Genomic DNA, 144,179 nt, shown 5'->3' on the forward strand with positions numbered 1-144,179 from the left:
CCTGTGAGGGTGGAAAAAACAACTGTTTTTCCTCTGCTCTCACACTACAGCAATCAACACTAAAGACTTTTTTTTTTTGAGACATAGTCTCACTCTGTCACCCAGGCTGGAGTGCAGTGGCACAATCTCAGCTCACTGCAACCTCCGCCTCCCGGGTTCAAGTGATTCTCCCACCTCAGCCACCAGAGTAGCTGCGATTACACGCACCCACCACCACGCCCGGCTAATTTTTGTATTTTCAGTCAATATGGGTTTTCACCATGTTGGCCAGGCTGGTCTCAAACTCCTGATCTCAGGTGATCTGCCCACCTCAGCCTCCCAAAGTGCTGGGATTATAGGTGTGAGCCAATGCACCTGGCCACAGAACATCTCCATGACCAAATGTGTGTCTGTTTTTCCCCAAGCACCAAGCAGTGGACACCAGCGGGGCATCCCCCAATTCCATTCCGATGCTGTCTACCTAAAGATAGCCTCAGGTCACACAGGTTGAGGGCTCAGTCCCCAAGACTGTCCCCTCCTTCCCACCAGTCACAAGTCCAGGCTTCCAGAACTTCTGACCAATCAGCTCCAAACCCGCTCTTTGGGTTTAATTTATTTGCTAAAGCAGCTCACAGAACTCAGGCAAACTTACTTTCACGTCTACCGGTTTATGACAAAGGTTCTTTTAAAGGATGCAGATAAACAGCCAGATAAGACACACACAGTGAGGCCTGGAAGGGTCCTGAGCCTGTCCCCATAGGGTTGGAGCATGCCACCTTCCCAGCATGTGGATGACGAGTTCTTGTTCACTTTCTTACAAACCTCCGTGTGTTCAGCTATCTGGAAGCTCTCTGAGCCTCGTCCTCTTGGCCTTTTTTTTTTGAGACACGGTCTTGCTCTGTCACCCAGGCTGGAGTGCAGTGGTGCGATCTCAGCTCACTGCAACCTCTGCCTCAAGGGTTCAAGCGATTCTCCTGCCTCAGCCTCCTGAGTGAGCTGAGATTACAGGCGTGCGCCACCACGTACAGCTAATGTTTGTATTTTTAGTAGAGAAGGGGTTTCCCCATGTTGGTCAGGCTGGTCTCGAACTCCTGACCTCAAATGATCCACCTGCTTCAGCCTCCCAAAGTGCTGTCTCTCCATCTGACTGCAAGGAAATGAAGTTGCAGGGAAGTGAAGTGACTTCCCCAGGCCATGGAGTTGTTGGCTGTAGAAGTGCAACCAGCAGAGCATCTCTCCTGGGCCCTGCTCTTCCTAGAATTCACAGTGGAAGATGTATACCCTACTCCCACCTATTCCTTACCTCCAAGCCTCCCTACATAGCAGAGACCTCTCTCGTACATGACTGCCACCCACCATTGTCCTAGAAAGAAGTCAAACAGTGGCATCTGTCAGTCCCACATCTAGTCGTAGCAGGGTGCTGAGTGGGGTGGGCGTGGTGGCAGAGAAAAGGTGTGTCTTGGAGCAGTGAGAAAAGGACTCAGGGCTGTGCTTCCTCAAGGAGTTTCATGGCATGTAGCCTGCCTGGAAGGTTTTCTGCCAGCATCTAGCAGGATGCATTTCACAAGCAGCATAAATCCTCCTTAACTGTTTTCCCTTACAGCTAGTTTGCATGTGATGGTAAATCTGAATTGTTACTCAGTTATTGTGTTTATTAAGAACAGCCCACCTGCAAGGTACTGTGACATTGAGGGTACCAGGTTAGGAAGAAACTAGCATTTTTTTTTTTTTAGATGGAGTCTCGCTCTTGTTGCCCAGGCTGGAGTGCAATGGCGCTATCTCAGCTCACTGCAACCTCCACCTCCCGGGTTCAAGTGATTCTCCTGCCTCAGCCTCCCAAGTAGCTGGGATTACAGGCACCTGCCACCATGCCTGGCAATTTTTTTGTGTATTTTTAGTAGAGACGTGGTTTGTCCATGTTGGCCAGGCTGGTCTCGAACTCCTGACCTCAGGTGATCCGCCCAAAGTGCTGGGATTACAGGCGTGAGCCACAGCGCCTGACCTCAGCAAAAGAATTTGGCAAGTCTAGAGGTAAAGCTTAATACTGTAAAGATGCTAAAGATGCTGTCTTCCCAGATCATTAATTTAGTGCAATGTCAGTCATGATCCTAAATAGATTTTAAAAAGCAATTTTTTAAAAATATAGAGACAGGGTCTCTTTGTTGCCCAGGCTGGTCTCAAACTCCTGGCTTCAAGTGATCCTCCTGCTTTGGCCTCCAAAGTACTGGGATTACAGGCATGAGCCACCATGCCTGGCCCTTAAATAGATTTTTAAATATAACTTGACAAAATAAATCTCACTGGATTGAGAAAATACATAAACATAGCCAAGAAAAACAATTTTTTTGAGTCAGAGTCTCATTCTGTGTCACCTAGGCTGGAGTGCAATGGTGCGATCATGGCTCACTCTAGCCTCACTCTCCTGGACTCAAGTGATCCTCCAGCCTCAGCCTCCCCAGTAGCTGGGACTACAGGCACACACCACTGCACCTGGCTAATTTTTTCTTAAATTTTTATAGAGACAGGGTTTCACTATGTTGCCCAGGCTGGTCTTGAACTCCTGGCCTCAAGTGACCCTCCTGCCTCAGCCTCCTAAAGTGCTGGGATTACAGCCATGAGCCACTATGCCTGGCTGAAAATTTTGATGAGAATTGGGTTGTGTAAGTATGTTCACCCTGACAAAAGAGCTGTTTGCTTCAGATTTATGGACTTTTCTGTATGTATATTACACTTCTATAAAAGTTTACAAAATTTGGGGGAGGATATAGAAAGTAGAGATAAACTTGTCTTATAAAAACATACTATAGGGCTATCATAATTAAAACTGTAAGGCATAATAAGACAAATAGCTCAATGAAATGGAAGAATCTTGCTACAGAATTTAATGTGTAAGACATGGGGAAATTATTGATTGTTCAATAAATACTGTTGAGACAATTAGCAATCCATTTGGAAAAAATCAATTATAGACCGCCCCTCCTGACCATATCATACACAAAATCCCCTTTAATTCCAGGGGATTAAAGACATAAATAGCATGATCATTCACTGATGGTAGAAGGCTTAATTCATACTGCCTTTTTGTAGGACAATTTGGTAGGCTCCTTCAACATTTAAAATGTGCAGGTGGGGTGTGATGGCTGACGCCTGTAATCCCAACACTTTGGGAGGACGAGGCGGGTGGATCACTTGATCCCAGGAATTTGAGACCAGTGTGGGTAACATAGTAAGACCCTGTCTCTACAAAAAGTTAATTAGCCAGGTGTGGTGTGTGTGCCTGTGGTCTCAGCTACTCAGGAAGCTGAGCTGGGAAGATAGCTTGAGCCCGGGAGGTCGAGGCTGCAGTGACCCATGATCGCACCACTGCACTCCAGCCTGGGGTGACAGAGTGAGACCTTATATCATAAACAAATAAATATATGTATGTATTTGTGTGTGCATATGTGCATATATATATATATGTGTGTGTGTGTGTGTGTGTGGATCCCTTGCTCCAACAATTGCATTTCTTGGACTCTCTCAAGTTGGCCTACACATATATGTGCACATGGATTGATGTGCATCTGTGTTCACTGTGGTGCATATAACGTGATAGTGGAAAACTGGAAACTACCTCCATGTCCATTAGGAGGGGAATGGCTAAATTACATACATCCACACAAGAGATTACCATGTGCCACAATTCAAATAATAAGATAGGTTCAGTCATTCATGCAACAAATATTTATTGAGCAACTACTATGTGTTAAGATCAGTTCTTAGCACTGGGGATAGAGCAGAAAACAAAACAGTCTCTGCCTTCATGGGGATTATATTTTAGTGGGGTTGACAGCCAATGAACAAAGAATAATAAAAATATAGTACGATTCAGAGTGAGAATATTGTGAATCAATAAAACAGGGTAAGGGCGGACAGGGACAGGGAGGTGGCATTTCAGACTGGGTGCTCATCAAATCTTCTCCAAGGAGGTAACATCTGGGCTTTATTTGAGGGAGCTCTTCATTCACGGAAAAGAGGTCTCCAGAAACATTAAGAAAAAAAAACAAAAGTAATTATGGGACAACTTATGGTTTTTAAACTATGCCTTTGTTTTCCTAAGTATGCATATAGGTATACAGGTATAGATCTGGACATCAGTCAATGGCTGGACATGGTGGCTCACACCTGGAATCCCAGCACTTTGGGAGGCCAAGGCAAAAGGACAGCTGGAGCCCAGGAGTTCGAGACCAATCTGGGCAACATGGTGAAACCCCATCTCTACAAGAATTACAAAAATTATAAAAATTAGCTGAGCATGGTGGTGTGGGCTTGTAGTCCCAGCTACTTAGGAGGCTGAGGCGGGAGGATCACTTGAGCCCAGGAGGTTGAGGCTGTGGTGAGCTACAGTCGTGCCACTGTACTCCAGCCTGGGTGACAGAGACTCCGTCTCAAAAAACTAAAAAATGTAGACATCAGTCAAACTAATATTAAAGGAGTGGTTTAACACTTATTTTCCAGCAAGCACATATTCACGTTACTTTTAGAACAGACTTTTCAACTCTGTGAACAAAAGCTATTTAGAGCACATATGCGAAGAGCTGGGTCAGCAGAAGCAGCTTAGGGGTTAAGAGCATCTTCCCTGGGGCAAAAATGTCCCCAGGGGCTCAGCTGCTAGCTTTGTGACCTCAGGCAAGCTGTGGCTTCAGTTTGTCTAGAGTAGCTGTTCCATTTGGGTTTGTACCTAGAGGGAGGAGGCCAGGGGTGCTGCTGAACACCCAACAATGAGCAGGACAGCTCCCCCATTTGTCAAGAGCAATGTGGAGAAGCCGTGCTCTAGAACAAGGGGCAGTGTCCGCCTCTCAAGAGTTGAGGACTCACGGTGTGCAATGCACTTAGCATGGGCCCTGACACATAGCAAGTACTTAATAAATAAGAACTATTTTTATTACTGGACTTCCCTGAAAACTAAAAAAAAAAAAAAAATGTTGAGTGTGGAGGACGTGGTAGTGCCAGGAATCAGTTCTGCTGAATCCCAATTCCAGCAGCTGGCTGGAAGGGATCTCTGACCTCCACAGCAATAACGGTCTTCACAGGGTGTGTGTCTGCCAATGGGATGGCCTATACAGAGCTCCTCATTCCTCCTGTTTGGTTTTTCTGGTTTGAATCTCATCTCCTGCCAGTAGTTCAGGGACATTCCCACCAGATCACCTGGTCTCTTGTACATATTCAGCTGTCCTCTCTCAGACATTCCCTGCGGTTCAGAAGAAACACACTCAAGCTTCTCTTGTGGGAAAACCAAAACCCAAACCCACCTCACCCCCCACCCCCAGCTTCTCACGCTTCCTGTGGCCTTGACCTCCTCTTTCCACCCCTTCCCAGGAAATCCAAGAGACGCCCACTCTGCTGCTATCTCCTCCTTCCACCCCATCAGGTCAGCAAAACGGCTCCTGCCACATTTCCAACACCTGGCCACTGCCAAGTCACTGCTTCTCCCTCTTCCTCTTGTATCGCTTCTCTGCTGCCTTCAGCACTGCTGACCACTCTCCCTCTTGGCCTGCTCGTCCTCCCATCCCTCCTCCTGCTCACTCATCCTCCTTTTCTCAACCAGGTTCTCAGAGGCTGGGCCAAGGCTGCTGCCTTCTCTCACTCTATGTTTCCTGTTCTCAATCCCCCAGCAATCTCACCCACTGCTGGGTCCTTACTAACCTCTTCCACCCAAAGACTCCCCAGTCCACCTGTAGCCCCCACCCTGCTGTCTCTGCCAGGTTGTCTCAAAACTCCCTGAACTCAGCAGTCACAACTGATCTCGTATCTATCCTGCCAATCTGGTCTGACTCTAGTGCCCCCATCTCAGGGAATGGCACTGTTACCTGTGCAAGTGGGAAGCCAGCAGCTTAGGTGGAGTCCTCCATCCCAATCACCCCTGGCAGGTCCTGGGAGCACGACCTCAGCATCTCCCAGTCTCCCCTCCTCCATCGTCCCTGCACCCATCTCACTCGCCCCTGCTTCTCTTCTGCTTCTGTACCATCGCCCATTCTCCCTGCAGCCAGAGCCGTCTCTCAAAGTTGCTATGGAATCCAAATCACACCACACAGCCCTGCTGCTGAAAACTCTTGAATCCATTCTCTAAGGATGAAATGCAAACTCCTCCCCCTGTGCGCCCCCCTGCCCCCTCTACTCTAGCCACGCTGGCTTCCTCCCTGCCCTGCAGCTGTGTGCCCCACGCTCCTCATCTCCCCCTAGCTCACTTGCTTCCACCATCCCTACATTCCAACCTGGAATGCCCACTCTACCATGCGCTCATCACCTGATCCTGTCTTATTTTCTCTATTATTATGTCCCCAGCATCTGACACTATTAATACTGTGAGTGGCAAACATTCAACACATAGAAGCCATCATGACAATCTCTGAGAAGAATCTGGCATATAAACCCTACAGTGATCCCAGAGAACCTTCTGGAATCAAACTCTATCAACCCTCACCACCCCCTTCACCCCTAAGTCCCGTCACCCAAGTGTCTTATGCAACTTTCTTGGTACCACCTGGGTGATTCTTGAAAGAAAACTCAAGTGTGGGCGTGCCTGGGCAGCACAGTGGCGGACTGCTTCTGTTACACTGTGTAGCTTTTTACTCAGCCCGTTCACTTGCAGCAGGGGTCGGGCAGTATTTACCCCAGCAAGACCCAGAGCTCAGCTGAGCTGCCTGAAGTTGAACTCTTGTAGGAAAGGAAAGGAAAAAGGAAAGACCCCCAAGAACCCAAACTGTCCTAGACAAAGAGAAACGACCACCAAGGTTTGGTTCTTGAATATGTATTTTTTACTGAAAAAATCATTCATAAATTAACATACAAAAATGTACAAACACATGAGTAAATAATGTAATGACAAAGGACTATTTTTGTGAAAAGTGTTTTTTAAAACATCTTTAGATTTCAGTGCAAAAATGTACCCCTGGCACCTCTTAAAACGTAAGAGCAAGCTCAAAAACACGTAGTGATGGAAATAAGCTAGCTACGCTCAATGCCATCGTCAATGGTGAGTGGATACAATCAATCCACGTGGCTCCTGCTCAGCTATTAATGTCTGTGGTAGAGCATCTCTGACAAGAGGACTTATTATGTCAAAATGAGTATTCTTGCAAATACCCCCCCACCCCCCAAAACAGCATGAACAAACGGGGACACCTTTCCCTGCACACAGCAATAAAAGACAAGATTAAGGGGCCACCCATCAGTAGCCTTGAAGATTTTCAGCTACCAATATATGCACAAGGTCACATTTGGTTCCTGCTGTTTTTTTTTTTTTTAACATGACAATTTCACGCTATTAACAGCACACGGGCCTGGCTGTACATTTTTAACTATGACATTTCCCATATGATATTCGAGGCCTGGTGGACGCATGACTGACAGTGCACATCCAGAGATTCCACACTCATCAGACACAGACATGACCGCAAGGGTATCAAAGTGACCCCACTTTAAGCAGTGAAAAGAGACCTTTCCTTTTGTTCTCAAATCAGCATTTTCTTGAGTCAGGTGTTAGCCTTTTGCCAACAGTGTGTACTTGATGGTAATTATGGTAACGTAGAGCTTCAAACAAGATTGCCTTACAACACTGCCGCATACACACACGGCATCCATGACTCAGAATCAGTCTGTCCTGGCAAATCCTTCCAAATGACATCAAAGTGTTGTCACATTGAAAGCAACTCACAGCCTTCAGTGAGGAAAGGGGAGAGGAGAATGAGAAGGGGAGGCAGGGACAAAGGCCCGGTAGGGGTAGGGGTTGCAGGGTGGAGGGGGGTCTTTATTGCTATATGCACCATAAAACAAAGGAAAATCAAATGAACTTCTGTGTGTAATGTTCCCTTGTGAAGGTATTTTAAAGCATGAAATGCTTAAGTCTTAAAAAACATACGCTATAGCTTACCAGCATTTTCAAGGGCAGGAGCCTGCTCTCTCATATGAGCCGATAAGAGCTTTGCAATGCAATTTATTTTCTAAATACCACTCTGTTCTTCAAAAGAACAAAAACACAAAAAAAAACAAGGCCTGGCCAATCACTCCCACAGTTTGTGGGGATCATATGTCCACAGAACCATCACATGCAACGAAAAAAGCCCTAACCCACACACACACACACACACACACACCCCTACACACACCCATGTAAACCATGAAAATCAAGGAAGTTGAAGGCAAACAAGGCAATTAAAAAAAAATACGAAGTACTCTTCAGAAAGTACTCCTCATCACAATATATAAATATGTTTTATGGAAAACAAGGGCGGGGGGAGGAAAACTGGCATTTTCCAGAATTCTGCAGAAGCCGACAGAGACTACAATTTGAGGGCTTTGGTTTGGGGAAAAACAAAGAGGCACAAATTCAAATACAATTTAGAATATGACTTCAAGGCTGGGCGCAATGGCTCACACCCGCCCATAATCCCAGCACTTTGGAAAGTCAAGGTGGGCGGATTGCTTGAGTCCAGGAGTTCGAGACCAGCCTGGGCAACATGGGAGAAACCCCGTCTCTACCAAAAATACAAAAAATTAGCCAGATGTGGTGGTGTGCACCTCTAGTCCCAGCTACTCGGGAGGCTGAGGTGGGAAAATGGCTTGAGCCTGGGAGATGGAGGCTGCAGTGAGCTGTGATCGTGCCACTGCACTCCAGCTTAGGCGACAGAGCCAGACCCTGTCTTAAAAAACAAAACAAAAGAGAATATGACTTCAAAATGCAGGTGGGGGTGTAAGCAGTGCACCTGGACTCTTGCTTGTCTGGAGCTTTGTTACTCTAATTTCAAAGCTTCAATTGGGTCTTACCTGGATCCCAGCTGCCCCACAGCATACAAGTGTCACCAGCTCCCTGGCTCCTGGCTCCCTATTCGAGTGCTCCTTGGTTCTATGTATCAGTTACTAATGTTGACAAAGAATCTTTCCAGAGACCAAAAAGGGACGCAGAGGAATCACTGAAGCCAGCTGGTAATGTAGGCACATTGTTCAGAAACTGTGGCCAAGTTCCACAAGAGAAAAAGTAAGAGGGGGAGGGATTCCCATACACACCCCCGCCCCCCACCCCCTGCCCCACCATGCTGATGAAAAGACAGAAAACGAAGCCTGGAGAGCCAGAGATGTGTGTGCAGCGAGCCCCGGAGGGCCTGCTTTGGGCAGGAAGCAGCCTGCTCTAACAGCAGCCTCCTGCTTAGCGGAGAGTGGGATGAGCACGTGCATGGCTGACAGGGAAGAGTGAATCCAGAGCAGAAGTCAAGGGCAAGACTCGTGGGGGAGGAAGAAAGGGGCAGAAGCCAGCTCCCAGCAATAAAGGTCGGGTTATTTTGTTCTTTTGTGACATGCCCTACATCCACTCCCTCCCCAAAGTGACAGCAATTCGGGAGATGACATTCTTCAACTGCATTTTAACTGAGTTTCTGCTCTTGCCAACCAAGTAAGTGGCCTAATATATAAATCCTCGATTTGAATTGGAGCCAGCTAGAAAATTAAATTTTAAAAAGGCATTTTACATGGCTTATTTACAATTATACTTCTTCAAGAAGTGATTGTTATATATTTATGTCTATTTATCTTTCCCAAACACCCTCCCCTCCACCCTCAATCCCCACCCAAAGAAGGTAATTTTTTAAAAAAATGAAACGAAAGAGAACACCAGAGATATAGAAGAATGGTGTGGAGTTTCATTTGCTCTTCCTAAAACGCAGCTGCCCTGTGGTGGGTTTGCCTCTGCTCTGAAGGCCAAGAGGCTCCAAGGTCATGTGTAGGGACAGGCTCCACGGCAGGACCACGGCAGATCACAGTTCATCACGGGTTCTGGAGACTGTGGCTAAGACAAGATGTGGGGTAGGAGACGGGGAGAGAGCAGCAGGACAGACGTCTGTCTTGTGAAAACAGAAAGCCAGTGCTGACGAAGGAAGTCCCCAAGCTCACTCCCTCAGTCCCAGCGGCTGATCCAGTGAAGGCGTTTGTGCGTGTGCTGTCACATTTTCCCCCTGAACCCTGTGATCCTTCATGAGACACGGTATTTCTGTTCTCTTGCTGTGTAGACCCTCCCCCCTCCAAAAAAAAATCTCATCGGACTGCTTTCTTGGTGGCGGTGGGTAAAGCAAACGTACATTCTCTCCTCTCAGTACTCGTTCACCTGAGCCAGCTCGGGTGTCAGGTTGACAGTTATGTTTTTATACAAGGCGTCGTATGTGATGTTTGCAAAGTAGTTCAGGTTGTTGAGGCCATCCAGCCCTTGCCGTTCTTTTGACTTCCTCAGCAGAGCATACCTGTTTAGGGAGGGAACAGAGAAGAGGTGGCTCTGAGTAAGGATCCACGCCTCTGCAGTCAGAGGATGGAGCAGGGTGTCCCATAGCAGAGGACGCAACCCATGGCAGCACTTCCGCAGCACAAGGTGGGCACATGGCCATTCTGCTATGCCAGGCTGAGTGCTGTGGTCAGAAACACCTCCTGTGTTTCATGCCAGGTGCTTCACTTAATTATTTCATTTAATGCTCACCCCAGCCCCTGCTAGCAAATGAGGAAACCAAAGCTTAGTAATGTGAGGTAACTTGCCCAAGGTCAGAGACTGGGGAAGTGGGAGGTGAAGTATTAAAAATACAACAGATGAGAAAGTTCATACTCTGTATTCAGTGCCATTTTACTCCCATGAAAACAGAATTTCAGCAATTAGAATCGGTTGTCTAGAGTACAGTCTTCTCCACAGTTTAGAAAAGACACACACACACACACACAAAGAAAGAAAAGATAACACAGCAACTGCAGCCACCCAGACAGAAGCTCAGGACACCATTCGGAACAGGAGCCTGCAGAAAGGGCGCCACTGCTCTGTCACCTCAGGGACCTTCATCCAAGCCGTTTCTTCCCAAATTCCCCAAAGGCTACTGGGGAGACCACAATGCTGAAGACATAGGACAAGTGAATTCCTTACTATTGAAATGTTCACCAACGGTCTGATCCCCACACCGGTCTGCCTCAGAGTTAGAATACATGCAACAGCTGTCAAACAGCTGTCAGAACAGGGCCTCGGGGTGGGGAGTAGAAGGGGTTGTAATATGCTCTAAGACATCCGGACATGAAAGTATAGGGGATACTTCCAAGAGACAGAGAGAAATTGCACCAACCTTCCAAGAAACTGGACTTCTCCTCGATGGTGATGAGGAATGGACTTGTACTTTCCTGTGTCACCCTCTGGCCGGCTCACAGAATAGCCTGCATTCTGTACTCTGTCCAAGACCAAGAGAACGGGCTTTTAGATACAACAGTAATAGCCCAGCAGTGACCAAAGCCTACAAGACATGTTACAAGCTTACCCTGGAAATCACACACAGCAAAAGCTCTCACCCACTCAACTGACTCGCTGTGTCATTTCTTAAAAACTGAGTTAGAACTCAATTTTAACTGAATTAAACTTTTCATGTGAATGGAAAAAACAGGCTGGGCTCGGTGGCTCACGCCTGTAATCCCAGCACTTTGGGAGGCCAAGGTGGGAAGATCATTTGAGGTCAGGAGTTCGAGACCAGCCTGGCCAACATGGTGAAACCCCATGTCTACTTAAAAAAAAAAAAATTAGCCAGGCGTGGTGGCGCAGGTCTGTAATCCCAGCTACTCAGGAGGCTGAGACAGGAGAATCACTTGAACCCGGAAGGCAAAGGTTGCAGTGAGCCGAGATCACACCAGCCTGGGTGACAAAAAGAAAATCCGTCTCAAAAAAGAAAAGAAAAGTACAGAAAGAAATAGCTACTTCCAGGGAATAAAATAGAATCAAAATGGGGATTAACACTTAGATACTTGCATCACCTAATTTTTTTTTTTTTTTTAAAGACACAGGGTCCATTGTGTTGCCCAGGCTGGAGTGCAGTGAGGTGATCATGGTTCAGTGCAGCCTCAACCTCCCAGGCTCAAGTAGTCCTCCCATCTCAGCCTCCTGAGTAGCTGGGACTACAGGCGTGTGCCACCACAACCGGCTAACTTTTTAAATTTTTTGTAGAGACAAGGTCTCACTGTGCCCAGGCTGGTCTTGAACTCCTGGGCTCAAGTGATCCTCAAGCCTAGGCCTTGCAAAGAGCTGGGATTACAGGTGTGAGCCACGGTGCTCAGCCTATCATTTGAATTTTTATCAGCAAAATAGTACTTGTAATTAACAACACATACTTTTCAAAAGCCAAGCTACAAAGTAAACAGATACCAGTAGTATTTTGCATTTGTTCCTTACGAGGTTACTATTTACTTACTCCATAAAAATATTACTTTATTCCACTCACACACAGGATTGTTCACCCAAGTTTGTACAGTACAAGCCTTATGTGATGGCGCAGCTAAATCTATGTAGACATATCACTAATATTCCACCCTTCAGTTTGGAGTGGTTCCAATGAAATGGACATTTAGTATGCAGAACGCTGGTGAAGTGAAAAGTTTTGTTAGAACCTTTAGCAGGAGGGGCACTTAGTTATAATATGCCTTAAAAACCCTATTTGCATCCATTAAAGGACAGAGCTTAAAAAAAAAAAGAGCCTTAAAATGACTACATTCGCTTATAGGAATTTTTCCTAAATAGGAATAATAGGCAAAAGAATTATCTACTATAACACACTCTAAATAGTGGAAAATGGAAAAGATTCTAAATATACAACAGGAAATAGTTACATAAATTACAGTACATCTATATAACCGAATTAAATGGAGCCACTTAAGATCCTGTTTAGAGTATTTAATGTTGATATAACAAAAACAGTAACACCTATTGAGAGTTTATCACATATCAGATATGCCAGAACTCCATACACATTACATCATTTAATCCTCACAATCCTGAGATTTGTGATTTTAAAAAATGATACACAGAGATTTTAAATTACTGTTCACTTGCACTTTTTAAACACAAAATAAACTCAATGAAATGGTAACATGTTACTTATTGTTGTGGGTAATTTATTTTTATACTCATTTGTATTTTATAATGAACATATTATTTATTAGAAGAAAAAATTGCTAAATTATAATTTGTTGATTTTTGCATGTCAAAGGAGAAAAATTAAAATAGCTGCTTTGTTGGCATATACAGTTTGTTTCTTAAGATATTAAGATATTTTTAAATTAAAATTTAAGATACTTTCTAAAAACTTGTACGTGTGTGTGGTGTGTGTGTGTGTGTGTGTGTATTTTTTAAGACAGGTCTCACTCTGTCACCCAAGCTAGAGTGCAGTGGCACAGCTCTCTGTGGCCTCGAACTCCCGGGCTCAAGTAATCCTCCCACCTCGGCCTCCCAAAGTGCTGGGATTACAGGTGTGAGCCATCACAGCTGGTCAATTTCATTTTTTTTCTTAACCTTTTAAACTGTAGCTACTAGAACATGTTAAATTACACACATGGCTTACATTATATTCCTATTGGATAGTATTGGTCTGCAGTCTAAGGTAGCATTTCTAGAAGACACCAAAAGAACGGCAGAGGTACCTGTTCCAGAGGTCGTCATCTTCTCCACCCCAACCCCAGAAAGCATTAGGAAAGCCATTGATTTTCCGAAATTGTTCCACTGTTAAGCCACTCACTCCGCCAAAGAACTCGGTATAAGGAAGCCTAGGAGGAGATGTGGGACATCAATCATCTGTGTGTTACAGGGTAATTGTTTTCCCTAGAAGGTTCTCATTTGAGGACTAAAAACAGTGCTCTCTGTGCTCCTGACCTGAACCATATGAACTTGCTTCCTCATGCTGACATGTATCAAATTAGCAAAATTAATTTTTGCAAACTGATTTTTAATAGCTTTAGTGAGATATAATTGACATACCCATACACAATTCGCCCATTTAGAGTATATCATTCAATGGTTTTAGTTTATTCACTGAATTATGCAACCATGACCACAATCTATATTAACATGTTTCATCACTGTCCCCCACAAAGCCCTGCACCCATTAGCAATCACCCCCTACTCCTCCTGTCCTCCTTAGCCCCTTATAACCATTTATCTACTTTCTGTCGCTATAGATTTGCTTATTCTGGACATTTCAGACACCTGGAATCATATGATACACGACCTTTGTGTCTGGCTTCTTTAACATAATGTTTTCGAAGTTCATCCATGTTTTGTCACGTATCAGTATTTCATTGCTTTCTCCTGCCAAACAGTACTCCAATTGTATGGATACACACATTTTGTTTATCCATCCATCAGCTGATGGGCATCTAGGTTGCAGCTAATTAGATTTCCTTTTCATATCACTCACCATCCTTTCAGATTTAACCTCTTTAATTAAGAGGAAATGATACTCACAGATACATATACTTATCCAATTTGGTTGCAAAATGCCTCGGCATCTGTCCACATCCATAATAGTTGCGATCACTTTCCGGTATGTGATCTACATCATGAAAAATCAAACAGTCCCAATCCAAGTCCTTCATTGCTTCTTGAAAGCCAACGTTGAAAAGCATGGCTCGATTAAAGGGTTGGGTACCAACCTAAAAGAAACAGAACTTTATTTTTAAAAGAATCTTGAAGCAAAATCTTTGCTGTCTTTCCTGTGCCTAAAGAAGAGTTTATTAGAACCAACTGGAAAAGATCACTGGGCTAGTGTAACCAGGTCCAGCACCACAAATCAACTCACAGTGTGGCCCAGAAGTCACTGGACCTCTGGCATGGGCACAGTGGCTCACGCCTGTAATCCCAGCATTTTGGGAGGCCAAGGTGGGCGGATCAGGAGTTCGAGACCAGCCTGGCCAACATGGTGAAACCCCATCTCTACTGAAAATACAAAAACATTAGCTAGGCATAGTGGTGCATGCCTGTAATCCCAGCTACTTGGGAGGCTGAGGCAGGAGAAATTGCTTGAACCCGGGAGGCGGAGGCCGCAGTGAGCCAAGATCGCACCATTGTACTCCAGTTTGGGCGACAGAGCAAGACTCCGTCTCCAAAAAAAAAGAAAAAGAAAAAGTCACTGGACTTCTGGCCCCAATTTCTTTAAAAATGTAAGTGGTAGCAAACCCAAGCTTCTCTTTCCCAAGGCTACTGAAGGCAGAAATTCAACCATATAACAGCATTTAGAAGAGTACCCCGCTCCACAAAGGTAAGAGACAACACTACCATTTCTACTCTATACCACTTGCTCTTCAGCATATCAACCAATCTCTAACTGTTCATAAACCAAATCTAGTACAAAGAGTGGTTTTTAGTTTTGTTTTGTTTTATTTTTAAGATCTAACTAAGAACAGTCACTGAGCATGCCAGGGACTCAAGCCTATGGGCAAGAATTCAGTGGCTCATGAAGAAACTAGTTCAAATCAGTTAACAGCGTAATTAGTGTTACAGCTACATTGACTCCCCCTTGCCACTATCAAACTTAGGACTGGCAGATAGACCGTTAGCATTTCCCAGATGCCCGGCCTTGCTGAACAGTGGTGCCCAATTTTCTTCTCACTCCAGTATAAGGCAAGCTCCAGGGTGACCACTTAACAGCAACTCAGACTATGAGACTCAAAAGTGTGCCCATAGGGAGAGGTGGGCATGCAACAGACCCTCAGGCTGACGATCAGTGTATTCAGGGAAATCTGTCAACCTTTTGTTTTATCTATGGATATAGCACCTCTAGTTCAAGGATCACATACTTCAAAATGCCTACAGAAGCCAAGTCAGTAATGTAAACATATAAAGTAGGCCCGGCAAGAGAAAACCACAGTAGGACAGTCATGTTCCATCTAAAGGCAAATAAAAAATATGCAGGACCAAAAAAAAAAGATTTACAGACCGAATTTGCCATGTGGTCTTCTTCAGTTTGTGACCTCTGGTTCACTACCAATATTTTTAAGATGAAAACAAAACCAAACCCTCAGGCTTAGAGAAGTTTGCGAATGTCCCAGGCCACTTGGTTGATTAACAGCAGACATGACAAGCACTGAGGTCTCTTGACTCCAAGGCCACATCCTCTGTGCTGTACCTTGCTGCAGCTCTTTATCTTAAGGGGAACTTCCTGGGTCTGGAGCCTGCAGGCACCAACAAAACCACCATATAAGAGGCCTTTGTTCATGAGCCAACAAAGCTCCCTCCTGGATTCAAGTGTGCCCAGTACTGGGCAACAAACACCTCAAACCAGGAGCACAGAATTGCTCTCTGCTCCCCCTTCAAACCTCAGGCAACTCAGTCCTAAGATTTCAGTTTTATTGGCTCTTCACACTAACAGTGGATTAGCTTGCAGCAACCTAAACTGCTGTCTCAGAAGAGAAAGAAGAAAGGAAAAGAAAGGACTACTCACTTGTTCAACCACATAAAATGCAAACTGTAGGCGCTGGCGCTGGAGCATGGGAATCAGGTGTCTGAACAGGACTGGGAGGTGCTCGTGGCGGTTCCGGAAGGGGATAAGGATCGCCACCTGGAGTGGATTACAGCAAAAGAAGCACAGTTAGGACTCTCAGCTTTCACTCCTTAGCAGGACACCGCTGCTGAATTGCTGACCAACCCATGGGAGTTCTGGGAGGCTGGCTATCTTGTCCTCAGCTTTCTCTAAATAAAGATCTATGTTGGCAAGTTGGCCCTTGGACCTAGATGAATGTTATTCTTACATATACCATATCTTATAGTACACAGTAGGCCTACAATTTATTCTAGGCCATAACTCATAGGAAAACACACATTCTACACTGTGACAAAAATATATCTATAAACTTACAATTAAAACAAGCTTCACAAAGCAGTATTTCCCCTTACAATGTGCAATGTACAAATGCTGGTTATTCAATTGTTTTTATTTCCCAGCGATGGGTTAGATACAGATCTGTTCCAGATCTGCCGATCACTGCTGCATCACCAGCACCTAACAAGGCTGGCACAGAATACGCATTTTAATAGACACTTGTTGAAAGAATGGACTTAAGCTGGGGTCACAGCTTAACGAAAACTACTGATGTCTTCTGACTATGGTCAGGCAGAAAAAAACTAAATCTCAGTGTCAAGCCAGGTAACTTTGCTTTTTAATCCACTAATCTTGTAGTAACCAATGGAGAACACGAATGAAGCACTGACTCTGCAGATGACTTCTGCAAATGGGTCAGTAGAGACCACCAACGCCCTCATCCCCTTGCTTTGTTAATATTCCTGGTGGGAAGACCAAAGGGTCTTGCTCGGTCATTAGAATAATGCAAATTTCTGTATCTACAAAAGAGTCCTTGTGGAAACCCATTCCTCTAAAATGTTTCTACATTTGCATGGGGTGGTAGGATGAAAATGACAAAATGTCATGGTTAGCTAATCCCGTGGTGATTCGGACCAAAGGCAAACCCCAGGTGGGCTTCTCAGCATTTTGGCTGTGACTTCACACCCTACCTTCCACCGAGGCATGCAATCAGAAGGCTTCCAGTGACCTCCGAGCTTGATGGTTGGGTCTTTGGAGAAGAGTTCATGAATGTAATCCATTCCAATTTCACTCATGTTTATGTCTATTGGGCCCTCTGAACAGAGAGGGGGAAAAGGGATTAAGAGGTCAGAAAATGATAGGTTTCCCTAGGCCTGGGGTTTTAGTCTCTGGAGGGTGCAATGCTTTTTCAGCTGAATTTGTTTTTAGCAAGGATGGAAGTCCCTTCCTCTGCTTTCCATCTCACCGCATTTCAGTTCCTCACTATTTTCAAGGTGAAGAGGCCAATCAAGGAATTAAGACTCTAGAGTTCTGCTTCTATCAGGGGCCAGGAAGAAATGTAGACTTTAAGTAAAACAGCAGCTAAGCTTTTCTTTTCTTTTTTTTTTTTTTGAGACAGTCTCGCTCTGTCATCCAGGCTGGAGTGCAGTGGTGTGATCTCAGCTCACTGCAACTTCTGCCTCTGGGTTCAAGCAATTCTCCTGCCTCAGCCTCCCGAGTAACTGGGGTTACAGGCATATGCCACCACACCCAGCTAATTTTGTATTTTCAGTAGAGATGGGGTTTCACCTTGTTGGCCAGGCTGGTCTCGAACTCCTGACCCCAAGGGATCCACCCACCTGGGCCACCCAAAATGTTAGGATTACAGTCATGGGCCACTGCGCCCAGCCTTCTTTTTTTTGTTTTGTTTATTAATATGTTTTAATAAATAGAGACAGGCTCTCACTATGTTGCCCAGGTTGGTCTTGAACTCCTGAGCTCCAGTGATTCTCCCACTTCGGCCTCCCAAAGTGCTGGGATTATAGCTATGAGCGCCTGCACCTGGCTGCAGCTGAGCTTTTCTGAGAAGAAGGAGAAAAGCAGCTGAGCTTTTAGAGTCATGTCAGGTTTGCTCCTGATGCAAGTGCGGACACACTACCTCTCTCAATCCATTCACCAGTGGGTCAGGACCCTGAGTGATTATGTCCTAACTCAGAATGCTGGTCATCTCTGACTTAAGTCAGGAAGTGGTACAGTAACAATCAATAAATGCTACCAAAACAATGAACTGATAACATTAGTTTTAGGCCTATCAATGCCTATTTCTGATACACAAATCACAGCCTTCCCAAACTAAGCTTACATCTAGATGCAGACAAATGCAGGTTTTAAAGGGAAAACCTATATATGTGTGGTGAGACATGCAAATGAAACAGTAAGGCTTCCAACACAACTTACATACTTATAATTAATTATTCATATATGGATGAGAATATGTTCAAATACCATGCACGACTATTTCTAACATTTTCCCTATTTTCACTATGTTTGTGCATAAAAGTCAACTTTGCAAATGTAAGATTTTCCTTTTCTTGATCTCACTTCTTAAAAAAAAACAATTTTAAAAAAAGAAGTGGGGAACTATATAAGAAGCCTAAAACTATAGGAAAGGTATAAGAGTTTACTGTCTTTGTTTTAGCTTACACAAGATTCAAAAAAAAGAACAAAAAGATCTAAGAATTGTTTTAACTAGCACTTTGTTAAGAAAATAACTTCCAAGCAAAACATGGTGGCTCATGCCTGTAGTCCCAGCTACTCAGGAGGCTGAGGCAGGAGGATTGCTTGAGCCCTGAAGTTGGAGACCAGCCTGGGCAACATAGTGAGACCCCCACCTCTAAGATCAAGCACTACAATCAGTGGGAGATTTATACTAAAAAGACAAAGCTGACTACCTATACAGTGATGTGCTTTGACATTTTCACCAGTGACGGATGGCATATACGGTGGTTGCATAAGATCACAATGGAGTTGAAAAATTCCTACTGCCTAGTGATGACATAGCTGCCATAGCACTGTTGTGTTACTCAAGTGTTTCTGGTGATGCTGGTATAAACAAATCTACCGCACTGCCAGTCGTATAAAAGTGTATCACAAGGCTGGGAGCAGTGGCTCACACCTGTAATCCTAGCACTTTGAGAGGCTGAGGTGGGCGGATCACCTGAGGTCAGGAGTTCGAGACCAGCCTGGCCAACATGGTGAATTCCCATCTCTACTAAAAATATAAAAATTAGCCAGGCGTGGTGGCAGGTGCCTATAATCCCAGCTACTCAGGAGGCTGAGGCAGGAGAATCACTTGAACCTGGGAGGCAGAGGTTGCAGCGAGCGGAGACGGCACCACTGCACTCCAGCCTGGGCAACAAGAGCGAAACTCCATCTCAAAAATAAAAAAGTATAGCACATACAATTATGTAGAGTACATTATACTAGATAATGATAATAAACTATGTTACTGGTTTATATATTTATTATACTATATTTTAAATCGTTATTTTACCCTTTTGAGACAGAGTCTTGCTTTGTTGCCCAGGCTGGAGTGTAGTGGCACATGAGATCATGGCACACTGGAGCCTGTTGCCCAGGCCTAGGTGGAGGGGTTGTTTGAGGCCAGGAGTTCAAGACCAGCCTGGACAACATAGTAACACCCCATTTCTTAAAATAAAAAAAATAATAATAATTTTAAAATTAGCCAGGCATTGGCAACAGGCACTTGTAGTCCTAGCTCCTCAGGAGGCTGAGGTGGGAGGGTTGCTTGAGCCTAGAAGTTCAAGGCTGCAGGTTTTTTTAATAAACTTTTTAAAAGTTCACAAGTTTAGAAAGTAAAAAGGTATAATAGTAAGGTTCATCTACCATTAAAGAAAGAAAAATATTTTCTGAATAAATGTGGTGCAGCCTAAGTGTTCAGTGTTCATAAAGTCTACAGTAGTGCAGAGTCATGTCCCAGGCCTTCACGTTCACATTCACTCCATGTTCACTCACTCACTGACTCACCAGAGCAACTTCCATTCCTGCAGGCTCCGTTCATGGTAAGTGCCCTACACAGCTGTACCATTTTTTATCTTTTATATCACATTTTTTACTGTACCTTTTCTATGTTTAGATACACAAATACTTACCACTGAGTTACAATTACTGTATAGTACCATGCTGCACAGGTTTGCAGCCCAGGAGCAATAGGCCATACCATACAGCCTAGAGGTGTAGCTACACCATCTAGATTTGTGGAATTTTACTCTAGGAGGTTCCCCCAACAATAAAATCACCTAATGATGTACTTCTCAGAAAGTACCCTCGTTGTTAAGCTATGAATGACTGTATTCATACTTTCTCTAGGAAGTTCAAACAGAACCCAAGTTACAAAGGACAGGCAAGTGCAAAGGAAAGAGTGAAAAAGTAGGAAAGGCAGAAAATGGCACCCAAGAACACAGGCAACCTTGCAGCAGGCTTTGAAGAGGAGCCAGGAGCACAACTTTCACAAACCCTGTTTCCAATGGCAGGGAGGTATTTATATTCTCTGGCAGACAGAAAGATCAAGAGTGCCCTCCCCTTTATCCATTTTAAAAGCAGAGGAAGACAGGCCAGAGCTGTACTCACTCATGGAAGGGAGCCTTTCAGGGCAGGTATGGTTTGCAAAGTAGGTGAAGTCTTCAGGAAGAAATGTTGTAGTTTGCAGGAAGGTTTCACTGTGGTTCAAGTCAAGAGGATAATCTAGGGAGATAAAGGAAAAAAGCCGATCAGACTGGTATGTGTAATCAACCATGCAATTATTAGATGCCTACCAAGTAAGTCTTTCTCTTAGCTATCATCTTGGGGGAAGGAGACAGGACTCTGGACTATCGCTTTGATGCAGCTAAAAATGTAAACCCATCAATAAAAATGTTAGCCAAATGACACATTTTAACCAGTGTTCCTATTCCTATTGATTTTATAGGTTTATATGCAGCACTCAGTTTACAGTCAACTGTAATTAAATGTAATTTAAAAAATAGCAGTTGCCCTCCTCTCATTTCTATTTTCTAAAGGAACCACTTGCCCTTCTTTTGGCCAAGTATTTCAGCATTTATATGCAGTATTCACCTCTCTGTCAGCCTCTACGGCTGGTCGTGATGTTTCTGTTTTCAGTCTTACCTACTGACCTCCGATTATGGGAGGTGAAGACATTATCCCCTTCCTTCTGCCACCCCTGCCACACGATCGCTTTCCCCAGTCTCCCATCCCATAGGTCACATATCATAGCTGTGGTTAGGACAATCTTCAGTCTTTGTATTATGATGCTGCTGTTAAGTACTAGTCCTTGCTGAGGAATGTGGGAAGTTATGCATCTTGTTGTTCTGTTTCCTCAGTTTTATATGCAATGATTCTAATTCAACACCACGCCTTTCACCAAGACATTTCCTCCTAAGACATGCATTAGGTATTCTCTCAACTTCATCCTCCCAGAGGAGGTGTGGCAGCTTCTGGCTTTCTTCCCTGCCAAATGTGCTTGGGGGGAGGTATTCTCTCGGTGATGATTCCTCCCTTCTGTACTCTGTGCTGCCTTTCTGGAGAATACAGAACAGGAGTTGGATGTGGGACCTCCTGGTCCTTTAACTGTCTTATCTTTTCTATCCAGTTTTCCATCTTGCCATTTATCTGCCCTAATTTCCAAGAGATTTCCTCAACTTTACTCAACCTTCCTTTAATCATCATCTCTGCTATCATATTTTTAACTTTGAAGAGCTCTTGTTTCCTGAATATTCATTTCTTACAATATTCTTGTTTCATGTTTGCAGTCATTTTTCTCTTATTGATATCTCCGGTGTCAACATCTTTGGGTCTTTTCTCCTGGTCTAACCAGATTCTCCAGAGAAATCCACTCGAATCTCCTCCCAGAATGGTAGAGACCTGACTATAAACATCCTGAAACTAAGAAAGAAGAGAAAGAGGCTGGGGCATATGTAATCCCCATCTTTTCAAATACTGTGGTCATGCCAGCTATCCCCAGGTTGAGGAGCCTCTGTTTTGCCATCTCTGGGGTTATTAAGTCTCCAGCTCTTGCCAGGATGGGGAAATGGGTCTGGGTATCTGACTGCTTTTTAACAGCTTTCAATCTCACTTTATTTTTGTTGCCACCTTTGCTCCTACTTCCCATATTGCTAGTTCCTGAGCTTCTGGGGGATCCTGGGGCGGTTGCTGGTTTTCCTGTTGCTGCTTTGAGCAGTCAGTTTTCTTGGGTTTGTTAAGTCTTTTATCAGTGGTTCTGCTTTCTACCTACCAAGATTTTTTGCTGTGGTCTCCTTTCCTGTTCTCATTCTCAAGGGTTTGTAATCTGAAAATCCTCACATATGTATGCCCCTTTAGAGTCACGTTAGTGGATATGAAGAGTGTGAAGGCAGATGTCTTTTTCCTAGGGGACTATAGTTGTAGAGTAGGAGGAGGGTCCTCCAACCTCATTTTCTACAGATGAATAACTGGAACAACATACACAGAACTCAGACCAGGAGCCCTGGCTAATGCATGACAGAGCTCCAACTAAACTCTGAATGAGAGATCTTTCCAGTATACGGTATTGTTTTTATTTTTTTCACAGAATATTAAATCCTTTTGGATCCATGCTGATTCTAGGAAAATTAAAACATCCTGTTCAAATTCACTTTGTACCCTAGAATTCTAGAATCTTCAACTAAGATATTTTTGAAAAAGCACTATGAGCAGGTTTCCAAGAATCAAATGGCTAACACATTGAATCCTTTTATATATGCACACGGCTGCCTACTCTGCGCTGCCTACTCTGCAAGTACTCTGGGGACAAAATTCAATGAGAGGCAACTTGAAAATTTTAACACTGTCTTAACAAGGGAAGGAACAGAATGCTTTCTGTCCTTTTTAGTAGTAGCTTTCCTGAAAAACACTAAGCCTGCATTTATAGAGAATAGTAGAGACTAATTTATATAAAGACATAAACCAGGCTGGGTGTGGTGGCTCATGCCTATAATCCCAGCACTTTGGGAGACTGAGGCAAGAGGATTGCCTGAGCCCAGGAGGCCAAGACCAGCCCGGGAAACATGCTGAGAACCTGTCTCTACAAATAATTTTAAAAATTAGCCAGGCCTGGTGGTGCGCGCCTGTGGTCCCAGCTACTCGGGAGGCTGAGGCAGGAGGATCACCTGAGCCTGGGAGGTCGAGGTTCCGGTGGGCAATGATCACACCACTATACTCCAGCCTGGGTGACAGAGTGAGATCCTATCTTAAAAAAAAAAAAAAACAAAAACATGAACCAAGACAGAACCTTAAAGATAATATTTACACAGAAATTCTCTGAGCTCAGCTCATATATGCAAACCTGGCCTGGGTTGAATCTTCTTCTGAAGGTAGTAACTACTTCAAAAATCTATGTGAAGAACCCCTCATCCTAATTATTACTCTGGATGAATCTAATAGATGAAATTATTCTCCTTTAGAAAAAAATTAAAAGACCTCACAAGTACTAGAAAATGTGCCTGTGTTTGTGATACGCCCATGTGTGGCAAGAGACGCTGGCTGGAAACATGTATTGGCACAGTCAATACATTCACTAGAAGGCAATGAAATTCCCAAAAGTATTACACTAAGTATATTTTCATAAACAAATCAACAAAAACGAAGATAATAATCATTCTGGTCAATGACTGACCCAAGCCCTAGAGCTAGAACATAATCAAGAAACTAGAATTTAAAAAACTTGAAGCAAGAGACAAACTATCTCTAACTCTAATGATTCTACTATTTGGAGTTTCTTTGAAGACAGATAAATTCCTTTCTACTTCCTTCAAACAATGATACAATAAGCCTGGTAGCAACTAGCATGAAACAAAAAAAGCAGCATTTATTTTTCTTCTGATCACTAAATTAATAATATGTCACTGTTTTAAGAATCCTCAAATATACAACAACTCCATTGTAAAAATCTTCCAGAACCTTACTCTACATGTTGGGAGGGGTGGCTTAATTTCCTGATTTCTTGTTTAAAAATTTTTAAATAAAACTTTAATTAAAATAAAGTCTACTTGGAAGGCCAAGGTGGGTGATCACCTGAGGTCAGGAGTTCAAGATCAGCCTGGCCAATCAGCCTGGCCAATATGGTGAAACCCCGACTCTGCTAAAAAAAAAAAAAAAAAAAAAAACACACACAGAAATTAGCCGGGCATGGTGGCAGGTGCTTGTAATCCCAGCTACTCAGGAGGCTGAGGAAGGAGAATCGCTTGAACCCAGGAGGCAGAGGTTACAGTGAGCTGAGATCACAAGGTTGCACTCCAGCCTGGGCAACGAGAGCAAAACTCCATCATAAATAAACAAACAAACAAACAAAGTCTGCTTTTCAGTAGCAATAGAGGCCTTTTAAAATGAAAGAGACAGAGGAAATTAATTGCTCACGACCTGGTAAAACTATGTGCTGTTATCATGAGGAGCCCTTGTTTTTCTCCCCTGCTAGCTGTCCAGCAACGGGTGGGGTTATACCTTATTCCCTTGGAGTTCCAAATATAACTTCTTACTCTTCTAAAGCATGTACCTACTGAATGAGGAAAATGCTGAGAGAAAAACGAGCCTGTTGAATTTCTACAGTCACGGTTTTACTTTTTAATTTAAATCTAATCTATTTCAAACCCGGACATGTTCTTGAAGGGCAAAGAAGGCAGCCGCTTTTACATTTAGAAAATGGGAAAACAAGCCAGGTGCGGTGATCTCTGCATTTTGGGAGGCCAAGGTGGATGGATCACCTGAGGTCAGGAGTTCAAGACCAGCCTGACGAACATGGTGAAACCCTCTCTCTTATTAAAAATACAAAAAATTAGCCAGGCATGGTGGCACGCGCCTGTAGTTCCAGCTACTCAGGAGGCTGAGGCAGGAGAATTGCTTGAACCCAAAAGGTGGAGGTTGCAGTGAGCCGAGATCCCGTCACCGCACTCCAGCCCAGGCAACAGAGCGAGACTTTGTCTCAAAAAAGAAAATGGGAAAACAGGCCAGGCACAGTGGCTCACACCCGTAATACCAGCACTTTGAGAGGCCAAGGCAGGTGGATCACCTGAGGTCAGGAGTTTGAGACCAGCCTGGCCAATATAGCGAAACCCTATCTCTACTAAAAATACAAAAATTAGCCAGGCGTGGTCGTGGGTGCCTGTAATCCCAGCTACTTAGGAGGCTGAGGTAGGAGAATCGCTTGAACCTGGGAGGCAGAGGTTGCAGCAAGCCAAGATCGCGCCACTGCACTCCAGCCTGGGCAACAGATCAAGACTCCGTCTCAAAAAAAAAAAAAAAAAGATAGATAGATAGAAAATGGGAAAACAAAAGACTCCTACCTACAGGTTCAAAGGGCTGCTGATATCATGGGCTTGCAGACCAACACTGCTGTCCAACAGCAGCTGCTTCTTCAGCATTTCTGTCCAACAGCAGCTGCTTCTTCAGCACTGCTTCACACCGGGGCTCAGAAGCCTTGGCTGCACATTAGAATTATCTAAGAAGCTTTCAAAAACCCTAACACCAGGCTGGCTGTGGTGGCTCATGCCTGTAATCCCAGCACTTTGGGAGGCCGAGGTGAGCAGATCACTTGAAGCCAGGAGTTTGAGACCAGCCTGGGCAACGTGGTGAAACCTCATCTCTACTAAAAATGCAAAAATTAGCCGGGCGTGGTGGCACCCGCCTGGTGTCCCAGCTACTCAGGAGGTTCAGACAGGAGAATCACTTGAATCTAGGAGGCGGAGGCTGCAGTGAGCTGAGATGGTGCCACTGCACTCCAGCCTGGGTGACAGAGCAAGACTGTCTCAAAACAAAAACAAACAAAATTCTAACATTCAGGCTACACCTCAGACCAATTAAATAAGAATCTCTAGCAGTCAGGCGCAGACATCAGTACTTTGGAAAGCTCCTTAGGAATTCCAATGTATAGCTAAGCTTGGTATTGCTACCCTAATACCTGGAGGAGGTAAAAACCTGCCTTCTCCCTTGTGTTACCAAATCCAGTTGAGAAGGAATGGGAAGTGCTGACCAATGGACCCCAGCAAGAATCACCACTTTCCCCGCCCATTTGAGAAAAGACGAAACACTTGCCTCTCTGCTTGAAAAAAATATGGAAATTTATATATACTAGAAAGATGCCATTGGGACAAATATCTGTGAAATATAAAGAATTAGCATTCTTCAAGAGTTAGTCCATTAAAGGATGACTACCTACTGGGAGGGTAGCCACACTGAAGACTACAGACTGGACATCTAAAACCACCGAGAAAGAGGTGAAGATGACCCACTCCACTAACAGATTACAAAGCACACCAGCACGACTTTACTCACTCTGCAGATTCACAATCTCACAAACCAATGGCTTTCAGTGACAACAGGAAGCTTCTCCTGGTCACTACTTCAGGCTTATTTCCAGGTTCACAGACCCCATCCCCAAAAGTCTGTTTTCATTCAATAATCACCACGTTGCTTTTAAACTTAAAGAAAACCAGCATTACTTAAATGTCACCCTGGGCTTTTGAGCTATGCTTGGCCTAATGCAGATGCCTGAATGTGGGTATGTGCCTCAGCATTATTTCAGCAGAGGATGGTGCACAGTCCAGGTTACCACCATTAAGCCAACAGTGCTCCAGGCAGAAGTGGTTGGGCCAGAGGTGTCAGTCATTTGGCTGTCTCAGCAGTGCTGGGCCCAGAATACCCTCTCTGACTGTGCTAGGTAGACAACTGCTTTGAAATGAAGAATGATGGGTTTTCATTAAATACACTTTCAGTGAAATGTTATTTTCTTTTCAGTACAGGTTGAGTATCCTTTATCTGAAATGCTTAGGACCAGAAGTGTTTCAGATTTCTGATTTTTTAGGATTTTGGAATATTTGCATTACACTTACCAGTTGATCAATCCCAATCTAAAAATCCGAAATCTGCAATGCTCCATTGAGTATTTTCTTCAAGTGTCGTGTTGGCACTCAAGGTTTAATCATGTGTGGATTCTGGAGCAGTCTGGAGTTGGTATTTTCTGATTGGGGATGCTCAACCTGTACTTACTCGCCAAAGATGTGCCAGTGACACAGCAGCTCATCAAGATGGTGACCTCCTTAGAAACATGCTACAACACTTAAAATGTGCTTTCTTGTTAAATTCATTCCTTCATGCATACAAAAATAATTTACCAAGTGCTTCCTATGTGCGAGGCAGTGTATAAGGTACTAAGGATACAAAGATGACAAAAGGAACGAAGCCATTACTGGGATTCAGGGCACAGGCCCTGGAGTCAGAGAATCAGCAAACCCTAACCCTGCTGCTGCATCAAGTTCCATGACTTCCATGTGCCTTGTTCCTTTTATCCCTACAATGGGGACATAGTAGCTACCTTCTGGGTTCTTGTGAGGGACTATATGAAATCATGTGAGTCAAGTATCTAATAAACAGTAAGAGAGTCCCTGATGGCACAGACTTCCAATCTATTAGAGAAATAAACAAGTTTAACAAAAAATAGATTGTTCTAACCAGAGAGATGCAAGGAAAAAGTATTTGGGTGTATGATAATTTGAGAATAAAAGCACACCAAGTTGAATAATAATGGGTCACTGGATACACCCTCCAAGGGTGAAACTCACCTCTGTACTCAGTTTTCAAAGACAGCAACTCAGGAAGCAGCGCAATCCTGTGTTGCCAGACCAGCAGTGGTGTGGAAATGGGGTCCTGCCGCATGCCTCTCTAACTTCTGAGAGAACTGCCAGTACTGCCAAATGCTCAGAGAGACAGATATTCTAGCCTCATCTAACACTGCAGAAGTATGACATCTGGACTGGATAAATGTCATGAGGACACAAATGTTCCCTTACTCAGTGCTATACAGGGGAGAGCGCTCTGGAAGGGCAGTCAGTACTGCTTCGTTTCTTCACCTAACTAGAAGCAGGATTTTGGCAGGGTTTAGGGAAAGAGTCACATGATCAAGCTGTGCCATCTTCCCCAAGATTATATGTACTATGTGTGAAAAATGCAAACAGCATAAAATTCTGCCTTAACTGACAGAGCCACAAATGAGTCGAGTGAGAATGTGTGTGCGGATTGTGCGCAAAACCTACCACCACACGCAAGACGGAAACTGCAGGGTTTCCTCTCCCGGGTATGGTTCAGAGCTCAGGTAACTTGACCCAGTGCGACCACAATTTGTCTAAAAAGCTCTGAAATGTCATTCACTTGTTCTTTGCAAACAAGAAAGGAAGTATCAAAAGTTTATCAGTTTGCTAACTACAGTCCTCTGTTGCTAAAGTGGACAGCAGAGGAAACTGATAAATTAGGATGTGGTCAATTCTTTTAAGGAGAGGCAATTCTTTTAAGAGAGGCAATGCTTTCTCTTGATTTCCTAAGCACCACAGAATAATTCGCGTTTGCAACATTTGCAAAGCAATTTCACATTCGACAGTGATCTTCCAAAAATCTTGTAACTTATTAGAGAAGAGAGGACTGATTTATAGGGAGAATTTTTTTTTAAATGTAAATATTTTAAAATATTGGGCTTTGATGAAATCATTAAGAAGCCACAGGAGGCTGGGTATGGTGGCTCATGCCTATAATCTTAGCACTTTGGGAGGCCAAGGCAGGTGGATCGCTTGAGCTCAGGAGTACAAGACCAGACTGGGCAACGTGGTGAAAGCCTTGTCTACAAAAAATACAAAAACTAGCCATGTCTACAAACAATACAAAAAACGAGCCACGGTGGGTCACACCTTTAATCCTAGCACTTTGGGAGGACGAGGCAGGAGAATCACTTGAGCTTGGGAGGTCAAGGCTGCAGTGAGCCAAGATCATGCCATTGCACTCCAGCCTGGGAGACAAAGTGAGATGCCATCTCAAGAGAATAAAAAAAAAAAACTTGGGCACAGTGGTTCACGTCTGTAATCCCAACACTTTCGGAGGCCGAGGCAGGCGGATCACCTGAGGTCAGGAGTTTGAGACCAGCCTGGCCAACATGGCGAAACCCCGTCTCTACTAAAAATACAAAAGTTAGCCAGGTATGGTGGCACACATCTGTAACCCCAGCTACTCGGGAGGCTGAGGCAGGAGAATCAGTTGAACCCGGGAGGTGGAGGTTACAGTGAGCCGAGATAACACCACTGCACTCCAGCCTGCATGACAAGAGCAAAACTCCATCTCAAAAAAACCCAAACAAACCCAGAAAGCACATTAGTCCTCAGTTACAGAAATAAGAGGCAAATCATGAATCCTTAGTAAAATGAAATCTCAGAATCTATTTTTTAAATAAAAACCATCCTTGGCTGGACTAGAGAGGCCTCAAGAGAGTCCCATTTAATCATGTGGAAGTATTACTTCCTTCCTGTATTCAGTTTTTGAAAGAGTTAAAAAGAAAGAGCCCTGGCACAGTGGCTTATGCCTGTAGTCCCAGCACTTTGGGAGGCCGAGGCAGGCAGATCACTTCAGGTCAGGAGTTCAAGACCAACCTGGCCAACATGGTGAAACCCCATCTCTACTAAAAATACGAAAATTAGCCAGGCATGGTGGCGTGCTCCTGTAATCCCAGCTACTCAGGAGGCTGAGGCACGCGTATCTCTTGAACTGGGGAAGTGGAGGTTGCAGTGAGCCGAAATCACCCGTTGCATTCCAGCCTGGATGACAGGAGCAAAACTCCGTCTCAAAAAAAAAAAAAAAAGAAGTAGTCATCCAGTCACTCTTAATGTATTATGCTATAGTTTAAATGTCTGTCCCCTGCAAACCTCATGCTGAAATGTAATCCCCAATGATGGAGGTGGGGCCTACAGGAGGTGTTTGGGTCACAGGGGCAGATCCCTCATAAATGGCTTGCTGCTGTTGTGGTAGGTTCTCCTCTATTGGCTCCCACAAGAGCTGGTTGTTAAGAAGAGCCTGGCCCTGCCCTCCTCTCACCTGCCACACTGCTTCCTCTCACCATACACATGGGCTTCCCCTTCCCCCTTCCATCAAGAGTGGAAGCAGCCTGAGGCCCTCGCCAGAAGCAGATGCTGGCGTCACACTTCTTGAATAATCTGCAGAACCATGAGCCAAATAAATCCTTTTCCTTTGTAAATTATCCAACCTCAAGTACTCTTTTATAGCAACACAAACAGACTGAGTCATATTGTTAACAAAAATGAACGAGGATTCATTTGGCAAGAGCTTTTTTAGCAGTAAAGTAAAACTCAGCCAAATCCCTCTTTTACAATGCACTTTTCCCATTGAAAATAATTATTGCAACTGAATTTACCTCTCTTGGGAGGAGACATTCTAATCAGACTACCTCTTTACTAAAAATATACCTGAGTCATTTACACTGCTGTTCCTCTTGGCATAAGCACTCCGAAGCACCTGCTCATAAACCTGAGCACCGATTGTTCTCACGTTGTCCCGGATCAGAATGCCTTGAGCTTGCATCATGAAGAGGTAGGTGTTCACTGCAGAAAGCAAAAAGGGGAAAAAGAGGTGGATTTAGAAGCAATCATTTAAAAAAACATACCACATAGCTATGTTTTTTTTTTCTTTTTGGACTTTTAAAGCCTCCTTTAGTTCTTTTAAAACCCTCCACGACCATAACTCTATTTTCCATACCTTTCAGGACACCAACATCCTTTGGGTAGCTAGTAGAGTTTAGAGGAATTTCTGTCAATATCCAGCAGTTCTAGAAAAACCATCAACTTAAAAAAAATATATTCCATCTCTTCTCCAAATACCCAATCTGTATTCTAGCACTCTGATCATCAGAAAGACCTTTATGAATTAGTTAAACCTTTTTTTTTTTTTTAAAGGTTTCTGCTCTCTTTAAGTTCACCTTCTCAGAATTAGTTCATGGTTCTTCAAAGAGAAAGAAACCACTGACTCTCTGCCTGCTAGAAGCACTGAAGCCATGGTCTGAAGCCACGGTCTGGTCTTGGCAACCTTTTCAAAGGAGTAGACTGAGGCTCCAATCACTTACCCTTGGAAAGATTTGGAAAGAAAAAGGAGTAACAAAAGACTATTTGCAGTCCTCACTATCCACCCATCCCAGCCCAAAGTCCAAAGCAATAGGGAAAGAGCATAGTCCAAGGTCAATTAAAACATGCTCTTAACAAATCAGTGTTCAGATTAACCTGCCAATCTTGTCTTCTTTGGAAAGTGATCTCCACTTGGCATTTTCCTGAAGTCTCTCTATGATTCAAAACTAGAAGCTCACAAACACATCAAAATGTAATCCCTATATTCTACTTGCAAACTCCACTGCTATGCCATCTATTTTCAAGAAACAGTGAGATTGTAAAACATAGTTTCTTAACCAGTTACTCTAATTCCCTCAAATTGCCTTTGTCATTGTGAAAGGGGGATGTGTTACAGGGGTGGAACATTTACAAACTTTGTGGGTGGGTCTGGGGGTGGATTCATCTAACTGCTTGGCTAACCTCGGGACCAGGCCCCAGTGCCTCCTCCACACTCAATACATCTGGCCTTGGGATGTGGATTCTAGCTCTTTGACAAGACACTTGGCTGACATTATGTTTCATCACTATTAAAGCAGTATCCTGTACATAATGCGCAGCAAACAATGACTGAATGGAATAATGGACAAAGCTTAGAAGTCACTGTATTTCAAGTTAGTGCTTTTGGTGCTTTGTACTGGGAATGACAGAGGTGGGGTGGGTTAGCATAATGTCAAAAACCCCACGTGGCCAACATTAAATAGGGACATTGAAATCTTTCAAAAGATTTCAAATCATCTCTTAAGGTATATCCCAAGCCATAAAATAATAAGCAAAAAGGACCAGTGTTCAGAATGCTTTCCAAAATGAGGTAGCAGTTTCAAATGCGGCCTTGCATTGATTGGGAGACAGCCCTATGCTTAACTTCTGGCACCGTCGGAGAATAGATCAGATATTGTGTTTACTCTCTAGTAGCTAGGAAAGATTTTAAGGAAAAAAAGACAGCTTCCAATTATTAAAAAAAAGTGTAACTGTGTGAAGTCTCTGAAAGCAGGAGTAACACCGCATTCTCTATTTCCAGCAGATAGCACACTGCCAGTCGCAGTAGGGGGGCAGTCCACAAATACTTGTTAAACCTAAGACTTAAACTTCATCTAATATCACATTTCTAATTCAGTCCTGTGTTGTTGTTGTTTTTTTAATCACTTGGGCTGTACAGTATGTTCCCACTGACCTGAAATCTTCCTTTCATCCCAACATATTACTAAACCAGTTGTCTTATTGAAAATTTTGTGTAAAGCTTTTATTTATTGTATTTATTGTATTTATTGAAAATCTTGTGTAAAGCTTATAGTTAGGTGCCGCCAATAATTCACTACCGCCTTTCCTCTGCACTGCAAAGGACGCAGTTGCTTAGCTCCTCCTTTAAACACTCTCCCTTTCTTAGCTTTGCATCCCAAATGGAAGATTCCTCTAGGGCCGTCATTCTCTAATGTTTCCCACCCATCCCCCAGAGTGCTTTTAAGAAGCCTGTTTCCTAGGTCCCACTACCCAGACTGATGCAGCTGGTCTGAGTGGGGCCCGTGAATGTGCACTTGTAACAAGCTCACAGGTGATAAATGGTGCTGGACTAAGGACCACACTTCTATAACCACTGCTCTAGGGAACTCTGGCCACATAATAAATGTAAGCAACATTTATTGAGCACTTAATTACATAATTCCTTATCGCATTTAATCCTCATAATTATCCTAAGAGGCAAGTAATACTATCCAATTTACAAACAACTTCTAGGCTTCAGTTTCTCCAAGTATCTTCACAAAGGTCAACTGAGAGCACTAGGATTTGAACCAGGTGTGTCTGTGCTCTTAACCACTAAGCTTTATACCTCGCTCATCCATGTTCTAGCCACAACCTCTCTCTGAAAGATTTCAAGCACCCACATGGCTTAAATGCTTACTCTTAAGGAGATAGCTCTCACATCTTCATCTCCTGCACAAAGCTGCCAGATGGATCTTTCTTGACCTTTCTTAATTACAGATTTATCCACACTGTTCCTGCTCAAAAGTCTTTTACGTCTCTTGCCTTTATCCCTGAGCTGCTGCTACAGCAAGGGGTCTATTCTTTCTGCCCTGCAAATCCCATTAATCCTTCAAACCCCAGTTCACAGACCTCTTGAGGAAGCTTTCAGTACCGTGTCAGTCTCCCTCCTTCTCCAGTTTCTGTGATGGTCTATTACAGACTATCAAAACTTGGATTTGTTTCCATGTTGACTTAATTCACTAACAACTGTCTCGTGTTAGTCTCATCGTTCAACTAATAAATTAACGTAAACCACATAGTATTTTTTTTTCTAATTATCGAAAGGAACTAGCACAATGCTAAAAAAATAAAAACTGAGGGAGTAAAGATTGCCAAACAAAAGGAAATAATCACAAATCCACAACTTGGGATTGGACGGGATTTTAAGGAACACTCGCCAATATCATCGAATGCTTCCCACTACTGGGGAACTATGACCTCCAAGAACACAGAGTTAACAGGGAAAATATAGCCATCAGCAAAGAAAACCTACTTTGGTTGGGTACAAAATGTTTCCCAGTCACTTGTTTTTTCTTTTTTCTTTCTTTTTTTTTTTTGAGACAGAGTCTCACTCTGTTGTCCAGGCTGGAGTGCAGCAGCGCAGTCTTGGCTCACTGCACCTCCACCTCCCAGGTTCAAGTGATTCTCATACTTCAGCCTCCCAAGTAGCTGGGACTACTACAGGTGCATGCCACCATGCCCGGCTAATTTTTGTATTTTTCATAGAGACGGGGTTTCAGCATGTTGGCCAGGCTGGCCCAGTCACTTTCGCCCATTGGTTCTCTCTCAACCTTCCCTAGACACCCTCTCCCACTCAGGCCCCTTTTATGTGTGCCCCTCCCATATCACAACTTCACACAACTTCACATCTTCATCATCACAACTTCATCATCACAACCTCACTCCCCATCCAGGCTGCGCTCTCTGCATACTGGCCCAGTTGTCTACACTTGACAAAGAGTTGTGACCACACTAACAGAGTTGTCCAGATGCAATAGGATGAGCCTAGAAACACACAAACCACCAGCAGCCCTATTTCATCTGTTACCAAAGATCTGTAAAAGCAAGCCCCTTTTTGGAGATTCACAATGCACAATAACTCAAGGCCCAGAAATTCCAAGAGAGACGTTTAGTTATTTAGCCTGCCATTACCCAAACCAGAACAACAAGTGAGTCTCTGCAGAACTTACTTTGGGAAATTCAGTTTTGGATATTTCTATGAATAGACTTTTTAAACGTCCATTACATGGTTAGGTAATCAATCAATCAATCAATCTTTGCTGAATGTTGTTGGTAAACAGCAGTCACATCCTATTACTAATTCATATCAAGCTTGCTAGAGGCAAAATCCCCTTAATCTTTTTAGAGATGCTAAATTGCCCTTCTCCTGTGCAATGCTCATGGAGTTGGTTATACAAATCAAACTGTAGGACCTTTCAGGTGTCTCTATTAAAAGTCTTGTTACTGGCTGGGTGCAGTGGCTCACACCTGTAATCCCAGCACTTTGGGAGGCGGAGTCAAGAGGATCACTTGAGGCCAGGAGTTCAAGACCAGCTGGACAATACAGCAAAATCCCGTTTCTACAAAAATAGATTTTAAAAATACTAGCCGAGTGTGGTAGTGTGCACCTGTAGTCCCAGCTACTCACTCAGGAGATCAAGGCTGCAGTGAACCATGATTGTGCCACTGCACTCCAGCCTGGGCGACAGTGAGATGCTGTCTGGTTAACAACAACAAAAAAAGCAGTCTTGTTAATAAACTTAGGCCATGGCTCTGGCCTAAACTAGGAAGTACATATGCATACACATGTTGCTTTCAATCTAAATTATCTCATTCAAAATTCACATCTCTGTGAAGTAGATATCATCTTGAGTGTTTATTTTAGATTAGGAAGTCAAGTCCTCCAGGGGGTAATTTGTCCAAGGTCATATGGTTAGTGAAATCAAAACCAGAGAGGTGAACTGAGTTGCTGCATACATTTTGATGAGCTTTACTTTGTTTTTTTCTTTTTGTTTTTTTGGAGATGGAGTCTCCCTCTGTCGCCCAGGCTGGAGTGCAGTGGCGCATCTCGGCTCACTACCATCTCCGCTTCCCAGGTTTAAGCGATTCTTCTGCCTCAGCCTCCTGAGTAGCCGGGATTACAGGCACCCGCCATCATGCCCAGCTAATTTTTTGTATTTTGGTAGAGATGGGGTTTCACCATGTTGGCCAGACTGGTCTTGAACTCCTGACCTCAGGTGATCCGCCTGCCTTGGCCTCCCAAAGTGTTGAGATTACAGACATGAGCCACCGCACCCAGCTAACTTTGAAAATTCTGAAAGCAGTACTTTCTAATAATATGGTCCTGAGCAACAGTGGCTGAATCACAGTTTAAAAAAACAATTTTAAGTTGATGTGCAGTGGTTAAATCCTCCAGTTTCAACGAGTCTCTACTGAGCACCTCCTTTACTGTGTGCTTTTTAGGCACCGTACGAGGGCACTGGAGGCCAAGTATGCATAAGGCAACGCTGAATAGATGAGTAATGTATAGACAAAATTCAACAAATTACAATGCAGTGTGGTAAATGTGACGACAACATTTAACACAAATTCACACTTACTAATAATTTGTTTTACACTTTCATGAGACAATGTAATTATTATCCGGCCTCAGTATCTAAGAGGAGGGATCTCTTATATATAACCATAATTCAGTTGAGAAAAATAAGCCCCATTCAGGTCTACACAATTAGAAATTTCCATCCAGATGCCAGTGTTAGCAGCCTTGGGCCATGGCTTAACTGGACAGTTTCCGGCGGGGGGGGAAAGGACTGGGTTTCCTGCCCTTCAGCCACCTCTTGGCCACACAACGGTGCCTTTCTTCCTCTCTGCTTCTGATTCTAACAGGAAAACCTCCTCCTTTCTCACTGATCCTTAATGTTTGCTGCGGTTGGGTTGGTAAGCTAAAAGAGGGCTCAGAACCAGAAAAGAAACCATTCCCTTCCTGACCACTTTTTACAATCTGTGTCTCACCCCCGACATATGCAAACATACAACACACACACTCACACTCGAACACCAATCACCCTCCTCTGCTTTGGTTTTCTACTTAACGTACTACATATTTTAAAATTTATCTTGTCTCCCATAAGAATGTGAGCTCCATTAGGGCAAGGCTGTTGCCTACTTCCTTTAATGTTCTTCCAGTGGCTAGAACGGTGTATCGGGAACACAGGGGATGCATAATATCTGAATTTAAAAAATAATAATAATAAGTTGAGACAATATAGAGTTTTCTGAACTCAGCTGTGCTCCAGGAGGCATGGAGATGGATTTCAAGCCCTTCTCTTTATTTTGCATTAGCCCCCTCCTCCTTTCTGAGCGGAATCCAAAATACTGTAAGTTAACCAGTTTCACTGCACTAACCTGTTCCTAAGAAAAGCTCAGTAACTCCTTTCCACCAATTGAGCAGCACTGCCAAAAAGATTAGCTTTCCCCCCAAAATGCTCTGTTACTCTCATGCCTCATAAAGCTTTTAAAAACATGTTCCATACTATAATGCACAAGTTTATTCAAAATCTTGTGCAATAATATTTGTAGTAGAAAATCACTGGGGAAAAAAGCCTAAATGACCAACCAAAGGAGACTGGTTGAATACATTTTTATACTCACTCCCATAGATGAGTACCATGAGACCATAAAAAAGAATGAGAAAACATTTGTTATAGTCCAAAATTAAAAAGAACTCAGAAGAGATTAAATATTTGTAGCCTATTCCAATTTTGGAATACTATACAGCAACAGGAATAAATAAACTAGAACTGCATGCATCCACGTGAATGAATCTCTCACACTTTATGTGACACAAAGAAGCCAGACACAAAAGAACACATGTGGTATGATTCCATGTAGATAAAATACAAAAACAGGCACAGCTAATCTACAACATAAAAGTCAGGTGAATGGCTACCCTGGAGTGCAGGAGAGTTGAAGGTGGCTTCTGATCATCTTATTTCTTAACCTGGATGCTGGTTATTCAGATATATTCATTTTCTAAACATTCACCAAGCTTTTTGCTTACATGTACACATTTTAATGTTATATGTCAACAAAATTTAGCTCCCCCAAAAATAAGGTGAGCAAAACCCATGAACTGACTTCCAAGACATATTATGCTACTTAATAAAGGGAAATGGATATGCACTCACATATTTTTACAAAAAAAAACATAGGAAGAGTAAACCAGAAACTAATAAAAATGTAGGCGTAGGACTGAGGCCTGAGTACACCTTTTATATTTTGGACATTTACGTATTAAAAAAATTATCTAGCTGGGCATGGTGGCACACACCTATGGTCCCCGCTACTTGGGAGGCTGAAGTAGGAGGTTGGCTTGAGCCCAGGAGTTTAAGTCCAGCCAGAGCAACATAGTGAGAATTCATCTCAAGAAAAAAAAAAAAATATATATATATATATATATATACACACACACACATATATATGAAAAATGGGCAAACCCTAAAACTAAATACAAACACAAACAAATAATTCTAATAATACATCGTACTGAAAACACAACCAACAGAAAAGTAGTCCGATACATTCTTTGAGAGACATACTGTAAGGACAAAAAGAACCGTAAAGAATCTGGAACTCTGTTTAGCAGGTCTGTTGATTACAGTCATATTTGGGTCATAATCATGACACGGAAATCAACGGATGCTAAAACCCTCAGGTGAAAGGGTTGTTGAAGAGAATAGTCAAAACACATATTCAATGCACCACCCCAGAAATTACATGTTGATTACAACTGACATTTGCAATTTTGCTGCATAAGAGGAAGATCTAGCAGGTCATCCCTTTACTAAATGTCTCAACTCAGCAACCCCAATATTAGAACAACCTACAGTTCCAGGCTCCTAATGCAATGTAAGATATTTACTTCCTATATAATATTCTTGCTAATCTACTGAAGAGAAAACAAGAAGATAAATCTAGAATATGGGATATTCTTTTTTTTTTTTTTCTTAAGAGTTGGGATCTCACTCTGTCACCCAAGTTGGAGTACAGTGGCATAATCATGGCTCACTGAAGCCTCCAACTCCTGGGCTCAAGTGATCCTTCCAACTCAGCCTCAGGAGGAGCTGGGACCACAGTGGAATGCCCCCACACACATAGCTAACATTTATATTTTTTTAGAGATGAGGTCTCCAAATAAACACACACACACACACACACACACACACACACACACACACTTTAGATTCTTCAGGCTGAAAGAACATAGGATATTCTACAAAATAACCGATCTGGACCAAAAAAAAGCAGGGGCTATTCTAGATTAGAGACATAACTAAACGCAATACATGAACTTTGACTAAATTCTGAATAGAAAAATCAGAGTGCTAAAATAGATATTTTTGAGACAAGTGAGAAAAATTAAACATGGAATGTATATCAGATATTACTAAATGTTAAGCTTAAGTGTAATCATAGTGCCGTGATTATGCAGAATGCGCTTATTCTCAGGAGATGTATATTGAAGTATTTAGAGGTTTAGCATCATGACGTCTACAACTTTACTTTCAAATGTTTCTGAAAAAAATGTGTGCATATGCACATATGCATGTATGAGCTTATGTATGCATATAAAAAGTTAAAGCAAATGTGACAAAATGCTACCAACTGGTGAACTCAGGTGTAGAGCATATATTTATTGTACTATTTTCTCAATGTCTCTACAGATTTGCAATTTTTTTCCAAAAGAAAAATAAAAAGGTGTTAATTAATGTGTTGCAACTGCCAGGTTAAGTGGGTTACTGTTCTGCTGGACTTCAAGCTTTCTCCAAAAGGGGAAAAGTAAAGTGGCCACTTACTCTCCAGGAGTGGCCAAGTTCCCAACTTTATTTAATGAAGAAACAGAGCTGGGCACAGTGGCTCATGCCTGTAATCCCAGCAGTTTGGGAGGCCTAAGCAGGAGGATCACTTGAGGCTAGGAGTTTGAGAACAGCCTGGGCTGTTCCTAGTGAGGCTCTGTCTCTACAAAAAAATTTAAAAATCAGCTGGGCATGATGGCGTACTCCCAAGCTACTTGGGAGGCTAAGGTAGAAGAATCCTTCGAGCTCAGGAGTCTGAGCTGCAGTGAGTTATGATCATGCCACTGCACTCCAGCCTGGGTAACAGAGCAAGACCCTGTCTCTCAAAAAGGGGGGGTGGGGGGTAGTAATAATAATAATAATAATAATGAAGAAACATCAAGTCCTAAGGACTTTTTACACTTCTATAAAACACCAGCCACAAAGAGATGATGAATTCTTTTATAAATGTTACAAACTGTAATTCAGACATACATTCATTCAACACTCATTATATACATACGATGTTCCAGGACTGCCCTATACTCTAGAGATAAAGGGATATAAATAAGACACAGTCCCTGCCATCACCTTGCATTGGAAGAATAGTCACGTTTGTTCAGGGGTACAGGAGAGTGGCTACTAGATCATACTGGGAGCAGGGGCCAGGAAAATACTCTCAGAAGAGGTAATTCTAGAATATGGTCCTGAAAGAAGAGCACTGAAGCAGGAGAGGGAGCAGCATGAATGAAAACAAAGAGCCATCCAGGGGGAAATACATCTGAGGCGTCAAAGAAGTTTCATATGGCTGGAGCGAAGGTTACATATGGCAAGAACATGAGAGGAGAGGCTAGAAAAATGGGGGGAGCAAGAGCGAAAGGGCTTCACGCACTATACTCGGGGTCTGAACTTGATTCTGGAAGCCACGACATTGCAGAAATGGTCCAGGATTGGATTTCCAGTGGGCCAATGAGTAGGTATCAATCGGAACAAGTAAATCTACCCTACTCAAAATTCCTGGCTCCAGATTAAGGACTGAACTTTTTAGTATCCACGTCTAAATTCTTAGATGAACTAAATAAGATTCTGTGTGTAGAATCCCCCAGGTGGTTAATAAAAGTTGGGAGCCTGAATCTTAGCAAAGACTGTACTTTCTACATGGAGCAATGCAGAGGAACACCACATCTCCATGGCATGTAGAGTGGAGGGAAAATGTCAAGATATAAAGCCAGACACAACTGACCAGAGCCAGAAAGAATGACACTCAGCAAAGGTGCTGCTTGGTGCTCAGGGGGGTCTGTTAGACTGGGTTTTCTTTCTCTGAATTTACTCACATCATCATCCCACTATAAAATGTGGGATTTATAACAGAGTCAAATAAATTCCAGAAAAACACTGGAGCCAATCTATGGATCAGAGGTTCTACCTCTTTAGCATGTCCATGCTTTTGACATAAAGAACAGGGAAAAGGGAAGAGAATCTAAAGAGAAGAGAAGCAGAAAATGAATAAATAGAACAGGAGGCTGCCTCTCACGCTCATGTTTGCTAGTGCTCTCTCCTTCCCCCATATACAAAATACACAGATAAGACACAATAAAAATTAAGGAAAAACAAAATGTGCCAAAGGAATGTTGAAGTTTGATTTCTGCCATGCTAGAGTATCTGCAAAACCTGCATTATCTTTTTAGACCAATATTTTGTGGAAAAAGCACAACCTGAAAAATAATTGAACCTCACCCCCAAACAAGCAGATGAACAGTGTTCACTGCTCTGCACAACAGGTAAAGAAAGAATCTGCTTATTCTGCTTATAAAGAGATGGATTTCTATACAACGAATAATGCATTTATTGAGTCCTTATGTGCCAGCACCTTTCCAAATGCCTGTGTTTTATCTCATTTCATCCTCACAATAACTGAGAGGCAGGTTGTTACCATCAATTTAGAGATGAAAAAACTCAGGTCTGAATACGCAATCTGACCATGTGGAGCCAAGATTTCACAGCAGGCTTTGTCTCCAGAGTCCAGATTTTTAACAAACATGCTCTACTGCCTCTCAGATGCTCAATCCCCTGAATCCACAGCTGCTATGCTGCCCACACTTTGTTTGATTCCTTTTACTTGGATCTTTTTGAAGTGTTTTTTTTTGGCTTGTGTTGTTGTTGTTTTTTTTGAGACGGAGTCTCACTGTCGCCCAGGCTGGAGTGCAGTGGCGCCATCTCGGCTCACTGCAGGCTCCGCCCCCCGGGGTTCACGCCATTCTCTTGCCTCAGCCTCCCGAGTAGCTGGGACTACAGGCGCCTGCCACCTCGCCCGGCTAATTTTTTTTGTATTTTTAGTAGAGACGGGGTTTCACCGTGTCAGCCAGGATGGTCTCGATCTCCTGACCTCATGATCCGCCCGCCTTGGCCTCCCAAAGTGCTGGGATTACAGGCGTGAGCCACCGCACCCGGCCTGTTGTTGCTGTTTTTGACAGGGTCTTGCTCTGTCACTCAGGCTGGAGTGCAGTGGCACGATCATGGCTCACTGCAGTCTTAACCTCCCTGGCTCAAGCAATCCTCACACTTTGGCCTCCCAAAGTGCTGGGATTATAGGTGTGAGCCACCCCGCATGGCCAATATTACCTGGATCTTTACTGTCAACATGTCATGTATTTCAGGCTTCCAATATTCCACTTCAGGAGTGGGTGTCAATACTCACACTATAATGCATCTCCCAAATTTTATAAATTTGAAGCTGTAATGTGAATCATGAATTTTTCCATTTTATATCTGCTTAAAATGCTGGATACTCATACTATGCATTGGAAGACATTAACATACATTTAAGAGAGAAATACAGCTTTTTTAAGATACAAGGAATTTTTGGCAGCAAAATTTACACCCATTGTCTTATCTATTTAAATATTTTGGAGCAACTGTGTGACAATTTTCATACAAAAAGTGTTTAAAGAGAACTGGGAGGAGGGGGGACACATACACACATTAACAAAGTAAATAATCCAAAAAAATATTTTGGGGGAAAAAATTGATTTGAGGAATCTTTTGCTTTCCTAATCCTTCTCATTTAAGGCGGAAAAATCATGAAGTCATTCATAGGTTTCATTTTTCACCCTAATTACTATTCCTAGCTATTAAAAAAATCCAAGTGGTAAAAATTAACAGCTATGAAGTACCCTATAAACATTTCCACTGACCTATTAGTCTACCATCTGTTAAATTATTAAACTGTACCTAACATTAGACATGAAAATGCTGTCTAAACAGATATTAGATAGCTGGGTAGCCTATGGTAAGTACTTTACTGATCTAAGCTTCAGCTTTGCTTCCCCCAAAATTCTTAATAGCATGACCAGTTATCAACCCTCAGAAGTACCAATATCCACATGCACAGCCACATAACCTCAGTATAAGCTTGGGTGGGAGAAAACTGTAAATTACCTTGCTGGTTCTATTGGCACTGAACACATACACTTATCAAAACAACCCTGCGGAGAATGGGTGGGGGTGGGGGGGGGCGTCAAGGTATGACAGATGTTGCTGATGGGAATGTGCTAGAGGCACAAGACCAGCACTGCCACACTCCTCTCTGGAACTGAAACCAGAACAAAGGCTCTGCTCCCCTCACGTCCGCACCTCCTCGTCCTGATCTCGGTCCGTCACCCCCCCACCCCCCAACTCCACCAACCAATCCCTGTCCCTGAATTGCCTTGTGGTTCCGGCCTCCCGCCCCCACTGACACCTCCTCTGTATGAACGTGCTTTTGTGACACCTGCTCATACTAAGCTTTTTTTTTTTTTTTTTTATACAGTGTCTCTTCCTGTCACCCAGGCTGGATTGCAGTGGCACAAACATGGCTCACTGCAGCCTCAACTTCCTTGGCTCAAGCAATCCTCCTGCCTCAGCCTACTGTGTAGCTGGAACCACAGGCGTACACCACCACACCTGGTGAATTTTTTTATTTTTGTAGAGGTAGAATCTCACTTTGTTGCCCAGGCTGGTCTCAAACTCCTGGGCTCAAGCAATCCTCCTGCCTCAGCCTCCCAAACTGCTGGGATTACATGTTAGAGCCATCATGCCCAGCCAATACTAAGCTTTAGTGTCCCTTTCCTAGCTTTTCCTCGTATCATCCTGCCCCCAAGATTAGAACTGCCTACACCTATCTTTGGGCTCTTTCTCAACTGATACTCCAACTTCTATCCATGACCTCTACAAATTTGAGTATGTCTCTCTCTTCCAACAGGCTGTAAGCTCCTTAAGAGTACAGATAGACTGGATTAAGAAAATGTGGCACATATACACCATGGAATACTATGCAACCATAAAAAATGATGAGTTCATGTCCCTTGTAGGGACATGGATGAAATTGGAAATCATCATTCTCAGCAAGCTATCGCAAGGACAAAAAACCAAACACCGCATGTTCTCACTCATAGATGGGAATTGAACAATAAGAACACATGGACACAGGAAGGGGAACATCACACTCTGGGGACTGTTGTGGGGTGGGGGGAGGGGGGAGGGATAGCATTAGGAGATATACCTAGTGCTAAATGACGAGTTAATGGGTACAGCACACCAGCATGGCACATGTATACATATGTAACTAAACTGCACATTATGCACATGTACCCTAAAACTTAAAGTATAATAATAATTAAAAAAAAAAAAAAGAGTAAAGACAGTCTTATTCTTTTCTTCATCAACTTCTGATGAATAGTAGGCATTCAGCTATTTATTAAAGAATTACATAGGCCAGGTGTGATTGCTCACACCTGTAATCCCAGCACTTTGGGAGGCTGAGGCAGGTGGATCACCTGAGGTCAGGAGTTCGCAACCAACCTGACCAACATGGAGAAACCCCGTCTCTACTAAAAATACAAAATCAACTGAGCATGGTGGTGCATGCCTGTAATCCCAGTTACTCGGGAGGCTGAGGAAGGAGAATCACTTGAACCTGGGACGCGGACGTTGCAGTGAGCTGAGATCGCACCATTGCACTCCAGCCTGGGCAACAAGAGCGAAACTCCATCTCAAAAAAAAAAAAGAATTATAGCTTGGCACACAGATGCCGTGATGGCCGGAGGAGTTGCCTTGCTTTTTTAAGGTAGAAGTATACTGGTTTTTCTGCAATCACAAAAGAAAAAGTCTGTAAGCCAGAAAAGGTCACAGTGAAACGGATACTTCACCAACTGTGCTGGTGTTCGTGCAGACTGGTATAACCCTTTGGGAAAACTATTTGCAAATTCAACAATAGCCATAAAAATGCTCATACCTTCTGAGCTAGCAAAGTATCCTAAATATGAGGCTATTCTATGCACAAAGTTTTTAATTACATTATTTCTAAAAGCAAAATCTTGGGAAACAACTCAAAATCAACAATAAAAGCCAACCAGCAGCTCTCAGTGCTGCTCTGCCTATGGAGTACCCACTGTTTCTTTTCTTCTCTAATAAACTTGCTTTCACTTACTAAAATAACAGCACATAAACTGTGACACAAAACTTGATGGAATCTTACACATCTTTAAAAGTGAAAACTATGCAACCTTATCACCATACACCTTATGTATAATATTTAGCATAGACTATCACATTTTTAACAACATGAAAAAAGTTCTGCTATATCATGACAACTATTGCTAAGGAATAAGAACATGTATCAGGCTAAAAAAGACTTGAGGCAAATTTACCAACCTGCTTTGCTGTTAGGGAGTTAACAGTGATGTGAGATGACTTTTTTTCCTTCTGTTTTACCAATGTTCTTTACAACAGTAATGATTTATTTTTTTGAGACAGGGTCTTACTATGTTGCCCAGGCTGGTCTCGAATTCCTGAGCTCAAGAGATCTTCATGCCTTAGCTCCCAAGCAGCTGGGACTACAGGCATGCATCATGGTGTCTGATTGAGTGAGGGTTTAAAAGAATGCAATTCTATAGCAAAAAGTTGAATTTCTTCAACACTGAACTGCTATCTGCCTACAACTAAGTTTCTTCTAACCCTTTGCAAACATGTAACGTAAAATTTTAAGTTGACACTACAAACTGCTTGTCTAAATGAGTTAAAAGACTGATACGTGTTCTACCAAAGCCTCACCAACATTCAGAGGCTTTGGTGGAACAGGTATCCCATACCTTGTTGATGGAAAAAAATTGATATAACCTCTAGAGAGGTTGGCAATACAGATCAAAGTGAAATGTTCATACTCTAACCCAGTAGTTCCTACTTTCAGGTATTCATCCTAAAGAAATAATTGGATAAATAACAAATGTGTTCAATACTGTTTATCTCAGTGCTACTTATAAAAGCAAAACTCCAACTATCTATGCACCAAAAGGGTCTGCAAAAAAAATTATGGCAAAATCAGACCATGACTAACTCAGCTATCACTGAAATAATGATTATTGTTTTAGAAGTACTCACTATTTAAAAATCATACCGTGCAGGCCAGGCACGGTGGCTCATGCCTATAATCCCAGCACTTTGGGAGGCCAAGGTGGGAGGATCACCTGAGGTCAGGAGTTCAAGACCAGCCTGGTCAACATGGCGAAACCTCATCTCTACAAAAAATACAAAAATTAACCGGGTGTGGTGGTGCGTGCCTGTAACCCCAGCTACTCAAGAGGCTGAGGTGGGAGGATCACTTGAACTTGGGAAGCAGAGGTTGTGGTGAGTTGAAATCATGCCACTACACTCCAGCCTGAGTGACAGAGTGAGACTCTGTCTCAAAAAATAATAATTGTCTGAGATTATGTCTGCATTTGTGCTAAATAATTTTATTTAATTACTGCTAGGAGCAGTAATAAAAGCAGAGATGAAGCTATTGATTGAAGACTGTATATACATTGTATATATACTACATATAGTATATCATATTTGTGTTAAAGACACAAAGGAAAATATAAGCCTAGAACAGTTTTAGAAATTACTTATCCAGGTGTTCAGTGTTTTATCTCTGTGTGGCAGAATTACAGGTCATCTGTGTTGTCTTTTCTTTGTTACAATGCAACATTTCCATGAACATCAGAACCCTGTAAGATAAGGAGGTTCTCTGTTCCACTAGTGAAAAACTGCAGTAACCAAATCTGTTTAAATCAACTGACCCAAAATTTCAAAGTTTCCAAAGTTACTGAGAACCCCTTTTCACACAGCATCTACTTTATGAGCACACTTTAGGAATGCTGTCTTTGGGCAGGGTCTTTTTCTTTTCATTTTTTTAAAAACAATAATCAATACATTTTTGTATGGGGTGGGGGGAAGCACAAAAACACAACCTTCTGCCTTAGTAAGAGTTTCCTCCCCTCTTCATTGCTCCAGACCCTAATAATTCCCCTAATCTCAAACTGTTATTCCACTCCCAAATTATCCTACCCCAAATGATTCATAATGATCCTAAAGCTCTTGGTGCTTCCAGCTTTAACTTCATCAAGCAAGTTTCCTCTATCTAGCCTACCATCCAAACATATTCTTCCACACACTGTTCTTTGGTCTCCCTCCTGATTCTTTTTGGAAAGATTATTCTTCATGTCCTATGGGGATAATATATTTTAATCACATTATTGTTAGCCTGGAAGTTTGTAACAGACTAATGGGTTATCTACTCGTTGGGAATTTAAGTGCTTCCAAGAAGGCAGCATTCCAACTGGTATTAACACCCAAACTGTCAAACATAGGAAATCAGAGCCATGCTTTCCATAAAAAGGCAAAAGATGCCAGAGAAAGCACTTGAAAAATTCTAGCCTCTAAGGCACACACACTTAGCAAAACAAAGTCTTTCCTTAACACCTTGCGGGTAATGAAACCCTTCCTCTCCTCCAGATGGCTTGTCTTTTGCATATATCAACTTGTAGTCCTAGAAACGGGTTCTCTGGGCCATGCAGAATGCTGGATTATTTTTCTGTCATCTATTATGACAGACAGACTGTGTCACTTGATCAGACATAAACTTTTCTTTCTTTAGCTAAGTAATGTTCACATTTTAAAGCAATTCAAGACCCAAGTCCACAGAAACTGAAGGGCCAACCTACTCTACAAAGGCACGTTGGAAGAGCATGATTGATGGAAACTTGTAAGGAGTCAGGCAAGGTGGCTCACACCTATAATCCAAGCCCTTTGAGAAGCCAAGGTGGGTGGCTTGGCCTCGACCTCCCCAAGGGCTTGGATTTAAAAAAGAAAACAAACCAGAAAAAAACAAACAAAAAACAAATCTTGTAAGGCTACACTTTGGAAAGAAAATTAAAAACGAATTCTTCCCACAGATCGCATAACTGCAAAGGGGGAAACGTGCATTTACAACGAAGAGATCAGACAGGTACCACTTAACCAAGTGCCCAAACTGGGTATCACCAACTAGAACAAACTAAGATTACCTTCTGAGTATTCTTGCCAAAAACTTTTAATTTAAATCAAATCAAGCTCTTAGACTTATCTTCTGGTTTACAAAAATACAGCGGATTGGCCAGGTGCAGTGGCTCACACCTGTAATCCCAGCACTTTGGGAAGCTGAGGCAGGCGGATCACGAGGTCAGGAGTTCAAGACCAGCCTGGCCAACATGGTGAAACCCCATCTGTACTAAAAATACAAAAATTAGCTGGGTGGGGTGGTGGATGCCTGTAATCCCAGCTACTCAGGTGGCTGAGACAGGAGAATCGCTTGAACCCGGGAGGCAGAGATTGCAGCAAGCCGAGATCGTGCCACTGCACCCCACCCTGGGCGACACAGAGAGACTCCAACTCAAAAAAAAAAACACCCAGAAAACTAGGGAACACATCAAAGTGACACTAGGCAATTCCAGAATGTAGGACATGCAATAAAACTGGCCTGAACTCTTTCTCAAAGAGTTACTACAATGAGCAGTGGATGGGGTGAGAAAGCTACTAAAGACTAACAGACATAACCAAATGTAATATGTTATTTTGGGGATGGGGGCAGCTACAAATAACATTCTGAGCACCACTGGATGAGGACTAGATATCAGAAAGTATTATGATCACTTCTCAGCCTTTTGGCTAAGATCAAGTATTGAAAAGATTATGAAAGTACTGTTAATTTTCTTAGATGCAATAATAGTACTTTGATTAAACAGGAGAATATCATTTTTTAAAGAGATGTGTGCTGAAGTATTTAAAGGTTAACTGCCTGGATAATTATCAACAATTTAACACGGCTCAGCGGAGAAAGCAGAGCCACAGTTCAAACAAAAAAAGCAAAATAGTGGTAACTGTTGACTCCAGATGGAAGATAATGCTTTTATTGTGTTATTCTTGCAACTTTTCTGTAAGTTTGAATTTTTTCATAATAAAAAGTTGTGGGGGCCAGGCGTAGTGGTTCACGCCTGTAATCCCACCACTTTGGGAGGCCGAGGTGGGCGGATCATGAGGTCAGGAGATTGAGACCATCCTGGCTAACACAGTGAAACCCCATCTCTACTAAAAATACAAAAAAAATTAGCCAGGTGTGGTGGCAGGTGCCTGTAGTCCCAGCTACTTGGGAGGCTGAGGCAGAGCTTGCAGTGAGCCGAGATTGTGTCACTGCACTCCAGCCTGGGTGACAGAGCAAGACTCCATCTCAAAAAAAAAAAAAAGATGTGGGAAAAGTTTGGTTTGGGATGTATCTAGATTGCCAACTAAACCTAAATCAAAGTATACTAACATTAAAAATCCTGTAAATGGGCCAGGAATTGTTACACAGGGAATAAAGACCCTAACAATGTTCACATAAGAAGTTAAAGCACTCCAGGGTTTTTCTATGCCCGTAAAGTATTCTTTAGTCTTTGGAATCAAGAACTGCGTTTAGGGTCGGGTGTGGTGGCTCATGCCTATAATCCCAACACTTTGGAATTACAAAATCCCAGGAATTAGTAACTTTTTTTTAGTGAGTCTGCAAATGTTACTGAATAAGCCAGCCACAGGACTGCTCATGGAAGGGGAAGGGAGGCACAGGAGACCAAGGTGGGAGGATCACTTGAGCCCAGTAGTTAGAGAGACCAGACCAGCCCAGCCTGGGAAACAGCGAGACCCCATCCCTATTAAAAAAAAAAAAAAAAAAAAAAAAGGAAGAAGAATTGCATTTAGTCTTTACCTATAATGTCATAAGTGAACTAAAAGAAATGATAAATATATCCTCCTGTTGTCTCTCAATGGCTTTCCACCACTTTCAAGGTCCAAATTCCTCACGCTTAGTATGACTCAGAAAAGTCCATAAAACCTGGCTCCTGCCTCTGGAATTTCAGTTCTTGCCACTCCCAACTCTACCCACAATGGACAGTTCTCTGGAACCTGCTAAGATCTCAGACAATGCTGCTCCTACTGGCTAGGTGCAAAGACACAAAAACTAAGATTTCAAAAGCAAAACATCCCGGGAAAAATAATCTATCACAACAAAAGCATGAGCCCAGGAAGAAAAGGGAGTGGAGGGGATAAGAGCAGAGGATGGGGACCAAACCCAACTGTGCCTCCCTTCTCCTTCCATGAGCAGCCTGGTGGCTGGCTTGTTCTGTGTGTTCAGTAACATTTGCAGGGACCAAAAACATCACTAATTCCTAAGATTCCTGTTACTCTCAAACAAAAGTCAATTTCCAAGACCGCACACCCCACAGTCAAGCTGAGAGTTAAAACTCAGAAAACTCAAAGGCCTTAGGATACTGACCCTATACTGGCAACCACATAGCTCAGAAATGCAACAAATATTAAATTATGGTGTCCTGTAATAGATTTACACTTTACTTTTAAATATTAACAAGACTGCCACAGGGAGTAAGTTTATCAAGGGATAAGAATCCTAACAGTACCTCCTAGTTCACTCAGAGGCCAATTAACATTTCCCACCACACCCAACAACAAGGCTCCTGGGGGTGTTCAAAGTTGCTTATGACCCTGTGGAGCTATGAGCAGGTACGTCTGCCCCAGAACCTATTATGAGCAATGCACTAGGGGCTCAGTGCACAGGGAAACATCTGAACTACAACTACCCAAGCAAATATCGTATCTTTGTAGGCTGTCGGGTTTCTTCGGCTGTCTGAAGATCCAAAACCTCATGTGACTGTTTGATTTTCAGTCTCTTCTCGCCTTTATTTTTAAATAAATTCTTTCTCACAGTTATTTTTAAAATCAGCAACTGGCTAATATTTGAAAACTGTCAGTAGCCAACCATCTATTTCACAATTAGATCACTGTTCAAAAGGAGCAGAATTTTCAACTCTAGACTTTAGTTCAACAAGCTAGCAAATCATTACAAGAATGAGTGACTTCATCTTTACAGCTGGGTCGCTGCACTATGAGGCTACACTAAAATATACCTAATTGTTGAATTCCAACATGTCTGTAGGCCCTCCCCGCATCTTCAAGGTTAGAGTTTTTATTACTGTATCCTCCCCCCAACCCAACCCCCCCAGACAAAGCTTGGCATTTTCGGAATCTCTACTCATAAAGTGACTCAGTCCACTGACGGGCCAACTGACAAATCCTTAAGGGATTAAGATATTACCAGGTAAAAAGTGACTTTTAAAAATGTACATAAAACATATATATATACAGAGAGAGAGAGAGAGAGAGAGAGAGAGAGAGAGTTACAGGAAAGCTATTAACTATACTATGAATAAAAGAAAATTTCACTGAAAATAAAAGTGATCAGGTAGCACTGACTACAATCTTCTAAATTCCCCCTAAATGAATCCACAGAAAGACTTTCTTGAAGGGTCTTTTGCTAATTTGCGGTTAGAACACAACACACTCAAGAAAATGATGCTCACAGCAGGACACTAATACTAAGTAATTTCTGAGATTATGTCTGCATTTGTGCTAAATAATTTATGCTAGGAGCAGTAATAAAAGCAGAGATGAAGTTAAGCTATTGATTGAAGACCGTGCTAACGCCATTAAAAATAGAGACATGAATGTGTGCCTTCACAACTCAACTCAGGATATACTTGCCAACTGAGCCCTTCCTTCCTTAAGAAGGCCCATTGCTCTTGGCTACTGCGCAGGGGCTCTGAAGGCCCCACGGTTCTAGGACTAGAGCAGATGCGTACAAACTCCCTAAAGTCACAGGAAGCAAGGGGAGGCACAACTGGAGAGAAGTTGGTGAACTGCCTCTCTGGCCCATGGGGGCATGAGAACGGGGGGCACAGAATAAAACCATAAAGCAATAATTTTCACTATTTAAAAGAACAAGTCTAAATGGCACGCATCCTCTGTGTCTAAGATGACTAGCACTGCTGTTTTTTGGTGAGTCATCAAGGGCAGTCATGCTGAAAAGCAGGGATACTTCTGTATTCCACCTATGTAATCATTCCAAAATTATGGGATTGGGACATTACAATACCTATGATGCATGTGCTTATATTTGTATGTGTTTGTGTGCTTACCCTTAAGTGGTGTTTTTTGTTTTGTTTTGTTTTTGCTGACTTCTTTGTTCTCTGGGGTATTTCTGCAGCCTTCTCAGAAAAACCTCAGGGTATTAGAGAAGGTACAACTTGCTAATGGCATCTGGTGAGCATGGGCTGGAAGGCAAATCATAGGGAACCACAGTTGTCAATAACCACACCCCCTATGGTGCAAACATGACCCACATACAAACTGAAGTACAAGTACAACCCCTCCCAAAAGTCTAGCCCTAAGATAATAGCACAGAAACTAAGCCTAACACGGTGCTTGGAACCTCTTCCTACCTGCACCAACCACCCTCTGCACACCACCCCCAGCAAGACCCCCTGCCTCCAGCTCCCCTAAAGCAGCATTTCCAGGATAGCACTATTCTTTAATCCACTGACAACTTTGGCACTGGCTAAGGCTTACTATTTTTATCCCCTTTCACACCATTCTCTGAGCAGAAATGCTAGGTGCAAACATTTGTTGGTAATTATGTTAAAGTAAGTCTTCTTAAGAACAAATGGTAAAATGAATACATGAAAACTTTGCAATCTATTTTTGAAGAATTGTCTGCATAAAGAGTGGAAATTGAGTTTTTCTTATGCAGCTGAAAGAATAAAACAAAAATTACATATAATCAGAACACAATATAAAATAAGGATCGTACTCCCCCAAAATTACATCTGTATTTGGCTGTGAGAGGTGAAATATCTTTTATTGATTGATTGATTGATTTTTGGGATGGAGTCTCACTCTATCGCCCTGGCTGGAGTGGCAATGGTGCAATCTCGGCTCACTGCCATCTCTGCCTCCCAAGTTCATGCGATTCTCCTGCCTCAGCCTCCTGAGTAGCTGGGATTACAGGTGCGTGCCACCATGCCCAGCTAATTGTTGTATTTTTTAGTAGAGACAGAGGTTTCACCATGTTGGTCAGGCTGGTCTCGAACCCCTGACCTCAGGTGATCTGCCCGCCTCAGCCTCCCAAAGTGCTGGAATTATAGGAGTGAGTCATCACGCCCAGCCTGAAATATCTTTTAAATCTTGTTAGCATGTGCTCTGAAAGACATGTTCCACCTGAGGACAAACAGCAAACAAACTTTATTTCTTCAGAACAGAGAGAATGGCAGGGTAGAGAATCAAATGACACTGCAAGTGGAGCCTTGATCTCACCCCTCCTGATATGGCGAGCACACAGGGCCTACAGTCCTGGGCTAAACTAAAAGATGAAGGTCAACTTGGTTACTAATTTCGCAGAGAAAGTCCAAGGCAATCAAAATAGAGAAGCAAAACCAACCCTGGAACTCACACAGGACTGGACACATGTCATGGAATTATTTATAGTCCAGGATAGGTGAACAATAATTTGGCTGGACAAGAATGCAGGCCCCTTTCTGAGTTCACTCTCACTGTTCCAAGAATGAAGATGTCTTGCTATTGTAGCTGCAAGACAGGCACCAGCCATGAGTCCCTACGTGGTGGTGTGCGTGCTGCCTCTGAAGGACAAGCCTCATAATTATCTGGCCAAGATATCTTGAAAGAAGCCTACTAATGCATAAAATACGTAATCACTGAGCCCTGGAAGCCATCCAGGTACTCTCGGGCCTCTGGGAGTTGGACAGACATGTAGCAAGGACACATTCTCTCAAACTTCCTCCTAACACAAGCCTTAATCAATATTAAGAGTTAAAAGGTTTCATTTAACTTTGATAAAGTAGGTATTAGTACTCTCATTTTATAGAAAAACAAGCTGAGACTCAATCACTGCTTTCATTTAGCTTAACAGCTCACTACTAGGCTTGCTACTAAGACCTTGAAGATCCTTGGCTTCCATATCCACTTCAATATAAACATTGTTAGTGCTGTTACTGGTAATGGGGGCTGGGGGGAATCCCCAGGGTTCCTGGAGCACAAAGCAAAGTTCCCTCCATTCTCCTAAATACATCAATTTAATCCCTTGCCCACTACATGATTACATTAAAAGGGGCTGGGGGTGAGGAAGGTAACATAAAGCCAAGACCCAAAGTTCACCACAATACAAAAGGAGAGAAGAATGGATACTATGATCTTCCTTTTAAACTTTCATTATAGCTGACTGTTTGCAGAACTGCTGGGATGACTCAATAGATTATGGGAAATGGCCTAAAAGGTCTACTGGAAACCAGACTGAACTGTGGCCGCATCTTAAAAATAACCTCTTGCCTCTGATTTTCTTTTCCCCCAATTTTTTTGACTAAAAAGGGTTTTTTTGCTGTTTTGTCGTTGTTGTTTCGCAATCACCAGTCCTAAAATGAAGCTAAAAATTTATTTTCATTTTATCCTTGGTCATTCTCTAGCACCACAATCAAGAACATTAATGAGTCTTTCCTACAATACCGAAAGTTGGTTAAACAAATAACTTGTTTCCCAGCACTTTGGGAGGCCGAGACAGGCGGATCATGAGGTCAGAAGTTCGAGACCAGCCTGGCTAACAGGGTGAAACCCCGTCTCTACTAAAAAAATAAAAATACAAAAAATTAGCCAGGCATGGTGGCACGCACCTGTAGTCCCAGCTACTCAGGAGGCTGAGGCAGGAGAATCACTTGAACCCGGGAGGCGGAGATTGCAGTGAGCCGAGATCCCACCACTGCACTCCAGCCTGGGCGACAAAGTGAGACTACATCTTCAAAAAAAACAAACAAACAAAAAACAACCTTGTTTCACATGTCAGCTGAACTTTCAGTGGACCTGACTAATGAACCCCAAAGGACAGCCAGGTTTTCCTTTAACACATATTGCTGCCATAAAAACTGCTGTTATCAGGCAAAGAATGAACAGGTTATTTAGGAAATATGGCAAATATTTAATAACTGATTTTTTTCAGTATACCTGCCTTGAAACAACAGGGAACCATTACAGGACTTGGCCCCTAAGCTCAGCAATTTGTCAAATGAGTAAGCGGTAAAATCACGCTCTCCAAGATACCTCTCACTAAATACATTTATCGCATTCCAGAAGAAGAAAACTATTTGACTTGATTGCTACCTTTAAACTGTCCCTTTTTCAGGTTTTCTATCTATCTCAAATGAGATAAGCTTATCCTTTGATTAAAATGCCATATAATAAAATCCATCAAATCATATTAGCCAGAGGGTCAACAATCCAGCTATTCAATAGCATTATCATTATTTTACTAGTAGCACAAATAAGAGGGCTGCATGGGCTGAAGAGCCACTTCAACAAGCTCTTGGAGTCTTCTGGACACAGAGACCATGAGTGTTTTGGAACATAAGGCTGAGCTATGGAGACCCTTCTGCAGCAAAGAATTCCTGTCAGAAATAAGACTCGATATTAGAAGGTTGTTTTAAAAAATAATAATAATAAAAGCACTGATGTGCATCCTAGGATGTTTAGCAAAATTAAAACTTAAAAAATTTAAATTTAAAAAGCACTGAAACATGCTGTAACATAGATGAACCTTGAAAACATGCTAAGTGAACTACGCCAGAACACAAAAGTACAAGTATTATATGATTCCATTTATCTGAGGTACCCAGAATAGGTAAATTCACAGACATGGAAAGTAGAATGGTGATTATTAGAAGTTGGGGAGAAGGGGAGTAATAATAGGTGGACTAATAATAGAGGTTGAGAAGGGGATTAATTTTTAATAGGCGCAGAGTTTCTGTTTGGAATGAAGAAATCAAGTTCTGGAAATGAATAGTGGTAATGGTTGCATAATATTGAGAATGTACTTAATGCCACTAAACTGTATACTTCAAATGATTTAAATGGTACTTTTTTTTTTCCGTAAAGCGAAAGCAAGTTTATTAAGAAAGTAAAGAAATAGAAGAATGGCTACTCCATAGGCAGGACAGCCTAAAATGGCCTATTTCATGTTAATTTTACCATATATTTTACCACAATTAAAAAAAACTGTATGTAAAAACTAGAATTATAATTTAATAAGTTCCAGCACTTTGGGAGGCTGACGTGGGAGAATTGCCTGAGGCCAGGAGTTTGAGACCAGCCTGGGTACCTTATTTCTACCAAAAACAATTAGCCAGGTGTGGTAGCACACATCTGTTGTCCCAGCTACTCAGGAGGCTGAGGCTGGAGGTTTGTTTGAGCCCATGTGTTTTAGGTTATATTGAGCTATGATCACACCACTGGACTCCAGCCTGCGCAACAGAGCAAGACCCCATCTCTAAAAAAAAAATAAAAAAAAAAAAAATAGTAAGAAGAACATAGGTGGTAAATAATAAACCTAGCCGGAAGGACACTGAGGTTCTGTATTTAAAATTAAGAGTCAGAGTGCTACATGCATCCGTAATCAGAATCAAAGAATCCACACTCCCAAAGTGACAAAACAGTCCCAAACTAGTTCCTCTCATTTTAATGCTGCAGATCCCCAAGGCTCAGACCCTGGACTTCTCGATCTACACTCACTCCCTTGGTGATCTCATCCAGTCTCATGATTTCAAATACCACCTGTTTGCTGGACACTCCCAAATTCTTACACTGAGCCCTGACTTCTGCACTGAGCACCAGGATTGTAGACCAACAGCCTCCCTGCCATCTCCACTCAGAAGCCTAACAGTTACCTCAAATTTGTCCAAAACCAGATCACTGTCCTTCCCACCCACAAACCTGTTCTACTGCAGTCTTCCCATCCTGGTTAATGGTAACTCTACCCTTTTACCCTCATTCCTTGTCAGTTCATTCTCAAGTAGGCAACCAGTGGCATTCCTTACAACAGCAGTCAAATTTTCTAATTCCTCTATTTGAAAACCTCCAAGAAAGGCTGGGCGCGGTGGCTCACGCCTGTAATCCCAGCACTTTGGAAGGCTGAGGTGGGCGAAGGGCTCGAGCTCAAGAGTTTAAGACCAGTTTGGGCAACCTGGCAAGACCCCGTCTCTACAAAAAATACAAAAATTAGTCCGGCATGGTGGCTTGCGCCTGTAGTCCCAGGTCCTTGGGAGGCTAAAGTGGGAGGAGCATTTGAGCCTTTGATGTTGAGGTTGTAGTGAGCTTCCATTGCATCACTGCACTCCAGCCTGGACAAAGGAGCCAAACCCTGTCTCAAAAATAAATAAATAAATAAAAACCCTCCAATGAATTCTCATCTCATTCAGAGTACACATCAAACTCTGGATAATGGCTTACAAGGCTCTAAACCAGGAGTCAGAAGCTGTGGTGGGTGAATCCTGCCCAGTGCCTGCCAGTGTGAATAAAGCACTGCTGGACACTCTGTGCCCCTCTGTGCACTGCCTACTACTGCTTCAGCACTGCAGGCAGAGTTGAGTTGTTACTACGGACTGCAGAGTTGAAAACGTTTACATCTGGCCCTTCACAGAGCAAGTCTGTCTATACCAGCTCTTAAATGATTTCCCTTATCCCTCTGACCTCATCTCTCTAGTTCTGCACCTTACTCACTCTGTTCCAGCCACACGGGCCTTCTCGCTGTCCTGTCCTGAAGATACCCATGCAAGCTCTCACCACAGGCCACTGACCCAGCCACTCTCTTGGCAGGGCTGCCCAGACAACCACATGGCTTGCTCGCACACCTCCTGAATACCTCACTTCAGTGAGACCTTCCCTCATCACAATATATTTAAAATTGCAAAATTTCCTCTCTCTACTCCCCGCAAAGCATCCACTTTCCTCTGCTTCTCCAAAGCACTAATTACCTAAAAGGACACACAAGTTTGTTTTTAGTTTGACCACGCCTGCACACTAGAATATAAGCACCATGCAAGCAGGGATTGTTATCTGTTTTGTTCATGTATCCTAGTGCCTAGCATATTAGTAGTAGCCCAATAAATATATGTTAAATGTAGTTGAAAAGTTGAATATTAGCTCCATGCCAGAAGGATTTTCATCTGTTTTGTTCAGGTATACCAGTGCCTACCATATAGCAGCAGCCCAATAAATATTTGTTAAATGTAGTTAAAAGAGTGAGCCTAAGGCAAAAATTCAAGATTCCAATTCTAGGCCGGCGCAGTGGCTCACATCTGCAATCCTAACACTTCAGGAGGTTAAGGCAGGAGGATCACTTGAGCCCAGGAGTTTAAGATCAGCCTGGGCAACATAGGAAGGCCCCTTCTCTACTGACATAAAAAAATATTAGCCAGGCATGGTGGTGTGCACCTGTAGTCCCAGCCAGTTGGGAGGCTGAGGTGGGAAGTCTGCCTGAGCCCAGGAGTTCAAGGCTGCAGTGAACTGTGATTGCACCACTGCACTCCAGCCTGGTTGACAGAGTGGGAGACCCTATTTCTGGGGAGGAAAAAAAAAAGTGACATAGAAGGACGACATATGCTTATATACAACAAATACAAATTCTCAACTAAAAGTTAAATAATAAAAGTTATCCTAGAAATAAATTGTTTTGATTTCACAAATAATGTTCTTCTTAGAAGTTGCAAACTATCTGCACATAAATGTGTTTTGTTTAGTCTAACAGGTATTTTCTAGTTTTCTTTTTATCTTTAAGCTGAATAAATTGTCAGGTAAATGGTTTAATGGTTGAAAGTATTAACTCTGGAGGAGGGCTAGGCAGGTTTAAATTCTTTTTTTTTTTTTGGAGATGGAGTCTCACTCTGTTGCCCAGGCTGGAGTGCATTGGTGCAATCTCGGCTCACTGCAACCTCCGCCTCCTGGGTTCAAGCGATTCTCATGTCTCAGCCTCCTGAGTAGCTGGGATTACAGGCACCCACCATCATGCCCGGCTAATTTTTGTATTTTTGTAGAGATGTGGTTTCACCATGTTGGCCAGCGTGGTCTTGAACTCTTGACCTCAGATGATTTGCCCACCTCAGATGATTTGCCCACCTCGGTCTCCCGAATGCTGGGATTACAGGCATGAGCCACTGCGCCTGACCTAGACAGGTTTAAATTCTAGTCAGCTGAATGACCTTTGGCAAATTATTCATTCTGTGTTTCCTCATCCATAAAACGGGGATAATAATATCCCTATCTCATTTGTATTGAATGAGTTAATATTGGTAAAACATTTAAGAATAAAGACTGCAGCCAGGCGCGGTGGCTCACACCTGTAATCCCAGCACTTTGGGAGGCCGAGGTGGGTGGATCACTTGAGGTCAGAAGTTTGAGACCAGCCTGGCCAACATAGTAAAACCCTGTCTCTACTAAAAATACAAAAATTAGCCAGGTGTAGTGGCACATGCTTGTAATCTCAGCTACTTGGAAGGCTGAGGAGGGAAGATCGCTTGAACCCAGGAGGTGGAGGCTGCAGTGAGCTGAGATCACACCACTGCTTTCCAGCCTGGGCAACAGAGCAAGATTCCATCTCAAAAAAAAAAAAAAAAAAGAGCAAAGTACTAGTACCTGCCTCACTGGGTCAGGAAGAGAAACAACACATGCAGAGCTCTAAGGGAGTCTTGTATATGGTGAGCACTAATGTGTTCGTTCAGAATTTAATTAAAAAAAAAAAAGTTGGCTGGGCGCGGTGGCTCATGCCTGTAATCCCAGCATTTTGGGAGGCCGAGGCGGGCGGATCACAAGGTCAGGAGATCGAGACCATCCTGGCTAACACGGTGAAACCCGGTCTCTACTAAAGACACAAAAAAATTAGCCGAGTGTGGCGGTGTGCGCCTGTAGTCCCAGCTATTGGGGAGGCTGAGACAGCAGAATGGTGTGAACCCAGGAGGCAGAGCTTGCAGTGAGCCAAGGTTGCGCCACTGCACTCCAGCCTGGGCGACAGAGCAAGACTCCTTCTCGAAAAAAAAAAAAAGTTGGTCCCTGAACTGAAAGAGGCCACATATCAAGGATATAAGCACGCAAAATCATCAAGTACCATACAGTAAGTACTACTGATCTACAACAGAAAGAAATTAAGGGATACCTGCAGACTTAAACGACATACTGAAGAACCACGTCCTTGTTCAAATAATTCCATTCCAATTCCCCAGAGAACAGAGGTGACATGGGGTAAGATTAGAGTTTCACTCAGCTAAGACAGAGGTTTGAGTCCCTGCTCGGCTTAGCTGTGTGATCTTGAGCTCGTGACCAAACTTCTTACAGTCTTAGGAGAGTTAGAAATAACAAATGTCGATTCCAGAGTAATTGAAACAGAGTAGGCCTTCAGGAAGTCATAGTTATCATTTGTACAAGCCTTTCAGTTTAGAGTAATTTTAGAATTATAGAAAAGTTGTGAACATAGTACACAGAGTTTCCATGCTGTTATTTTATTTTCACCAATATTGTTATTCTGATTGTGAAGAGAGGTAAACAATTTCTAAATTACACCTTAAAAATCCATGACAACAAAGAATACTGTCACTCTAGAAAACTCCTGATTTATGCACTTAAACACACCACTCCGCATCAGGTGAACTGATTTCCCAAGCTTGTTAAGATGTGTTACACAGTTTAAAGGCAGACATGACTAAGAGGCTAACGTGTATCACAGACCTAGGAACGCTTTCTCCATGTTACCGTCTCTAAAAGGAACTTCAGCAGGTGCAGTGGGTGCCTCCTCTCGACTCATACTACAAACCCAGGGGCTTCAAAAATTACTTTCCCTCTACCAGGGCCCTTCACAACACAGTATTTCCTAACCAACAGAAAACGAAAAACTGTGACCCAGACAGCCCAGCCTTTGAAAGCAGTAGGGGTAGCAACTGCTGAGCCTCAAAGGTCAGCCTCTGAGTAGCCACCCAGAATGAATGCAATGGGCTGGCAAACAGTAGGGGAGAAAAACGCTGGATCCAAGCCTGGATCCCAGGGCTCACCGGACAATCATTTGTCCCATTTCTTTAATTATCTGTTTGTCTCCTATAGCTGACTATCATAAAGGCAATGTGAAAATATTATTTTAAATTTTACAGAATAGAAATTACAGACTCAGAAGAGGCATATCCAGACAATAGGTAGAAAAGTAGAAAAATAACAGCTATTGTCCTGGAAATCAAATACAATACACACTAACATTTAGATCTGCTTTTAAGAGCTTTCAAAAACCTCACGTTATTAGACATTTTTGGATGGTTTTAAAAGTCTTGTTCTTTAACAGTAAGAAAAATGCATCCCCTGAATTGAAGCTTTAGAGTATTTAAAGTGAAAAGCTTGCTACAAGATAAATGTGCAAAAAAAAAAAAAAAAAAGTAGTATTTGAGCATTGCAGAGGGATTTCTCCTTTCTCCTGAGCTGCTGCTGTAACATCTTCTCTGACTCAGCACCTAAGAGGCATGATGGGAAGGGAGTATTATAAAAAAGCCATGCATTATTAACAAGGCATTTGGCATCAAAGCAGAATGATTTGGAAAACCAGAAAATGTCTGCAGAACAAGAGAAAGGGCAGCTAACAGCTTAAATTATTTTTGGTAGTGTCATGCCATTCAAAATTGTCCACTCTAATCTTCTAAGCTGTCTTTTTCTCCCTTAGTTTTAGCTCTAATTCTGATCTCTTTATGTCCTTCCTACCTTACATTCCAAATAGTTACTACTTACATTCTGAGTGGACTTCTCTGTGTTGGTTTGCTCCTGTCAGTTTTAAAGAACTGCTGTACATGCATTAGATCCAATGAAGACAGACTGCAACAGAACTGCTCTGCAGAAGCCCAAGAGATGCCACACATAGGATTTTAACACTTACTACTGCCTAGAAATCAAGAGTCTGTCTTCTCAACCCTAGAATAAGCAACGAAGTGACCTAAGTTCCCAATTCACAGATGGCAAGCCAATGGTTAAAAAAAAAAATACATTTACTCTTATAACCATTTTTAGGACCCTAGAATTTACCATCAAATTGTCAGTAAAAAATGAAGCTGGGCCAGGTGGAGTGGCTCATGCCTGTAACCCCAGCACTTTGGGAGACCGAGGCAAGAGGACCTCTTGAGGCCAAGGGTTCTTGCTATGTTGCATAGGCAACATAGCAAGACCTTGTCTCTGCCCAAAAAAAAAAAAAAAAAAAAAGCCAAGTGTGGTGGTGCACGCCTATGGCCCCACAGACCCACATGGCTGAGGTGGAAGGATCCCTTCAGCCCAGAAGTTCAAGGCTGCAATGAGCTATAATTATGCCACTATACTCCAGCCTGGGTGACACAGCAATACCCCGTCTCTACCAAAAAAAAAAAAAAAGAATGAAGCTGGCATATAGTCCAATGGTCAGAGACAACGACTTGAGTAACTCAAAATCCAATTCTGCTTTTCTGGCATTATATCAAATTAGGAAAACTAATCCCTTCCTTTAGGCCAGTAGTTCTCAATTAGGGGTGCTTTTGCTTCCCAGGGGACATTTGGCAGTATCTGGGGGCATTTTTCATGTCACCACTGCGGGAGAAAGGTGCTACTGGCATCTCTTGGGTAAAGGCCAGAGTGGCTGCAAAACATCCTATAAGGCACAGGACAGCCTCAACAACAAAGCAGCATGTCAACAGTGCCAAGGTTGAGAAACTCTGCCTTAGACAAATCACTTAACTTCTACTGACTTTTAAATTAACCATTGACATTGTTCGAAAGTACAGCAGTAATGCATAAATGTTAAGTTTATATTTGCTGGTTCACATTTATTGGATTAAACATCATGCTGGGCGCGGTGGCTCATGCCTGTAATCCCAGCACTTTGGGAGGCTGAGGTGGGTGGATCACAAGGTCAGTAGTTAGAGACCAGCCTGGCCAACATGGTGAAACCCTGTCTCTACTAAAAATACAAAAATTAGCTGGGTGTGGTGGCAGGCGCCTATAATCCCAGCTACTTGGGAGGCTAAGGCAGGAGAATCGTTTGAACTCGGGAGGCGGAGGTTGCAGTGAGCCAAGATCGCACCACTGCACTCCAGCCTGGGTAACAGAGCAAGACTCGTCCCGGGAAAAAATTAAAAATAAAATAAAATAAACAGATAATTTATTTTCGATTCCCTATAAACTGAATATTTCTTCCTTAGTAAATGGAGCACAGACGAGCATCACCTTTTCTGCAACATAAGTAACAATGCACATGTGCAAGATTTGCATAAAGTAGCCTCTGCTTCTGGCTATGACTGAGAGCCTGTGGCAGACCAGAGATCCCTCAGAGAAACAACTCCAACAGCCAGAGAAAATTTAAAAAAAAAAAAAAAAAAAAATTTTTTTTTTAAAGTCTGAAGACTTTGAAGAACTGTTGAAGCTACTATGACCTGAAGAGACACAATCCGGAAGGGTAAACCCTTTAGGAGCAAGCCAATATACCACAACTGCTTTGCCCCTCAGGGCATTTGCCAATGCTAGGTGCCAGGAAGGAGGCTGAGGAAACAGAAAAGCAGCCTGGGAACATGACCAGAGCCACTATTCACAGGCAGAGAAACCAGCAGAGCTCACGGTAATGTCTCAGGCCCGAAGAAAGAAAAATAGAGACAAGGGCCCAGGATTCCTGTGAAAAGAACTGAGTGTTTTCCCCTGAAGACATTTTACAAAATCCCAAAGATGCACAGGTCAGAAGGCTGAAACCAAGCAGGAAGCCTCTGATTAGCACAACAGGTTTCTTCACCAATCCCATGTACTAAAAAGACAAAGATTAAAGTTCAGGACACACCGTGGGGGACAAAGATTAAAGTTCAGGACACACCATGGGGGAAGGGCCCCAGTTCTCAGCCAGAACTCCTGCAGGGTACTTCCAAAGAGTAGAGGCAAACCAAGAAGAGATGGAGCCAGACCAAAACCACGCCCTTGCTGTGGTCAGCTCAGACAAGATAAATGGAATCAGCCCCCATTCTATTTGCCTAGCAAATGGTGTGAGCCATCTAGATATTATAAAATCACCTAGGGTCGCTACAATTTTTTTATATACAATGCCCACTTTTCAATAAAAATTAACAGGCATGCCAAAAGATAGGACAAAATGGGTGTCAAGGCCGGGTGCAGTGGCTCACGCCTGTAATCCCAACACTTTGGGAGGCCAAGCCAGGCAGATCACCTAAGGTCAGGAGTTCGAGACCAGCCTGACCAACGTGGAGAAACCCCATCTCTACTAAAATTACAAAATTGCCGGGCTTGGTGGCGCGTGCCTGTAATCCCAGCTACTCAGGAGGCTGAGGCAGGAGAACTGCTTAAGTCCGGGAGGCGGAGGTGGCAGTGAGCCAAGATCGTGCCATTCCACTTCAGCCTGGGTAACAAGAGTGAAATATTGGGTAAGACAGAGCAAAAAAAGAGAATGATTGATCCAAAAGCTATGCCATCAGAAAACATCCAGACTGAAGGCTGGAGGAGAAGGAAGGAGAATAGAAAAATACAGATTTGTATTGAGTGCTAGTCTGAGAAAATGTCTCGGCAAAACAGTGTTTAGGTATTCATTGGATGATACATGCAGAAATAAACACAGATGTCACCTCTTTGACAATTATACAGGATTTATGTTACTTGATTTCCAAGTAACAAAGACAGCAAAATAATCAGAAAAAAAATATTTAGACTCAATGAGAAAGACAAGAGAGATCCTCTGAGGATGAAGAACCTGATAATTCTTAGCTCACTCTCTTATCAATCTCAAAGTTAAAATGATCACGGGAGTGGTCTGATTCAATGGATCCATTTCTGCCCTGTGGGAACTACAATTTCACAGATACAAATTTGTAACATCTTTTTGGATATCTAATCACCAATGTGAAAATTTTTAACATTTTTAAACCGTTTTATTATGAAAAATTTCAAATATACAGCAAAGTTGAAAGGACTTTACAGTGAACTCCCATATACTCACCATCTTGATTCCACTATTAACTTGCTTATCACAAATATATCCATTAATCCATCTTACTTTGTGATGTATTTTCAAGTAAACTGCAGAGATCAGTATACTTCCTGCTAAACGCTTCAACATGAATGTTAATTAATTAGATTTTTTTTTCCCTTCTTGGTGTAAAAGTTCATGCAATGAATAGGTGTGCATTTGCGGAGTTTGACAAATGCACATACCTGTGTAATCTAAATCCCTATGAAGATATGAAACATTACAATCACTCCTGAAAGGTTTCCCAAGCCCCTTTCCAGTCAATCCCTACCCTTATTTCCCTCTCTCAGAATAAATGTTTTTTTGTTTGTTTAGAGACGGGGTCTCACTATGTTGCCCAGGCTGTCCTGGAACTCCTGGCCTCAGGTTCTGAGGAGCTAGGTCTCTAGGCATACATAGCACAAGTGTTTTTGTTGTTGTTATTTGTTTGTTTTTGAGACAGTCTCACTCTGTCACCCAGGCTGGAGTACAGTGGCATGATCTCAGCTTTCTGCAACCTCTGCCTCCTGGCCTCAAGCAATTCTCCTGCCTCAATCTCCCAAGTAGCTGGGACTACAAGCACACACCACTACGCCTGGCTACTTTTTTTGTATTTTTAGTAGAGACAGGGTTTCGCCATGTTGGTCAGGCTGGTCTCAAACTCCTGACCTCAAGTGATCTACCTACCTCCGCCTCCCAAAGTGCGGGGATTACAAGCATGAGCCATCATGCCTGGCCACAAGTGTTATTTTTTAACCCACGGCACTTTGAACAATCTTCAAGTCTCTGGTGTGAAGAGACAGTCTTAGAAAAGTAATGTTTAAAACGGATAAATACAAAATTAGCCAGGCATGGTGGTGCATGCCTGTAATCCCAGCTACTCGGGAGGCTGAGGCAAGAGAATCACTTGAATCTGGGAGGCGGAGGTTGCAGTAAGCCGAGATTGAACCATTGCACTCCAGCCTGGGCAACAACAGTGAAACTGTAACTCAAAAAAAAAAAAGGGGGGGGGGGGACAATTATATTTTAATTATAAAATAGTAAATGAAACCATATTCCTGAAGCTAAATTTAATACTTATAAAAAGTTGCAAAAAAGTTATATCTGTTACATCCTTAAATGCATATAAGCCATTTAAATGTATCAATCTAACAGCTAATTTTCAATGAAATATTTAGTCCCAAAGAAGGCATACCGATTGATATGTTCAACATAGGTATTCTTGTTTCCTAAAATTCTATTTTTATGAATTCATGGAGACACAAAATATTCTAGAGAAGAATCCTTACCCTGAAATTGCAATTTATCTATAATTTATATTCCTTGAATACCTGGGTTTCCCTTCTGCATATAACCAAACGGAATCCTTTCTTGGCAAGAATGGATTGCTGCCTCTACTGTGAACTGTAGTTACCTGGCTCTAACTGGCAGACAGATAATTTAACATAAATTAGCAGATTATGCCTGTGCTCTGGTCCTAGAATATTATTTAAGAGATAGCAGATACGAGTGGTAAATGATCAACTGGGTGTTTGCTGAAACTTCCTGGAGGGTTAAGTAATTTATTATTAATTTTTGAGACTAGCTATAGATGGGAAAAATGAGTCATTCTGATTAAAATGATGGTGCAGGGCAATCAGCCAGCTTTAGACGCTGCTCCTATATCAAGTACATGCCAGGCCAGGAGCAGGGGCTCACGCCTGTAATCCCAACACTTTGGGAGGCAGAGGTGGAAGGACTGCTTGAGCCCAGGAGTTTGAGACCAGCCTGGGCAACATAGTGAGGCCCTGTCTCTACAAAAAAAAAATTTAAATTAGCCAGGTTTGATGGTACTACGTAACTGTAGTCCCAGCTACTCAGGAGGTTAAGGTGGGAGGATCGCGTGATCCTGGGAGGTCAAGGCTGCAGTGAGCCATGATTGCCACACTGCACTCCAGCCTGAGTGACAGAGTCTCACAAAACAAACAAAAAAAAACCCACACGCCAAAACATGTTCTTCTGTGTATATGGTAGAGTCCACATTTTCTTACAGGACTGAAAACCTGACAGTCACTTTGCCTCTAGACTACACTTTTAACATTTTTAGTTAGTATATAAATCTGTTATACTCAATTATGTTTTTGAAAAATTACACATACTCCCCTAAAAAAAGAACCAGAAGAAAAAGCACCAAAATGTTAACAGTGTGTTATCTTTGGGTTATGAGGTTTTAGATTGTCTTTATTTTCCTTATGCTTCGCCGTATTTCCCAAATTTTATACACTGAATGTATTATTTTTAAAATCCAAAATAAATTAAAGATACCGGGGAAAAAACAAAACCCTAGGCAGTGACTGACCTGTAATGATCCCCAAATGACTGATTTTATCACACTGTGATTATGAAGCTACAATGAATGAATGCCCTTTGTCCTGATTTATCCTTGCTGCCACCCAAAGGTACATATAACCTGATTCTCCTGGCAACAACACACCTTGGCATCCCACTTACCCCATGTCTGTAAAGAGGCCTCAGACAGTAATTCAACCATTTAAAAACTATGTCCCCTACAATTATGCTTTCTCACTATCTTCAGAGTATTCTCACCTACTGTTTTTTTGCAAATGTGTTCACTGTAGTGGGCCTTATAAAAACAATAGGTATGTTGAGTGTGCTGTTTCTATTTATACATACGCCTTTCACTCCCATCCAAAAGAAAACATCCCAGCCTGGGCAACAAAGTGAGAGCCTGTCTCTACAAAAGAAAAAAAAAAAAAGTAGCCAGGCATGGTGGCGCGTGCGTATAGTCCCAACTACTCAGGAGGCTGGGGCAGGAGGATCGCCTGAGCCCAGGAAGTCAAGGCTGCAGTGAGCTATGATCGCATCACTGCATTCCAGCCTGGGTGACAGAGCGAGACCCTGTCTCAAAAAACAAAACAAAACAAAAACAATAGAAAATATCTTGGTATCACCATATCATCATCCAATGCCAACTTTATGAAAATTCCTGATGTAAACTGGTGAAAATCCTTGGAATAACAACTAGACTGGGACTCAGTTGTAGTGCTGACATTGCCTAGGAGGCTGAGTATATCCTTTAAACCTTTCCATGATTCTGTTTTCCCACCTGTAAAATACAGGGGTAAGCCCAATAATTGAGTATCCTTTCCACTGAAAACCTGTTACATTGCCTCTAGACTACATTTAACATTTTTAGTTAGTATATAAAACTGTACATATAATGTAAGTTCAATTATGTTTTTGAAAAATTACACACATACCAAAAAAAATTATCCAAAATGTTGCAATTCTTCAGATCCTGTTGTATCTTACACAGTCATGCGCTGCATAATGACGTTTCAGTCAACGACTAGCTGTGTATCCAATGGTGATCCTCTAATATTATAATACTGTATTTTTACTATACCTTTTCTGTTTAGATATATTTAGCTACACATTTACTTACCTATAGTATTCAGTACAGTACCATGCTGTACAGATTTGTAGCCTACGAATAATAGGCTATACCATACAGCCAAGGGGTGTAATAGGCTATACCATCTAGGTTGGTGTAAGTACACTCCATGATGTTGCCACAATGACAAAATTGCTTAATAACGCATTTCTCAGGATGTATCCCCATCCTTATGCAACATATGACTGTGTTTGTGAATTCATCTTGAAAACACATCTGAGATTATAATCTCCCAATAGACAGAATATCAATCACGGTAGCAGTAACACTGACTGGATATGCTTGCCACCGCAGGGACTTTGCTAAGTTCTTCACTATCAGGTAGAAACTAGTATCAATTCCAATGAAGAAACTGAAGTTTGAACAGAATGGTCCAGTAACTGGCCCAAAGTCACCAAATCAGTAAGCTGCAGAGCGGGGACAAGAGCTAAGAATTATTAGGCTCCACAGCTCATTGCAGTTTCTCTCTCCAAGGTGCAGGCTAATTCTCCTTGTCCTAAACAACACAACACAGTATCCCTACCTTGCTGTTTCTAAAGGCCCTAAGCTAGATGACTAAGGAAGCTCTCTACATCTGATTTCTAGGAGTCTAGGAATTCTGAGTATAAACATCTTCACTATTCATGGTTACATATCATCAAGAAACAAGCTTACTTTCACCACCACTTTTTAAGACATTTTCCAAAAGCCTGCTGGCAGCAGTGTGCACTTATGCTGAGGTGACTAGCTGGGCCCCAGAAGTTTAGAGAGCAGTGCAAATGAGGTTAAGGTGCCAGTTTGACTCCAGGGCAGGTATGCAGCTTTGCATAAAGAACAACTCTTTGCATAAGGGGTAGCCTCAGGGGAGGTTCCCCAATCCCAGAAAGTGACCTCACAAATGCCTACCCACAAACAGTTAATGAAGGGAACAAAGGCATGACAAAATTAATCTCTGCACCTGGAAAATAACCCAAGTGACAGGATGGACACCTCTCTAATTAGCCACCTCATTAGATAACAGAAGTGAGATGACCTGATCAACTAAGCTAGCAGAAGTCTAAGCCACTCTTACTTGAAAAGCAGACAGGTTATGTATACGTACTTTTTATTAACACCCTAATTTTCACATTCATTTCCACAAAGAAGTTAGAAAAAGTATGTTCCTCATACTTCAAAGTGCCCTTTCTGTATAGAGAGGCAACGTGCCTAGATGGGAAAAGAATGGGTTTACCTAGGCTTCACACCTACCTATCACCTGTTTGCGCATCGATTTTTCTTTTTCCAACTATAACTTTCAAAAGTTATAGTTGGGAAAACTGTAACTTCCTCTTCCTAAATCAAAAGCAAATCAAAGTCTGGGCACGGTGGCTCACACATGTAACCCCAGCACTCTGGGAGGGCGAGGTGGGAAGGTCACTTGAGCCCAGGAATTTGAGACCAGCCTAAGCAACACAGGGAGACCTAGTCCCTACAAAACAATTTTTTTTAAAGTAGCTACTGGTCCTAGCTACTTGGGAGGTTGAGGTGGGAGGATCACTTGGGCCCAGGAGGTAAAGGCTGCAATGAGGTGTGATCACACCACTGCACTCCAGCCTCCGTGACACAGCAAGGCCCTGCTGAGAAGGGAAAGGGAAAGGGAAAAGGAAAGAGAAAGGGAAAGGGAAAGGGAAGGCAAGTTTGCTCTAACACAACTGATACACCTGGAAACAATATGAGCATAACCTGAACTCTGCCTTTGCATATGCACAATTTCATCCACGAGGAAAACCCAGAAAACTACACCCAGCTGGACAGACACACACACACACACACACACACACACACACACACACACACACACACACAACCTGAACTCTGCCTTTGCATATGCACAATTTCATCCACGAGGAAAACCCAGAAAACTACACCCAGCTGGACAGACACACACACACACACACACACACACACACACACACACACACACACACAACCTGAACTCTGCCTTTGCATATGCACAATTTCATCCACGAGGAAAACCCAGAAAACTACACCCAGCTGGACACACACACACACACACACACACACACACCCTGAAGCATCTACCAGCTACTCAGTTCACCAAGTGGGTGCCACACACATCTGATGTTAGAACTCTCAATGCCATTTCAGATAACCCTCCTTCTACCACTTCACAATAACTCAAGCTGCAACCCTGCTGATGCTCACTTCTATGAGCAAACCACAGATTGACATTTTCAAAGTTAAGTGCCATATTTACAGTATTCCTTAACTGCTTAACATGTGAACACCTGCGCCGTTTTCATCAGGTTCTTTTTTTTTTTTGGTGATGAGTAACTAATGCAGTTTTTGAATGTTGTACACCTAACTCCAATTTTTTCATAATCTCTATGGCTTTTATTGAACAATCTGGCATAGTGCGGTTAATTTTTTTTTTTTTTTTACACAGACTTTTGCTCATGTTGCCCAGGCTGGAGTGGCACAACACAAAACCCCACACACAACCCCCAGCCCCTTTCAGAATGTCTTCCACGAAACCGGTCCCTGGTGCCAAAAAGGTTGGAGACCACTGCTTTATATGGATTAACTCAATAACCACAGGGTGAAGTGAACCTATCATGACAGTCTGTTGTGGTTTATTTTCTTTCCTTTTTTGAGGTGGAGTCTTGCTCTGTCGCCAAGCTGGAGTGCAACGGCGCGATCTCGGCTCACTGCAACCTCCACCTCCCGGATTCAAGCGATTCTCCCGCCTCAGCCTCCCGAGTAGCTGGGATTACAAGCATGTGCCGCCATGCCCTGCAAATTTTGTATCTTTAGTAGAGATGGGGTTTCACCACATTGGCCAGGCTGGTCTTGAACTCCCGACCTCAGGTGTTTGGCCTCCCAAAGTGCTAGGATTACAGGTGTGAGCCACCGGGCCCGGCCAGTGTGGTAACTGTTAAGAAATGCTTATGCCATGTTATAGCAGAACTATTTAATATAATCACCTTTGTAGAAAAGAATAAACTGCATGATATCAATGATATTCCCATTCTGTACATACAGATACCTTTCTAAAGGGTAGGGGTGGGAAAAGAAAACAACACATTGAGTTTCAATCTAATCATTTCCAACAACTCAGAAGCAAAGAAATATCCTGAGTTTTCATTATGTCTAATACTTCCATGTGGGATCTTCCAAAGGGCTAAGAAAGCCTGGCTCAGCCTAGAGAATGCCACACAAATTAACTACAGATTTAACTCCTTTACCGATGCAAAAGGCAAACTGTGTCACACAGCTGTGTACGAAGAAACAATGGAAATAATCGCAGTAAATGTATATAGTTAATGTGACCAGGGTAGCCCAACTCTTTGGTCCTGCCCAATTGATTTGACCTATGTCATAACAGACTCTCAATCATTCAAAGTTTACTCACTCTTGACAAACTAGAGAAAAAATAACAATCTAGAGAAAAATCATCACTACGTCCAAACAGGTTTCTGAGAAGAGCTTTATTCTACTTTGTGGAATCCAATCAAAGAAAGAAAAAAGCTAATTAGACATACTGTTGTAACATTAATGAAATTTGAAACTCTTCTATTTAAATTTGTTAATAGTAAAGGAAAGAGGTTAAATAGACTTGACATCAAAGGGGCTAGAATTTCCCATGAAGTTTTCCACATTATTGGTAAAGACAGCAGGTATGTTTTCTTTACAGCTTTCAAGAATCCCTTGCCAGAAATAATCTTATATTAAGACACGATGTTTCCTTATAGTGGGGGAAACAGAACTGGCCAGGAAAAGATCTTATAGCAAAGAGATTGTAAAAGATTATTCTAGCACAAATACAGAATTAAATTGCTGCCATCCTTTTTCTCCCAGCCCAGCAATTCCTGAGGAGCAAAATTTTCAAATATCTGTGTATACAATGACAAGGACGCAAGTGAAAACACTTGTGATGAAAGGGTTATGAATAAATTACTGTAATTTCCTTTTATCAACCAAGTTGATTTAATGGTTTAAAAATATTGTTCAACAGAACAAAGGTGGTAATATTTGTTAGATCCTAATTAAACATGATTCATTCTGGAATGTTTCTGATGACACAGCTTACATAAATAATCTACTGGGAAGTCTACTCAAAATTCACAATGAAGAGTCGGTTTTTCACACATACAATACAACCTGAAACTATAGCTTCAATCTATGCAGATGGTTTTTACTATTTTAATTATACAACTAATTAATACCAAAATTAGATTGATGTTGTTTAATTTGTGGCTACTGAGGAATGTTACTATTCACAAATCACAAAATCTGTGCCAAAATAAGTCTTCAAAGGGATATTGTTGCCTCCTTACCCTTCTAAGCTTTGCAATGGGCTTTGGTCAAAGCTGACATAAACAGCTAAAGAAATTAACAAGAGTCTCAGAAGACAAGGCCAGGGGAGCCAAAAGGACACAGGTGCTACACACCCAGGCAGTCGTTGTCTGCTCCCAGAGCACCTGACTTCAGCAGCCACAGCACCTGCTCCTCAAGCGCAGCGGCGCCTTTGAGGGAGCACAGCCTGGAAGGTTTACCCTTCGCAGAGACGCTTGCTCTTGGACTTCTGGCTGTACATTCTAAGGGTTCAAATGAAGGATGGGACAATGGGACAGCTTAAATCCTCTGGAAATGTCACTGTGATCAATGGCTTCAACCCTTCTCTACCTCATACCAGTTCACTGGAGCTGCTAACACTAAGTTTCCTTCTTTATCCGCCCATCTCTATTCCAGTGGAGCCCCGTAATTAACGGATGGCAAAGAGGAAGGGGACATGTCCTTTTTTTTTTTTTTTTTTTTTAAACAGAAAAACACTCATTTAGATACCTGATTTAGTAAGACATCTGAACAAATATGAAACCCAACTATGTAAAAGCTTTAAAAATTCAGGTTATGAATTAGCCTAAACCTGTGCTTATGTTCCATTCTGTTTAGAGGAAGGGGGATGGAATCCCTTTCACCTTTATATTTTTCATGACAAGTCCATGGTCACATCAAAAATTACTTTTGTCTTTAACACAGTTGAAATTATTAAATGTTATCTAGACCTGACCAAATCCTATTTCCTTAATGTTATATTCAGGACAGTGAAAAAAATACTGTTTTCTTTTAGCAAAGTCTGACTTTTAAGGCTCAGTTTTTACCTGATTAAATAAACTGACCCTGCTTTTGAGGTTAGAAAAATTACTTTTGTTCATGGGGTCCCATTATACTGTACTATTAAGTTTACTTTTATATGTTTTGAAATTTCCGGCCGGGCGCGGTGGCTCATGCCTATAATCCCAGCTACTTGAGAGGCAGAGGCGGGCAGATTACCTGAAGTCAGGAGTTCAAGACCAGCCTGGCCAACATGGCGAAACCCCATCTCTAGTAAAAACTACAAAAATTAGCCGGGCATGGTGGCACGCACCTGTAATCCCAGATACTCGGGAGGCTGAGGCGGGAGAATTGCTTGAACCTGGGAAGTGTAGGTTGCAGTGAACCGAGATGGTGGCACCACACTCCAGCCTGGGGGACAGAGCAAAACTCCATCTCAAAAAAAGAAAAAAAAAAAAAGAAAATTTCCATAATAAAATGAAACTCTTAAGGAAAAAACTGCTTTGAACATAAAGCCAACCCAAAAAGTAGCTCTTACCTAAAGTGAATTTTCCCTAGTGCCAAATGAAATTCAAATAAATCCCAATCTTCTAATTCACACAAATCTTAAGATTTCTAATACTTTAAACCAGAATGAAAAAATAAGGTATGCAAAATTAACAATGGAAGAGAAAATTAATCCCACACCAAAGCCAAAACATTGAACTTCCTCCCACTCTCGCATTCAGACACACACACAAGCATGAACCACACAATGAAGGATTCCAGTTGCCCTGTCCAGACAACTGGACACACAGCACACCCCTCCTAGTCATCCAGGGACCATCTTGGCAGCCTGTTTCTCATCACTACCTGCCACCCTGTGCCTGTGTTGTGGACGAGGAAGGTACGGGAAGTAGCCTAGCTTTTTATTTTTTTAAATCTCAGCAACAGATGCAAGGTTATTTCTACCTTCCATCCAAGAGTATGGAGCACAAGACTAGCTGTTTATTAATAACATGCTTATTTTCCACACCAACCACATGGTTTTCCAATTTCACAAAGTAAATACTTCCTCATCCCTCTTTAGAAAAGATGAAACAATTTATCGTAGCCTAAGCAAAAACCACCTCTCAAAGCAAAGACTGGCAAGCAGATTCAAGACATAAAGGTATAGCTTTTATCATAAACTTGAAACCAATAAGAAAGCCATTAACCTAGATATTTTTCTAATCAAAAATCAGAAATGATGTTAATAGCAACATATAAGAATTACTATATCTACCCCACTTAGAATGTACTGGGGTAGATGACAATGACAATCAATACTGATTGCCTTATGTTTATCAACTTTTTCATCTACATTTCAGGTTTCAGTACAAGACAAACCATTAATACATTCATGATTAGCCATTTCAAAGCATTATTGTATACATACTGTATGATACAAAGCGCTTAATTGTAACTTAAAAGGTTAAAACCCATCTCGAATCCTAAATGGGCAAAAAAAAAAAAAACCCCACTAGTCATTTGCCCACAAACCAGGCCCCATATAACCATCAAGCATCTGACTGCATCGGACATGATTAATCTGAAACTGTGTATGAATCATACAGTAGCCCTCCCTTATCTTCAAGGGATACATTCTGAAATTCCCCAGTGGGTGCCCGAAACTGCAGGTAGTACCAAATCTAAATACACTGCTTTTTCCTATACACACATACCCATGGTAAAGTTTAACTTATAAATTAGGCACAGTAAAAGATGAATAACAATGTAAAAGGAAAATAAACTTGGGGACCCCAAACTCACTAAGTCAAAGAGAAAAGTCAAGGTAGGAACGGCATCATGCAAACCTACCTCCCTCACAATCTGCCCAATAGGAAATTCTTTGTGGACCCCAACATCCTTACCCTACAACCACTCTGCTGAATTTCACCCTGACAACGTAAATTGACAGCTTATCTTCACAGGTATGGGACAAAGGACAGAACTTAAAGTCGTTCCTCTGCTTACTTGAGATAAATGCATAATCTGATCACTTCCTCTGCCCTGTAAGTATATTTTGTCTTATGTAAAAATGTAGATTTACTGAGCTAGATGAATGCATAAGGGACTATTCCTCCGCCGCCCCCCATCCTCGCCCGCCACATGTGAACAGCTGATCAAAGACTCAAAAGACTGCAACCATTTGCCTCCTATCTACCACGCCTTCTTAAAATTTCTTCCCCTTTAAATGCTGAAGCCCTCAAAATCATCTTTGGAGAAAGGCACAGACCTTGGGCCTGGGTGCATGCCCTTAACCTTGGTAAAATAAACTTCTAAATAAATTGAGACCTGTCTCAGATACTTTTTGGTTTGCAACAAATATAAAATGGTGTTACAATTTGGTTTACAACAACAACAACAATAAAATGGAACAATTATAACAATAATAAAAGTAATGAAGTAAAATTAATTTTTCTGAGAGAGTCTCACTCTGCTGCCCAGGTTGGAGTGATCATGGCTCACTGCTGCCTCAAACTCCCAGGCTCATGCGATCCCAAGTAGCTGAGGCTACAGGCATGTGCCACCACACCTGGCTAATTTTTATTTGTATTTTTGTAGAAACAAGTTTTCCCCCAGGTTGCCTAGGCTGGTCTCAAACTCCTGGGCTTAAGCGATCCTCCAGCCTCGGCCTCCCAAAATGCTGGGATTACAGGCATGAGCCACCACACCTGGCCATAAGATTAAAATTTAAAAGTATTACAAATAATAAAATTAAAATAAGGGTCACTTGAACACAAGCACTGTGACACCATGATGATGATGTGATAATCCAGACGACTACTAAATGTGTATACAGCGTGGGTATGCTGGACAAAGGAATGACTCACATCCCAGGCAAGACAAAGGGGGACAGAGCAGGATGGTGAAAGATTTCATCACACCACTCAGAATGATGCACAATTTAAAATTTGTGAATTGTTTATTTCTGGAATTTTCCATTTAATACTACTTTCAGACCTCAGTGAAACTGTAGAAAGTAAACCTCTGGATAAGGGAGTGACTACTGTATTCACTATTATTCCTGGCAATTAAGGAATGTTAACTCCAACTGAACACCAGATGAATTGGCCCTCAATTAAACACATCTGTCCAGAAATATAAAATCACCCAAAACTGAAAATTTACTAAAGTGAAGCCATGCTCCTTAGAAGACTTAAAAAATAACAGCGATACACTGTCTGCTTTGTTCATCACTGTACCCTTCAAGTCTAGCACACTGTAGGGGTGTTACACAGAGATTAATGAATTTAGCTATAAGAAAATAGCAAAATCAGGCAAATGCAAAGACGAGTTTGTAATTTTTTCTCATTTATCACAGGCACCAGAACATAAAAGTTTTCTAAGTACCCACCCCTGCCTTTAATCACCATTTTTATCACTCACATTTAGATAAATACATTTGCAGTTCAGCTGGTATCAGAAAAAAAAAATATGTATCAAATTGTCAAATTTTACTAAGTCAGAGCTGTGGGTGTCCAGTAGCTTTTACATGTTAGATTTTTCTATTTCCTCATTCGTCAGCATTTGACATCATTTTCTGATGTTATAAAGGATAATAGAAAAAAAAAACCCTGTGCGCACATCACGCCCCTCCTAGTCATCTAGGGACCATCTTGGCAGTCTGTTTCTCATCACCACCTGCCACCCTGTGCCTGTGTTGTGGACGAGGAAGGCATGGGGAAACAGAATATTCTGGTGAATAAAGCATTACTAATTTTCAAAGAATTAGAAGGCAAAAACAAACAAAAAAAACACCCACAACACCAAACTCAAAAGTCATGCCTCAGGGTCTTTATTGTAACTACTTAATACTAAACACCAAAACATAAATGATGCTGGTTAATGGAGATTTGGGGCTAAGAAAATCAAACAGGCTGGGCGTGGTGACTCCTGCCTGTAATCCCAGCACTTTGGGAAGCCAAGACAGGTGGATCAGGTGTTCAAGACCAGCCTGACCAAAATGGTGAAACCCCATCTCTACCAAAAATAAAAAACTTAGCTGGGCATGGTGGCATGTGCCTGTAACCCCAGCTACTCAGGAGGCGGAGACAGGAGAATCACTTGAACCTGGGAGGCAGAGGTTGCAGTGAGTTGAGATCATGCCATTGCACTACAGCCTGGGTGACAGTAAGATTCCGCCTCAAAAAACAACAAAAAAAAGGAAATACCAAACAAAATGTACTTTTCCCTATCTTCGAAATCATCGTGTCCTTTCATTCCTGTATGGCAAAATATAAATCCCATGTCGCCTGCCGAATCTGAATCTAAATAAATAAATAAAGACAGAGAATAATAAAGAAAGAAAACAGCATCAAACTTAAACACATTAGAGCAAGAGAAACAAACAAACAAAAAAAACCATGACTCCTGCTTTCTCAAAAATCACATCAGTAGCTTATAAAGAACTTCATGGGCAGAAAAAAGAATGGGCACACTGTAGGGAGCAAAAGGTAAGTGATAATATTTACAAAGTAGTGTATTTTAAAAGCACAAACAAAAAATTAGGTAAATTGGGCCTCATTAAAAACTTTTTTGTGCATCAAAGGACACTATCAAAAGTGAAAAGACAACCCACAGAATAGAAAATATTTGTAAATCATGTATCTGCTAAAGGTTTAATATTATTCAGAATCCGTAAAGAACTCCTAACAGGCCGGGCATGGTGGCTCATGCCTGTAATCCCAGCACTCTGGGAGGCTGGGGTGGGAGGATGGCTTCAGTCCACGAGTTTGAGACCGGCCTGGGCAACATAGGGCAATCCCATCTCTACAAATAATGTAAAAATCAGCCGGGCTTGCTGGCACACACTGGTGGTCTCAGCTGCTTGGGAGGCTGAGGTGAGAGAACTACTTGAGCCTGGGAGGTTGAGGCTGCAGTGAGCCGTGATCGTGCCACTGCACTCCAGCATGGGTAACTGAGCGAGAGTCCATCTCAAAAAACAAAAAACAAAACAAACAAACAAAAAAACCCTAAAAAATAGTGATTACTGGCCAGGCGCGGTGGCTCACGCCTGTAATCTCAGCACTTTGGGAGGCTGAGGCAGGCGGATCATGAGGTCAGGAGATCGAGACCATCCTGGCTGACACGATGAAACCCCATCTCTAAAAATACAAAAAAATTAGCCGGGCGTGGCGGCAGGCGCCTATAGTCCCAGCTACTCGACAGGCTGAGGCGGGAGAATGGCGCGAACCCGGGAGGCAGAGCTTGCAGTGAGACGAGATCGTGCCACTGCACTCCAGCCTGGGCGAGACTCCGTCTCAAAAAAAAAAAAAGTGATTACTGCATAAAATTATGAATGTAATTTATGCTACTAAACTGTACACTTAATTACTTAAATTACCAAAATAGATACATGGCAAATTTCATATTTTACCACGAAAAGAAGAAAAAAGTACAAAGTAGATTTGGAAAAAATTAATTCAGTCACTTCAAAATCAGGATTAATTAATTCCTTTCCCCAAAGTAAACGCAGTCCAACGACCAAGAGGCTGGTCTGCCCAGACAATAGTTTCTTCTTTCATTTCATTAACTATTTAAGTACATACAACGTGCTGGGCACCATCCTAGGCACAAGAAAATTACAATCCAGAAAACTTCCCTCTCATGACTATATAGATTATGATATGGGTCAAATGAGCTTTTCTAAAAAAGTTAAAGGATTAAATGCTTTTATTTAAAACACACAGATTCAGCCGGGCATGGTGGCTCAAGCCTGTAATCCTAGCACTTTGGGAGGCCGAGGCCGGTGGATCACCTGAGGTCAGGAGTTCCAGACCAGCCTGGCCAACATGGCAAAGCCCCATCTCTACTAAAAAAAAAAAAAAAATTAAAAAAAAAAAAATAGCCAGGTGTCGTGGCGCTCGCCTGTAATCCCAGCTACTCAGGAGGCTGAGGCAGCAGTATCACATCAACCCAGGAAGCAGGGGTTGCAGCGAGCCCTGATCGCGCCACTGCACTCTAGCCTGGGCAACTGAGTGAGAATCCATCTCAGGAAAAAAAAAAATTGCAGATTCAAAATAACTATATCATGAATCCTAAAGCCAGTATACTATCATTTTTGGTCTATCTGGTTTGACTTCCTTAGGCTGGCAATTCTGTCATTTTTCTGAACAGGAATAAAACATTTTTTTCCTTTTTCAATTACATAAGCAAGACACAACACAGTATTTAGGAAAACACTATTTTATGACCTTCACCAGCCAAGTCTACCAATCAGCAAATACATACATCCTGATCAGGAATACAATTTAGGCTTGGTTCCTGAAAGTAGAACTTAAAATGGGATAATGAGCAGCTCTGTGAGGAAAAAATAACCCTGTCTCTCCATCTTTCCAAGCTTAGGATTGTCCAACACAGTAGAATTAAGAAGGTTTAAATGTCAATTATCCATACTTTTAGGACTACTTGGGAGGGGGTGGAAAAAGTTACCTCTTTACTGATGTTTAAATATCCTACAACTTTTTAATAAAAATAATACACAGTTGTGCTCACGAGCATACCCTGGATCCACTGACATGTAAAAACACAACATTGCTGTCTTACAACCTACTCTTTCCCGTACCCAATACGCCACAATATTTTTCATCTTTATAATTAGGCTACTAACTGCCTAAGAGAACTGTTCATAATTGATGACAGTAACGAAGGTGCCTCAGAAACAACGAACAGGTTCGCTTCTCGTTGCTGCAAAGTACCTGGGTAGCTCTGTCACCTGCAAAGGCAGAGGAACAATACCCAGGGTCTAATAATTGCTTACTCAAACTAACAAAAGGAGAAAAAAAAGGAGGAATTAGAGAAGGGGCAGCACTCTAAATTATTTAATGTGATTCCCATGCTTGGGAAAACACTGAATTCATGCAACCAGCAGGAGCCGGAATGCTCCTCAGTATAAAAGGCACCATATAAAAAGAATTACTGGATCCAAATGCAATATTCATTTTCATTTAACATCCAACTACCTAGAGGATTGAGGTAATGAGTCTGGGGCTCTATTTCACACTTAAAAGCTGAAGTGTGAAGCCAGAGGAAAGGACTGGCTTAGCAGATCAAAATGTAAAAGGATTAGCCCACAGGACAAAAAATGGTCCAATAAAAGGAAAAAATGGTCTTAACATCCCAAAGATATTTCCAAAAATTCTTTCTGATTTTCTTTCCTTTGACCAAGACAGCACAATTTTCCCTCCCTTCCTTAGTGACAATGATTTCAAAGATAGATTTCCATGTAGAGACACCAAGTCTGGGGTTCCCAGGCTAATGTCCGAAAGCAATGGCACTGCACAGTGGGGACCTTGCCATTCACCCCAAAGACTGAAACTATAAAGTCTGAAGATTACACACAAGCATGTCACCATTCTCACCGCAGCAGTCTGGGGAGGAGATGAAGTCAACGGGAAATCAGAACTTTAAAAGACAGTGTCTTTACTTGACAAAATTATTCCTCCTTTACTTCAAAGGTTCAATTCACACACGCTCAGAATCATGAAACTTCAGATCTGAAAGGGACCCTAGAATCTGCACAATAGTCCAGTCTCCTCAGTTCACAGAAAACATGAAAAAAATTCATACCTAGTTATTGGTAAAGTCAGACAGGAGCACAAACCTAATCTCAGTTGAATATGAGCATGAGACCAAGAGGGCACCTCCTATGGTTATCAATAAGAATCATATGGCCGGCTGCAGTGGCTCACACCTGTAATTCCAGCACTTTGGAAGGCCAAGGCGGACGGATCACCTGAGGTCTGGAGTTAGAGACCAGCCTGGCTAACATGGTGAAACCCCATCTCTACTAAAAATACAAAAAAAAAAATTAGCTGGGCATGGTTGCAGGTGCCTGTAATCCCAGCTACTCCGGAGGGTGAAGCAGATTGAGAATCGCTCGAACCCAGGAGGCGGAGGTTGCAGTGAGCCAAGATCGCACCATAGAACTCCAGTCTGGGCAACAAGAGAGAGCGAAACTCCGTCTCAAAAAAAAAAAAAAAAATCATAAACATAAGGACCTTTGTGTCAAGCTCTGTGCTAAGCCCTTTTACGTGCATATTCTACTTAATTCTGACAAGTAGCCTGAGAAAGGTAGTATCCTCTATTTGAAAACAAAATGAATCTGCCCACTCCAAGCTGATCTGAACCCCGATCTCTTTTCAACCATATTGTATGTGCTTCAGGAATATCTTAATAATTCTCAACTTTGGGCAAGTTAATGACTCAACTTGACTTACATGATCATCTATAAATTGAGAGATGTAGTCAAAAGTTTAGAATTCAAAGATCTCCCGTAACTGATAACATGACACTCAAATGCTGGGTACCTGGGTAGCTCCAGGATTCTAAGTGGATTTTAAAATCCCATTAATTTTTCCTCACAATTTTCTACAAAACATAGCTCGTGTGCAAAGGCAAGCATACCTTTATTGGCTACTAGAAAGTGAAGAACAACTGCCCTTTTCCCCACAGTGCACACAGACCTGCCTCTTCTCTTCAGCCCACACCCAACCTACTTGCTTACGATTATCTGTTATCTTAGCCAGTGGTAACCTCCCTTTTTCTCTATTTCTCTGACAGGCCTCAGCAGCATTACATTGCTCACTTCTTACGTGCTAAGGTTTTTCTTTGCCTTATGTGATTAGATGTGCCTAACATACTTCCAAGATCTAAAAAGCAGCAAAATTTAGGGAAGCAAGAAGTCAGTTGTATTCTGGCCTTCTGCTGCTTTGGAATTTCTACTCTCTCAGAGAGCTCTAAAGAGGCATGGCAACACAGAGCCCCTCCTTCCTGGTGATTATTATACAAGGCTCCCACTGGCCTATTCAGCTGGGGTGGGGGGAGTCGATGCTGGAACAGAATCGTCTGCCGGCTAGGTATCCTGGAACAGTAATTAATACTGTTTGAATGGTTGAGACTATCCAAAACCAACCACTTTCTTTCTACTAAAGAAAATTTCAACTCCAAACCCAAGACCTAGCTTCCAATATAGCAAAAACTCCACAAAGAGAACATAAAACATTACCAAAGTCCTGGTCAAAAGTGGTGCTCTTTACTTTTGTAACATCAACCTGTTCTCCAAATATGGCTTCCTCCTAAGAAGGGACAACACTATACTCAAATATGCGCGCAAGAGTGCATGTGGATTTGGAGCAAAAAAAAAGGTGTCCTTCACAGGATAAGGCTCTTTAATTCTCTAAAGTGAAGTAACCCATATTTCTCCATATGTATTTCATTCTAGAAAGCTCAGAAACTCAGTGTGCTGAGGGATTCAGAGGGCTTTTTCATGTCAAGAAAAAAAAAGGCTATTTTCAGACTACACTTGAATGGGGAAAATCTGAAATTTTCATGTGGTTATTAGGAAAAGTTGTATTTGATTATATAAAACATGTATCTTCTCTAAAATCGTTGTTTGGAGACAGGGTCTCACTCTGGGTGCCCAGACTGAGTGCAGTGGTTCAATCATAGCTGATTGCAGCCTCAACCTCCCAGGCTCAGGTGATCTTCTGACCTCAGCCTCCCAAGTAGCTGGGATTACAGGCATGCACCACATCCAACTAATTCTTTTGTATTTTTAGTGGAGACAGGGTTTCACTGTGTTGCCCAGGATTGTCTTGAACTCCTGGACACAAGGAATCCGCCCATCTTGGCTTCCCAGAGTGCCAGGATTAAAGGCATGAGCCACCTTGCCCAGCCTTTTTTTTTTTTGTCTAAAATCTTAGGAATGGCAGGGCACGGTGGCTCACACCTCTAATCCCAGCACTTTGGGAGGCTTTGGTGGGCGTATCATCTGAGGTCAGGAGTTTGAGACCAGCCTGCCTGGCCAACATGGTAAAACCCCATCTCTACTAAAAATACAAAAAAAATAGCTGGGCATGGTGGCGGGCACCTGTAATCCCAGCTACTTGGGAAGCTGAGGCAGGAGGATCACTTGAACCCAGGAGGCGGAGGTTGCAGTGAGCCAAGATCATGCCACTGCACTCCAGCCTGGGTGACAGAGCACGACTTCGTCTCAAAAAATAGTAAGATAAAAATAAATTAAAATCTTAGGACCAATGTTTATGTAGAATGTAAATGAATTATCAACTTTCTATATATGAAAGCATCTCACTAGCTTTATTGAGGTATGATTTCTTAAAAATTCTCTAAAAGATTGACTAAGATGCAGTTCTAGTTTTTCAAATGGCTTTGGGATTTTTTGAAAGTATCAGATCATTGAAATCAAGTCACTTGCTCAAGGTCATTCGGTCAAATCAGGTAAGATTAGAATTACTGGCTCCTGCCTTCCAAAAGCCAGCCATAAATCAAACTTCTCTTGGAACTAAGCAGGCCAAAAATGTCAAAATCATTCCCCATCTCTTTTCTTCAGTAATCAAGGAAAGAGAAAAATTAGTTTAAATGTAGAACAGAATTTCAATTAATAAAATGTCATCGGCCAGGCGCAATGGCTCACGTCGTAATCCCAGCACTATGGGAGGCCGAGGTGGGCAGACCACGAACGAGGTCAGGAGTTCAAGACCAGCCTGACCAACATGGTGAAACCCCATCAAAAATTAGCCGGGTGTGGTGGCAGGTATCTGTAATCCCAGCAATTCAGGAGGCTGAGGCAGGAGAATTGCTTGAACCCAGGAGGCGGAGGTTGCAGTGAGCTGAGATTGTGCCACTGCACTCTAGCCTGGGTAACAGAGCGAGACTCCATCTCAAAAAAAAAAAAAAAAAAAAGTCATCAATGCATAAACAATTACCCCTAACCATGCAGAGGCACCTCTCTTGAAACCAGTAACTGTTTCGACAATTTGCTAAGGTCAGTAACCTCTACACAACCTTGCCATATGATGGTACCATAAACTTATTAAGATTTTAAATCAGCACCTCATATGTACATTTATAAATAGCTCGCTCTGTTATCTTTTAAAAGACCTGATCAGACTGGAGTATGGAAGTACTCTGAGCTCTCGGATTTTTTTTTTAAGTTAACAGGTCATAAATAAGTTCAAAAGTTTTCTGCAGAACCCTGAAGGGAATAGGGATATCTCAACATTGCAAATGAAACAAGTGATTAAATAAATGAGAATCATAAAGGCCAGGGAGTAGAGGGTTGAAGAGAAGGGACATCATGTTTTTATGCAACATTATTACCTTGTTCCTTATCAAATCCACCACCTTCTCTCTTTCACTCTCTCTCTTTCTGTCCCAACCTTCTCCTTTTAAATTGCTGATATAAAACACTACTTCCAAAATTAACAATACAAACACAACTCCCGGCCAGGCACAGTGGCTCACGCCTGTAATCCTAACACTCTGGGAGACTGAGGTGGGTGGATCACCTGAGGTCAGGAGCTCCAGACAAACCTGGACAACATGGTAAAACCCCATCTCTACTAAAAATACAAAAATTAGCCAGTGGTGGCAAGCGCCTATAATCCCAGCTACTCGGGAGGCTGAAGCAGGAGAATCACTTGAACCTGGGGGACAGAGGGTGCAGTGAGCCGAGATCACACCATTTAACTCCAGCCTGGGCAAAAGAGCGAAACTCCGTCTCAAAAAAAAAAAAAAAAAAAAAAAAAATCCCAACGAAGCCGTATTTTTAAAACATTAAATGGATCAAATGGTATTATTATAGTAGCTGAGGGCATTTTATATTTTTTGCAAACACACTATTAATAGTCTTATTTAGTAATTTTCCTCATATCCAATTTTCTATGTGAGATGGTACCCCATTTCACGGATGACTCTCAAGTCCAAGAAAAGTTTCCTTTGCTCTTAGAATATGGGTCACCCACATTAAGTGGCATTAGAGCTCAAAAATACTAAGTTAATGGTTAGGCTGAAATTTTGGCTGGGTTACAGTATACATGGACAATTCAAAACATTTATAGCTACATGATTTTTCTTATTTCAAATTCAAGTCTACTATTTCTGAATATAATTGTAATATACTCTTGGAGTGATGATATCTCTAGCCCTTGAGCACAACGTAGCCACAGGGTATACAAAGCAAATCAAAAGCAAGCACTGGAAAAAGTTAAACCTAGAAGGAAATCTAAGTCCAACACTTTCCACTGTGCCAGAAAACAGAATTGTCATTGGGAAATTTATTAAAGTGAACTACATGAAACTGCTGATATACAACTGTTTCTGACCTGCAAAAACAGAAATTTCATATAGCTCAACCTAATGTTATTTTCTGTTATTTTCTCTTTTTTGTGTGTGTGTGTGTGTGTGTGTGTGTGTGTGTGAGACGGAGTCTCGCTCTATCACCCAGGCTGGAGTGCAATGGCGCAATCTCGGCTCACAGCAACCTCTGCCTCCTGGGTTCAAGCGATTCTCCTGCCTCAGCCTCCTGAGTAGCTGGGATTACAGGCACCTGCCACCATGCCCGGCTAATTTTTGTATTTTTAGTAGTGACAGGGTTTCACCATCTTGGATAGGCTGGACTTGAACTCCTGACCTCACGATCCACCCACCTTAGCCTCCCAAAGTGCTGGGATTACAGGTGTGAGCCACCGCGCCCAGCCAACCTAGTATTATTTTCTAAGCTCATTTTAATAACTGTTCAAATAAGGTCTTCATAACCCAAGGAACACAAAACAACCTTTTATTTCTCCAGATTGCCTTAACCTCGAAAAAATTTGTCACCCCACTGTCCAAAGCTAGACATTCGAAAAATTTAAGTTCAACAGAGCTTGTGCATCGTAGTGAGATCCTGTCTCTACAAAAAACTGTTTTAAAAGTTAGCCAGGCAGGGTGGCATGTACCTGCAGTCCCAGCTACTCAGGAGGCTGAGGGAGGAGGATCCCTTGTGCCCAGGAGATCAAGGCTGCAGTAAGCTACCAGCATCACTGCACTACAGCCTGGGCAACAGAGTGAGACTCTGTATCAAAAAAAAAAAAAAAAAAAATCATTAGTAGGAAGGGCAAACAGCTAAATGTAACTACTCCACAACCTTTTTTTTATTGTTCCCCTTTCTCACGAACCAAATTTCCATCCTAAGTAGAATTCTCCTTCAGAAGGCTTACATTCAAGGAGATACAGTACTAATGAAAATGTAAGTGCTCTGCCTCTTTTTCAGCTATCAGTGATATAGGATTCTAGGCATGGCAGTAGCACATCGCTTTACACAGGGGTTCCCCTGACCTAAAAAATCTACTGTTGAGGAATCTTAATTAAATTGATAAGTTCCATTTCTGTTGAAGAATCTGGCTTCTAACCTTTCTATCAAAAGGGTGATTACCATCCCAGTGGGATATAGTTTTCCATTTAGATATAGCTGATTTATGGACTCAGACCAGAAGTACCTGTCACTTTCACAAAAGGAGAAAAAAAGGATTATGGCTCTAAGACTGCCTCTAGGCCCAAATCCCATCTTTTCACACCCATTTTTATTAGAGTCTAATAGCCAACATGCTAATGAACTCTTTTCTCAGTTAATTCCACTAATTAGTTATCTCTTCTTGTTCTGCCAGAATCCCAACCCTTTTACAATCTACTCACCAAATCCATCAGGCCACGTATTATGCCTTCCTAGAGGGACACTTTTCCTGATTACACTTTGTAAACAAGGCAATCTGATGCTGCCTGTTCTATCTTCCCAGATCCAGTTGATAGTTCAAAACATCAACATTAACCACAAGTAAAATATGCTTTAAAAAATAATCAGGAGACGATCTCCTGCTCTATCTGGAAATTTCTCTATTCAGCTAGTTCTGTGTTGACAGGTCAACAGAGAATGGCACTAGTTATTGCTACAATCCTAAAAGGCATTTCCCTACAGCTAAACCATCAACCCTTTCCTAAAATCCATATAATCCAAAATTTTTCTAGCAGAATTTACTCTCCCCAGCAGCATCTTCTGATCATTTTTCACCACAAACTGAGGTTTCCTCATAGTGATATCAAGTCAGGCAAACACATTCCTTAAGCCTTCCACCTAACTCCCTTCTTCCTGGAAGTTACATGTAATAGCTGCCTTTATTTACTTATTTTTAAAACTCTTCAAGCATCAGGTACAGTGGTAAGTGCTTTTAAAGAACATGTATCTACCTCCATCCTTAACACCGTATGGAGATTGGGACTCACATTCCCATTTTACAGAGGAGAAAAGCGAAGGCTTAGTAACCTGCCCAAGGTCACACAGGGCAGAGACTGGAATCCAAGTCTGACCTCTGTGTCCTCCGCTCTTAACCCTCATGCTGTCTTTCCTTCTGATCTCTTCCTGTCCTAACTGGTGCCCTGTGGTCTTATAAAAGACTATGCTTGGGGCAGGCGGGGGAGGGGTGGGAGGGTCAGTTTCTCCAGAGACTGCCTTTCCTTTAAAGGATAAGACTTTGAAAAGTAGGAGTACCCATTACATCTTTCCTCCGTGCTCCCCTTCTCACCTGGTACCATTTCCCAAAGGCCCCAATCATATCCCCTTCTCTAGGGCCAATTTAAACTTCTCCTTTGTCCCCAGAGCAGGCACTATCCAATACTGAAAAACCACCATCTACCCTCAAGGCTAGGAGAGGGCAGAAGTGGAAGAAAGGAGAACACAGACAGCACCCCTTCCCCAGGTCTTCAGTTGAGAAAGAAGCTGTGGCTGAAAGTCTGGGGGGCTGGGGGCAAAGGTGACAAGGATGTGCCCTTGTGGGTACGCGAGGTGGGGAGGGGAGATGGGGAAGAGGCATGGGACGCTCAGGGGGTTAGCAGGAGATTGAATGGGGGTGGACCTCTGTAAGGGGAAGGGGGGTGCCACCGGCAGGCAGAGAGATCAGGCCACTGAAGAGGTGAACGTGAGTTAGGGAGGAGGACCTGGAAGTGGATGTAATGGGGGAAGTGGAGGAAGAAAGGGGAAGGAGGGGGCTCACGGGAGCAGGAAACGATGGAGTCACGGGGAGTGGGGGAGGATGGATGGGAGCCAGAAGGTGGGGCGGCCTGGGACCCGGGCACATGGGCTCGGCGAAGAGCGGGCGCGCCGCGGGGGACTGGGGTGCGGGGAATGCCGGGAATGGGGGTTCGAGGAGACCCCGGGGAAGGGAAGGGGAAGCGGCAGTTCTCGAGTAGAGGAGCGGGAAGTGGGAGTTCCAGCGAGGCAAGAGCGGGAAGGGGGTCCCGGAGCAAGGGGCGGGCATGAAGGCACAGTCGGGTTCGCGAGGGTGGCGTTAGGAGGGGCGGGGTGGGCCGGAGGCTGGCGCGGGAGAGGGATCCTGGGAGCCTGTTGGGGTGCGGCGGGCAGGAATGTTCTGGCGTCCCCGAGAGCCGGGCCAGGACTCCGGAGTCTTCAGAGGACGAGGCTCGAGGCCGCCTCCCGGCCGGGGCCCCTCAGGGAGGGGCGGGGATTCCCCAGGTCCCTCAAGGCCAGAGCGGCAGCCGCCGCGGTCCCAAGCCCCCTTCCTACCTATGCCGGGCGCCACATAGACGAAGTAGAGCAGCGAGGACGAGAGAGAAAAGAAGAAGAGCGCGGCGAGCAGCGAGCGGCGCGGCAGCCGCAGCAGCCCCCGGCGGGCGCGCATGCTGCAGCCGGGCGGCCGCTCGAGAGCCGGGCCGGGCCTGCTCCCGCAGCTCCCCGTCCGCCGCCTCCTGGGCCGCCGCCGCCACCGCCTGGGCCTCGGCCACCGCCTCCCGGGCCTCGCGGGCCGCCACTCGCCGCCGCCGCCGCCTCGCCGCTCCCAGCCGCCGGCGGTCGCGGGCCGGGCCACATGAAGCGGGCGGGGGCCAGAGCGGCCCCGAGCGGGCGCAGCGGCGGGGGCGGAGGCGGGGCGCACGCGCGGGAGGCGGGGCCAGCGCCGCCGGGCACCGTCGCAAAAGACCCGCGTTCTTGCGCTCGCCGCCGACCCTCGCTTGGCGCCCACAGCAGCCCGTATGGAATATCGCCAAATGGCGACAGACCCTCTCGCAGTGCGGCCACCGCCCAGGCTTGCGGGGAACGTCTCCCAAGTGCTCCGCGCTCGCTCGCCCCCCATCTCGGGGGCCAAGGGGCCATCTACAAAGTCTGACTCATCTCGTTGCCCACTGCAGCGGAAGAGTGGGGACTGCAAGGCTTGGGGGTTCGGCCTGGTATACACCCTCGTTCATTCATTCATTCATTCAATTCACCATTTATTTATTGAATGCCAGATATAGTTGTTGGCGCTGGGCATGCTACAGAGGAAAAAACGATAAAAATCTCTGTCTACTTGAAACTTAAATTATGTGAGAGGTAAAAGAAACAAATCGGCTAGTAATATCAGGTACTGGTAACACATATGAATACGATAAAACAGGAGGATGTATTGCAGGCAGGCTGGAGTGGTCAAGGAAGGCCTCACTGAGCAGTGACACGAACTGAGATATAAAAGGGTGAGAAAGCGCCAGCTTTTTTGAATAAGCTGGGGAAAAAGCAGTCATACCAGGGGGAGCAGCAGGTGTAAAGGCCCTGAGGTAGGAAAAGGGCTGATCTGCCCCCGAGTTGAATCCAAGGCGAACATGGATAAAATCCAGTGAAGTAGGGGGGGAAATAGGGATGAGCTTGGAGCTGTAGTCAGGGATCCTACTGTATCAGAAATAGCATAATGAATAACAATTGTCAATGTCTCTAGACTTCTGCTGAGAAACATGGACTTTACTCATGCCATGAAATTCCCCCACCAGTCTTGAGATGTGTGCTGTTATTATTACTATAGTACAAGTGAGGAAACTGAGGTTTCTAGATGGAAAGGCAATTCACCTAAGCCTTGCAGTAAGGGCTCAAATCAAAACTGGCCTGTCTCCCATGTCACGCCCTTGACCTCTAGGTTGTAACTGTCTCAGCAGTCTGTGTGGCCTCTAATTCTCATCCTGCAGGAAATCGGTATCCTATCCCCATCACCTGGGTATGGGACCATATCCAAAAAAATGCTTTCAGATCAGCATCAGCTCAAAGGACCTCAGAAGGCAATGAACAGTCCTAGAAATTCATGGCAAGAAGCAGTAGCCTCAAGGAGCTGGACTGGGGAGGCCAGTGTCCCTCTGTAGACATATCTGAAACTAGGGTACTGTCTTGGAATGCCAGAAGCAGTGGGGAGGGGAGAGGACTTTGCAGGGATTCTGTGAGAATCAACAATAATCCTGATTTATATTCCTAAAGTGATTTCTACTTTTTACAGTGTTTCTTTGATCCTTTAAGTGGGGAGTCTAGAGCCACACTGCCCAGGTTCTCTGACTCCCTGCTTTTCCATTGTTAGCTGTGTGACCTCACGCAAGTTAAACTCTCTGTGCCTCGGTAAAATGGAGGAGGTTATTAGCAACCTCATCAGGTTGTTGCGAGGATTTAAGTAATACATGCAAAGTGCACGTAGTAAGTGCGCTTAGCTGTCACCTAATTCAATACCCCTGGGGAATGGTATGGTGGAAGAAAAGAGGCTTAAACGACCAAAAAGGAAAGCAGAGAATTTTGACTCAGATAGATGTGAGTTCAAATCTTGGCTTGGCCTCTCCTGGCTGTGTGACTCTGGGAAAGTCACTTACCTCTCTGAGCTTCTCTATTCATCACCTGTGAATCGGACCCAGTGCTGCCCACCCCACAGGGATGTGATGTGGATTAGGTGAAATCGTGCAGGTAAGGCCCTGGACCAGAAATCCCAGACTAGCCGGAACCATCTAACTTGCAAATACTTTTTGTTGGCCCACACAATGGCCCCTCCCAACCCTCGTATCTATGAAACATTTTCAAACACACAGAAAAGTTGAAAGAATAGTACAAGAAACATCTGTACACTCCCCACCTGGATTTGATTATTGTTATCATTTTTCCACATGTATGTATCTATATTCATATGTTGAAAATTTTTATTTTTTGCTAAATATTTAAAGGTAGGCCGGGCGATTACACCTGTAATCCCAGCACTTTGGGAAGCAAAGGTGGACGGATCGCTTGAGCTCAGGAGTTTGAGACCAGCCTGGCCAACATGGCAAAACTCCATTTCCACAAAAAATACAAAAGAATTAGCTGGGCGTGATGACGTGTGCCTATAGTCCCAGCTACTTGGGAGGCTGAGGTGGGAGGATCTCTTAAGCCCAGGAGGTGGAGGTTGCAGTGAGCCAAGATAGCGCCACTGCACTCCAGCCTGGGAGACAGAGTGAGACCCTGACTCAAAAAAACAACAAAAAAAGTAAGTTGCTGCCTTATTAGTACTTCATGCCTTAATACTTCAGTAGCAAATCCTAAGGAAAATTACATTATCCTTCAGAACCACAGTAATATTAAGAGAATTAACAATTATACCATAACATTCTGTAATATCCAGTCTGTTCTGGATAGACAGAGAAAGAGAAACCTTCCTACATCTAAACTATGTACCAATGATCAGTCTCTATTTCTGACCTATCTGAAATAACAAGGCATCAAAATAAATTGGTTATGTTTTAGGCCGGGTACAGTGGCTCACACCTGTAATCCCACCACTTTGGGAGGCCGAAGCAGGCAGATCACTTGAGGTCAAGAGTTTGAGACCAGCCTGGCCAACAACATGAAACCCCATCTCTACTAAAAAATACAAAAATTAGCTGGGCGTGGTGGCACGTGCCTGTAATCCCAGCTACTCGGGAGGCTGAGGCAGGAGGATTGCTTGAACCTGGGAGGCAGAGGCAGAGGTTGCAGTGAGCCAAAATCGTGCCATTGCACTCCAGCCTGGACAACAGAGTGAGACTCTACCTCAAAAAAAAAATGCAAAATACAAAAATTAGCCAGGCATGGTATCAGGCATCCTGCAATCCCAGCTATTCGGGAGGCTGAGGCACAAGAATCACTTGAACCCTGGAGGTGGAGGTTGTAATGAGCTGAGATCATACCACTGCACTCCAGCCTGGGCGACAGAGCAAGACTCCGTCTCAAAAATAAATAAATAAATAAATATACTGGTTATGGTTTTTGTTTGTTTGTTTGTTTCAGATGGAGTTTTGCTCTTGTTGCCCAGGCTGCAGTGCAATGGCACATTGTCTGCTCACCGCAACCTTCACCTCCCAGGTTCAAGCAATTCTCCTGCCTCAGCCTCCCAAGTAGCTGGTATTACAGGCATACGCCACCATACCCGGCTAATTTTGCATTTTTAGTAGAGACAGGATTTCACCATGTTGGTCAGGCTGGTCTCAAACTCCTGACCTCAGGTAATCTGCCTGCCTCGAACTCCCAAAGTGTTGGGATTACAGGCGTGAGCCACCGCCTCCGGCAGTTTATGTTTTTAAATGGAAGAAAAAGAAGTATGTCAGGGGGATCCAGGGATCCCTACCTCAAACTCCTTCCTCCACACTACTTTCTCATCTCTGGGTTAGGTTTCCAACTCACTAAAGCATGCATTCATTATATATTCATTTGACTATTCAGTTCCTCAGACAAACTCACTGTATTCTAATCTCTGCTCAAATGTTACCGTCTCAAAAAGAGCTTTCCTCTAAAGTAGCTTTCCTCTCCCCATCCCAGCACTCTCTATCCATAGCCTTCCTCAGCTTGATTTTTCTCCATAGCACTTTTTATCCCCTGACATTCTACTATACATGTACGGGTTTACTTGTTCATTTTCGTCTCCCAGATCAGAATGTAAACTTCACTAGAGCAGGGATTTGGTTTCACTCTCTGCTGTATCCTTGCACCTAGCACAGTGCTCAGCAGCCAGTAGGCGCTGAATAATTGTTGAAGGACGACAGGTGTGCAGTGACTGTGTGCTGGGCATGGCAGATGCAAAGATGACTAAAACATTCTTGAAGCCTAGTGACATATGAGCTACAGGAAAGTGACTAACTGAGGGACACTGTCATAAGGGCAGGACTCAGCATGGCTGGCTGTAGGGAAAGGTGTCCTGTGAGATTCTAGATGGTCTTTGAAGGGACATTGAGACAGGTTTGCTCAAGGGGCAGTGAGAAGAGGCCTGCCTGGTTGGAGCAGCTAGTCCTGCCAAGGAAAAGAAAGTGAGGGGTGAGGCTGGAGGAGTGAGGCCTGACCCTGTGGCTCAGCATGGGCCCTGGAATCAGACGGATCTGGCCGCCAGTCTTCCTTCCTCCCTGCCCTCACTCTGTCATCTTGGCAAGTCACTTCACCTCTCGGAACCTCCATTTCCGTATCTGTAAAATGGAGATCAGACAGTTCCTTCTTTCTAGGATTGTGCAGATTACAAATAGTATCTCTATAAAGGGCCTGATATGTAGGAAGTGCTCAATCCACGGGAGCCAACACTATTCTTAACTTTTTCCTCTGAGCCATAGAGAGCCCTTGAAGATTTTAGCGCAGGGGAGTGGCCTAAAGAAAGGGAGGTCCTTGGTGAAATCTCAGGAGAGCATAAATTGGGCCTCTTGTGCTTGTCAACACCCAATTGCAGGCTGGCTGAAATCAAACACATAAAGAAAACAATCCGGCAGGGCATGGTGGCTCACGCCTGTAATCCCAGCACTTTGGAAGGCTGAGATGGGCAGATCACCTGAGGTCAAGAGTTCGAGACCAGCCTGGCCAACATGGTGAAACCCCGTCTCTACTAAAAATACAAAAATTAGCCAGGTGTGGTGGCGGGCACCTGTAATCCCAGCTACCTGGGAGACTGAGACAGGAGAATCGCTTGAACCCAGGAGGCGGAGGTTGTAGTGAGCTGAGATTGTGCCACTGGACTCCAGCCTGGGCAATAAAGAGCGAAACTCCATCTCGAGAAAAAAAATAAAAATCAAAATAAAAAAAGCCGGTGCATCCTTCCCCCTACTTTTCCTTCTATCAAGTAACCATCAATGTTCTTCAGAGCAGCCGCCCACCAGCTAAGTTCCAGAATGAGGAGGAGATGCTCCCAACTCCATTTTGCCAATAATGACACATAACATGAGCAATAAATAAAGCCTCTGAGATATAGGGGCTTTTTTTTTTTTGAGACAAGTCTTGCTCTGTTGCCCAGGCTGGAGTGCAGTGTCATGATCTCGATTCATTGCAACCTCTGCCTCTTGGGTTCAAGTGATTCTCCTGCCTCAGCCTCCCAAGTAGCTGGGACTACAGGCGTGCATCACCATGCTCAGCTAATTATTGTATTTTTAGTAGAGACAGGGTTTCACCATCTCGGCCATGCTGGTCTCCAACTCCTGACCTCAAGTGATCCGCCCGCCTCGGCCGCCCAAAGTGCTGGAATTATAGGCATGAGCCACCGCGCCAGGCCAAGGGCTATTTTTAATACAGAAAACTTGGCCTATCCTTACTTATCATAAATACACTATTCTGCAACTTGCTTTCTCCTGACATTATTTTTATAAGATATTTCCATAATGATACATGTGGCTCAAGTTTATTCATTTTCACTGCTGTGTAATATTTTATCATATAACTTGGCCTCACCTTTTAAAATCCTTTTTCCTAATGACGTCTAGTTAAGTTTGTTCCAATTTTTTCCTCATACTGGTCCATAAATCCTTAGCCACAATTCAAATTCTAGGAAACCTAAAAATGGAAAGCTTTTTATAATTTATTTAGCAGCAAGATCTGACCTGATTTGAACTTCTTTAGTGGCAAAACCTGACCTGAATAGACAGAAAGCTATTTATAATCATTATGCCACTTAATGTGAATATTCATATGTTCCACTGAGGAAATATTTAGTTTAGTTTTTTTTTTTTTGTTTTTTTTTTTTTTGAGACAGGGTCTCCCTCTGTCGCCCAGGCTGGAGTGCAGTGGCGCAATCACAGCTCACTGCAGCATCAACCTCCTGGGCTCAATCAATCCTCCTGCTTCAGCCTCCTGAACAGCTGGGACTACAGGCATGGGCCACCATACCGAGTTTAGATTTTTGCTTACAGGATGAACCAGTCCTCTCAAGGGGTATGATAGGAGATTTCATGAATGCACCATATTGTCTTTCAAAATTCTAAGAATTTCTTTTTTTTTTTTTCTTTTTTGAGACGGAGTTTCGCTCTTTTTTCCCAGGCTGGAGTGCAATGGCATGATCTCGGCTCACTGCAACCTCCGCCTCCCGGATTCAAGCGATTCTCCTGCCTCAGCCTCCCAAGTAGCTGGGATTACAGGCATGCACCACCATGCCCGGCTAATTTTGCATTTTTAGTAGAGACAGGGTTTCACCATGTTGGTCAGGCTGGTCTCGAACTCCTGACCTCAGGTGATCCACCCACCTCGGCCTCCCAAAGTGCTGGGATTACAGGCATGAGCCACCGCGCCCGGCCTCAAAATTCAAAGAATTTCTAAAATTCAAAACACTTTTAGCCCCAAGGGCTTTGGATAAGGGATGGTGGACGGGCACAAACATGACTGCGATGTATGTGTGTGGCAGAATGTATTTTCCAAAGATGCCCTCAACAATATTTCCTGTCCTCATGCTCTTCTAGAACTTTCCGTAATTCCTCTTCCTGTGAATCTGGGTGGGATTGTGAATCATCTATAACCAATAAAAAGATGAAAATGGCCAGGTATGGTGGCTCATGTCTGTCATCCCAGCACTTTGGGAGGCTGAGGCAGATGGATCATCTGAGGTCAGGAGTTCAAGACCAACCTGGCCGGCATGGTGAAACCCCATCTCTACTAAAAATACAAAAATTATCCCAAGCGTGGTGGTGCATGCCTGTAATCCCAGCTACTTGGGAGGCTGAGGTGAGAGAATAGCTTGAACCTGGCAGGTGGAGGTTGCAGTGAGCCGAGATTCTGAGATTGCCCTACTGCACTCCAGCCTGGGCGACAGAGTGAATGAGACTCTGTCTCAAAAAAAAAAAAAAAAAAAAAAAAAAAAAGATGGAAATGATGCTGCACAATTTGTGAGGCAATGCAGCTTCTGACTTGATCACTGGGACACTCACCCTTGGAGCCTGGAACCCCTATGCTGTGAAGAAGCCCAGGCCAAGTGGAGAGGCCACATACAGATGCTCTGGTCAGCAGCCCCGGCAGAGGTTCCAGATGACAGCCAGCATCAGCCACCAAGCATGTCAGAGAACAAGGCTTTAAATGTCCCAGCTGTCAAGTCATCCTTACCCTTTAAATCTTCCCGTCCAAAGCCCCAGACAAGCTGTCCCACTGTGCCCTTTCCAAAATGATAAAGTGGTTATTGTTTTACACCACTAAATTTGGCATAATTTGTTACGCTGCAGCAGTAGTAACTGGAGCAACACACTTTTTTTTTTTTTTTTTCTGAGAGGGAGTCTTGCTTTGTTACCCAGGCGGAAGTGCAGTGGTGCAATCTCAGCTCACTGAAACCTTTGCCTTCTGGGTTCAAGCGATTCTCCTGCCTCAGCCTCCCAAGTAGCTGAGATTACAGGTGCATGCCACCACGCCCAGCTAATTTTCGTATTTTTAATAGAGATAGGGTTTCGTCATGTCGTCCAGGCTGGTCTCGAACTCCTGACCTCAAGTGATTCCCCCCACCCCCCTGCCTCGGCCTCCCAAAGTGTTGGAATTACAGGCGTGAGCCACTGCAACCGGCTCAACACGCGTCTATATGTAATTTGTGCATGGAGCAAAAATGTCTCCAGGTCACATGGTTTACAAGAGAGGATTTGGTGAACAGGTGAGGTATGCAAATCTTCTGCTTTACTATTTTCCAAATTGTTCTCAAAAATGGTTGTAGCAATTTATACTCCCAGCAGCAGTGAAGGAGGGCTTCCTTTATTTCCTGCTTCACCCACCGTTACTGTAATCAGAATTTTCCAGGGTTTGGTCCTTCTGCCACCAATCCCCTCTGAAGAGAGAGAGTAAGGTAAGAGTTAGCAAAGGCCTCCAAAAGCTTTGATTCTGTACAGGACTACGTCTTTGCTGTCAAAAAAAACTGACTTACAGCCAGGCGGGGTAGCATGAGCCTGTAGTCCCACCTACTCGGGGGGCTGAGACAGGAGGATCACTTGAGTCCAAGAGTTCTGTGTTGTAGTGCACTATGTCAATTGGGTGTCTGCACTAAGTTCGGCATCAATACGGCAACCTCCCAGGATGGGGGGACCACCAGGTTGTCTAAGGAGGGATGAACCAGCCCAGGTTGGAAATGGAGCAGGTCAAAACTCCAGTGTTGATTAGTAGTGGGATCGTGCCTGTGAATAGCCACCGCACTCCAGCCTAGGCAACATAATGAGACCCTGCCTCTAAAATAATTAAAAAATTAAAAATAAAATAAAATAGCCCGGGCATGGTGGCTCACGCCTGTAATCCCAGCACTTTGGGAGGCCAAGGCGGGCAGATCACCTGAGGCCAGGAGTTCAAGACCAGCTTGGCCAACGTGGTGAAACCCTGTCTTTACTAAAAATACAAAAATTAGCCGGGCCTGGTGGCCGGCACCTGTAATTCCAGCTACTCAGGAGGCTGAGGCAGAGGTTGCAATGAGCTGAGATCACACCATCACACTCTAGCCTCAGCGACAACAGTGAAACTCTGTCTCAAAAAATAATAATAATAATAAAAATAAAAAATAAAAACTGACTTATATCCCTTTTCTAAACTCTCCTCAGTCTTTCCTATCCTGTAGAGGAAGGCCTAAGGCATGACAAGATTGCTCCTAGTATTGCCTGATATAACTCATTCTCTCATTCAACAGATATTACTATTTATCAAGTACTGGCCGGGCGCGGTGGCTCACACCTGTAATCCCAGCACTTCGGGAGGCCGAGACAGGCAGATCACTTGAGGTCAGGAGTTTGAGACCAGCCTGGCCTACATGGTGAAATCCCATCTCCACTAAAAATACAAAATATATATATATATAATTAGCCAGGTGTAGCGGCAGGTGCCGGTAATCCCAGGTACTCGGGAGGCTGAGGCACAGGAATCGCTTGAACCCGGAAGGCAGAGGTTGCAGTGAGCCAAGACCACCCCACTGCACTCCAGCCTGGGCGATAGAGTAAGACTCTGTCTCAAAAAAAGAAAAAATAATAATATTTATCAAGTACCAAACTAGATGCCAGACATTTTTCTAGATGCTAAGAGAAAATTATGATGATGATGATGATGATGCCACTGCCATCTAGGGACCAGGTATTTATTCAATTTTTTAGTCACCCAGCATCCATTCACTTGACTTCTGAAACAGCCAGATTTCTTTCTCTCCTTGTTTTCAGTCTATGTGGTTCTCTGAGGTTGTTAACTCCATTTCCATCTCCAGACATGATATGAACTAGCCTGGCCAGTCAGAATATTATATTCCTTTTGCAACAGTGATTGGTTCAGGGCTGAGCAGACCAGCCAGAGCCAATGATACTAAATGGCCAGCTTTCTTTGTGCCTTTGGAGAGGCTAACTTTCTCTTTCATGCTAGACATAAACATGACAGGCTGTGAGGCCACAGCAATGGCAATTGTTTTATTAACATGTGGAACCTGAGAATGAAATGAGCATATGAACAGACTGATACAAACAGCAAAGAGAAATTGAGTCCTAATGATATAGTTTGACTCTTGAATTCACCTAGTCCTAACCTGCCTTTTTTCCTTCCCCAGTTTTGCATCTGCTGAGGTTTTTACAAGTGTGTTTTTTTTTATTTTAATTGAATCATAGCACACATACAGAAAAATACATATTGTAACAAAAGTATAGTTTGCTAAATTTTTACAAATGGAATATACCCATTTAACCAACACTCACATCAAGAAATAAGGACATGATATGATGTATACATGTACATCATATATGTATAGGTATGTATATGTATATGATATGTGTATGTATATGATGTACATGGTCTCCAATTTATGATAGTTTGACGTACCGCTTTTTGATTTCATGATGGTGAGAAAGTGATACATGTTCAGTAGAAACTGGACTTCAAGAAGGCCAGGCGCAGTGGCTCATGCCTGTAATCCCAGCACTTTTACAGGCCGAGGCGGGTGGATCACTTGAGGTCAGGAGTTCAAGACCAGCCTGGTCAACATGGTGAAACCCCATCTCTACTGAAAATACAAAAAATTAGCCAGGCATGGTGGTGCACCCCTGTAATCCTAGCTACTTGGGAGGCTGAGGCAGGAGATTAGCTTGAACCCAGGAGGCGGAGGTAGCTGTGAGCCGAGATTGCCCCACTGCACTCCAGCCTGGGTGAGAGAACAAGACCCTATCTCACAAAAAAAAAAAAAAAAAAAGAAAGAAACTGGACTTCAAGTACCTATACAACCATTCTGTTTTTCAGTTTCAATACAGTATTCAATAAATGATATGAGATATTCAACACTTGATTATAAAATAGGCATTGTGTTAATTTTACCCAACTTTAGGCTAATATAAGTGTTCCGAGCACATTTAAGGTGGACTAGGCTAAACTAAGATGTTTGGTAGGTTAGGCGGATTAACGCATTTTCAATTTACGTATTTTCAGCTCACAGTGGGTTTAGCAAGATGTAGCCCCTCTGTATGTTGAGGAGCATCTGTGCTGTTATGTCTGGCTCCGTTTGCTCACCATGTTTGTGAGATTCATGCATACTGATGAGTAAGATTGTAAAACCATTCATTTTAATTGCTGAATAGTATCCCGTTGTGTGAATACACCATAGTTTGCTTTCCAGTCAACTGCTGTCATCTGGCATTTGGATCGTTTCTAATTAGAGGATACTAGGTATAAAGCTGCTATAAGCTCCCTGGGACAGTGGCTCTCAGGCTTGTGAAATACTCTCTTGATGTAGTGTATTAGTCAGGCATAGCTGGGGGCTCACATGGTATCAGCAGCCTTAGTTTCTCTCAATATCTTAGTTCTGCTTCCCTCTGAGTTGGTTTCATCAGATTCATGTGTTCCTCCTGACCAGCTTATTCCCAGCTGCTCCAGGCTTCCATTCCCCAGCCCAGTCACTTAGCCAAAAAAAGAAATTTTATAATAAAGTCTCATTGGTCTGGCTTCATTCATATGTTCCTCCCCGAACCGATCCCTGTGACTAAAGGGATGGAGTGTGCTGATTGGACAGAAGTGGTCACATGCCCACTCCCCAACCCGCCCCCACCGTGGAGCCAGGAAGCAAGATCAGCTTCCTGTGAACCACATGGTTGATGTAGGGAGGGGTGGCTCCCCGAGGGGAAATCAAAGTGCAATTATTCAAGTGGAATTGTTGCTGGGCAGGCAAAAACAACAGATATTTGTGGACCACACCAACTTTTTTTCAATGCCTTCATGCCTTTAGGTGCTCTGTTTCTGCTACCAGGAAATAGTGTTCTCTTTCTCCTCATCCTCTAAGATCCAGCTTAAATATTTTTCCCATCCTGAAACCTCCCAGAATTTTTGGACTTGATTCTGGATGGATGTTCTTTTTTTTTTTTTTTTTCTTTTAAGACGGAGTCTCGCTCTGTTGCCCAAGCTGGAGTGCAGTGGCGCTATCTCGGCTCACTGCAACCTCCGCTTCCCAGGTTCAAGCAATTCTCCTGCCTCAGCCTCCCGAGTAGCTGGGATTACAGGCGCCCACCACCATGCCTGGCTAATTTTTTGTATTTTTACTAGATACAGGATTTTGCCATGTCGGCCAGGCTGGTCTCGAATTTCTGACCTCAGGTGATCCGCCCACCTTGGCCTCCCAAAGTGCTGGGATTAGAAAGGCCTGAGCCACCACGCCCAGCCTGGATGGATGTTCTTAACCTCCATTTACTCTCCTTCTGTTGGAAGAGGCTCAAAAGCTTAAAACAGCATTCCACAGGCTCTCTTGCAGCTAGGACAGTGGGAAGTTAAATTCTGTCAGATTCATTTGCATGAGATCTGGAGGATGGGAGACAGGGAGAGGTCGTCTTCCTGGAGCTGTGTCAGCTGAGGGAGCAGTTCTGGCAGGTGGGAGGAGCATGTACAGTGGAGTCCACTGTGCAGTCCCCACTTAGGAGGGTGTGAGGATGGAGGCCATGGCGGTGGCAGGGAAGCAGCAGTTTGGTAACCTTGGGATCAAGGCCTTGCTGGAGGAACCTTGAAATCAAAAGCCTGAAATGGCCCCTGACTTCTGCTCTTCCAGACCTCCTAATGATTTTGTAAGCACCTATATCCCTGTATTAAATCTTTTTTATTTGTTATTATTATTATTTTTTAATTATAGACAAAGAGTCTTATACTGTTGCCCAGGCTGGTCTCAAACTCCTGGCCTCAAGCAATCTTCCCACCTGGGCCTCCCAAAACACTGGGATCACAGGTGTGAACAACTGTCCAGCCTCAAAATTCTTTTTTGGGCCAGGCACGGTTGCTTCCACCTGTAATCCCAGCACTTTGGGAGGCCAAGGTGGGTAGATCACTTGAGGCCAGGAGTTCGAGACCAGCCTGGCCAACATTGTGAGACCCCATCTCTACTAAAAATACAAAAATTAGCCAGGCGTGGTGGCCCATGCCTGTAATCCCAGCTACTCGGGAGGCTGAAGAAGGAGAATCGCTTGAAATTGGGAGGCAGAGGTGCAGTGAGTCAAGATCACACTGCTGCACTCCAGCCTGGGTGACAGAGAGAAACTGTGTCTCAAAAAAAGTACAATAAAATAAAAGATTTTTTTAAAAAGCACTTGAATAGCACTTACTCTGTGTCAGGCACTAGTCTAAGCACTTTATTAAAAATTTACGGACCAGACATGGTGGCTCATGCTGTAATCCCAACTCTTCGGGAGGGCAAAGCAGGCAGATCACTTGAGGTCAGAAGTTCAAGACCAGCTCGAACAACATGGTGAAACCCCATCTCTACTAAAAATCCAAAATTAGCTGAGCATGGTGGTGTGCATCTGAAATCCCAGCTACTCGGGAGGCTGAGGAAGGAGAATAGCTTGAACCTGGGAGGTGGAGGTTGCAGTGAGCTGAGATCGCACCACTGCACTCTAGCCTGGGCAACAGGAGTGAAACTCCATCTCAAAAAAAAAAAAAAAAAATTTACAACCAGGCATGGTGGTTCACACCTGTAATCCCAGCACTTTGGCAGGCCGAGGCGGGTGGATCTCCTGAGATCTGGAGTTCAAGACCAGCTTGGCCTACATGGTGAAACCTCGCCTCTACTAAAAATAAAAAATTAGTCGGGTGTGGTGGCACACACCTGTAGTCCCAGCTACTCCGGAGGCTGAGGCAGGAGAATTGCTTGAATCCAGGAGCTAGATGTTGCAGTGAGCCAAGATCCCTCCACTGCACTCTGGCCTGGGCAACAGAGTGAGACTTCGTCTCAAAAAAAAAAGAAAAAAAAAATTTACTTAATGGGCTGGGTGTGGTTGCTCCTGCCTGTAATCTTAGCACTTTGGGAGGTCAAAGGGGACAGATCACTTGAATCCAGAAGTTCAAGACCAGCCTGGCCAACATAGCCAAATTTCATCTCTGCTAAAAAATACAAAAAATTAGCTGGGCCATGGTGGCATGCATCTGTAGTCCCAGCTACTCGGGAGGCTGAGGCAGGAGAATGGCTTGAACCTGGGAGGCAGAGGTTGCAGTGAGCCCAGATCGCTCCATTGCACTCCATCCTGGGTGACACAGCGAGACCCTGTCTCAAAACAAAACAAAACAAAACAATACAAACCACTGAACAAACAAAACCCTTAATCTTTAAAACAACATATTGAGGTAAGTACTACTGCCACCCTCATTTGCAGATGAGGAAATCAAAATCTAGAAGGATTAAGAAATTTGCCCAAGGTCACACAACTGGTTTCTTACAAATTATGTGAGGTTATGGGTAGATTTCATAATGCCATGGGGAATGCTCTTGATGGGAAGGACTGTCCTTGAAGGCAAGCACTGTCTTTTTTTCATATTTGTACCCCAGTGCCTAAATCAGCACCCTAAGCACTTGATAGGTGTTTGGTAAATATTGATTGAATGAATGAATGAAACTATTTATGAATTCAACTGAGTCTGCTGCGAAAAGAAAAAAAAACTAAATATTAAAAAGAAATTCAGAGTATATTTTCCCACTAGAGCACAGGTGAGCAAAGTTCTTTTATAAAGAGGCAGATAGTAATTTTTTTGTTTGTTTTTTTGAGACAGAGTCTCACTCTGTCACCCAGGCTGGAGTGCAGTCACATGACCACTGCAGCCTGGACCTCTTGGGCTCAAGTGATCCTCCCACCTTAGCCTCCCAAGTAACTGGGACACAGACTTACAACACTATGCCTGGCAAAGATTTTTTATTTTTTTCTATAGAAACAAGGTGTCACTATATTACCCAGGCTGGTCTCAAACTCCTGGCCTCAAGTGATCCTCCCACCTTAGCCTCCCAAAGGGCTAGGATTAGAGATAGTAAATTTTTTTTTTTCAAGATGGAGTCTTGCTCTGTTGCCCAGGCTGCACTGCAGTGGGTTGATCTCAACTCACTGTAGTCTCCGCCCCCAGGATTCAAGCAATTCTCCTGCCTCAGCCTCCTGAGTAGCTGGGACCACAGGCATGTGCCACCACACCCAGCTAATTTTTGTATTTTTGGTAGAGATGGGGTTTCACCATTTTGGCTAGGGTAGTCTCCAACTCCTAGCCTCAAATAATCTGCCTGTCTCAGCCTCCCAAAGTGCTGAGATTATAGGCGTGAGCCACTGCGCCCAGCCAAGATAGTAAATATTTTTTATTTTACTGGCTATACAATCTTTGGCACAGCCAATTAATTCTGTTATTCTATCACAAAGGCAGCCATAGCCACTATGTAAACAAAGGAGTGTGTTTCTGTTCCAATAAAACTTTATTTACAAAGACAAGCAGCAGACTAGATTTGGCTCATGGATTGTACTTTGCTGACCTTGCCCTACAGGATGAGTTTTAATATATCAAAAGATTTACTGTAGATTACTGCACTTAGTAAAATCATTTTTTTGCTTTGTTTTGAAAAAATTATTTTATTTTATTACATTTTTTTGAGACGGAGTCTCATTCTGTCTCCCAGGTTGGAGTGCAGTGGCTTGATCTTGGCTCACTGCAATCTCGGCCTGCCAGGTTCAAGCGATTCTCCTACCTCAGCCTCCTGAGTAACTGTGATTACAGGTGTGTGCCACCACACCCAGCTGATTTTTGTATCTTTAGGAGAGACAAGGTTTCGCCATGTTGGCCAGGCTGATCTCGAACTCCTGACCTCAGGCGATCTGCCTGTCTCAGCTTCCTAAAGTGCTGGAATTACGGGTGTGAGCCACCATCCCTGGCCCTCTCCAACATGTAAGTAGGGAATATAGAGCTAACGTTTCAATATTCTATTTCATTTATTTTTATTTTTTTGAAAAACAAATCTTTATTGTCTAGAAATATATATTTTAAAAATCCCCCACAAAAGATGCTATTCTCTAATTTCCCCATCTTCTTTTTCTTTTTTTTTAAAGACAGAGTCTTCCTCTGTCACCTAGGCTGGAGTGCAGTAGTGTGACCTCCACTGCAAACTCTGCCTCCTGAGTTCAAGCGATTCTCCTGCCTTAGCCTCTTGAGTAGCTGGAATTACAGGTCTGTGCCACCACACCTGGCTAATTTTTGTATTTTTGTAGAGATGGGGTTTCACCTTGTTGGCCAAGCTGGTCTTGAACTCCTGACCTCAAGTGATTCACCCACCTCAGCCTCCCAGTCATTTCTCCATCTTCTTCCTCTTCTTCCACACCTCTGATATAAAGGACATTATTACACCTTATTAAAACTTCACTCAGATGTCCAGAAAATGCTCCATCTATGTATTCTTCTGTATTTGCAAGCTGCATGTTCATATAGCCATCTACAGATACCAGGTAGCCCTAGTACTCCATTCCCCGCTTAAGTTTAACCATTCTTGGCTTTCCTATTACTCCACTGAGGAAAGATTTGGGATTGAAAGGTAAACTCATCATCGTAACCACAGGCAAATGCTATGAGTGAATGCTGCAGGCCGCTGACCAGGCTGACCAGGCTCCTGACTACAGCAGCTACCACAGGTCCTGAGCCACTGAGCATCAAGAGAAAACTATGTTCAAGATTTTATAGTAAGAAATGTATTTGGTAACATTCCATGATTTTATACTGTAGAAGGCTCAGCTGACATTCCATGATTCCATGTAGAACAGGGTTTAGCTAACATTCCTTGAGTCTGTACAGATGAGGATGCTCTGTAGACATTCCATAACGATAAGCAAAAAGGTTCTGCAAACATTCAATGATTTTATACATGGACAGATGTTCTGCAAACGGTTCAAAATTCGTGCCACAAGAAAGGATTCTAGCCAGGCGCGGTGGCTCACACCCGTATTCCCAGCACTTTGGGAGGCTGAGGCGGGCAGATCACCAGAGGTCAGGAGTTTGAGACCAGTCTGGCCAACATGGTGAAACCCTGTCTTCATTAAAAATACAAAAAATAGCTGGCCATGGTGATGGGCACCTGTAATCCCAGTGACTTGGGAGGCTGAGGCATGAGAATCACTTGAACCCGGGAGGTGGAGATTGCAGTGAACCAAGATCGTGCCACTGTACTCCAGTGAGGGTGACAGAGCGAGACTCCATCTCAAGAAAAGAAAAGAAAAGAGAAGAAAGGACTCTGTAAACATTCCATGATTCTGTATACATGTGGGTGTTCCTCAAAAACAATTCATAATTTGATTTTCTTATTTTATTATTTTTATTTATTTATTTTTTTGAGATGGAGTCTCACTCTGCCACCCCCGCTGGTGTGCAGTGGCACGACCTTGGCTCACTGCAACCTCTGCCTCTCGGGTTCAAGCGATTCTCCTGCCTCAACCTCCCAAGTAGCTGGGATTACAGGCATGGGCCACCACGCCTGGCTAATTTTTGTATTTTTTGTAGAGAAGAGGTTTCACCATGTTGGCCAGGCTGGTCTCAAACTCCTGACCTCACGTGATCCGCCCGCCTCGGCCTCCCAAAGTGCTGGGATTACAGGCGTGAGCCACTGCGCCCGGCCAACAGTTCACAATTCTACATACAAGAAGGAAAACTTATTTGTTTTGACGCCCTGAAATTCTATACACAGGAAGTGCTCTGTAAACATTTATGATTTCATTGCTATGAATAGGCTTTATAAATATTACATAATTCTAATAGATAGAAATGGGCTATATAGAACTTCTTGATTTTATGCTTTTGTACACAGTTGGTGATTCTATAGCCGAAGAGCACTCTTCAAACAATTAATGATTCTACCTAAAGGAGGGTACAGGTTTCCGTGAACCTACCTAGAACAAAGGGTGCTCTGTAAAGATTCCATAATACTAAACATAGGGAACTCTGCCTGCTGTTAATGACACTACAGATAGAAGGGTATTCTGTAAATATTTCTAGATTTCATGGCCCAGTGAGGTGGTTTATACCTGTAATCCCAGCCCTTTGGGAGGCCGAGGTGGGTGGATCACCTGAGCTCAGGAGTTTGAGACCAGCCTGGGCAGTATGGCGAAACCCCATCTCTACTAAAAATACAAAAATTAGCCAGGTGTGGTGGTGGGCACCTGTAATCCCAGCTACCTGGGATGCTGAGACAGTAGAATCGTTTGAACCTGAGAGGCAAAGGTTGCAGTGAGCCGAGACTGCTCCATTGCACTCCAGCCTGGGAGACAAGAGCGAAACTCCGTCTCAAAAATAAATAAATAAATAAAAATACAAAAATTAGCTGGGCGGGATGGCACACACCTGTAATCCCAGCTTCAAAGGAGGCTGAGGCAAGAGAATTGCTGGAACCCGGGAGGCAGAGATTGCAGTGAGCTGAGATTGAGCCACTGCACTCCAGCCTGGTCGACAGAGTGAGACTCTGTCTCAAAAAAAAAAAAAAAAAGGATGATGAAGCTGTCTACATAAGGATGTAGAAAAGTCTCTAAGATATAGTGTTAGGTTAAAAAGTAATTGTGGGGCCGGTCGCGGTGGCTCACGCCTGTAATCCCAGCACTTTGGGAGGCCAAGGCAGGCGGATCACAAGGTCAGGAGTTCGAGACCATCCTGCCGAACACGGTGAAACCCCATCTCTACTAAAAATACAAAAAAATTAGCTGGGCTTGGTGGCGGGCGCCTGTAGTTCCAGCTACTCGGGAGACTGAGGCAGGAGAATGGTGTGAACCCAGGAGGCAGAGCTTGCAGTGAGCTGAGATCGCGCCACTGCACTGCAGCCTGGGTGACAGAGTGAGACTCCATCTCAAAAAAAAAAAAAAAAAAGTAATTGTGTATCTATGTAAAATTGAATATATATATACATATACATGTGGAGTTGGATCATGAGGTCAGGAGATTGAGACCATCCTGCCCAACATGGTGAAATTCTGTCTCTACTAAAAATACAAAAATTACCCGGACGTGGTGGTGCACGCCCATAGTCTTAGCTACTTGGGAGACTGAGGCAGGAGAATCGCTTGAACCTGGGAGGCGGAGGCTGCAGTGAGCCAAGATTGCACCACTGCACTCCAGCCTGGTGACAGAGCAAGACTCCGTCTCAAAAAAAGAAAATAAATAAAAACAAATAAATTAATTAACTAAATTAAATAAATGCAGTGTCAGGGTCTATATAATTTTTTTTATTTTTATTATTTATTTATTTTTGAGACAGAGTCTTGCTCTGTCGTCAGGCTGGAGTGCAGTCACGGGATCTTGGCTCACTGCAACTTCTGCCTCCTGGGTTCAAGCGGTTCTCCCGCCTCAGCCTCCCAAGAAGCTGAGACTACAGGCGTGCACCACCATGCTCAGCTAATTTTTGTATTTTTAGTAGAGACGGGGTTTCACCATGTTGACCAGGCTGGTCTCGAACTTCTAGCCTCAAGCAATCCACCTGCTTCAGCTTCCCAAAATGCTGGGATTACAGGCATGAGCCACCCTGCCAGGACTTTTTTTTTTTTTTGGCTTTTAAATAAAAAGAGACAAGATCCCAATATGTCACCCAGGCAGGAGTGCAGTGGAGAATCCAGTTTTAAAGAGAGTATTCAAGCAAGAAGCTGTGAATGGCCACTCGGAAACACAGACTCCAGAGAAATGGGGTGAGTACTCAAAAGTGAAAAGTTAGGGTCTTGCTTAGATAGGCAGAAAACAAAGAAATTTAACAGGATTATGACTTTTTTTTTTTAAAGAGATGGGGTCTCACTCTGTTGCCCAGGCTGGAATGTAGTGGTGTGATCAGGGCTCACTGCAGCTTCAAACTCCTGGGCTCAAGCCATCCTCCCATCTCAGCCTCCTAAGTGACTGGGATTACAGGCGTGAACCACTGCACCTGCCTTCATTACAACATTTTCTATACAAGGCTGGTTTATGAGTTACAACAATTTAATTAGTTATGGTTTGTTTTATCTTCCATATGGTTTGTTTTTATTTCCTTTCTAGTTTTAAAGAGTGTATTTAACATTCCATCTCAAGACAGTATGATGATAGTCTGAAGTCTTTGTGTGAGAAAGGTAAGAGGGAAGTTATTATACAATGAAGATGAACAGTGAAGAGGAAAGGGGTCTTCCCTGGTGCCCTTTAGTCATTTACAATATTTTCTTTCTTTCTTTATTTTTTTTTGAAACGGAGTCTCGCTGTGTCGCCAGGCTGGAGTCAGTGGTACGATCTCAGCTCACTGCAACCTCCACCTCCCAGGTTCAAGCGATTCTCCTGCCTCACCCTCCCGAGTAGCTGGGACTACAGGCGCATGCTACCACACCCAGCTAAATTTTTATTTTTAGTAGAGACAGGGTTTCACCATGTTGGCCAGGATGGTCTCATCTCTTGACCTCGTGATCCGCCCGCCTCAGCCTCCCAGAGTGCTGGGATTACAGGCTTGAGCCATTGTGCCCCGCCGTTTACAATACTTTCTAAAACAATGTAGGTAGAGAAGAGGGCTAATTATAATCAGACAAACAAAGGTAATGCCTGCCTAGGTTACAGCTGCGTAGGTTCAGAGGACTTGTGTCCCACAATCACATTCCCTTAAGGCTTGAAATATTTTAAAGTCTCAACGGCTTAGATTTTGAAATACTTATTTTCACACTTCCCTGCTTAAAAGTTTCTCAAGGGCCACTGCGCCTGGCCCAAACGGTTGTATTCTTTTGAGTTTCTGATTGGCCTCTTCAAAGGAGCCAAAGAGATATGCATTTATCTCAGTGAGCAGAGGGGTGACTTTGAATAGAATGGGAGGCAGGTTGGCCCTAAGCGGTTCCCAGCTTGACTTTTCCCTTTAGCTTAGGGATCTGGGGGCCCTAAGATTTATTTTCCTTTCACAGCATCATAGCCAAAAGTGGAAAGAAGTTACTGGGTGCAGTGGCTCATGCCTGTAATTCCAGCACTTTGGGAGGCCGAGGTGGGTGGATCACTTGAGGTCAGGAGATAGAGACCAGCCTGGCCAACATGGTGAAACCCCGTCTCTACTAAAAATACAAAAAAATTAGCCAGGCGTGGTGGCAGGCGCCTGTAATCCCAGCTACTCGGGGAGGCTGAGGCACAAGAATCGCTTGAATCCGGGAGGCGGAGGTTGCAGTGAGCTGAGCTGAGATCCTGTCACTGCACTTCAGCCTGGATGACAGCGAGACTCCGTGTCAAAAAAAAAAAAAAAAAGAAAAAGCTGGTGGCGGGGAGCGGGGAGAGGAAGGTGAGAACAATCAAAATACCATCAACTGATGAATGGATAAACAAAATACGGTATAGGCATACAATGGAAAATTAGCCAAAAATAAAATAAAATAAAATAAAAGATGAGGCGGGGCTTGGTGGCTCATGCCTGTAATTCTAGCACTTTGGGAAGCTGAGACAGGAGGATCACTTAGCCCAGGAGTGTGAGACCAGCCAGGGCAACATAGTGAGATAGCATCTCTACAAAAAAATTTTTTTTTAATTAGCCAGGTGTAGTGGTGTGCACCTATGGTCTCAGCTACTCAGGAGGCTGATGTGGGAGGATCATTTGAGCGGGGGAGGTTGAGACTGCAGTGAGCCTCGATTGCACCATTGCACTCCAGCCTGGGTGACAGAGTGAGTCCTTGTCTCAAAAGAGGAAAATGAAGAATGGTGTACTGAAAGAAGTATGCTGCATGCTACAATGTGCATGAAACTTTTTTTTTTTTGAGACAGGGTCTTGCTCTTAGGCTCAAGTGATCCTCCTCCCTCAGCCTTCTGAGCAGCTGGGGTTACAGGCTTGCACCTCTGCATAAGCGGGCATTAATCTTTTTACCTTATTTTTATTTTTGAGACAGGGTCTCACTCTGTCACCCATGCTGGAGTGAAGTGGCACAATCATGGCTCACTGCAGCCTCCAACTGTTAGCCCCAAGACATCTTCCTGCTTCTGTCCCCCATGTACCTGGGGCCACAGGAGCATGCCACTATGCCCAGCTATTTAAAAAATTTTTTTGTAGAGATGAGGTCTTACTATGTTGCCCAGGCTGGTCTTGAACTCCTGGGCTCAAGCGAACCTCCTTGTTTGGCCTCCCAAAGTGCTGGGATTACAGGCATGAGCCACTGTGACTGGCCAGGCATTAATCTTGAAAACATTATGCTAAATAAGAGAAGCCAGACACAAAAGGCCACATATTGTATGATTCTATTTCTAGGAAATGTACAGAATAGGCAAATCTATTATAGATGATTAGTTGTCTAAGCGGGGAGTGACTGCTAAATGGTATGGAGCTTCTTAAGGGGGTGATGAAAATGTTCTAAAATTGATTGTGGTGTGGTTGCACAACTCTGTGAATATACTAAAAACCATTAGATTGAATATTTATTTATTTATTTATTTATTTAGAGACAGAGTCTCTCTCTGTTGCCAGACTGGAGTGCAGTGGCGCAATCTCAGCTCACTGTCACCTCTGCCTCCCAGGTTCAAGCGATTCTCCTGCCTCAGCCTCCTGAGTAGCTGGGATTACAGGTGTGCACCACCATGCCTGGCTAATTTTTGTATTTTTAGTAGAGATGGAGTTTCACCGTGTTGGCCAGGCTGGTCTTGAACTCCTCACCTCCGGTGATCTGCCCACCTCAGTCTCCCAAAGTGCTGGGGTTACAGGATGAGCCACCGCATCCGGCAGATTGAATACTTTCAACGGAAAAATTGTATCACATGTAAATTATATTTCAATAAAGCTGTTATATAGACGTATATTTTTTAATCCAATAAAAATCTCCCTCCCACTTTTATTCTCCATTGAACCAGTTCCCATCACTACCTGCTCCTTGCCATGCACACACACACACACACACACAGAGCTAACTACTATTGTTAGCTTCTTGTGTTTCTCCAGTTTTTATGTGCATAAAATATAAATATAGATTCTTTTCCCCCATGCTCTTACACAAGAATAGGATAATACTGTTCTGCCCTTTCTTTTTTCAGTTAATATTTCAGTGCGTTACACTTGCCTTATTCTTTTTATTTAATTAATTAATTTATTTTCTGTAAGGACAGGGAGTCTTGCTATGTTGCCCAGGCTGGTCTCCAACTCTTGGTCTCAAGCGATTCTCCCGCCTTGGCCTCCCAAAGTGCTGAGATTATAGGTGTGTACCACTGTACCCAGCCTGATTCTCTTTTTTTTTTTTTTTTTCTGTTCTTTTCTTTTGAGAGGGGGCAGGGTCTCACTTTGTTACCCAGGCTGAAGTGCAGTGGCATGATCTCAGCTCACTGCAACCTTTGCCTCTCAGATTCAAGTGATTCTCCTGCCTCACCTACCCTAGTAGCTGAGATTACAGGCGTGGGCCACCACCCCTGGCTAATTTTTGTTTTTTTGGTCGAGAAGCAGTTTTGCCATGTTGACCAGCCTCATCTCGAAATCCTAGCCTCAAGTGATCCACCTGCCTCGGCCTCTCAAAATGCTGGGATTACAGGTGTGAGCCACCGTGCCCACTGATTCTTTTTAATAGCCACATAATATTCAGTTTTATGAATAAACTACAATTATTCTTCTAATAGAAATTTGGTTGTTTCTAATCTTTCTACCTTAACACAGTGTTGCAATATATATACATTATTTTGCACATGGGCAGGTGTGTCTGTAGGATTAATGACTAGAAATGGACTTTCTGGGTCAAAAGGTATGTCTTTGTAATGATGATAGAGACCTTGCTCTCAAGGGTGCTGTACCAGTTTACATGCTCACCAGCAACACGGAAGGGTGCTTGATCTTTGCCAGCACAACACAGTGAGCGTCACATAGTTCCACTTGCATTTCTTCTTCTGTGATAATTCAAGCATCTTTTAATATGTGTAAGAGCCATTTGTATTTTTCTGGTAATTTCCTTTGCCATTTTCCACTGGGTGTGTACTTTTCTATTTCTATAAAGAATATGCTTTATGTACTAGGAAGATACAGCCCTTTCTATATGAGTTGACATTTTTCCTGGTTTGTCATTTGTGTTTTGACTTTGTTTATGGTACTTTTTGTCCCTGGACTTTATTATTATTTTAAAATTTTTTCTTATTTATGCAATTTATTTGAGACAGGATCTCATTCTGTCATCCAGGCTGGAGTAGAGTGGTACCATCATAGCTTGCTGCTGCCTCAAACTCCTGGGCTCAAGTGATCCTCCTGTCTCAGCCTCTGGAGTAGCTGGGACCACAGGTGCATCCCACCATACCCGGCTATGTCCCTGGACTAGAAGCTTCTTGGCTATCTACGCTCCATCTTATCTGCTCCCTGGAACTCCCCCTGTCTCCATTTCATCTGCTCACTCATTGTCTTCATCTTTTCAGGCTGCTATATCAAAATACCATAAGCTGGGTGGATTTTAAACAACAGAGGTTTATTTTTCACAGTTCCGAAGACAGGGAAGTCCAAGATCAAAGTATTGGCAGATTCAGTGTCTGGTGACAGCTTGATTTCTGGTTCATGGATGATATCTTCTCGCTGTGTCCTCCCATGGTTGAGGAGGGGAAGGCAGCTCTCTGGGGCCTCTTTTTTTTTTTTTTTTTGAGACGGAGTCTCGCTGTCGCCCAGGCTGGAGTGCAGTGGCACGATCTCGGCTCACTGCAGGCTCCACCCCCCGGGGTTCACGCCATTCTCCTGCCTCAGCCTCCCGACTAGCTGGGACTACAGGCGCCTGCCACCTCGCCCAGCTAATTTTTTTTGTATTTTTAGTAGAGACGGGGTTTCACCGTGTTAGCCAGGATGGTCTCGATCTCCTGACCTCGTGATCCGTCCGCCTCGGCCTCCCAAAGTGCTGGGATTACAGGCGTGAGCCACCGCGCCCGGCCATCTGGGGCCTCTTTTATATGTGGCAATAATCCCATCATGACCTAAATCCTTTCCAAGGCCCCACCTCCTAATACCACCCCATTGGTGATTAAGTTTCAATATATGAATTTGGTGGGGGAGATATAAACATTCAGATTTTAGCATTTCTCCCCTGGCTCCCCAAAATTCATGTCCTTCTTGCATGCAAAATATATTCATTCCATCCCAATAGCCCCCAAAGTCTTAAACCATAATATCAGCCCACGCTTGTAATCCCAGCAGTTTGGAAGGCAAAGGTGGATGAATCATTTGAGGTCAGGAGTTCAAGGCCAGCCTGACCAACATGGTCAAACCCCGTCTCTATAAAAATACAAAAAAAATTAGCTGGGCATGGTGGCATAGGCCTGTAATCTCAGCTACTCGAGAGGCTGAGGTGAAAGGATCGCTTGAACCCGGGAGGTAGAGGTTGCAGTGAGCCGGGATCATGCCACTCCACTGCAGCCTGGGCTACAGAGCGAGACTTCATCTCAAAAAATAAAATAAAATAAAGATAAGATAAAGGTGAGACTCAAGATACGATTCATCCTGAAGCAAACTGCTCTCTAGCCGTGAACCTGTGAACTCAGACCAAAATACATCGATGGGACGGGCATAGGACAGACATTCCCATTCCGAAAAGGAGAAGTAGGAAGGAGGAAAGGGGTGACAGATCTGAAGCAAGTCCAAAACCTTACGTCTCAGGAATGATCTTTGACTCAAGGCTCTGCCCTCCAGGCCCACTGGGGGCTGTGCCCTGACTTCTGGACCCACTGGGATGGAGGTCCTTCCTCCACAGTTTGGCTGGGCAGCGGTTTGACCCCCAAGGCTCTGAGCGTTCTGTTCCCACGGCTTTGCTGAGTGCAGCCTATGCCACAGTTCTCATGGATTGGAGTCAAGTGCCTGTGGCTGTCCCAGCCTGGCATCACACTCTGGTGGTGCAACCAGTCTGGAGTCTCAGGGTGGCCCCACCTCTGCAGGCACCCCACCCCCATGGCTCCACTGGGCACTGCCTTTGTGGGGGCTCTCTACAGAGGCCCTGCTGCTGCCTTGCTTTTCTGTCTAGGCCCTGAGGCCTTCTGGGGGCATCCTTTGAAACCTAGGTGGAGGCAGCCACATCCCCACAGCTTTGCTGGGCACAGTACACCCCAAACCAGGGCCCACTGGAGCAACATCTGGGATGGCCGAGGAGGTAGAAATGGAGTGTGGGGAGCAGAGTCGAGAGGCAGTGGCAGCCAAAGTCCCACGGGCCCCGGTGGCCCCTCCTTTGAAATTGCTCTGTCCTCTGGGCCCTGGCATAATGGGCCTATCACGGGAGGAGCAGCTCCAGTCATCTCTGAAATGTCTTTGGGGTCCTTCTTTTTTTTTTTTTTTTTCAAGATGGAGTCTCATTCTATTGCCCAGGCTGGAGTGCAGTGGCACAATTGTGGCTCACTGCAACCTCCACCTCCCAGGTTCAAGAGATTCTCCTGCCTCAGCCTCCGGAGTAGCTGGGATTACAGGCACGCACCACCACGCCCGGCTAATTTTTGTATTTTTAGTAGAGACAGGGTTTCACCATGATGGTCAGGCTGGTTTCAAACTCCTGACCTCAAGTGATCTGCCCACCTTGGCCTCCTAAAGTGCTAGGATTATGGGCGTGAGCCACGGCACCCGGCCTTGGGGTCCTTCTTTCGTTCTCTTGGACAATAGATCCTGGTTTCTGTTGAGATGGCTGATCCATACTAATCTCCTTATCAAATGTTTCCTTGGCCACAACTTTGTTCTCTTACTCTCTCTCTCTTTTTTTTTTTTTTTTTTTTTGAGACAGGGTCTTGCTCTGTTATCCAGACTGGAGTGCAGTGGTGTGATTATGGCTTTCTACAGCCTTGATTTCCCAAGCTCAAGTGATCCTCCCACCTCAGCCCCTCAAGTAGCTAGGACTATAGGCACATGCCAGCCCGCTATTTTTTTTATTTGTTTTAGAAACAGGTTCTTGCTATATTGCCCAGACTTGCCTCAAACTCCCTGCCTCAAGCTATCCTCCTTCCTCAGCCTCCCAAAGTGTGGGATTATAGGCCTGAGCTGCCACACCCAGCTGTTCTGTCTTATATAGGCTTTCTATTTTTTCCAATGTGGGTAGGCTTTGAGTTCTACCTTTTTGATTAACAGTTCTTTTTTTTTTTTTTTTTTTTTGGTGAGATAGAATCTCGCTCTGTTGCCCAGGCTGGAGCACAGTGGCGTAATCATGGCTCACTACAACCTCCGCCTCCCAGGTTCAAGCAATTCTCCTGCCTCAGTCTCCCAAGTAGCTGAGATTACAGGTGTCTGCCACCATGCCCAGCTAATGTTTTGTATTTTTAGTACAGACAGGGTTTTGCAATATTGGCCAGGCTGGCTTCAAACTCCTGACCTCAGGTGATCCACCTGGCTCGGCCTCCCAAAGTGCTTGGATTACAGGTGTGAGCCACCAGTGCCTGGCCAACAATTCCATCTTTAAGTCATTTCTCTCTCACCTCATTTTACTATAAGTAGTCAAGAGAACCCAGGCTGTACCCTCAACTCTTTATTTAGAAATAGCTTCAGGCCAGGCATGGTGGCTCACGCCTATAGTCACTTGAGGTCAGGAGTTTGAGACCAGCCTGGCCAACATGGCAAAAATTCATCTCTACTAGAAATACAAAACTTAGCTGGAAACAATGGCACACGCCTGTAATCCCACCTACAAGGGAGGCTGAGGTATGAGAATAGCTTGAACCCAGGAGGCAGGGGTTGCAGTGAGCAAAGATTGTGCCACTGCACTCCAGCTTGGGTGACAGAGCCAGACTCCAGCTTGAAAAATAAAATAAAAAGAAATAGCTTAAGCTACATGTCTACTTTTGTTGCTCACAAGTTCTTCCACAAAATAGTAGGTCATAAACACAATTCAGGCAAGTTCTTTGCCACTTTATAACAAGAATTGCCTTTCCTCCCGTTTCGAGTAATATATTCCTCATTTCTCTCTGAGACCTTATCAAAATGACCTTTCTTATCCATATTTTCACCAACATTCTATTTATGACCACTTAGGTCTTCTTTGAGAAGATCAGGGTTCTCGCTACAGCTCTTTCCTCCCTCCCTCCCTCCCTTCCTCCCTTCCTTCCTTCCTTCCCTCCCTCCCTCTCCCCCGTCTTTCTCTCTGTCTCTCTTTCTCTCTTTCTTTCTTCAGAGTTTCACTCTATCGCCCAGGCTGGAGTGCAGTGGCATGATCTTAGCTCACTGCAAACTCTGCCTCCCACGCTCAAACTATCCTCTCGCCTCAGCCTCCTGAGTATCTGGAACTATGGGTGCACACCAACACGCCTGGCTAATTTTTGTATTTTTTGTAGTAACAGAGTTTCACCATGTTGCCCAGGCTGGTCCTAAACTCCTGGGCTCAAGTGATCTGCCTGCCTTGGCCTCCCAAGGTGCTGGGATTACAGGCATGAGCCACCACTCCCAGCCCCATGTATGTTCTTTCTTTGTTCAAAATCCTTCCAGTCAGATGTGGTGGCGCACACCTATAATCCCAGCTCTTTGAGAGGCTGAGGCTGGAGGATCACTTGAGGCTAGGAGTTCGAGACCAGCGTGGGTAACGTAGCAAGACCCTGTCTCTACAAAAAATTTTAAAAATTAAAATTAAAACACATAAGAAGCAAATAAACTCTTCCATAGCTCCCCATTGCCCTCAGGAAAAAATCCAAACAGCCTGACACGCCTCCCAGCCCCTGCATAAAGCAGGTCTGCCCACCTCTCCCACTCTTCCTCTGCCATTTTCCACTCAGTTTCTTTCTTAGGAACACCACCACACTGGTTTCCTTTGAGTCCCTGAATGAGCCGTGCTTGCTCACGCTGTGTGTTACATCTTTCCCTCCCCTCACCTTCCCACTCTCTTAGACTAACTATACCTACACACGCTGTTGGGCTCAGCTCAGACCTCACCTCCAGGGAGCTTCCCTGGAGGAGGCCGCAGCTCCGGCAAGGGAGCAGAGGAGCAGGGAGGAGGCCAGCTTGGCAGGAGTGGGATGAGACAGTGGAAGGATGAGATCGGAGGGCACGGCAGAGCAAGCGATCATGGAAGGCCTTGTCAATGGATCACAGTGAGACTTCGGCTTTTCATGCTGAGTGAGGTGGAAGCCGTAGGAAGATTTTCAGCAGAGAAACAGGGTCTGATTGAGGATTCTTCTGGCATCTGAGAAGCGGCTGGCAAGAAGCAGGAAGACCCCAACACTCTCAATCAGAATTAATCTCCACTTAGTCTGTGTACCCAGGGCACATGAATATACTGCTTTAAACAAGCAAACGCCTTGGTTTCTTCTGTCTAATGTTTTAGTTTTGTGTACGCAGCAGGTGCTGAAGCACAGTCATTAAGACTGAGGGCTATGCAGCCCAGCCTTTCCAAACTCCCTCCACAGGGTTGTCGCAAGGATTAAATGAATTAATCTGCATAAAGTGTACCCAGAGCATTGTCAGTGCTCAAGGAATATTAGCCATTATTAGGAAGTGTCTGTCTGCACTGCTATAACATGACTTTTTTTTTTTTTTTTTTTTTTTTGTTGATATGGAGTTTTACTCTCGTTGCCCAGGCCGGAGTGCAATGGCACGATCTCGGCTCACTGCAACCTCCACCTCCCAGGTTCAAGCGATTCTTCTGTCTCAGCCTGCCGAGTAGGTGGGATTACAGGCATGTACCACCATGCCCAGCTAATTTTGCATTTTTAGTAGAGATGGGGTTTCTCCATGTTGGTTAGGCTGGTCTCGAACTCCCGACCTCAGGTGATCCACCCACCTCGGTCTCCCAAAGTGCTGGGATTACAGTTGTGAGCCACCACGCCCCATGACTTTCTAAGGAATGCTATATTGCTTTAAGCCAGGTTCACGGAAGCAGCCCTCAGGCAGTTTGCTGGAGATCGAAGCCTCTGCTGGCTGCCTAGGTCTCTTCCTCCTGCTCCTCCTTCTCCTCTTTCTCTCTGGATTGTTGTGATCCTTGCAACAGGTTCCTGCAGAATCTTGCCATTTTAACACTTCCAAAGAACGCCAATGATCTGTGGGTTTCCTGGACAGGTAGAGAAACTCACGGAAGCATCCAGCCGCAGGAGAGCAGGGCTGGTGGCCTTGGAGCCTTTGTCTAATGCATATTGCAGATAAAGAAACGGAGGCCCAGAAAGGTTAAGCTACTTGGCATCAGGCACACAAGGTAAGAGCAGCACTGGGCAGGAATTCAGGATTCCTCTCTCCAGTCCTGGGGTATGTTTGTTTCCTTTTATGTACTTTTTTTTTCTCTTTTTTCTTTTTTTAAAGACAGTCTTACTCTGTTGCCCAGGCTGGAGTGAGGTGGCTCCATCTCAGCTCACTGCAAACTTCGCCTCCAGGGTTCAAATGATTCTCCTGCCTCAGCCTCCCGAGTAGCTGGGAATACAGGCATGTGCCACCACACCTGGCTAATTTTTTTATTTTTAGTAGAGACAGTTTTGCCATGTTGGCCAGGCTGGTCTCAAACTCCTGACCTCAAGTGATCCTTCTGCCTCAGCCTCCCAAAGTGCTGGGATTACAGGCATGAGCCACTGCACCTGGCACTCCTTTTATATAGTTTTAAAAGTACATAAGGAGTAAAAGTATGTAAGGTAAGGAGGGCCGGGTGCAGTGGCTCATGCCTGTAATCCCAGCACTTTGGGAGGCCAAGGCGGGTAGATCACGAGATCAGGAGTTCGAGACCAGCCTGGCTAATATGGTGAAACCTCGTCTCTACTAAAAATAAAATAAAAAAAATTAGCTGGATGTGGTGGTGTGCACCTGTATTCCCAGCTATTCAGGCGGCTGAGGCAGAAGAATCACTTGAACCTGGGAGGCGGAGGTTGCAGTGAGCCGAGATCGCGCCACTGCATTCTAGCCTGGGCAACAGAGCAAGACTCCGTCTCAAAAAAAAAAAAAAAAAAGTAAGGAGGTCTCGTCTTTAAAAAAATGCAAGTAAGTGAAAAAAAATTGTCTTTAGTGATCACCCTGTGCCATCTGCCAACATTCTCTATCCATATCTGCTGCTCTGTTTTTTTTTTTTGTTTTTTTTGTTTTTTTTTTGCCAAAGCACTTATTTCCACTTGATATATCAGCCACTGGAATGAGAAAACCCAGAAGGCATGGATATATGCAGAGTGTGGTCTCAGTGCTAAGGACAGTGCCTGGCACAGAGTAAATGCTCAATAAATATGTGTTTAAAAGAATAAATAATACAGCTAGTCATGGTGGCTCATGCCTGTAATCCCAGCACTTTGGGAGGCTGACGTGGGAGGATTGCTTGAGCTGAAGAGTTTGAGAACAGCCTGGGTAACATAGCAAGACCCTGTCTCTATCACAAAAATAAATAAATAAATAAAGCCCTGCAATCCTTGTTCCTCCCCTATGCCAACATAATTGCTGTTATCAATTTGGCTTTGCTATTCTTCTAGACCAGTACCATCCGATAGAAGGCTCTGCAGCGATGCATAGATCCTATATCTGCACTGTCTAATCCACTGGCCACTAGCTGCGCTGGAAATGGGCCTGATGCCATTGAGGAACTGAACTTTACATTTTATTTAGTTGTAATTAATTTGCATTTAAATGTAAACAGCCACATGTGGCTGGTGACAAGCATATCAACTATTCTAGACTTTTTTTCTGGGCATTTGCATATGTATATGTCATCAGGGGCTACTTTGCGTTTTTGTTTTACATACATTTTCATGCTCCATGTAGCCTTCTGCTACTTAGTTTTTTGCATTGAGCAACACTACATTTTGGAAGGCTTTTCATATCAGGCCGTATAGATCTGCCTCATTCTTTTGACTTGCTGCACAGAAGTGCATAGTATAGATGTGCCATAATTTGTTTAGCCATTCTCTATCAGGAGACATTTACTTATTTACTTACTTACTTTTCTCTTTTTTCAAAAAATAGAGATTGGTGGTGGGGGGTGGGGTGGGGTTTTGCTATTTTTGCCCAGGCTGGTCTCGAACTCTTGGCCTCAAGTAATTCTCTTGCCTTGGCTTCCCAAAGTGGTGGGATTACAGATGTGAGCCACTACACCTGGCCAATATTATTATTATTATTGATTTTTTTTTTTTTTTTTTTTTAGAGATAGGGTCTCGTGGCCGGGCATGGTAGCTCATGCCTGTAATCCCAGCACTTTGGGAGGCCAAGGTGGGCAGATCACTTGAGGTCAGGAGTTTGAGACCAACCTGGCCAACATGGCAAAACCCCGTCTCTACTAAAAATACAAAAATTAGCCAGGTGTGGTGGCGCCTGTAATCTCAGCTACTCGGGAGGCTGAGGCAGGAGAATCGCTTGAATCTGGGAGGCAGAGGTTGCAGTGAGCTGAGATCGTGCCATTGCACTCTAGCCTAGGCAACAGAATGAGACTCCATGTCAAAAAAAGAAAAAAAAAGGCTGGGCGCGGTGGCTAACTCCTGTAATCCCAGCACTTTCAGAGGCCGAGGTGGGCGGATCACCTGAGGTCAGGAGTTTGAGACCAGCCTGGCTAACATGGTGAAACCCTGTTTCTACTAAAAATACAAAAAATTAGCTGGGCGTGGTGACGCATGCCTGTAATCCCAGCTACTCGGGAGGCTGAGGCAGGAGAATCGCTTGAACCCTGGAGGCGGAGGTTGCAGTGAGCCGAGATCACGCCATTGCACTCCAGCCTGGGCAACAAGAGCGAAATTCCATCTCAAAAACAAAAAACAAAAACAAGAGACATAGGGTCTCACTTTGTCACAGGCTGGAGTACAGTGGCTTGAAAATAGCTCACTTTAATCTTGAATTCCTGGGCTCAAGGGATCCTCCCACCTCAGCCTCCTGAGTAACTAGGACTACAGGTACACAACACCGTGCTGGTTGATTTTTAAATTTTTTGTAGAGATGGAGTCTCACTATGTTGCCCAAGCTCATCGTGAACACCTGGCCTCAAGGGTCATTTAGATGGTTTTCAATTTGTCTCTATTAAAAATAGACCTGCAACAAATGTTACTGTTCATACTTTCTTGGGTACATGCATGACCTTTTCTCTCTGATGAATACAAATAACAATAGTTCTTTCTTTCTTTCTTTCTCTTTCTCTCTCTCTCTCCCTCTTTTATTTTTTTTAGACAGAGTCTCATTCTGACACCCAGACTGGAGTGCAATGGCGCGATCTCGGCTCACTGCAACCTCCACTTCCCAAGTTCAAGCAATTCTCCTGCCTCAGCCTCCCAAGTAGCTGGGATTTCAGGCGCCTGCCACCACACCCAGCTAATTTTTTGTATTTTTAGTAGAGACAGGGTTTCGCCATGTTGGCCAAGCTGGTTTCAAACTCTTGACCTTAGGTAATCCACCTGCCTCAGCCTCCCAAAGTGCTGGGATTACAGGCATGAGCCACCGCGCCCAACTTTTTTTTTTTTTTCAGCATCTTGCTCTGTCGCCCAGATGGGAGTTCAGTGGCGTGATCTCTGCCCACTGCAACCTCCTTCTCCTAGGTTCAAGCGATTATCCTGCCTCAGGCTCCCAAGTAGTTGAGATTACAAGCATGCGCCACCACACTCGGCTAATATTTGTATTTTTAGTAGTGACGGGGTTTCACCATGTTTGTGAACAGGCTGGTCTCAAATTCCTGACCTCAAGTGATCTGCCTGCCTTGGCCTCCCAAAGTGCTGGGATTACAGGTGTGAGCCACCACTCCTGGCCCAATAACAATAGTTCTTATTTTAGTAATAATAATAATGCTTATACTTACTGAGCCCTTATTACCTGAGCCGAAGCATTGCTCTAAGCCCTTTACTTGTATTAAATGATGTAATTATTTTTATGAGCTGGGCACAGTGGCTCATGCCTGTAGTCCCAGCTACCAGGGAGGCTGAGGTGGGAAGATTTCTTGAGCCCAGAACTTGGAGGCTGCAGTGAGCTATAAGCTATGATCATGCCACTATACTCTAGCCTGGGCAACAGAAAAAGACCTTCTCTCTCTTTTTTTTTCTTTTTTGAGACAGGGTCTCACTCTGTCACCCAAACTGGAGTGCAGTGGGGCGATCTTGGCTCACTGCAACCTCTGCCTCCTGGGCTTGAGGGATCCTCCCACCTCAGCCTTCCAAGTAGCTGGGACCACAGGCGCACACCATCATGCCCAGCTAATTTTTGTATTTAGCCATGAGCCTCCGTGCCTGGCAAGACCTCATCTCTTAAAAAAAATTTATTATGTTGAATAAGAGAGGTTTTATTATTATTTCCATAGTACAGATGCAGAATCTGAGCCTCAGTTTTAGAAATTTGTCCCAAATTACATAGCCAGTAAATGACAGAGCTGAGATGTGAACCCAAACATCCACTTCTTGAATCTGAATATCCATTTTCTGTTTTCCCAGCTCTTACCAAGCTAGCCCGCAGAGGGACTATGCTAGTGTCCACACAGGCATGGGTCCTTCACCCACAGAGCCGCACTGCCACCCCAGGGATCTCTTTCCAGGTTTGAGGCCCTGGGCCCCTGGGTCTAGGGTAAGACATGCATCCCTGGAGCCTTGGAACTGGGCAGAGCTGAAGTTTCGGTCCATCTTGGAAGCACTAAACTACAGACATGCCCTGTGTCTTATCCCATCCCCCTATTATTAAGTCCTGAGTCTTCCTCCCTGGTTGGTGATGTGCTCAGAGTGATAAGGAGATAACAGCAAGACAGACAGAGTGAGAGCAACAGGCTGACTTACGTAACCTGGTGGAAAGTGATACAGGCAGATTCGCTGATGGGAAACAAACAGAAAGGGAGTCAGGCAGGGCTTCCTGGAATCCAGGTCTAGGAGCTGCCAAAAACAGGCCTCCTCTCTTAGGAACAATTGAATGTCACTGCAGTAACCAAACACTGCTGGCCAGGGAGGCCTCCTGCCCACAGCCTCACAGAGCGGCCTGTGTGAGCCAGGACAGGCTCCAGAGGAAAAAAGGGCCTGGCAAGGTGCCCTGTGAGGCTATCTGAGGAGACACTGCAGTTCCTCACCCTGGATGGGCCTCCACCAGCACAGGGCTGTGAGTTGAAGGCCGGGGGATTCCCAGGGCGAGTCCCAGGCACAGAGGCTGTGAGCTAGGAGGGCTCTAACCTGGGGTTAAGCCCTGAACTCAGAAGCCAGGCTCCTAGGCTCTAATCCTAGCTTTTTTCTGCTGTGTGACCCTGGGCATGGCATAACCTCTCTGAGACCTCTCTCTCTCAGTCTTCTCATTGGTAGAAAGGGAATAAATATGTGATAGTAGATAAAAATAGGACTCGTAGAAAGGGGATAAAAATGTTATAAGAATCAAATAAGCCAGGGCTTGACAAACCTTTTAGGTAAAGAGCCATATAATATAGATTTTAGGCTTTGTCGGCAGTACAGGCTCTGCCACAACTATTCAATTCTGCTGTTGTACAGCACACAAAAACAACAACAACAACAACAACAAACCAAATGAGTATGCCCACGTGCCAATAAAACTTTATTTCTGGATACTGAAACTTGAATTTTACATAATTTTCATGTGTCACAAAATATTATTTTTTTAAAAAATTTGTATTTATTTACTTGTTTTTATTTATTTGTTTATTTGAGATAGAGTCTCACTCTGTTGCCCAGGCTGGAGTGCAGTGGCACATTCTTGGTTCACTGCAACCTCTGCTTCCCGGGTTCAAGTGATTCTTCTGCCTCAGCCTCCCTAGTAGCTGGGATTACAGGTGTGCACCGCCATGCCCAGCTAATTTTTATATTTTTAGTAGAGACAGGGTCTCACTATGTTAGCCAGACGGGTCTCGAACTCCTGGTCTCAAGTGATCTGCTCACCTCAGCCTCCCAGAGTGTTGGGATTACAGGTGTGAGCCACTGCGCCTGGCCTCCGGCCATCATATTTTATCTAATGTTCCATTCAGGGACATTTAGATTGTCTCTAGTTTTTCTTTCTTTCTTTTTTTTCTTCTTTTTTTTTTTTTTTTTTTTTTTTTGAGACGGAATCTCCCTCTATCGCCCAGGCTGGAGTGCAGTGGCGCCATCTCGGCTCACTGCAAGCTCCACCTCCCGGGTTCACGCCATTCTCCTGCCTCAGCCTCCCGAGTAGCTGGGACTACAGGCGCCCGTCACCATGCCCGGCTAATTTTTTTGTATTTTTAGTAGAGACGGGGTTTCACCATGTTAGCTAGGATGGTCTCAATCTCCTGACCTCGTGATCCGCCTGCCTCGGCCTCCCAAAGTGCTGGGATTACAGGCGTGAGCCACCGCGCCCGGCCCTAGTTTTTCATGCTCAGTGTTGTGAAACACATCCTCAGCTATTCTTGTCTGCTTGTTTCTTAAACACCTAGACCTGAATTTGCAGGGGGAAAAGCATAAACCTGGGGCCTCCAATGCATGTTACTTAGGCAGGTGGTTGTGCATTGGATTGCTCTTGTTGCTGGGCGGGACAGATAGTGGCTAAAAGCCAGGCTTTGAAGTCCTGTAGAGCAGAGTTCAAATGCCAGCTCAGTATTTACTGGCTGGGTAATCTTTGGCAGGTCACTTCACCAGTTTGAGCCTCCATTTCCTCATTTGTAAAATCCTGCCTTTATTGGTCCTCATCTCACTTCTGACTCTAAACCACCGTATCCCAAGATGGGGCTGATTAGAATGCCTTCCTCATGGAAGTTACAATTATTGAAATTGTAATCACTTGTTGAATGGAAGTTCCCACTTCTCTTTATCCCAGGCAGTTTCTCAAAAGCAAAAGGAAAAGGAACTAAGGCCAAAATATGGGAACCTACAAAATCACTGGGAATGAAACAGAAGTGTGGGCATTAGAATGGAGGCTCAATATCCCAGTCCAAGATCTATGGATCTGGTGGAAAATAACCCACTAAAACTGGCTCCAACTATAATAAGAGGGGGAGGCTGGGCTCGGTGGTTCAGCCTGTAATCCTAGCACTTTGGGAGGCCAAGGCGGGCAGGTTGCTTGAGCCCAGGAGTTTGACACCAGTCTGGGCAACATGGTGAAACCCTGTCTCTGCAAAAAATACAAAAAATTAGCTGGGTGTGGTGGTGAGTGCCTGTAGTCCTAGCTACTGGGAGGCTGAGGCGGGAGGATCACCTGAGCCCAGGGAGTTTGAGGCTGCAGTGAGCCATGATTGTGCCACTGTTCTCTGTTCTCCAGCCTGGGTAACAGAATGAGACCCTGTCTCAAAAGAAAAAAAAAAAAAAAAGGAAAAAAGAAAGAAAAAAAAGGGGAAATTCACCATAAGAAGTATCAGTCAGGAGTTTTTCTGCTGTTACAGAAACCCAACTAAATTTGGTTGAAGCGTGAGGAGAATCAACTTTTATTTTTGGTCACTTAATTGAAAACATCAGGACAAGTGCCAGCTTCTAGCACAGCTGGACCCAAGGGCCAACATGTGGCTCTAGGGACACTCCCTCCATTTCCAGTGCGGCGCTCCAGCCTTTGCTGTGTCTCCACTCCTGGATCAAGATGGCCTCTCAGCAACCGCAGAGCCAGGCGGTTCTGTCTTTTCACGATGAGAACAAAGAGTCCCAGAAGGAAGTCTCACTGGGTCTAGCCTGGTCACATGCCCATTTCTAAACCAATCGCTGTGACCGGACCAGCCTAGAGCTAGGCAGAGCTGCCCCCCACAGACAGAAAGGAGGAGACCCGTAGCTCCCGGGAGAATGCAGGTGCTGTTTCCAGAAGAAGCATCAAGGCCAGAAAGGCAAAGACAACAGGTGTCTACTACTATGCCACCTGGCTGTACTTTTTGTGAGAACCGCTGTTATCACATGAAACACAAGGGCAGGAAGAGCAGTGGCCTCACACATTTCTTAAATGAGCACCCGAAAGGCCACCAGGAATTGTGGCAGCCAAATCCTGGTCCCTCTATGACTCTGCCCACAGGTTTCCTCATCTCTGCTTCTCTCTTTTCCCTCTCCCTGTCTTCTTCCCTGAGCCCATGAGCAAACCCGACCGCCCCATAGCACCTGACAGCACAACCCCTTCCTTTAAGCAACAGCCCACAAGACTCACCAAATTCTCAAGACAGAGGATCTGATCACCTCAATCAGTCAGGTGCCCATCTTTGTCCAGTCAATTCTGGCTGGAGGGCAGGGTTGAGTAGCTTGTACGCATGGTTTCCTGGGGTAGTTGCACCTGTTTCAAAGAGAGGTGGGTCACCACAAACTGGGCAGAAACCGCACAATGTGTCCATGATGCTCTGCAGCTGAATGAAGTTATCTACAAAGAAACTGAAGCCAAGGCCAGGCAGAAGTCAGGCCTGAAGCTAAGAATTTGTTTCCCCAAGACAGGAACATTCCTGCATCTGGAGGCTGAGGCTGCTTGGACAGAGAAGTGCATCCAGCTGCCAAGGTGAATCTCCGAAGGGGCCTGCCCATGAGAGCAGGGCCAAGAATGCCTAAGCCCACCAGTAAGATGCAAGAACACCTGTGCGAAATAATAATAATGATCATAGCTGGGTGTGGTGCCTGACACTTGTAATCCCAGCACTCAGGGAGGCAGAGGCAGGAGGATCACTTGAGCCCAGGAGTTTGAGACCAGCCTGTGCAACCTGGCAACCCCTTCCCCACACCCCTTGTCTCCACAAAAAGGACAAAAATTTTTTTAAATGATAATAATATAAAATAGCACTAATAATAAACTTTATTCAGTGCTACTGACCAGGTATCACTCCAGACACTTAAATGAACAGCATTTTTGCTTTTTTGTTTGTTTGTTTTTGAGACAGAGCCTCACTCTGTCCTCCAGGCTGGAGTGCAGTGGCACCATCTTGGCTCATTGCAAACTCTGCCTCCAGGGTTCAAGCGATTTTCATGTCTCAGCCTCCGGAGCAGTTGGGATTACAAGCGTGTGCCACCACGCCCAGCTAATTTTTTGTATTTTTAGTGGAGACGGGGGTTTCACCATGTTGGTCAGGCTGGTCTCGAACTTCTGGCCCCAGTGATCCACCCATCTCAGCCTCCCAAAGTGCTGGGATTACAGGCGTGAGCCACTGCGCCTGACCTAAATGCACAGCATTTTTAAGCCTAATGATACAGTCAGGTGGGTATTTATTATCCTCATTTACAGAACATTTATTGAATGAGTGAGCATTAACTGATCTTTCACCTTATTAATTCACTTAGTCATTCACTCAGTGGATAAACAATTAATGAATGCCAACTATATGCCAAATACCACGTGTGCTGGGTGTTGGGACACAAGCAGTCCTGTCTTTGTGAATGTTACAGTAAAATGTTGGAGGATCTGAAGAGTGAGTGGTCATTAATTAGATGATTAGACTAATAAGAGGGGAAGGGAAATGCATTCCAGGTAGAAGGAACTGCATGTGCTAAGGCACTGTGGGGGTACGGCATAAGTGGAGTGGGAGCAATGCTGGTTGACTGATGGTGTGCCAGAGAGGCAGAGAGCCACGCAGTTTACACCTGCTGGCTCACTGACCCTTACCACAGTCCTGTGAGATAGCTACTGCTATTAATATCATTTTGCAGATGAGGAAATCGAGGCACAGAGAAGGTAAGTAACTTTCCCAAGGACACACAGCACCATTAGCAGTGAAAGAGCAGCAGTTATAACCCAGGCCTGTGACCAGAATTCTAAACATCTCTAATCCTTAAGTAAAGGAAGGCAGGAGAAATTGGTCCATTTGGGGCAGGTGTGTTGTCTGGGAACCTTCCAGGACTATTTTCACTTGCAGCTGTAGCCACAGGCTACATAGATGATTTCCATAATGGAGGGGAAGAAGAGTGCACCCAGCCTTTCCTGGCCACAAGCAGGAATCCTTTTAGCCAGTTATTAATGCTCAGCCACAGGAGATGCCGCAGTGAGACACACAGAGGAGCCAGACCAGGGAGAGGCAGCAAGAAAGACAGCATTGATCCTGGAGGTACACATTTAGGAGAGAGAACCTGTCAGAACAGAAAGAGCTTGGACTTGGGGCCAGGCCAACCTCAGTCCAAATGGCAGCCCTGCTACCCACCAGCTCTGTGACCTTAGGTAAGTTTCCTCCTAGTCTCCAGTTCTTTATTCAAGCAGAGTAAAAGTATGCTTCCCGTCTCCCTCTCACCTCCATCCTGTAGCCCACAGTCCCCTCTCCCCAGAGGCATGCACTATGACTAGTTTCATGCATCATCTTCCGGGTAAATTGTAGAGAGACGGATGGATGAATAGAAGTATATATGTGTGTGTATAATATAGTACGCACATATATGCAAATATTGTAACTATTGGGATGCTTTGACTAAGTACAAAAAAACCTACAGATGCAAGGTTTACTTATTAAGAACTGTGGAGATAATAAATGCCTGATCTCTGTGTCCAACTGCTCATTAATCTCTAGTAAGAATCTCAAATTTAACATGGTTAAGATTCAACTTTTATTGTTATTATTATTATTTTGAGACGGAGCCTCACTCTGCTGCCCTGGAGTGCAGTGGTGCAATCTTGGCTTACTGCAGCATCAACTTCCCAGGCTCAAGCAATCCTCCCACCTCAGCCTCCTGGGACTACAGGTGCACACCACCACGCCTGTCTAATAAAATTAAACACCCTCCATACCTGTTTCTCCCTTACTAAATACCTGGTTACTCAAGCCAAAAATACACTGAAATAATTTTGGATTTTTCTTTCACTCACTTTTTTTGGGGGGGTGCTGGAGTGCAGTGGCGCCACCTCAGCTCACTGAAACCTCCACCTCCTGGGTTCAAGGAGATTCTTGTGCATCAGCCACTGGAGTAGCTGATTACAAGTGTGTGCCACCATGCCCAGCTTTTTTTTTTTTTTTTTTTTTTTTTTTTGGTATTTTTAGAAGAGACAGGGTTTCACCATGTTGGCCAGGCTGGTCTTGAACTCCTCACCTGAAGTGATCCACTTGCTTTGGCCTACCAAAGTTCTAGGATTACAGGCATGAGCCACCGCGCCTGGCCTTTCACTCACTTTTTACATCTGATTCATCACCTAGTCCTGTCCAGCTTTTCTGAAAATCTAGAGATAGATCCACCATTAAGTGAATGAAGCAAAGCTGAGTTCAGGGCTCTTCAATTGCACAGCTCCTTCCAAATCTAGCAATGTGTTCACACAGTCATGTGTTTCTGCAACATCTGCAAAGGTAAGTATTTTAGCTGCAACTGGTTAGACACGGTCCCTCCAACTCCCCAACGTTCCCTACCTGGGAATGTGCATCGGGTGGCATTGGGGGAGCTATGGGCAGGGATCAGCTAAGGGGAAGATGAGTTAGGGAATCCATTAAATTTGGGTTTAGTGTATGTAATCTTTTTTTTTTTTTTTAAATAGAGTTGGCGGTCTCACTATGTTGCCCAGGCTAGACTTGGGCTCCTGGGCTCAAGTGATCCTCCCACCTCAGGTTCCTGAGTAGCTGGGACTCCAGGTATGTACCACTGCACCCAGCTTTAGCAGGATGTAGTCTTGTAGCTCACAATCTTTTCGGTGAATAAGGAAAGTATTGCTTGTTGTCCTGGCAGAGAAATGGCTTCCAGGATACTCCTTCTGCTCATGCTACCGACTCACCCAGTATCAAGACACAAAAGTCTGGCATGGTGGCTCATACCTGTAATTTCAGCACTTTGGGAGGCCAAGGCAGGAAGACTGATTGAGCCTAGGCGTTTCAGACCAGTCTGGGCAACACAGTGAAACCCTATCTCTTCAAAAAAAGTTGTTTTAGTTAGCCTGGAGTGGTGGTGGTGTGTTCCTGTAGTCCCAGCTATTAGGGAGGCTGAGATGGGAGGATCACTTGAGCCCAGGAGGTCAAGACTACAGTGAGCCATGATTGCACCACTGCACTCCATCCTGGGCAACAGAGAAGCCCTGTCTCAAATTAAAAAATAAAAAAAAAAACCAGGCACAGAAGTGACTGGGCATGGTGGCTCACGCCTGTAATCCCAGCACTCTGGGAGGCCGAGGTGGGCAGATCATGAGGTCAGGAGATCGAGACCATCCTGGCTAACATGGTGAAACCCTGTCTCTACTAAAAATACAAAAAAATTATCTGGGTGTGGTGGCGGGCGCCTGTAGTCCCAGCTACTCGGGAGGCTGAGGCAGGAGAATGGCGTGAACCCGGGAGGCGGAGCTTGCAGTGAGCCGAGATCGTGCCACTGCACTCCAGCCTGGGCAGCACAACAAGACTCCATCTCAAAAAAAAAAAAAAAAAAAAAAAGACACAAAGTTATAGTACTAAGGATGCCAGAGCAGGAAGAGAGAAAGAATCTGGATCCTTGGTGATAGCATTGCTTCCGTAAATGAACCAACTTTGAAAATGTTCTACATCCAGACTCCTCATAGGTAAATTATACATTTGCGGGTTGGGTATTGTTTTGTATTTGCAGCCAAAAGCGTCCCAACAGATACAACAATATATGCTTCCATACATCTAAAGTTAACCTGGAAGGAGCTATACAAGACTAGTAATGCTGAATGCCTCTGTGGAGGGGGACAGGTACCAGACGGGAATGGGAGGGAGACCTATTTAATTCAGATTTTTTTGTGTGTGCTTGAATTTTGTTTCTCTGGGGCCAACTTTCACCATTTCAAAAAGTAGATAGTAAAACTTCTACTTTTTGAAGTAGAAGTGTTCCCCAAGTGGAACACTTGGGGACTTTTTTTTTTTCTTTGGGACAGAGTCTTGCTCTGTTGCCCAGGCTAGAGTACAGTGGCACAGTCTCGGCTCACTGAAATTTTCTTGTCCCAAGTTCAAGCGATTCCTGTGCCTCAGCCTTCCAAATAGCTGAGATTACAGGCATGCACCACCATGACTGACTAATTTTTTGTATTTTTAGTAGAGATGTGATTTCGCCATGTTGCCAGGCTGGTCTTGAACTCCAAAGCTCTGGTGATCCATCCGCCTCGGCCTTCCAAAGTGCTGGGATTACAGGCGTGAGCCACCGTGCCCAGCCAGATTTTTCATTTCTTTTAGGCGCATGAAAGAAATACATTTAATATGGCAAGGCTGGCTCTTGCTGAAGTGGTCTCGGAGAGGCCATTGGAACAACAAAGAAAGAAATGTCATTGGCAAGTTCAGATACTAAAGGGTTGGAAAGTGATCTGGCACTCAGCATCCTGGAGCTTGAGGGACATTTGGAGTTCTTCCTGCCTGCTTCCCACTGCTGAGCAATTCCCAGCCCAGCCTGATATTTCAAATGATTTCCAGGAAGGGGAACCTGGCACCAGCTGTACCCCCTTGAAGTTCTTGTGACTGTCTTCTTCAAATGCATCCACCTGCTTCCTCTTCAAAAGACAGAAGAGAAAATGCTGCTGGCGAGCTAACAGACTTCAAAGATGGTTTTGTCATGTGTTTTATGAGTCAAGAGGCTAAGCTTCTGAGAGGAGGAGAGATTTTTTTCAAGGACACATACAGTTAATTGGTGACAGGACTCCAGTGTCCACTTAGCTAGGCTCCTTCTTGCTCCTGTTCTGCCCAGGGTCCTTAGTTCTTCCAGGCTGTTCCACCCAGTAGGCCTCCCAGGTTCTCAAAGTGATAGCACAGGGAGATCTCCTGGGGAAAAAAATGACCTTGACATCCATGATCTGTGAGTCTGGGGAAGGCTGCATTCTATAGCAGCCTCCTGGAGATTTACAGAGCATGTTGGCAGATTAAAGGTTCTGGATAGTCCTGCAGTAAAGAAAACTACTTTAAAAAAAATTCCTGGCCAGGCACGGCGGCTCACGCCTGTAATCCCAGCACGTTGGGAGGCTGAGGTGGGTGGATCACTTGAGGTCAGGAGTTCAAGACCAGGCTGGCCAACATGGTGAAACCCCATCTCTACTAAAAGTACAAAAAATTAGCCGGGCATGGTGATGTGCGCCTGTAATCCCAGTGACTTGGGAGGCTGAGGCAGGAGAATCACTTGAACCCAGGAGGCAGAGGTGGCAGTGAGCCGAGATCACACAACTGCACTCCAGCCTGGTCTTGCTCTGTCACAAAAACAAAAACAAAAACAAAAACAAATTCCCTCCAGGTTAGGATATTGATAGTACTCACCTCACAGTGTTGTCGAAGATTAGTATCACGAGGCTACAACCATTTATCGGATATCAGGTTTCCAAAATTTACACTAAATGGGTTCAATAAGATTATGTATAACCTCAGGACAGATCAGAATTTCCTTCCAAATGAGTGTTGGCACCAGACTTTTGAGAAACAGTTCATTTCATAGCCTTTTTTGTTTTGTTTTGTTTTTCAGAGACGTTTCTAGTTGTCATTATAGGCTTTTTTTTTTTTTCTGATGCCTATCTTCCTCCTGCAGTATGATAGCCTTTTTTGATTTTAGGATTGTGGATAAAGGAATGAGGACTTGTAATGAAGATAATAGCTAATATTTATTGAGCATTTTTGTGAAATGCGACAATGTTCCAAGTGCCTCACATCAATTAACTTATTGAATCCACAGAGCAACCGCTCGTGACAGATAGTATGGTAAACCCTATCGGGCAAATGAGCAAACTAAGGCATAGGGGGACTAAGTAACTCACTCAAGCAGCAGAGCTGGGAGTAAATGAGACAGTGTATATGAATTGTTTATCACAATGCCTAGCACATAATCAACAATCCATATAAACATTAGCTATTATCCTCATTAATGATGGGAGAATCATGACTAATCTTTTTTATTTTTTGTTTTTCAGACAGGATCTTGCTCTGTCACCAGGCTGGAGTACAGTGGTGCAATCATGGCTCACTGCAGCCTCAATCTCTTGGGCTCAAGCAATCCTCCTAGCTCAGTCCCCAAGCAGCTAGGACTACAGGTGTGTGCCACCACACTCAGCTAATTTTAAAAATCTTTGTAGAGATGAGGTTTTGCCATGTTGCCCAGGCTGATCTTGAACTCCTAGGCTCAAGCAATCCTCCCACCTCGGCCTCCCAAAGTATTGGGATTACAGGCGTGAGCCACCACGTCTGGCCTTGACTAACTTTTATCTTCTTTGCACCCATGTACAATTTCTAATTTTACTATAATAAAAATATTCTAGGCTGTGCATGGTAACTCATGCCTGTAATCCCGACACTTTGGAAGGCCGAGGTGGGCGGATCACTTGAGGTCAGGAGTTCAAGACCAGGCTGGCCAACATAGCAAAACCCCATCTCTACTAAAAATACAAAAATTAGCCAGGCATGGTGGCACGTGTCTGTAGTCCTAGATACTTGGGAGGCTGAGGCATGGGGAGGCAGAGGTTGCAATGAGCTGAGATCATGCCACTGCACTCCTGTGATGGAGTGAGACTCTGTCTTAAAAAAAAAAAAATTCTATGTGGGGGAAAATGTTTTTCAAAAGATGAGACAATTTCTGAATTGAGCCTAATATCTCAATCTCTCTCAGTCTCTCTTCTCACTCCATCAGGTCTGATGCTGGTCTGGGCAGAAATGGATTTGTCACCTCAAAGATGACTTCCTTGGGCACAACTAGGCCAGACACTGGGTACCTTGTGGTGGCCCTGGAGGGGTACAGCTTCAAGAAAGAACTTGCCGATCCCCTGCAAAGAATGCAGTTAGCCAACAGCCTTCAGCCTCAGCACATTTGAGATCTACCTTAACTTTCAAGCCAAGGCTAGCTCTTCCTGAGCAGGCTCCAGCCAAGAACCTGCATGGAGGGACTAGGACCTGACCAGTTCTGCCCACGTGGGGCTCCCCTAACAAACAGTCTTTGTTCTGGAGCTCCCAAACTGAGTTGACAGAGCCTTTGTCAGCCCTGCATTGCCATCTGAGGCTCCCCTGCTCAGTGCTGCTTTCACCCCCTTTTGCCTTTCACAGGCATGACACTCCTCCCTCTTGTCCTCCTAGCTCCACTTTACCATCTGCTTCCCAGAGGACTGGAACTGACATGCTGCCTTTACTACCCCGCAACCATTCTCACCCCACCTCCACATATGCCTGCCCAAATAATCTTGATTTTGGGCTCAGCTACTAGATCGAAATCCCTTTATCTTTGGAGAGTGGGTTGCTCCCCAGCCCCAGCAGATAAATCATGATCTGTCTTAAGTAGACCCAGTAAGTCCATTCTGTTCTACAGGGATTGGTCCAGGATGGGTGCCTGGTCCGCCTTTTAGCCAATGAGAGGTCAGGGGAAATCTGGGGCTTCACTTTATTAATAACATAGACCTTCACATAGTTAAAGCCTTCTGCCCTGCCCCTTCCCTCCCATTTTGATCAGTGTCCTGTGATCAAACGATGTGAGGCACTGCAGCAGCTGTTTTGGGCAATGAGTTTGAGGACAAAAGCCAACTGCTGAAGATGACAGAGCAGAAAGATGAGAAGATCCTGAGTCCTGAAGAACACCCCCGAGCCACTGCAATGACTCTGGAGCTGCTGACCTCCACATGTTTTGCTATTAAAAAAAATGATTGCCTTTCTTCTTTGCTCAAGCCACCATGAATCAGGCATGCTGTGACTGGCAGCTGAAAATACGGTAACGCATGCAATCACATTCCCCATGTTCTATTCTCCAGATTACCTTCAAACACCTGAAGGTACAGGACTTAGAGTTTCCGTTGAGGTATTTGGACTATTTCCCTGGAAGGGAAATATTCAAAAAGTCCTCTCAGCCCTGGGCACAGTGGCTCACACTGTGGATTACAAAAGGACTTTTAAGGACTCATAGGATTACAAAGTCCTGTAATCCCAGCACTTTGGTGGGCAGGTCACCTGAGATCAGGAGTTCAAGACCAGCCTAGCCAAAATGGTGAAATCTTGTCTGTACTAAAATTATAAAAATTACCGAGTGTGGAGGTGCATGCCTGTAATTCCAGCTACTGGGGAGGCTGAGGCAGGAGAATCACTTGAACCCAGGAGGCAGAGGTTGCAGTGAGCTGAGATCACACCACTGCACTCTAGCCTGGGCGACAGAGTGAGACTGCATCTAAAAAAAACCAAAAAAATAATCTCATTTCCAACTTGCCAACACCTATGATAACATAAACCAAAAATGAAATTATAAGCCCCTCAACTGACTGAATGAATCCCCATCTTCACCAAGGCGATCTCAAAGAAAACCTGAAAAACTAGTTCAGGCCATGATGGGAAGGAAGGTCGGATATGCCTCTTCGCCTCTTCATACTTTCCTCCCTTTGGAGTTTAGGCACAACTGGCCAGCATTCACATTAAAATACAGATCATCATTGGGCGGGCATGGTGGCTCACGCCTGTAATCTCAGCACTTTGGGAGGCCAAGGCAGGCAGATCACTTGAAGTCAGGAGTTTGAGACCAGCCTGGCCAACATGGTGAAACCCCATGTTGGTAGAGACCAACATGGTGAAACCTCTACCAAAAATACAAAAATTAGCCAGGCATGGTGGCAGACACCTGTAATCCCAGCTACTTGGGAGGCTGAGGCAGGAGAATTGCTTGAACCTGGGAGGTGGAGGTTGTAGTGAGCTGAGATCGCTCCACTGCAATCCAGCCTGGGTGACAGAGCGAGACTCCGTCTCAAAAAACAAAACAAAACACAAAAAACCAGATCATCAGATGGACAAAACAGACTCTTTGTGCAATAAGATACCAAATTCCAACCTGACCCTGTATGTGATGTAGAGCATCACAGTGACAGATAACAGGCCCTAAAGGAAGTCAAAATATTTTACCCCAAGATACATTTATTTGACATATTTTGGAGTGACCCTGCAAAGCCCACTCTTTGCCTTCTGTAGCAAATCCCCTTCTTGTTCCAGGTGTTTTCCTGATCCAGGAGAGAATTAAACTAAGAGTCTCACACCTTTTAAGGTCCGATAAGGGAAATCTACCATCTATCCTGTCTGAAGCCGGGTGCTTAAAGGCTTAATCTACATAAGCAAGAACCTTGGCTTCCACAACTCTCTTATCTTAACTCAAGCGTTTCTTTTTCTTTTTTTTGAGTTGGGTTCTCACCCTGTCACCTAGGCTGGAGTGCAGTGGTGTAATCTCGGCTCACTGCAACCTCTGCCTCCCAGGCTCAAGCCATCCTCCTGACTCCACCTCCTGACAGCTGGGAGCACAGGTGCGTACCACCACGCTAGGCTAATTTTTGGTAGAGTCAGGGGTCTCTCCATGTTGCCCAGTCTGGCCTGGGACTCCTAGGCTCAAGCGATCCACCCGCCTTGGCCTCCTAAAGTGCTGGGATTACAGGTGTGAGTCACCGCACCTGACCTCAAACATGTCTTTATGCTGACTTCAACTCCTCAGGCAATGCTTCACTTTTTCAATCAATTGCCAATAAGGAAATCTTCGAATCCACTTATGCCCTGGAAGTCCCCCTGCTTCCATCTTTGAGATATCCTGCCTTTTGAGGCTGAACCAATGTATACATTTCATGTATTGCTTTATGTCTTTGTTTGTGACTTCCGTCTCTCTAACATGTATAAAACCAAACTATAACCTGACCACCTTGTGCATATGTCCTCAGGACCCCCTGAGGCTGTGTCACGGGCCATGATCACTCATATTTGGGTCAGAATAAACTTCTTCAAATATTTTATGGAGTTTGGCTTTTTTCATCAACAATACTTACCTCTCCCTTGCTTCAAACCCTCCCATGGCTCCCCAGTACTTTTTTAGTTTTTTTTTTTTGAGACGGAGTTTTGCTCTTTTTGTCCAGGCTGGAGTGTAGTGGTGCGATCTCCGCTCACTGCAACCCCTGCCTCCTGGGTTCAAGCGATTCTCCTACCTCAGCCTCCCGAGTAGCTGGGATTACAGGCACTCGCCACCACGCCCAGCTAATTTTTGTATTTTTAGTAGAGACGGAGTTTCACCATGTTGGCCAGGCTGGTCTTGAACTCCTGACCCCAGGTGATCCACCCGCCTTGGCCTCCCAAAGTGCTGGGATTACAGGCGTGAGTCACCGTGCCGGGCCAGCCCCCCAGTACTCTTAAGACAGAGTTTGAACTCCTCACTGATAAAGACCTGCAAGAACTGGCACCTCCTGGTCCCCTGCCATCACCCATGACCCTTCCTACTTCATACTTGTTCCCCAGCCAGACTGAACTACTTTTAGTTGCCTAGTATTATTACTAGAAAGGGGTCCTGATCCAGACCACAAGAAAGAATTCTCTCACAAGAAAGAATTCGAGATGAGTCCACAGAGCAAAGCAAAAAGCAAGTTTACTAAGAAAGTAAAGGAATAAAGGCTGGGCATGGTGGCTCACGCCTGTAATCCCAGCAGTCTGGGAGGTCGAGGCAGGGGGATCACCTGAAGTTAGGAGTTCAAGACCAGCCTGGCTAAAATGGCGAAACCCCATCTCTACTAAAAATACAAAAAATTAGCTGGGCCTGGTGGTGCGCCCCTGTAATCCCAGCTACTCAGGAGGCTGAGGTATCGGAATTGCCTGAACCCAGGAGGCCGAGGTTGCAGTGAGCCAAGATCGCACCACTGCACTCCAGCCTGGGCGACAGAGTGAGACTCCATCTCAAAAAAAAAAAAAAGTAAGTAAAAGAATAAAATAATGGCTATTCTGTAGGCAGAGCAGCAGCATGGGCTGCTTGACTGAGTATATTTATGGATACTTCCTAATTATGTGCTAAACAAGGGGTGAATTTTTCATGAGTTTTCCAGGGTAGGGTTGGGCAGCTCCTGGAAGTGAGGGTTTCTCTTCTTTTTAGATCATATAGGGTAGCTTCTGGACATTGTCATGACTCTGGTGGGAGTGTCTTTTCGCATGCTAATTAGTGTATAATGAGCAGTGAGGACAACCAGAGGTCGCTTTTGTTATCATCTTGGTTTGGATGGCTTTTGACCTGCTTCTTTACTACCTCTTGTTTTGTCAGCAGGGTCTTGATGACCTGTATTGTGTGATACCAATCCTGCTGGCCTCTTATCTCAACCTGTGACTAAGAATGCCTAACCTCCTGGGAATGCAGCCGGGTGGGTCTCGTCCACATTTTACCCAGCCCCTATTCCAGACGGAGTCGCTCTGGTTCTAACACCTCTGACAATATCCTATATTACCTCCAGACACTTGCGTATGCTAATTTCTCTCCCTCCTCCCCCATTTCATGTGGCTGTCTCCTCCTTCGTCAGGTCTCAGCTCAAATGTTTTCTCCCCCAAGAGGCCTTCCTTGATTTCTTTTCTTTTTTTTTTTTGAGATGGAGTCTCGCTCTATCACCCAGGCTGGAGCGCAGTGGCACTATCTCAGCTCACTGCAACCTCCGCCTCCCAGGTTCAAGCAATTCTCTTGCCTCAGCCGCCCAAGTAGCTGGGACTACAGGCACACACCACTATGCTGGCTAATTTTTGTATTTTTAGTAGAGACGGGGTTTCAACATATTGGCCAGGCTGGTCTCAAACTCTTGACCTCAGGTGACCCACCCGCCTCAGCCTCCCAAAGTGCTGGGATTATAGGCATGAGCCACTGCACCTGGCCTCTAGCTCTTTTTTCTAACTGTTGGCCTGCTTGCCAAAAGTTGGCTTAGGCCCATGACCAGGTTCTTGGCTGTAGACTCACAAAGAACTGCTTCCCAGAGACCTCTCCACCACCTCCCTTTTGCAGTTTTACTCCAGCAGTTGGATGTGCTTGGTTTCTCAATCTGACTGGTGACTCTTCTCTGATCCTCTAAGTCCTTTTTTGAGACAGAGTCTTGCTCTTTCCCCTGCAGATTCCAGGTCTAGGCATTTTTCTTTTTCTTTTTCTTTCTTTCTTTTTTTTTTGTTGAGATGGAGTCTTGCTCTGTCGCCCAGGCTGGAGTGCAGTGGTGCGGTCTGACTCACTGCACACTCCACCTCCTGGGTTCAAGTGATTCTCCTGCCTCAGCCTCCTGAGTAGCTGGGATTACAGGCATGTGCCACCATACCCAGCTAATTTTGTATATTTAGTCAAGACAGGGTTTCTCCATGTTGGTCAGGCTGGTCTCGAACTCCCAACCTCAGGTGATCCGCTCGCCTCGGCCTCCCAAAGTGCTGGGATTACAGGCGTGATCTACCGTGCCTGGCGGCCTTTTGTTCCTTTTAGAAGAAAATAAAAAAAGAATCTAGAGGATTGGTGACAAACAAAAAATGACAGTAGAAATCTAGGAAGGGTTTTTTTTTTTTTTTTTGAGACAGAGTCTCGCTCTGTCTCCCAGGCTGGAGTGCAGTGGCGCAATCTCGGCTCACTGCAAGCTCCGCCTCCCAGGTTTTACGCCATTCTCCTGCCTCAGCCTCCCAAGTAGCTGGGACTACAGGCTAATTTTTTTGTATTTTTAGTAGAGATGGGGTTTCACCATATTAGCCAGGATGGTCTCGAACTCCTGACCTTGTGATCCGCCCGCCTCGGCCTCCCAAACTGCTGGGATTACGGGCGTGAGCCACCGCGCCCGGCAGAAAGGAGTTTTAATCATTACTTAATCCAACCCTTTTTTGTTCTTGTTGCAGAGGGAAAACTGAAACTCAAACAGGGGAATGTAATTTGCTCAGGATCACATGGCCAAGTTGTAGAATCAGGCTGCACTCTAGCCTGGGTGACAGAGGGGGACTCCATCTAAAAAAAAAAAAGAAAAGAAAAGAAAGAAAAAGAAATTATTAACAATGACAATTAAAACAAATAAAAATGTTAGAGGCTAGACTCCACAATAGTGGGAGTGTCCTAATGAATGATGAACCAGAATATGCGTAATCTGAATCTGATCACAAGAAAACATCAGACAAACTCAAAAGAAGCATTATTCTTTTTAAAAAAAAGACGTTGAGTGGAGGAAGAGCATTCTTCAAAAATGTCATAAAAGACAAAGAAACGCTATGAAATGTTCCAGATCAAAGGACACTAAAGAGACATGACAACTGAATGCAATACTTGACACTAAACTGGATTCTGTACTGAAGGAGAAAAAATCCCTTATGACATTATAGACTCAATTAACAAAATTCGGGCCGGGCGTGGTGGCTCACACTTGTAATCTGAGCACTTTGGGAGGCTGAGGCAGGCAGATCGCCTGAGCTCAGGAGTTCGAGACCAGCCTGGCCAACATGGCAAAACCCCAACTCTACTAAAAATACAAAAATTAGCTGGGCATGGTGGCAGGTGCCTGTAATCCCAGCTACTCAGGAGGTTGAGGCACAAGAATTGCTTGAACCTGGGAGATTCTGTCTGGGAGGTGGAGGGTGCAGTGAGCTGAGATTGCACCACTGCACTCCAGCATGGGCAACAGAGTGAGACTCTGTCTCAAAAAAAAAAAAAAAAAAAAAAATTGAAATACAAGTGTTAGATTAAATAAATGAATTATAGTAATGTTGAAGATACTGGCCAGGTGTGGTGGCTCACACCTGTAATCCCAGCACTTTGGGAGGCTGAGATGTGAGGATCACCTGAACCCAGGAGTTCGAGACCAGCCTGGGTAACATAGCGATAGCTCATCTTTACAAAAAATAGAAAAAAAAATTAACCAGGTTTGTTGGTGCACACCTGTGGTTCCAGCTACTCAGAGGGCTGAGATAGGAGGATCACTTGAGTCCAGGAGGTCCAAGCTGCAGTGAGCCGTGATTGTGCCACTGCACTCTAGCCTGACAGAGTGAGACCCTGTCTCAAAAAAAAGACACTGTTGATAACTGTACTCGGGTTGTATAAGATAATATTCCTATTTTTAGCAAATACACACAGAAGCATATAGTGGTAAGGGGTCATGATATATATAATTTACCTTCAAATGGTTCAAAAATTATGTACACACACATATACATATTGCAGGGGGTAGCAGAAAATGATAAAGAACATGGAGTACAGTATTTGCAATAGGTGAGTTTGAATAAAGGGCATATAGATATTCTTTATCCCGTTTTTATTTGTACAACTTTTCCATAAGTTTGAAATTATTGGCTGGGCATAGTGGCTCATGCCTGTAATCCCAGCACTTTGGGAGGCCAAGGCGGGAGGATCACTTGAGGTCACAAGTTTGAGACCAGCCTGGCCAACATGGTGAAACTCTGTCTCTACTAAAAATACAAAAATTAGCCGGATGTGGTGGCACATGCCTGTAATCCCAGCTACTCAGGAGGCTGAGGCACGGGAGGATCACTTGAGGTCACAAGTTTGAGACCAGCCTGGGCAACATGGTGAAACTTTGTCTCTACTAAAAATACACAAATTAGCCGGATGTGGTGGCACACGCCTGTAATCCCAGCTACTCAGGAGGCTGAGGCACAAGCATTGCTTGAACCCAGGAGGCGGAGGCAGTGAGCCAAGATCATGCCACTGCACTCCAGCCTGGGCAACAGAGGGAGACTCCATCTCAAAAAAAAAAAAAACAAAAAAACAAAAAAAAAACGGTAATTATTAACAAATGAAAATTTAAAAAAAAAGTTAGAGGCTAGACTCCACAGCCAGCTCACTCTCACCCTCTGTGTTGTAAATGCTTGCATGAGGCTTCAGGCAACTTTCAGACTGCCAAGGAAGTTTACAGCACCCAGCCCATAGTGGGAGTGTGCTAATAAATGATGAATGCTTATTGTGTGCAACAGCTCTTTCTTCTTCTTCTTTTAAATGACCTGGTCAGCAGGAAGTAGCAAGAGCTTCTTAATAGAACATTGAGGGAGCCAAGTGGGAGAGGCTCAACCAGCTTTTGAACCAGAATAATCTCCGAGAAGTCACAGCCTTTTTTGTTCGGCCCTCTTTACCTGCAGGTGGATTCATTAGGGTACTTTGAGTCGCATGTAATGAGACTGGGTCAAGAGGGCCTTAAGTGACTGGAGTACTTAGTATTATCTCAGGTAACAATACACCAATAGGTGGGCTGTTTCAGGGTTGGCTATTTCAGCGTCTCGGTTCTGGGGTATTAAATTAGCTTGTTACTGGACAGAGGTCCCAATCCAGACCCCAAGAGAGGGTTCTTGGATCTCACGCAAGAATAAATTCAGGGTGAGTCTGCATAGTAAAGTGAAAGCAAATTTATTAGGAAAATAAAGGAATAAAGAATGGCTACTCCATAGACAGAGCAGTCCTGAGAGTGGCTGGTTGCCCATTTTTATGGTTATTTCTTGATCATATGCTAAACAAGGGGTGGATTGTTCATGCCTCTCCTTTTAGACCATATAGGGTAACTTCCTGAGGTTGCCATGGCTTTTGTCAACTGTCAGGGCGCTGGTGGGAATATAGCAGTGAGGATGACCAGAGGTCACTCTCATCGCCATCTTGGTTTTGATGGGTTTTGGCCGGCTTCTTTACTGCAACCTGTTTTATCAGCAAGGTCTTTATGACCTGTATCTTGTGCTGACCTCCTGTCTTATCCTATGACTTAGAATGCCTAATTGCCTGAGAACGTAGCCCAGTAGGTCTCAGCCTTATTTCATACAGCCCTTACTCAAGATGGAGTTGCTCTGGTTCAAATGCCTCTAAGCTTCTCAAGGATTCCTCGTGGTCTCAAAATGGCTGCTGCAACTTCAAATGTCACATTCTAGCACAGCAATGTCCAAAGGCTGGAAGAATATGTGTGAGAGAGAAAAGAAGTTGGGAGGCGGGAAAGTTTCTCTCTTTTAATAGAAAGGAACTTCCTTCCCAGAAACCCTCAGCAGACCTTCACCAATGCCTCAGCTGCCAGGGCTGCTTCCAATGCTTACTCCAAGACTGTCAACAGGATTTCCATGGCTGGCTCAGACCAATCAGAATTAATTTCCTGCACCTGACATATTGTGTTTCATTCCAACAAAATTAGGTTCTGTTGGCAGGGGAGAAGCGGAATGAAGTAATTAACAGAATCTCTTTTAGGGCTTTATTTATAGGTCGGTGCAAAAGTAGTTGTGGTTTTTACCACTTCGTTTAAAAAACGGCAAAAAACACAGTTACTTTTGTACTAACCTACTATTTATTTATTTATTTTCGGAGACAGGGTCTCATTCTATCACCCAGGCTAGAGTGCAGGGGCATGACCACAGCTCAGTGCAGCCTCGACCTCCCAGGCTCAATGGATGCTCCCACATTAGCCTGCCAAGTAGCTGGGACTACAGGTGCCACCACGCCTGGCTAATACTGGTATTTTCTGTAGAGATGGGGTTTCGACATGTTGCTCAGACTGGTCACAAATTCCTGGGCTCAAGTGATCCTCCATCCTCGGCCTCCCAAAGTGCTGGGATTACAGGCATGAGCCATCGCACGCTGCCATATGGCTTTGATAATTTCCTGAGTGGGCACCATGGATCTCTTTTTGTGATCCGGACCAAAAAGCAACTTGAACGTCCCAGGGTGCTGAGATGCCCAGAGCACCTAAACATGAAGGGAAGATTTATGGCCTAGACTAGACTATACTGGACACTAATTTCTTTGGGAAACCTCCCCTCCCTCGCTTCTGCTCCCTGCAGTTCAGGTGAGGCTGTTTCTACCCCTTGGTTCCACCAATAAGCATGTGACCAGGCCTGGACAATCAAAGCATTGCCTTCGAGTGACAATGATTGGTTCAGAGATGAACCACAACTTGAGTTCGTCCAATCAGAGTGAATGCTGCAACTTCAGCAGCATTTCCAGGAAGTGACCTCCTTTCCCACCACACTCATACCTGGCAGGATGCAGGCCTGGAGCTATTGGTTGCCAGCTTGCTATCAAGTAGAGACTAAGACTGGAGCCAATTTACTGAAGAGCAAAGCCAAGAGATGGCGAGAGACTATGTCTGGTAACCTCATTTGAGTTCCTGAATCCAGCCAGGTCTGAAGCCAGTACTTTTCAGTTACTTACTTCAGTCCTTTTCAGTTACTTAAGCCAATAAATTGCTTTTTGCGTAAAAATCAGTTTCAAATGGGGCTTCTGTCATTTACAAATAAAAGAATCCTAGGCGGGGCACAGTGGCTCATGGCTGTAATCCCAGCACTTTGAGAGGCGAAGGTGGGATGATTGTTTGAGTTCAGGAGTTTGAGACCAGCAACATAGCGGGAACCCATCTCTATCTGAAAAAGAAAAAAGAAGTATACATACAAATAAAAGAATCCCAAGTTTCTCAGTGTTTGGAGAAACATGTTTGAAAGACAAATTGAAAACATGGTTGAAAGACAAATTCCCCGGTGACCGAGACACCCGTCCTGGGACCTGAACCTCCACCTTTGGAACAAGCTCCTCCAGGACCCCTAATGTATGTAGTCCTGCCTTTATAGTCTGAGACTCTCTGACCCAGACTTTGGGGAAGGACAGTCTCTTAATTCTGCATGGGAGACAAAAGACACCCAGTCCCTTCCATCACAAATCCCCAGCTACCTTCTTGGCAAAGAGTAGGGAAATGCCTTTCATTCTTTCCCAATGACCCTGGAATTGAGAAAATGAAAGACAGTTGATTTCCCAATCAGGTTATTCTACCACGTTGAACTTTCGGTAACTTTCCTTGCCCCATCGTGTTGCGAAAGCATTCAGGTTGAACCGTGTTCAGGAAGAACACTCAAGCAAAAACTGGTTTGCAGCCAAATACAGAGACTGCAAACCCCAGTGGCTTCAGGGGCCAGGCAGGGAAAGTAAACATGTGAAACAATAGGGAGTAGTCCTGCCTGTGGGGAACAGGAGAGTTCTCATGCCCCAGCCTAATAAATGAAAAAATTATTTATACACCCCAGTAGAACCGGAGATGCACCTAAAGCCATTGAGATGTGGTTTCTCTTTTTCATCTCACTGCTCTGTCTCTGATGTGGCTTCATTCTCAGAGGACTGTGGGCTCACAAGCCAACATCCTGACAGTTTAGAAACCACAGCAGAAATGTTTCTTTTTCTCAATCGTTTCAACATAAATCCTGGATGAAACTGTTATTGGCCTGGTTTGAGTTCAGATGGTCATCCCCGAACCATCACTGTACCTAAAA

General features: G+C 44.0%; 1 protein-coding gene and 1 pseudogene across 1 annotated transcript; both read right to left on the reverse strand.

The window, feature by feature from the left end:
* Positions 1-6,753: 6,753 nt before the first annotated feature.
* On the reverse strand, positions 6,754-88,281 carry B4GALT5 (beta-1,4-galactosyltransferase 5). The gene is made up of 9 exons (XM_054467184.2): positions 87,931-88,281; positions 30,413-30,547; positions 20,739-20,852; positions 17,300-17,424; positions 16,233-16,349; positions 14,258-14,445; positions 13,438-13,560; positions 11,103-11,204; positions 6,754-10,247 (listed from the first exon to the last, which is right to left on the reverse strand). Exons 1-9 carry the CDS (start codon positions 88,043-88,045, stop codon positions 10,100-10,102), a joined length of 1,167 nt encoding a protein of 388 aa, XP_054323159.1. The 5' UTR covers positions 88,046-88,281; the 3' UTR covers positions 6,754-10,099.
* A 13,705-nt stretch (positions 88,282-101,986) lies between these two features.
* Positions 101,987-104,189, reverse strand: LOC129021585 (small nuclear ribonucleoprotein F-like; annotated as a pseudogene).
* Between the last annotated feature and the right edge of the window lie 39,990 nt (positions 104,190-144,179).

This window comes from Pongo pygmaeus, chromosome 21 (assembly GCF_028885625.2).
Source record: "Pongo pygmaeus isolate AG05252 chromosome 21, NHGRI_mPonPyg2-v2.0_pri, whole genome shotgun sequence".
Lineage (NCBI taxonomy): Eukaryota > Metazoa > Chordata > Mammalia > Primates > Hominidae > Pongo > Pongo pygmaeus.

Excerpts from the sequence above, each read along its gene's own strand:
- B4GALT5 (XM_054467184.2), bottom strand. The coding sequence starts at position 88,045 with ATGCGCGCCCGCCGGGGGCTGCTGCGGCTGCCGCGCCGCTCGCTGCTC. Across the intron at positions 30,548-87,930 it reads CTATGTGGCGCCCGGCATAG|TGAACACCTACCTCTTCATG; the intron begins GTAGGAAGGGGG and ends TGCTTTCTGCAG. Across the intron at positions 14,446-16,232 it reads CATTTTATGTGGTTGAACAA|GTTGGTACCCAACCCTTTAA; the intron begins GTGAGTAGTCCT and ends TGTTTCTTTTAG.